At 43.9% G+C, this 114,366-nt stretch overlaps 3 protein-coding genes across 4 annotated transcripts; 1 reads left to right on the forward strand and 2 right to left on the reverse strand.

The window, feature by feature from the left end:
- Nucleotides 1–11,218: 11,218 nt before the first annotated feature.
- Nucleotides 11,219–112,821, reverse strand: CTPS2 (CTP synthase 2). Of its 2 annotated transcripts, none has more exons than XM_080794709.1 (19): nt 112,488–112,821; nt 106,866–107,071; nt 101,820–101,990; nt 99,975–100,075; nt 88,077–88,193; nt 87,567–87,650; nt 86,384–86,464; nt 83,601–83,752; nt 80,040–80,172; nt 77,645–77,733; nt 76,151–76,245; nt 74,274–74,336; nt 74,126–74,169; nt 46,279–46,375; nt 33,858–33,913; nt 30,266–30,362; nt 25,222–25,366; nt 12,710–12,820; nt 11,219–11,443 (listed from the first exon to the last, which is right to left on the reverse strand). In XM_080794709.1, exons 2-18 carry the CDS (start codon nt 107,029–107,031, stop codon nt 12,751–12,753), a joined length of 1,761 nt encoding a protein of 586 aa, XP_080650835.1. In that variant the 5' UTR covers nt 107,032–107,071; nt 112,488–112,821; the 3' UTR covers nt 11,219–11,443; nt 12,710–12,750. The 2 variants fall into 2 exon arrangements, with proteins under 2 accessions (XP_080650835.1, XP_080650836.1); XM_080794710.1 differs by having other exon boundaries at nt 112,564–112,697.
- S100G (S100 calcium binding protein G) lies at nt 57,409–61,151 on the forward strand (the record flags this gene model as incomplete). Its single annotated transcript, XM_080794721.1, has 2 exons — nt 57,409–57,543; nt 61,047–61,151. 2 exons carry the CDS (start codon nt 57,409–57,411, stop codon nt 61,149–61,151), a joined length of 240 nt encoding a protein of 79 aa, XP_080650847.1.
- Nucleotides 67,211–68,923, reverse strand: LOC308336868 (nucleosome assembly protein 1-like 1). The gene has a single exon (XM_080794720.1). It carries the CDS (start codon nt 68,385–68,387, stop codon nt 67,236–67,238), a length of 1,152 nt encoding a protein of 383 aa, XP_080650846.1. The 5' UTR covers nt 68,388–68,923; the 3' UTR covers nt 67,211–67,235.
- Nucleotides 112,822–114,366: the final 1,545 nt, after the last annotated feature.

The following is a 114,366-nucleotide window of genomic DNA, read 5'->3' on the forward strand; positions in this document are numbered from 1 at the left end:
GAATTCTCTGAATACAGGACTCCAAGTCACTGTCTGACACCACCCTACTAGCAAAGCTGACTCAAAAAAAAAAATTTTTTTTTTTTGATTGGGGCACCTGTGTGCCTCAGTTGGTTAAACATCTGCCTTTGGCTTAGATCATGATCCCGGAGACCTGGGATAGAGTCCCATGTCAGGATCCTTGCTCGACTGGGAGCCTGCTTCTCTTTCTGCATGCCACACCCCTTGCTTGTGCTCTCTCTCTCTCCCCCACAAATAAATAAAATCTTTTAAAAAAAATTTTTTAGGGGCGCCTGGGTGGTTCAGTGGGTTAAACATCTGCCTTTGGCTCAGGTCGTGATCTCAGGGTCCTGGGATAAGGCTCTCTGCTTAGCAGGGAGACTTATCCCACCCCCACCTGTCTGCCTACTTGTGATCTGTCTGTCAAATAAATAAAGAAAATATTTAAAAAAAAATTTTTTTAAATAATTTATTTATTTGACAGAGAGTGAGAGAAGGAGAGAGAGCACAAGCAGGGGGAGCAGCAGAGGGAGAGGGGGAAGCAGGCTCCCTGCTCAGCAAGGAGCCTGATGCGGGACTTGATCCCAGGATCCTGAGATCATGACCTGAGCCGAAGGCAGAGGCTTAACCCACTGAGCCACCCAGCTGCCCCTTAAAAATTTTTTTTTTAAATAAAAAATAATAGTTCCATTTTCTTTTGTCCTAATGATGAGAAGGGCCGAATTTGCTGATCACCAGTAGCTTCTACCTGAAAATTGCCAGGGGCTCTGCTATTTTATTAACTATATCGATACCAATGACAAAATGTTTGAATCACTGTGTTGTACATATGAAACTAATGTAACACCATGTAGCAACTATACTCAGATAATTTTTTTAAAAGACAGAATGTACAAGTACAACACTGGCGATTAGTAGATTTTACTGTCAATGTTATTCTCCTTTGAAAGCAAAAAATGCTCATTACTTGCAAATGTTCTTAAGGAGAATCTGAAAGGACCTGCCAAGTAAATTTCCCCTACAATGGTCCTGGGTAGAGTGACAAATGTTAGAACAGCAAACCCGACTAATTCTTTTCTCTGTTTAAGAATGCTGTGCAGCATCTGGAAAATTCTATGGAAGAGAGAAGGAAGTGCTTTCTCAAAATCCACAGGCAAATGTAGGGGTAGAGCACCTGGGGAGCCACCAGAAAAAAATAGCAAGAAGGCAGACTCCCAAATCCAATACCAAGACACACATACGACTGACCTATGCTGCTTTCAGCTTATTGGGGAGCAAGAAGTCCTCTAAGGTCCTTCTGGCTGGACTAAGAATCAAATCGACATGATACAGGTTAACAGGAGAAAATCAAATTTAACAGGTGTACATACGGGGACTCCACATAGACATGGAAATTCCGGAGACAGGCAAAGTAAGGTCTGTGTGTCATTCTGAACCAAGGAGAGGGGGCCAGACAGGTGTCTGGGAATTCAGAGGAAATGAATGCACTTCACAGGGTGATAAGCAGAGCAGAGGTTTGGTAATTAGATGTTTGCCCTACCATACACATGGGTCACTCAGATAAAGTTTATCTCTGTTAATAACCCTTATTCTGAGAAAGATGTCCCCAATTTAGATTTTTCTCTGTGGTAAAGGGAGGGACAAATGTTTCTCATGAGTCTGTAGGGTCTCAAGTGTCTTCAGCTCAAAATAATCCACATGCCACAAGTGGTACAATCTGGGGGGGGGGTGTCTGTCCCAAACCCCTTCACATCTCAAACACAAAAATATGCATAACCCAATGTGACATGCATTGAGATATTAATATATATACTTGTACTCTGTGACATATACTCAGGAATTCTACCATGAGCAAGTAGTAGATTCGTACATCCTCTTTACAGAGAATCTAGAACTGTGCTGTATAATTACTATAATATTTAGTAGTATAATGTAACATAGTTAATATATATAATATATATTAAATATATGTATTATATACATATAGCATATATAATATTATACTACTATATAATTTCACCTGTTTCTTTCTATTTTTTAATATGGCCACTAGAAAATTTCAAATAATACATGTGGCTCAGGTTTTATTTTATTTTATTTTACACTTTATTTTTTGGATAGCACTGGTCTAGAGAACAGCTGGGGTTAGAACAGGGAAGAGAAAAAAAAGATCGCAGAGCTCTTCTAAAGTCTAGGTTTCTCACCACCAAAGCCTCTCTGCCTGTCAGTGAGAAGACAGAGAGCCCTCACAATGAACTCATCATTTTCAAGATTCTCCAAATCTGGGCAGTGTTATTTGAGGAAGTGGGCTCAGTATGTTTCAAGTGCATCCTTGGGAAATGTTTGGAGCAGCCAATGACTGGTCCTGCCAGTGTTTCTAACACAAAGATGCATCCACTTGACTCCTACTCATCCTTCAGGATTCGGTTCAAGCACCATCTTGGGCCCTCCCCCAACTAGACCGCAGTCTGCAGGTCTTCCGTATTCTCTGCTGCATTGAAAGCTGGGCCCACAGTGTGTGCACAATATCCATCATAAGCTGAACCAGGTACTGACCTTCCCCCTGTACATTTTTCCTCAGTATTCCTAATTATTCTTTCCTCACTAAAGAGAGAACTATAACTTCATCTGAAATAAGAATGCTCCTTAAATATTATGGTAAAACAATCACCTTTGCCTGGTATGTAGCAGGAAGGACCCAGAACAATTTGATAAAACAGTCTCCAGGGAAGGGAACAAGGTGGCTAAAGATTGAAGTTGAAAAGAGACTTTTCTGTAGTCTTTCAATGTGGAACCGCATGTCAGGAATTCTTTTAGAACCTTTTAAAGAGCATGTCTTCATTACATAGAGAAAAGATTTTGAAAACTGAGACACCCCCCCCCCCCCAGAGACTTGTAAAGTTTTCTTACAGTGCTCCTTTTGGGTAACAGTCAACAAACTTGTTTTTTGGGTTTTTTTTTTTTGAAACAAACTTATTTTTCGAAGCACCAGAGAGTAAATGTGTTAGGCTTTGTGGGTCTCCAACAAGTAGTCAGCTCTGCTCTTGCAGCACGAAAGCACCCATAGACAATAGCCAAAAAAAAAAAAAAAAAAAAAAAAGGTGTGTGCAGCTGTGTGTCAATGAAACTTTACTGACAAAACTAGGAGGGATGTAGCCTATGGCTATAGTTTGCCCCCGCCTGCTTTAGATACTGCCTCCTTCAAACGATAAAGTGCAATCATGACTTTTACTTCTTCATTCTTAAATAGGTTAAAGCAGATCTCCCTTCAACCCCAGTTAAACAGCTATGCTTAGGAAGCTTGGAACAAAGGAAAGATAATGGAGAGCAGAAGAAAAACAACATGGAGTTTATGGGATAAAACCATGGAGTTGTGATAGTCACTCAGAAAAGCAAAAGTTTTGGGTGGCTCTGTCAGTTAAGCATCCCACTCTTGCTTTCTGCTCAGGTCATGATCTCAGGGTCTTGGGACTGAGCCCTCAGTTGGCCACTGTGCTCAGCAGCGAGCCTGCTTCTTTCCCTCCCCTTGATCATGCTCTTTCTCTCTTATAAATAAATAAATCTAAAAAAAAAAATGTGTTTCAAAAGCCATGAAAAACTCTCATCCAGCCTCAGCAATCAGACAACAAAAGGAAATCAAAGGCATCCTAATCAGCAAAGGAAAAGTCAAACTCTCAATCATTGCAGATGATATGATACCTTAAGTGGAAAACCCAAAAGACCCCACCCCAAAACTGCTAGGACTCATACAGGAATTCAGGAAAGTGGCAGGATATAAAATCAATGCACAGAAATCAGTTGCATTTCTATACACCAACAGCAAGACAGAAGAAAGAGAAATTAAGGAGTCAACCCCATTGACAATTGCACCCAAAACCATAAGATACCTAGGAAAAAATCTAACCAAAGAGACAAAGAATCTGTACTCACACATAACTTTAGAGTACTATGAAAACTATATAATACTCATGAAATAAATTGCGGAAGACACAAAGAAATGGAAAAACGTTCCATGCTCATGGATTGAAAGAATAAATATTGTTAAAATGTCTATGCTACCTAGAGCAACCAACACATTTAATGCAATCTTAATCAAAATACCATCAATTCTTTTCACAAAAATGGAACAAATAATCCTAAATTTTGTATGGAACTAGAAAAGACCCTGAATAGCCAGAGGAATGTTGAAAAAGAAAAGCAAAGCTGGGTGCATCACAATTCCAGACTTCAAGCTCTATTACAAAGCTGTCATCATCAAGACAGGATGGTACTGGCACAAAAAGAGACACATAGATCCATGGAACAAAATAGAGAGCCCAGAAATAGACCCTCAACTCTATGGCCAACTAATCTTCGACAAAGCAGGAAAGAATGACCAATAGAAAAAAGACAGCCTCTTCAACAAATGGTGTTGGGAAAATTGAACAGCCACATGCAGAAGAATGAAACTGGACCATTGCCCTACACCACACACAAGAATAGACTCAAAATAGATGAAAGACCTAAATGTGAGACAGAAATCCATCCAAATCCTTGAGGAGAACACAGGCAACAGCCTCTTTCACCTCAGCTGCAACAACTTCTTCCTAGAAACATCTCCAAAGGCAAGGGAAAGAAGGGACTTTACCAAGATGAAAAGCTTTTGGACAGCAAAGGGAATAGTCAACAAAACTAAAAGACAACTGACAGAATGGGAGAAGATATTTGCAAATGACATATCAGATAAACGGCTAGTATCCAAAATCTATACAGAACTTATCAAACTCAACACCCAAAGAACAAATAATCCAATTAAGAAATGGACAGAACACATGAACAGACCAAAGAAGACATCCAAATGGCCAACAGACACATGAAAAAGTGCTCGACATCAGGGAAATACAAATCAAAACCACAATACTATACCACCTCACACCAGTCAGAATGGCTAAAATTAACAAGTCAGGAAATGACAGATGTTGGCAAGGATGCAGCGAAAGGGGAACCCTCCTAAACTGTTGGTGGGAATGCAAGCTGGTGCAACAACTCTGGAAAACAGTATGGAGGTTCCTCAAAAAGTTGAAAATAGGGGCGCCTGAGTGGCTCAGTGGGTTAAAGCCTCTGCCTTTGGCTCAGGTCATGATCCTAGGGTGCTGGGATCGAGCCTCGAATCAGGCCCTCTGCTCAGCGGGGAGCCTGCTCCACCCCCCACGCCTGCCTTTCTGCCTACTTGTGATCTCTGTCAAATAAATAAATAAAATCTTTTAAAAAAGCAAAGTTGAAAATAGAGCTACCCTACAACCCAGTCATTGCACTACTGGGTATTTACCCTAAAGATACAAATGTAGTGATCCGAAGGGGCACATACACCCCAATGTTTATAGCAACAATGTCCACAATAGCCAAACTATGGAAAGAGCCTAGATGTCCATCAACAGATGAATGGATAAAGAGGATGTGATACACTCACTCTCTCTCTCTCTCACACACACACACACACATACACACACGCACACACACGCACACTGGAATACTATGGAGCCATCAAAAATGGAAATCTTGCCATTTACAATGACATGGATGGAAGTAGAGGGTATTATGCTAAGTGAAATCAGTCAATTAGAGAAACACAATTATCATATGATCTCACTGATATAAGGAATTTGAGAAACAAGACAAAAGATCATAGGGGAAGGAAGGGAAAAATGAAACAAGATGAAAACAGAGAGGGAGACAAACCATAAGAGAATCTCAGGAAACAAACAGAGGGTTGTTAGAGGGGATGGGGTGGGAGGGATGGGGGTGCTGGGTGATGGTCATTGGGGAGGGTATGTGCTATGGCAAGTGCTGTGAATTGTATAAGACTAATGAATCACAGACCTGTACCCCTCAAAAATATAATACGTTGTATGTCAATATAAATAAATAAATAAATAAATAAATAAATACCTCTCATCCTATCAGAAATCTTCCTGGTATGAATCAAAGAAGTCACATTCTGGGTGGAAAATTACTTCTGGAGGGCACCTGGGTGACTCCATTGGTTAAGAGTCTGCCATCGGGGGCTCCTGGGTGGCTCAGTGGGTTATGCCTCTGCCTTCAGCTCAGGTCATGATCTCAGGGTCCTAGGATCAAGCCCCACATCGGGATCTCTGCTCAGCGGGGAGCCTGCTTCCCCCTCGCTCTCTCTCTGTGTGCTGCCCTGCCTACTTGTGATCCCTCTCTCTGTGTCAAATAAATAAATAAAATATTTAAAAAAAAAAAAAAAAAGAGTCTGCCATCGGCTCAGGTCATGACCTCAGGGTCCTGGGATCGAGCCCCGCGTCGGGTACCCTGCTCATTTGGACGTCTGCTTCTCCTTCTCACTGTCCCTCAGTGCTTGCCGGTGCACTCTTTCTCTCTCCCTCTCGCTCTCTCTCAAATAAATAAATAAAATCTTAAAAAAAAAAATTACTTCTGAGTCTTCGTACTTGTCAAGTTTGACATTTAAACAACATATACTTGTGCAGGGGCACCTGGATGGTGCAGTTGGTTAAGCCTCCAACTCTTGGTTTCGGCTCAGGTTATGATCCCAGTGTTGTGAGATCCAGCTCCACACTGGGTTCTCCTCAGCGGGGAGTCTGCTTGATATCCTCTCTCCCTCTCCCTCTGCCCCTCCTGCGCGTGCTCTCTCGCTCTCTACAAATAAATAAATAAATCACATATATGTGCAAATAAATTCAAAAATTACAACTCCAGAAATTTAGATAGTTTCAAATGATATTAACCTCTTGCCATTAAATTCTCTACAGACGTGCCCATTATAACAAGTAGTTTCATCTTGGCCCCGTGGCATGTGATGAGGTTTCTCGAGTTCACAGAAGCCCCTTGAGAGGGTGATTCAGCGTGGAAATGTGTAGTTTCCTGGTAGACGGACACCAGCCTCCAGGTTTTAGGCTTTTATCTTACTCTCAATATCGAACACGCTCAGCATATTCACTGAAAGCATTGTCTCCCCCAGGGAGAACAAATCAACAACAATACATCGATTTTGAAAACAATTTCTTGTTCAAGGAAAAGATGGGAAGTTTAAAACTTGACAGTAAGGCTTAAAAATGAACTATGTAATCACACAGTGCCACCTGGATCCCCCAGCTTGTCACTAGTATTCTTCTCAAAGGAGATGGTAGTACCAAGGAAGCTACCAGGATGGAAAGTGAGCCCCATCCCAGAGAGAGAAAACTGAATGGTATCCATTTTTCTGCCACCATGTTTCAGAGATCCTCATGGACATGAACCTTAAAGACTAAAGCTCACCAAGTTCATGTTCTATTTCCACCAAAGCCTGGGATAGAAGATACCCCCTGAACTTAAAAAAAATAAGTAAATAAAAATAAAAACCGATTAACAAGAAAAAAAAAAAAGAACAGTTTAATAACCCATATACCTCCTGTACACAAATGGTAACTTCTCCTCAGTTTTCAGAGCTTTTCCTATGTCTGTTATTTCTTTAAAATCAGCCTAAACTAATTCTTATACCAAAGAGACTAATTTTGGGGGTGTTGGGGAGTAAGACCTTCCTCTGCCCTTCAACGTCCTTCTAGCTGGACTAAGAATCAAATTGACACGAGACAGATTAACAGGAGAAAATCAAATTTAATAGCATACTTAAGGAGAAGCCACACAGACGTGGAAATTCCAAAGACAAGGAGGCAACACAGAAGTTTACAGGAGCTAGGGAGAGGTGGAGGGGGTCTGAGGGCACGAAGTGGAGAGAGGTCATTAGCAGGAAAGCAAAAGGAGATGTTTTGAAAAACAAAGTTGCCCTATTATGCAGATAAGGTTTTTAGATATAAGGGAGTCTCTGTTAATAGCTTTCTTCCTAGTACAGGCTCTCCTTTCCAATGTGAAATTAGGCAGTTGAAGGGCAGGCAGAGAGCTTTTGGGTTTTGATGACTTTTTTTTTTTTTTAAGATTTTATTTATTTATTTGACAGACAGAGATCACAAGCAGGCAGAGAGGCAGGCAGAGAGAGGAGGAAGCAGGCTCCCCGCTGAGCAGAGAGCCCGATGCGGGGCTGGATCCCAGGACCCTGGGATCATGACCTGAGCCGAAGGCAGAGGCTTTAACCCACTGAGCCACCCAGGCGCCCCGGGTTTTGATGACTTTTAACTCATCTCAGGGCAGCCTACCCAGGACACCCACAAGGGCAAATTTTGCTCCCCTTTGCTTTCCCCAGCACCTGATACCATTTGTGGCTCCTGCTGAGGGCTCAGATACATTTCTCGAATGAATGATTTATAATAACTTCCTGTGGGTTCATGTCCCGTGGCTGCTCCACTATCCTGAGCAGCCATGCTAGTACCATGAGGCCTTCAGTGGGTTCCAAGTTCAAGGGATGTCTCCAAAAGAGAAAAACCTCCTGTAGTAACAACAGAAGGACTCCTTCACTGTTTTTAAGTGTCCTTATTCTCATCCTATTTACATGCACCATTAGCCCACAGTGAAAGCACTGGGATGTAAGTGACTTTAGGAATCATAATCATCACAATCAAAAACTTCCATTTAAGCCAGATTACCCCTTTGTGATGTTAAAGTATGTCCCCAGTGCTTTAGTCCCTCTCTCTATGAGGCCTATTCCAGCTTTTAAGATACCTTGTGGGCTTTTCATCTGGAGCCTCTAGTGATCTCTAAGTTATAATTTTCACAAGTGGAACCCTAAAGCTCTTTAATATTTTTATTTACCATAATTATTCATGTCACTTCTGCCTGGGTTTGGTAGGTGAATTTTCTGTAGCATCTTACAAAATAACACTGTAGCACCTTTCAGTGTGAAGTGAAAAATGTTAAAAGGCCAAAGACAGCCACACTCAAAAAAATTAACCGGGCAGTTAAAAAATTTAAGTTAGTGTTGGGAAGCGGAAGCTCAGATGTGAGCAACAACTGTCCTCTCCAGCACATTCAATGGGGGCGTCAGGAAGCAGCCCGGAGATTGGTGCTGGTCCCACAATGTTGTAAACATACCTGATGCACCTGAACTGTTCACTTTATAATGCTTAATTCTAGGGATGCCTGGGTGGTTCATTCTGTTAAGTGTCCGCCTACAGCTCAGGTCATGATCCTGGGTCCTGAGATGGAGTCCCACGTCAGGCTTCCTGCTCAGTGGGGAGCCTGCTTCTACCTCTCCCTCTGCACTCTCTCTTGCTCTCTCTCTTTCAAATAAATAAAAATATTTTTTAAATAAATAAAATAGGGGCGCCTGAGTGGCTCAGTGGGTTAAAGCCTCTGCCTTTGGCGCAGGCCATGATCTCAGGGTCCTGGGATCGAGCCCCGCATCGGGCTCTCTGCTCAGCGGGGAGTCTGCTTCCCTTCCTCTCTCTCTGCCTGCCTCTCTGCCTACTTGTGACCTCTGTCTGTCAAATAAATAAATAAAATCTTTAATAAATAAATAAATAAATATAATATAATATAATATAATATAGTGGTGGAGGAGGGGCTCCAAGATGGCAGATGAGTAGGAGACCTAAATTTTGTCTGGTCCCAGGAATTCAGCTAGATATTTATCAAACCATTCTGAACACCTACGAACTCAACAGGAGATCGAAGAGAAGAAGAGCATCAACTGTATGAACAGTGAGACACCACCTCACACCAGTCAGAATGGCTAAAATTAACCAGTCAGGAAATGACAGATGTTGGCGAGGATGTGGAGAAAGGTGAACCCTCCTACACTCTTGGTGGGAATGCAAGCTGGTGCAGCCACTCTGGAAAACAGCATGGAGGTTCCTCAAAAAGTTGAAAATAGGGGCACCTGGGTGGCTCAATGGGTTAAGCCTCTGCCTTCAGCTCAGGTCATGGTCTCAGGGTCCTGGGATCGAGCCCCAAATCAGGCCCTCTGCTCAGCAGGGAGCCTGCTTCCTCCTCTCTTTCTGCCTGCCTCTCTGCCTACTTGTGATCTCTGTCAAATAAATAAATAAAATCTTAAAAAAAAAAAAAGTTGAAAATAGAGCTAGCCTATGACCCAGCAATCACACTACTGGGTATTTACCCCAAAGATACAAATGTAGTGATCCGAAGGGGCACGTGCACCCCAATGTTTATAGCAGCAATGTCCACAGTAGGAAACCATGGAAAGAGCCAAGATATCCAGATGTCCAACAACAGATGAATGGATAAAGAAGATGTGGTGTATATATACAATGGAATACTATGCAGCCATCGAAAGAAATGAAATCTTGCCATTTGCCATGATGTGGATGGAACTAGAGGGTATTACGCTGAGCAAAATAAGTCAACCAGAGAACGACAATTATCATATGATCTCCCTGATATGAGGAATTTGAGAAACAAGGCAGAGGATCATGGGGGAAGGGAGGGAAAAATGAAACAAGATGAAAACAGAGAGGGAGACAAACCATAAGAGACTCTTAATCTCGAGAAACAAATTGAGGGTTGCTGGAGGGGAGGAGGTGGGAGGGTTGGGGGTGCTGGGTGATAGACATTGGGGAGCGTATGTGCTATGGTGAGTGCTGTGAATTGTGTAAGACTGATGATTCACAGACATGTACCCCTGAAACAAATACATTACATGTTAATTAAAAATAAATAAAATACAGAAATAAATAAATAAACAGAATTTTTCAAATGGTTAATTCTAGGGACGCCTGGGTGGCTCAGTTGGTTAAACATCTACCACATTCGGCTCAGGTCATGATCCCAGGGTCCTGGGATTGAGCCCCTCATCAGTTCCCTGCTCAGTGGGAAGCCTGTTTCTCCCTCTCACTCTGCTCCTCCCCCACCACCAAGCTCTCTCTGTCTCTCTGAAATAAATATAAAAAATCTTTTAAAAAATAATAAAATGGAAATTTTCTAAAAAAAATAAAAAATAAAAAAATGGTTAATTCTATGTTACGTGAATTCCGCCTCAATGAATATAACATATATAACACATATTTTTATGCCCCGTTACGTTCTGCCTGCCTGTGACGAAGGTTTTCCTTTCCCTACCTCCGCATCTTGGACTTGTTTAATTTTACTTTTAACTAAAAATAAACATGGTGACAAACTGAAAGAAGCTTGGGCAGCACACAAATCAGTGTTTGAGCTTCAGGTCACAGAACGACTCCTGTTTGACTCAAAAATCACCGTCGCGTGTGCCCTGCCAGCCCTCTCGTACAGCACAGTGAAGGCTCAGTTACCTGGATCCTCCATCACGGCCGGGACATCACCATATGCCAGACAAGACACAAACACGCTTTCTCCCCCTTGAGGTTGCTGGGAAAAGTTTAATCAGCTACAGAAATTTGTGAGAACCAAAGGCCACCTCTGGACTGAAAAGGAAAGTAGCCCCTTGGTTCTGGTTTATCTATTATTAGATCCCCTTCGAGGCTTTACATTTATGTTTGGTGGAAAACAGAGTGATTCTTTAAGAGTGTGGTGATTTCCTCACACAGTTCCTTCATCCTGGTTTCAGTGACTTCAGAGCCTTTAAAAAGAAGAAGAAGAAGAAGAAGAAGAATATAAGTATTAACAACATCAGAAACTGAATAATGTAAGTCTTTCAAGTAAGTACCTCAAGCTAGTCTTTGCGCCATTTTGGTTTGCTCCTAAAGGTCTCCATGTTTGAGGCAAATCGAAATAGAGAGAGATATGCTTTCCCTGGGGAACATGAAGATCCTGCCGCTAGGTGATATGAAGAGTGCTCATACTGGAGCCATTAACTCTTTACACATTTTCCAGAAGCTGCTGTCCCGTGAAAAGAGAGCTGCTCATCCACTTCGAGGCCTGCCATAACACTAGAGTTATCCCAGGCAGTATCAGGCTCTGAGCTTGAATTTAATAAACTTATCCAGGCTGCTATCCTCCCTCAGAAAGCCTGAAAGAACCATGGGGGAAATGAGCTGCCCTCAGAAGCCCAGCCAGTCTCTGGCATCTCCCTACAAAGAAATAAAATACCATTTTATTTCATACAAATCCAAAGAAATCTGCTTTTCTTTTCTTTCTTTCTTTTTTTTTTTTTTTTTACAGATTTTATTTATTTATTTGACAGACAGAGATCACAGGTAGGCAGAGAGGCAGGCAGAGAGAGAGAGGAGGAAGCAGGCTTCCCGCCGAGGAGAGAGCCCGATGCGGGGCTTGATCCCAGGACCCTGGGATCATGACCTGAGCTGAAGGCAGAGGCTTTAACCCACTGAGCCACCCAGGCACCCCAGAAATCTGCTTTTCCATGAATTACCTAAACCAGGGCTCAGCAAACTGCTTTTGTAAATGAAGTTTTATTGGGACACAGCTATGTCCATTCATTGACATACTGTCTACGCCAGCTTCCCCCCATAATGGCAAAGGACAATAGTTGTAACAGAGACTGAACGGCCCACAAATCCTAAAATATTTATGATCTGGCCATTTACAGAACAAGTTTGCTGATCTTTGACAACTCTAACCACTCTAGCCTCCGGATACACATTTAGAGGTGAGCTTACATATTTATTCCTGACCTCAGGTGCATTCCATTTTCCCCATGCTAACTGCGGGCTTTCTCGGATGCATTCCGGTTTCCCAAAAGTACGGTCAGCTGTCAGGTCTGTCCTAACTATGCCTGGGGATCACCTATTTGCTACATGTGCTGGGCAAATAGGAGCATCCTGCGAGAGCAAAATCCTGCAGGGCAAGTCCTGTAACTCTCCCTTCTCCCCCAGGACAACAGCTTGTCTGGAAGACAAACAGAGAATACTAGAGACTTCCATCTTACCTTCACAGGCAGTCCTGATTATTCCAAGTCCTGTATTATTTTCAGCTTATTTCCAACTCGGCTATTCTTGGCTCTGAAAAGCTGTCATCACTGGCATCGCTGTATCTATCACTAGGTCAAAAGAGGAACTCATTTAGCAAGGTATAAAAAAACCCTGGACAATTACTCTATTTACAATTCCAAACACGTTCCGTAATTAATCTCCACTCAGAGAAAATGCTAAGGGATATTGTACTACCACTTTCTAGAAAGAGGTTAGTCCAACCACACACGGTGATCTTTTGTCAGAGGAGCTGATCACCTGCTTTCCTCTTAAGCTGGAAGTAACTTATTCAGAAAATTGATACAAGCATTTCAATTTAGATTATTTATAATCTTCTAAAGACCACTAATGTAGACCAGCAGCATGAAAGTTTGCCATTCCAACAGACACTCTCATACACCCAAGGGTTTGAGAAATTATTTGCACAATTATGCTATTTTCACATCAGAAGCTTTATGGGATGCTCCCACTACCTCGAGACCCATGTAGTATTCAGAATAGGACCAATGGCTGACATGGCTGCTGCCATGTCGCGATCCCTCAGAAGTACACTTACTCCATGAGAGAGCCCTGCAACTGTAGTTTTAACCTGAGCTATGGGCTCAGGTCAGGGGTTCTTCTTGCTTGGTTCCAAATAAATCAGCAAGTAGATCAACTCCACAGGAGTTCTACCGACCTATGGAGATGACATTGCCAGGAAGTGAGTATTTTATGCCTGACCCATTCTTAGCCTTGACCAACTTTTTGCTGATGGATAGCGGTAGAACTCTGAATTCCATAACCCATGAAAATCCACTTTTTTTTTTTTTAAAGGAGGAAAGGGAACAACTGAAGAAACCCTCTGCTGACATGTTAGGAAGCGAAGATTTACTCTAAACACATTGAGCGAGTATCAATAAATACGTCAACAAGAATGTAAAAGACAACCTCACTCTCCTCCTTGACTTTTGGACAAAATACTGGAAAGGCTGTGGGGGCGGGGCTCGAGAATGGAGAGTAGATAGAAGAGGATTAAGAATTGGCAGAAAAGACAAGATATGTTAAACACGAATCAACAGCTCCTCAAAACAAATCAAGTAGAAGATACCCCCTACGTAGATTTTAGAGCAGGAAAATCACTTCTGTTACAAAAGGGTTTCCAAAAAAGAAAACACAGGAATAACTAAAAAAAAAAATTTTTTTTTAAACTGCCCCCAAAAGTTGATATGTCCTTCCTTATCCATGCATTCTCATTACACAAACGTCAATCCGTCCTGATTCTGGGCGACAAAAAGGGAATTGGAAGTTGCACTCAACTTCCTCGGGGAGAAGAAATGAAGGTCGGGGTGTTTTGGTGACTCACCCAGCACACAGCTCATTCGAGGTGGGGCCAGCATCCCCATCACGCCAACCCAGGCCACAAGCTCAAGTCTAAGCAGTGCTGAAATGCGCCAGCAGGCACCTGGGGGGCATATCCCCTGAGTCCACAAGCAAGAAGGTAGAAGAGCCAAGGAGATCCCATTCTCTCAGGCATCAGACGTTACACCTGCTTACTTCCCGACCTCGGAGCTCAGGGAGGAATAAGGTGGGCCCACATCCTCCCCCTTACACCCCTGGTTGTACTGTTTATTAGCCGCATACCTCTGGACTGGTCACTTGACTCCTGAGAGTCTAGAAAAAAAAACAGTAACAATACCTACAACCTCACCAAGATGGTATGAGGGCCAAAAGAGAACGTCTAAACGTACTCTGAAGATGATATAAAAATGTAAGCTGTTGTTGCTCATGAGTGTTACATATTCATGACACGGTATCTCTTAAAAAGTCATCGAAACATAAAGAAGTCACAAAAACTGCCAATTGCCTGATTTTCAGAATTGTTTCTTGTCCCAGATAATTCCCTGCCCGCCTTACCCGGCAGACATGGGGTGGGTCTGTTTCTAACCTGGTGGCTGTCCTTTCTGTCTGCCCGCTGGCTGCCCCAAACTCTGACGACACCTCCAAATGGCATGAGAAGACTCGGCTTGAGTTTACTAATTTCTTTTTTTTTTTTTTTTTTTTAAAGATTTTTATTTATTATTTATTTGACAGAGAGAGATCCCAGTAGACAGAGGCAGGCAGAGGCAGAGAGAGAGAGGGGGAAGCAGGCTCCCTGCCGAGCAGAGAGCCCGATGCGGGACTTGATCCCAGGACTCTGAGATCATGACCTGAGCCGAAGGCAGCGGCTTAACCCACTGAGCCACCCAGGCACCCGAGTTTACTAATTTCTAAGGCAAATGAGCGGGTTCGCTGATTTTTCTTTCCTGTGTGCCAGGGGCCAGAAGTAGGACAATGAACTAAACCACGGTGCTCAAGAACAGAATCATTAGAACAGGCATTCCTGCTCAACGGCCTGATTTCAGGGGATCCACGCGCCAGCAAGAACCAAGTGCTAGAAGTAAAATGTGCCTTTTTTTTTTTTTTAAGATTTTCTTTATTTATTTGACAGAGATCAGGAGTAGGCAGAAAGGCAGGCGGGGTGGGGGGGGGTGGAGAGGAAAGAGGCTCCCCCCTGAGCGAAGAGCCCGATGTGGGGCTCGATCCCAGGACCCTGAGATCATGACCTGAGCCGAAGGCAGATGCTTAACCCACTGAGCCACCCAGGCGCCCCTAGAAATACAATGTGGATCACCACCACACACAGAACAGCAGTGGCTCCTACATGTCCAATAAAATGTGAGCGCTACTCTGTCCTGCACGGGGCTTAGGGGTTCATTTTAGTTTCACACGGAACAAACTATAAACAGTCATAAGATATACTCGTCTGAGTATATTTTCACTTAATTCGTGACATCTCAGCTCTGTCTTAAGACTAACCCTAAATCGGGGCGCCTGGGTGGCTCAGTGGGTTAAAGCCTCTGCCTTCGGCTCAGGTCATGATCTCAGGGTCCTGGGATCGAGCCCCACATCGGGTTCTCTGCGCAGCAGGGAGCCTGCTTCCTCCTCTCTCTCTCTCTGCCTGCCTCTCTGCCTACTTGTGATCTTTCCTCTGTCAAATGAATAAATAAAATTATAAAAAAAAAAAAAAAAAGACTAACCCTAAATCATCTTCTCTGGACACAGAGAAGGGTGGCGCACACACATTTCTCAGTAGGGAAAATCATTAGATATTAAGGTCTTACACGCGAATCTTTATGAAATGCCACAGAATACAGACCCATCGGTGTGTATCTTGATATATTTGGGGAGCGGACGTTTTAAACCGGCGCTGCCCAATATGGTAGCCACAAGCCGCGGGACGCTATCTACCTTTAAATCAATTAAAACCGAATTGAACTGAAAATTCCATGCCTCACTCACACATATTAAGCTTCAGTTTAAGTGCTCAATATGTTACCGCGTTGCTCGCTTCTTCCCCAAGATACACCGAAGAACTGGAAACCGGAGACCAGAATGGGGAGCTAGAGTTCATTAAGCAGGTAGAGTACAGTGCGCTTCCAAGAGTGAAAGCAGGTCACTGCTAGAGCAACAGTGGCAATGGCCCCAAGAAGGTCTGGCTGCATCCTTTTAAGCCTGTTTTCTGCCTTAAATTTGGCTTTGAAGGATATGTTTGAGTGACAGCCGGTGGTCATACAACATTTTCGCTTCTGCGCATGCGCCTACCCATGATGCATTGCCGTTATATTTGTATTTATTTATGTATTGTATATTTATGAGTTTCTAAGGAGCTTCTGCTGTGACCTCAAGGACAAGTTGTGCCTTCTCTGCGCATGCTCAGCTCTTGGAAGTCCCCTGTGGCTTCTGAGCCAGCTCATGGCTAGGCCTTTCCCGCTCTCTTAGAACACCTGCGGAGAGAAGGCTCCGCAGGTGTAGCTGTTAATCCTTAAGGGTGGCTCCGAGGGCGTGGCCAGCAACTGCTTTATTCCCTCTTCCTCAGACCCAACTAACTGCCCAACAAATAGTCACGTACGGCTGGTGACTGTCACATTGGGCAGTGCAGATTATAGAACATTTCCATCACTGCAGAAAGTTCTATTGGATAGCACTGATTTTAAAACAAATGAATAGGGGCGCCTGGGTGGCTCAGTGGGTTAAAGCCGCTGCCTTCGGCTCAGGTCATGATCCCAGCATCCCGGGATCGAGCCCCACATCGGACTCTCTGCTCAGCAGGGAGCCTCCTTCCTCCCTTCTCTCTCTGCCTGCCTCTCTGCCTACTTGTGATCTCTATCTGTCAAATAAATAAATAAAATCTTAAAAAAAAATAAAACAAATGAATAATGATTAAGAACAGCAAAAAAAAGGGGCGCCTGGGTGGCTCAGTGGGTTAAAGCCTCTGCCTTCGGCTCAGGTCATGATCCCAGGGTCCTGGGATCGAGCCCCGCATTGGGCTCTCTGCTCCGTGGAGAGCCTGCTTTCTCCTCTCTCTCTGCCTGCCTCTCTGCCTACTTGTGATCTCTGTCTATCAAATAAATAAATAAAATCTTAAAAAAAAAAACAAAACCATACTTATAAAAAAAAAAAACAGCAAAGAAAAACAAAAACAAACAAACAAAAAAACCCAGCAACAACAAAAAACCATAATCACCATGCAATGGTTCTCCGTGCCACTCCCTAAAAAGATTTTTTTAAGGTCTGGCTATCTATAGCTAGTTAAAATCATGGCAGTTGTCTCATGTGCCCCACCCCCAAATAACAGAAGCACTCTTTTTTAAAAAGTTCATATATATATATACTTTTTTTAAAAAGTAGGCTCCAAGCCCAGTGTGGGGCCTGAACCCACAACCACAAGGTCAAGAGTCACATGCTCTACGGACTGAGCCCGCCACATGCCCCCTATATTATTTTTTATTAGAGAAAATAAAAATCACCAGCAGAGACTCGTGGGAATCTCTATCCTTACAACACTGGCTTGACTTAGGAGACTTGACTGCAACAATCTACGTGTGGTTCTTTGACAAACAAAAGGTTGCTTATAGTCATTCGTTTGTCAAAGATTCCTGGTTCCTAGTAAATTCCCAATATAAGAAAATATATATTCCAAGGCACTAGGACAAGATTTAGTAATGCCTCATATTTCCCACTTTTTAGGCCACCCCAGGGGCAGCCATTAAACCACTTCTTCTCCATTAACAGAAAGAGGTGGTTGGAATTTTTTAGAAAATTTTGATGGCCAGGGGCACCTGGGTGGCTCAGTGGGTTAAAGCCTCTGCCTTCGGCTCAGGTCATGGTCCCAGGGTCCTGGGATCGAGCCCCACATCGGGCTCTCTGCTCTGCGGGGAGCCTGCTTCCCCCTATCTCTCTGCCTGCCTCTCTGCCTACTTGTGATCTCTGTCTGTCAAATAAATAAATAGATCTTTTTTTTAAAAAAGATTTATTTATTTATTTATTTGACAGGGAGATCACAAGTAGGCAGAGAGGCAGGCAGAGAGAGAGAGAGAGAGAGAGAGAAGCAGGCTCCCCACTGAGCAGAGAGCGGGGCTCGATCCCAGGACCCCGAGATCACGACCTGAGCCAAAGGCAGAGGCCTAACCCACTGAGCCACCCAGGTGCCCCGAAATAAATAAATAAATCTTAAAAAAAAAAAAGAAAATTTTGATGGCCAGCTTAGGATTCCCAGCATGCATGAGTTCCTACAATACTTTGTATCAAAAATCGATTTCATGTAGAAAAAGCATGTTTTAAAACAGGTTGCCATGCACACAGTTTTCTCCAAAGCATTGTTACTGCTATACTTACTTTCTTTTCAAAGAGCCCCTGGAAGCCATAAAATGTAAGAGCAATGGAATAAAATCTTAGTATGCTTTGATGAGTTTTGCATTGAATAGTAAATGGTAGAAATCAACCCCAGCAGGGCATTAAAAGCACAGTGGTCTCTATCACTATTAACTCCATTCCCGGCTGGCACCATGTATGTCATCAGCCTTGCAGCGAACCACCATCAATAAAGAGCACCTTTTAATCAACATTTAATCCCTAAGGGAAGGTGTACTCAAATGTGGTTTATTAGCAGCACTTTACTGAAAGAAGTCTCAAGGCATGCAGCTGGTGACAAATAATGGGGGCAGGAGAAGAGGAGGTAGCGCTGTTTTAAAAGGTGTTTAAAAAACTGTTAAAAAAAAAATCTTTTTTCCCCCAGTTCGCTTTTGCTTGAAATGTAACAAAGGGGAAAAAGTAGTATTTTTCTATTGGTTTAATATTTACAAAGCACCATCTCAACTATTCTTTGGTGCAGCACAAATGCATGAAGATCCCGAAGTTTGGGAGTAGAGACTTGGGAAATATTACCCAGTTAGTAGCAAATCCAGAAACCAAATCCATAGCACCTGCTCTCCTCGTCCACACTGTCCCCAAAGAAACCAACTATTTGTACCTGTCAGGGAGCAAAAATTTCCTGTCCCCTTTAAGGTACTCCTCGCTGGCCTAAGAATCCAAGTGACAGAGACAGATTAACAGAAAACAAATGGAGGGACTCAGGTTTCTCTTGAGGGTCTCGATTGCCTTCAACTCAAAACAGTCCATGTGCCAACGTGGCATATTTTGAGAAGACCTGTCCCAAACCCCTTCAAACTTGACATAATCTTTATGCTAAACTGGCCCATCTTGGGGTGGCCAACCCTTGGTCCCTACACACCGTATATTGCAAGAATGGCCCTTGGCATCATCAACCATGCAGCCCGAAGTTTTAAAAAAAAGATAGGCACAGTGATTCCAAGTTTAAAATAGCGCTGGAAAACGCACATCCAGGGGGAAAAGAGTATCTTACCTTTCTAGTCAAAGAGAAAGAGGTACCCAAGGGGGATAAGTATTCCTTAGAGGGAGAAATGCACACTCTACAGTCAAAAGAGAGGCCACGCCCACCTCCCATGCCCACTGTTAGGAAGTAGCATCCTAAAAGGATACAGATTGGCATTCACCTCTCACTAAGCACTTCAGGAATGTGTATCAAGGGCCACAAAAGTGGTGTGAGCTAAGGCAAAGGCATTAAAAGCTTCTACAGAGATCCAGGGACTGTAAACAGTTCCCTACAGATTTGTGTGCATTTTACTCTCTAAGTCAAGGGAAGCCACGGAGAGTTTTAAACTCCAAAATTATGTAGGAAAAATGGATTGAGAAGAGGAAAGCTGGAGGCATAGAGCCCAGTTAGGAAGCTTTGTAGGAGGCAAGAGATGAAGACCAGAACTAAGGTAAAATTAATAATAATAATTCCCAGTTAGGGGCACCTAGCTGGCTCAGTCAGTAGAGTGCGTGACTCTTGATCTCGGGGTTGTGAGTTCAGGCCCCACGTTACGTGTAGAGCTTCCTTTAAAAAAAAAAATAATAATAATAATTTCCCACCGTAGACCAGACACTGTGCTAAGTGCTTTACATTTAGTTTGAAACTTAATCTTCATTAAGTGGGTACCATGTCAAGTGGGCACCATTACCATGCCCCTTTTATAAAAAAACTGAGGCAGAAAAGAGCGAGGTCACAGAACAGTGATTATAACCATGAAAGGAGTCCTATATGGATATAGAGTAAAGATTGGAAGGAAACACTCAAAAATGAGCCCAGTGTGTTAGGCTGGTGGGTTTATGGGTCCTTTTTTTCTATTTTCAAAATTTTCTGTCATGTTACATCTAGAAGTCCACAGAACACAAAAATCTTTCCTGGAAGATTCCCTGGAAGCCAGCGTGTCACTTAGAAGGAAACCCAGAAGAGAGTCACGGAAGAGATCTAGAGACAATGGTGAATGAAAATGGGTGCCTTCTCTCCCCAGCTGCTGCCAGGATTCACAGGTAAAAATGGAGAGAGAAGGATAAGCATGAAGGAGAGAATGGACTCAGATCCCAGGAGCACACGAGGTATAGGGAAATGGAAAGACCTGGTTCCAGGTGTGAACTTCCTTTTAGGGCCCTTTGATTATAAAGTAGTTTTAGCTTTTGGGGCGCCTGGGTGGCTCAGTGGGTTAAGCCGCTGCCTTCGGCTCAGGTCATGATCTCAGGGTCCTGGGATCAAGCCCCGCATCGGGCTCTCTGCTCGGCGGGGAGCCTGCTTCCCCCTCTCTCTCTCTGCCTGCCTCTCTGCCTACTTGTGATCTCTGTCAAATAAATAAAGTCTTTAAAAAAAAAAGTAGTTTCAGCTTTTGAGTTTGGTCTGAAAAAGTCAAGCAAATCTAGGGAATCACTGAGTAATTTCCCTCCTGTTGTTTCTGTACCAGACCGCTTCCTGTTTTGCCAAAGAAGATGATTTCTCTGCACAAAAGGTAGTATATGTTGGGTGGAGGCATGAAATCCAGAATCCTAAAACCGAGACTATGATGCTGCTCAAATGTCTTAAGATTCTGGTCTTATACTTCTTCTTTTTTAAGGTTTTATTTATTTATTTGAGACAGAGAGCTCGAGTGAGAGAGGGGAAGCAGTAGGCAGAGGGAGAGGGAGAAGCAGACTCCCCACTGAGCAGGGAGCCCGATGTGGGGTTCGATCCTAGGACCCCGGGATCATGACCCAAGCCGAAGGCAGATGCCCAACTGACTAAGCCACCCAGGCGCTCCTGGTGTTATACTTTAAAGACATGTTATCTCCAAGAGCTGCGTGTCTGTGAACTGCTGACCGAGCCCCATCTAAGTTTTTGCTTTCTAACATGGAACGAGCACTGTGTAAGCACGAGAGTTTTAGTCTGACCTAACACATGGGTGTGATAAATGGCAGCGTCACCCAAACTGGAAGCTGTTTCTCAACTTGGTATGTAGGGAGTGAGCCTAAGAGCCCTGCAGGGCAGCCCCAGAGACCCACATGCTGGAAAACCACCTCTGGACCACTTTGGACTCGGATCTCTCTTCTGTTTCCAGTTCCTTAAAAATGCAATTCTGAGCAGAGATGATGTGCTTTGTTTCTAGATACTAAAGAACTCACAGTTACAAGCACCTTTGTATAGTCTATTGAGTATAAGTCCCCTAAAATTGCCTCCTTACAATCACACGAAACAGTCTCATCCCATTACATGATATGCCAGCAAACCAGGCAAATGCGCGGTCTCCTTTTGTACATGGGACAGATTATGTTTAGACACAGAGGGGAGATCTCAGCAGAGAATTACAATAATTTCCCATTGGATTTTTTTTTTCTAAAACTGGCTTATTAGACTTGCGCAAAAAAATAAAAATAAAAATAAAAGAGTTAACACAGCAGGCATGAGGCTGCTATATTAGAAGGCTTGCTTGGTGGAGAGGGGAGAACGACTGAGGAACTTGGCTTTCAGAATGTGTTTCCATTACTAACTGATAAGGTCCTTTCACTGGGTGTAGGCTGGTGTGATTTATGGTGAATGCTTGCTTTCCTTTTGACAGTCTGGAATCCGAGTGGTTCCCAGGTAGAGAATGCCTATGTAACCAGTCCCAATAAAAAAACCCTACACTCTGAGTCTCAGATGGGCTCCTCTGGGCACAGACATCACAAACATGTTGCTGCACGTTCAGTGCTGAAGGGAAGGTGAGCTCTGTGTGAGCTCTCATGGGAGGGAGGAGGCACAGGAAACCTGCAAATGGGTTTCTCCACACCCTACTTCCATCTTTTTCTCTTACTGAGCCAGTTGTGTAGGCTTCCTCTGTCACTGAAGTGAGTTTGCACCACGAGTACAACTATATTCTGGTTTCCTTCTAGTGAATCATCAAATGTGTGTGCCGTCCTGGGGGGACCCCCAAAACGAAGGCTCACCAGCTGTAGATCCCAAAATAACATTCTCACTGCAACTTCCCAGGCGCTAAAAGATAACTACTCTCCCCAGGGCAGAGCGCAGAGGTTATAGTTCAGGTGTACTTGCTCAAAGCCCAAGATTTTTATATTCTGGGCTTTAAAGATGTCAGCTGCACATGTGCCATATAATTACATACCGTCAGCCAATTTCTGGGGAAGGAAGTCATTATGCTGGTGTTCATATCCCTTGTTACATTTGTTTATGGTTGATTACAGACAGTAATCTTGTTTGACAGAAATACAGTAGCAACTCAGCTCACATTAGAGCCTGGCCCTCGAAGCCCTCGTGCGCTTTCCATCGTTCAGTAACACCACCGGGCCTGGGCAGAGAGGAGCTGAAGTGCGAGGTTCCTCTAGAACGTGGGTGTCTGTCCCTGTGGTTAACTCACGGTCACCATTCTTAGTTGGAAACCCCCCCCAACCCCCGCCGCTGTGAGGTGTCAGAATTAGACTAGCCCATATGCAACCTCCCCTGCTTCCTACAGTTGGTACTTTAATGGGTCCTAAACAACCCGATGCGCTAGGGAGCCAGGGGGATCACGATAAATAAGGTGCCAGCTGCGCTTAAGAAATGCACCACTTTATGGCTGATATGTAGGAATTCTCTGATGACCACGGAAGCCGGCTAGTCAGCTGTTAACTCCCACACCCGCCTCAGAGTTCTGTTAGGAAGTCTTGCCTTCTCCTCGAGACGCACTGAGTCACTAGCTCAGGAGTCACTAGCAAGCAGCCCTTTTTCTCAGAAACTGCTGTAAGCTTTACCCAGAAACCACCATCCCCCCTGCGGGAAGCCGAGGCCCATCTAACACACAGGTGGGCAGTGCGCACAAATTAGAGAACACTGTTCTTAGCCATTGCTTGCCAACAACCAGTTTGGCATGAATCCTTTCTCCCAGCCATCTAACTTCCTCTGCGGCCACCCTCCTCCTACATGCGAGCACCTGAAATAATGGTGGCTCTGCAGTGGCTGAGAAGGGGCATGGCACACATGCGACATGGGACCACATGTGGCATCTGCTGTAAGCCACGCGGCATCAGAACACGGGAAGCTCTCTTCACGTGCAATCTCATGCTGAACCATGCCACACGAGCCTGGTAATGTGCAGCTGCTCCGCCCAGGCAGGGGAGAGCCTGGGGACCCTCGAAGTCAGCTTGTCACCGCAGCCCAGGCTGCGGCTCCGCAGGGCACAGCTGGAAAACCAGAGCACTGGTTCAAGCGTGCAAGGAGTAATCATCCATTCAGCAACACACCAGACACAGGAATATGGAAAGCTGCTCCCATTTGAAAACATGGGTATGAGAAATGAGGGACAGCTCTGAGCCTCTCCTAGCAAGTGATGTCACAACGAAGCAGGCCTGTGTGACACGAGCACACGCACGCACATCAGACACCGATCCTGGCAGCTCTTGACTACAGCATCACGAGGGTCATTTGCTAGGATGAGGGTCAGCAAAGGTAATGATCTAAATGACATATATCCAGTCACTGGAGTAATAACCCTTCCTAACACCTCTATGATTCTGGCTAGTTCCGGCCACTGTTGAAGTTATTGCATCCAATACTTTTGCAGGAGAAGAAGTAAACATATGAATTCTCCCCAGACTCATATTTAAGTGTCAAGAAATGTTAGGGATTTTTTTAACCTAATTTAAAAAATCATCACATAATTCATCTGGAAGAATAGCAAAATATATTTTTTAAAAAGTTCAATAAAAATGGACGTAGGGTAGATAAGGGCTTGATTTACAGTAATGCTATGATAATGAAAAGGGTGCTAAGGGTTTAGAAGTAAGAGATGAAATCCTCAATGGAACAAAACAGAAATCCTTACAACAAATCTGAACTATTCAACTTGCTAACCATGGGGGTGGGGTGGCGGGTGCAGATCCTACCTTACACACCACGCCAATTAGCAAGTACATGTAGGTTACAGATTTCAACCATGAAATTGAAACCGTAAGAGTGCTAATAGAAAACAGATGGGCTATTTTTATATAATATTTTTGATAGGGAAAGAAAGATGTTAGGCATGATACTAAAGGCAGAATCCATAAAAATTAAAGATCTGACCACATAAACTTTAAAAATACATAAACAGGGGCACCTGGCTGGCTCAGTCGGTGCAGCAGACAACTCTTGACTTCAGGGTTGTGAGTCTGAGCCCCACACTGGGTTTAGAGATTACTGAAAAATAAAATCTTAAAAAAAAAAACCCCACAAATAAAGACTATATAAAGATTATATAAAGCCCTTCTTTAAAACTCTTTAGGGAAAATGAAAAGTATCATTAACAACTTAAAAGACAAACAAACCCACTTTGAAAAATTGTTTGCAACCTAACAAGGGATTCATTCATGTCCTTTATACACAAAGAGCTTACCAATCAGTAAGGAAAAGGATACAGTAACAAAAGGAAAAATAGAGCAGAGGGTTTGAAGAGGCTAGTCCTAAAAAAGCAAATAAACATATAAAATATTTATGTATATTCATTCATCAGAGACTCAACAAAAGCAAATCCCACTTCGAACTTCTCGAAATGACACAAACTTCTACAGTAACACCCAGCGTCAGCGTGATTCGGAAAGCTGACGTGTCCCTGCCTTGGATGTGAAGAAATCATTTTCATTCGGAGAAAAAAAAAATCAGGATTGTTAAGAAAGAAAAAAATTACTCTTTATTTTTTTAAAAAGTCCTGTACGGCTATGAAATTTCACGAGAGCCCTAAAATGCTGATGTAAGTGCAGGTGGAGTTGGTGCTGAGAGCAGGAAGCTGGTTACCTAGAGGACAGCTTGCATCCCTGTTGCAAGAAGGTGTGCAGGCTCCCGGTTGCGGCAAGTAATAGGCCCAGGTACGGAGGGGAAGGCTTCAACGGCCTAGAAGAAAACTCAGGATGGAATTGGACACCAACAAAATAGGGGTGATCTGAAATGAGAATAATCATGGTGTGACTGAAGCAGACAAACACAAGAGCTGCTTTAACGGTCTTATCTTTGAATAAGAAAACACATCAAATGGTGAGACAATTAACCTGTTAACCATCACTGACCCTTACCTTCCCGAACCCTCTTCATGGCAGAATCTCAGCCAGCAAAGCACATCTCGCTTAATGAGAGATCGGGCATTTCATCTGAGCAAGGTATTAGAGGGAGCAAACTTAAGCAACATTTTTGAACGGCAAGATGAATTCTGCTTTGCCCAAAGTCTGCCTGTATTTCGAAAGCCCTTTATAGACGTTTGCCGGCTCCGTTTCCACGGTGCCCCTCACACGAGAGGCTACCTGTAGGGAATTCCGTCCCTCAGCTGGCTTCCAGCCACTTCCTATGAGGTCGTTTCCCTTCCCAAGGGAAGAGTGCCCTGGGAATGCAGCAAGTATGACCGCTCTTCTCGTCCCACCTTTAGGCCGGATATTAATCAGAGCCGGCACCATGAAACTGAACTTGCACCCTTATTCCAGCCTCTGCCAACTGATCGCCTGTGAGGAAGAGTCCCGGAGTGATAAAGGGTGGGTCTTTCTGCATGGTAATGGTGCTTACGGCTCCAGGTGGTTAAGAGGTCAAGATATTTTTATTTTCTTCCTTACACTTTTCCCTTCTGTGTGAAGCTTTTCCACAAGCATATGTTGTTTACATTACTGGGGAGCAATTTGAGCAATTTTTAAATTGAGGGTTGTATAAAGGCCCTGCAGGAGCAATTCAAGCTCTCCAAGATGGAATAGGAACAGAAAAGTAGCTTTACCCAGCTACTTTTAAACCCACAAATCCCCTTCTGGGTTGGAAAACATTAAAAGGGCAACATTTCCAAATCCGGGTAGAAATTTTATAGGGTTGCAAATTCCTTCCTCCAGTCAGAACTCTCAAAAACTATGTTGGTTACCCACCCACCCCCCCAGATTAGGAAGCAATTTTTTTTTAAATAATCTTTTTATTTTTTATTAACACATAATGTATTATTAGCCCCAGGGGTACAGGTCTGTGAATCACCAGGTTTATACACTTCACAGCACTCACCATAGCACATACCCTCCCCAATGCCCATAACCCAGCAACCCTCTCCCGACCCCCTACCCCCAGCAACCCTCAGTTTTAGGAAGCAACTTCTAATTAGAAATCAGGCAACTCTCTAATCCCATAATTACTACTGTGCAGAGTATGGTTGGTGCTATAGTCCCTACTTTAAAAATCCTTTTAATTGCTATGTATATCAATCCAAAGATGACAGAATATAGGTTTAATAGGGGGGAGTGAATATAAGTTTAAAGTTTTCAATGAGATGCTTTATCATATGGTCTAAAAACCTAGAGTGGAATTCAAAATCACAAATCCCCATCACTTACCACTGGAGACCCAAAGCTCCTACTACAATACTAAGTAAATGATGACTGAACGAAAATGCCCACTCTCGTAAGGTTATCATTGAAAGCTCTGCTATACGAAATGGTAGCTCTTAGCCACATGTGGCTATTTAAAGTTATTCAGATTCATTGAGCACATATCAAGTGTTCAACGGCTACACATGGCTAGTTGCTGCCATACTGAACAGGGCAAAATAGTCCATCGTTGCAGGAAGTTTCACTGGACAGGTCTGAGTCCAGAAAAATCCAGTGTAGAAATCCCACACCTCACATCTAGGAAGAAGCTTCCTTGACTGAGAGGGACACTCAGGGATGAAAGCTTGGTGAGGAGAATGCTACCTTCTCCCAGGAATGTGTCCCCTCAAGAGAAGAAGAAAAGAAATCATCCACTCTTAGAAAAGAAATGAAGCAATATAGCTTTAAATTTAAGATCTGGGGATGGCTTTGAAGGACACAGTAATACCGCTTTTGTACTACTGCAGACAGAAGCTACGTAAAGAACCGTGGTCATGGCCAGGGACAAAACATTTGAATGAATGCACCACTGTTCTGAATCACTTTTCTCCAAGAGAATTCCTTATGCCAATATGAGGAAAGAAAAAATAGTTGTTATTTTGATGGTGTTCTATCAATCAGATAAAGTATCTTTTAAATAGTGCTCTTAATTGCTTTGAATCACATTCTGACATTATACTAATCTCAAACTTTGTTATTCCTTTTAGAAGTCCTTGAGGAATGTAGAGATTCATGCCAAGTGCTTCTAAGGGGTAGCTAAGATCAGAATCTTCTGGGAAATTTTCCTTAATAAAACGAATTTCCTTGCAATCAGCTTTTTAAAAAATGGCAGGATTGTACAGTGTCTCTCATTTCCTTTCCGACACGCATGAAATTTGAAAGTGTCAATGGGAATGTAAATCCAGGCGATGGAGAGGCATCTACGTATTTGCTCACAATGATGACAGCCAGGAGATTTAAAGGAAAGTAAGTACTTGCATGAAGTAAACAGTCATCTGCTTAAGAAATTCTCTGCCCTCCCACATCCCAGAAAGATTTAAGAGACTCCAACCCCAACCAGTGATCCACACTATAAAAATTCTAAAATGATGGGCATTTCCATCAGAAAGACTACAGGAAATACATCCTCGTCTTTTAATTCAAAACTTCGGGCATGGACTGATCATCTTAGGTGGCATGTCCAGGGCAAACAAGAGGAACAGTAATATCCACTGAGGGCGTGGCGGGACCTGGTTTGGCTCCAGCGCCCCTTGTGATGAGCTGGACATCTCGGTAAAGTGGGAATGACATCAGCTGTCTTGTAAGTTACATAAGGCACTCCGAGTCCCTAGCAAGGGGTCTAGGGAGAAGCATCTAGTGACTGTGCACACAGTGTCCACTGCTTTCCTTCTTTGAGGGTCCAGGTAACATGTCACTGCATTCAGAGACGCCCTGGGCCAACTTCAATTCCGCCCCCTGTTCAGGACTCCTGAAGTACCTGAACAGACTTGGGACAGAAAAGGAAAGGGACAAAGAAAAGGAATTTGAAGTAGAGAATGGTGGCATGGGCTAAGATGGTAAAAGAAGTAGGACATTTAGAAGCGTAAGTCCAGGATATCTGGAGCCTAAAGAAGATAGGCTGAAAAGGTAGGTTCTAGGAAATCACGTTACCATTTTTACAGTATTCTGTACAAACTAAGCATTTGATAAATGAGAGTGGTTTATCCACCAAATTCGTGTCACGTGCACTGCAGATTTGTCACATGTGACAGAGCCCTGTCCTCATTAGGAGGGGCTGCAGAGGGGAGAGCCTGGAGGCAGGAAGGAGCTTTAGGAGGACTCTGGGTCAGAGTTACCATGCTCTGGGGATGAGTGTGAGAGGGATGGGAATGCAATCCCAGCTCGATCTTTCTAGAGACAGAATCTACGGGATTTGACAAGTGATTACAAGTTGGCGGTATAGAGGGGAAGAAGAACAAAATAAGGCCAATTTTAAGCCTGATGGTCCAGGACAGTGATTCTCACCCATAGATGAATGTGCCCCTCAGGGACACTTGGCAATGTCTGGCGATGGTTTGGGGTGTTGCGACACTGGGCGGTGGGGACGATGCTACTGGTGTCCGGTAGGTAGACCACAGGACCGCAGACAGCACACAGGACCGTCCCCCACAAAGAATGATCCCCCTCCCGATGCCAGTGGTGGCGAGGGTGAGAAGCCCTGAACAAGGAGACTGAGGATGACAAAACATTTTGGGAAACATGTAAACTCAGTTTTAGATAAGTTGAGCTGGAACTGCTAGGAGAACATCCAGATAGACAAACAGGTCAAACAGGCACCTGAACATGTTAAGTTCAAGTCAGTTAAAGGAAGTATATGTGTGTGGGTTTACAACAGGGGTTGGCAAACACTTCTGGAAAGGGCCAGGTAGTAAGTAATGGTAGAGAAAGAGCTGGGATGAGCGGTAAGCGTGGGCTTACTATGTATTTGCAGCTCTGAGTGAGAATAGTGTCCTCTGTCTCATCAATAACGTTGTATGGTTTGTGTCTTGGGCTCTTGAGTGTGTCCCAGTCCACACACAAACAACTTCTTCAGCAATCTTCCTCAACGGAAGTCCCTATCCCTTTGCGCTGTGTTTGGTCTAAGAACTTCTGCGGGTGCAGGGACTAGTGGTCAAAAGTTAAACAACTGGCCCACACTTGACCATGGAGCACAAGTGGTGTGGAAAGGGAGACTCCGGGTAGAATGAGAGGCCAGATCCCCCACACCACAGATGTCAAAACTGGTCATGAGTAGTGAGGAGGGCACTGGGCCATTCTTTCTCCAAAGAGGGAGAAAGCAGGGGCGCCTGGGTGGCTCAGTGGGTTAAGCCTCTGCCTTCAGCTCAGGTCATGGTCTCAGGGTCCCAGGATCGAGCCCCACATCAGGCTCTCTGCTCAGCAGGGAGCCTGCTTCCTCCTCTCTCTCTCTGCCTGCCTCTCTGCCTACTTGTGCTCTCTCTCTCTCTCTCTCTCTCTGTCAAATAAATAAATAAATAAATCTTTAAAAAAAAAAAAAAAAAGGAGGGAGAAAACAGAGTGTTACTCAATAGTGGGCAGCCTTCCTTCCCCAGAGCAAGTAACCTAGAGGCTAGCAACAGGAGAAGGCCCAGAAAGGGGGCAGGGATGGTGAGGAAGCATAACAGTAGCAGAACTGGTAGACTCAGAAAAATGTATCATTTTCTGGTAGATTTAGGCTAGTGGGCCCCCAAATGAGGAGGATTATAAGTGGTCTGTTTTTCTCCAGTATGTTATATTTAGTCATATTATTTCTGTTTAGTTACATATTTATTTCAAAGGAGAGAGGAAAAGAAGGAGAGCAGACAAAATGAGTCTCAACTTATGGCTTCACATAGAACGGCAAATTATATCTCCATCTGTACCAACAAAAAGACATTAGGTTACCGTGAAAATTTTCAAGAACAAAAGAGCCCACTTACTTGCCAGTTCAATGATTTCCATCCTCTCTCCATCAACATCCTGACCTACAAAACTTAAGTCATTCTGCTCCAACTGACTGATCAGGCTCGGGTTCACCTGGAAAAACAAGAAATTACGTGCTTTTGGGCAGCAGAGCTATATAGACATATTGGCTTATGGAAATGTCCTCCATCAATTGGGTGGGTTTTCCATTTCAGTGATGTTCTTAACTAGTAGTTAATTTCTATATCCCGCCCCCAAAGCTTATTTTTTTTCTCCAAAGCCTATTTTTAAACTCATGATGAGCCTGAGAAACAGTCTAATCACAGTCCCTAAACCTGAGATGCCCACCTTCTGTTGCTCAAAGATGAGATCCAAAAAGTAGGACTGTGACACAGATATTCTGACTTGGAACCTTGAGATTAGCTATTTATAGCCATCACCATATTTGTTTCTTCCCATGACTTATGTGTAATTAACTGTTTCTCCCCAAATCACAAATCTGCTTGAGGATTGAAACTATCTTATTTCCCTTGTAACTAGCCCCAAAGCTTTCCTCACATATATTTACATAAAACTTTTAAGGAGAACCTTGAAGCAATTTTTCTGCTAGAATATTGGTTATAGATAACAACTCGACGGGCTGGTACTCAACCTCTTCCCTCATTCATCGCATTCCTGATCCTTTCCCAAACTTTCCAGCCTCTTCTTCAAAGGAATCACTAATCATCTAAAATCAACCTGTCTTCCTCAATCTTAACCCCATATGTTTTTATTTTCTTTTTTAACATTAGGCTAGTTCTCATAATTTGTCATTCTTCCTTTTTTTAATAGCTTTAATTGAGATATAATTCAGATGCCATACAATTCACCCAGTAAAAGTGTACAACGCAATGGTTTTTAGCATATTCACAGGGGATTTCAGCAATCGCCACAATGAATCCATGAATAGGCCCTATCCCCTCTAACCATCATCTTCTAATTCCCTCATCACCTCCCCACCAACCCTAGGCAACCACTAATCTATATTCTGTCTCTTGAGATTTGTCTGTTCTGGGCATTTCATGTTAATGGAACCTTACAGTAGGAGTCTTTTGTAACTGGCTTCTTTCACTAAGCATCATGTGTTTTAGATTCGTGTCTATAGTAGCACGTATCAATATTTCATTTTTCTTTTATTATCAAATAATTCTATGGATAGATCACATTTCATTTACCTATTCATCACATGATGGACATTTGGGGTGTTTCCACTTTTTGTTTAGCTATTATGGATAATGCTGCTTTGACCGTTTGTATACAAGTTGTTGTGTGCATGCACATTTTCATTTGTCTTGGGTTATATATCTAAGGATGGAATTACTGGGTCATATGATAACTCTGCGTTTAACTTTTTGAGGAGCTGCCAGATAGTTTTCCAAAGTGGCCGCACCATTTTACATTCCTACCAACAATGTGTCCTCACCAACACTTGTTATTATCTTTTTTTTTTTAAGATTTTATTTATTTAACAGAGAGCGTGCAAGCAGGGGGAGCCGCAGGCAGAGGGAGAGGGAGAAGCAGACTCCCCACTGAGCAGGGAGCCCCACTACATTCCAGAACCCTGGGATCATGACCTGAGCCAAAGGCAGATGCTTAACGACTGAGCCACCCAGGTGCCTCTATTATCTCTCTCGCTCTCTCTCTTTTTTTTTTTAATATTCTATTTATTTATTTGACAGACAGAGATCACAAGTAGGCAGAGAGGCAAGCAGAGAGAGAGAGGGAAGCAGGCTCCCCGCCAAGCAGAGAGCCAGATGTGGGACTCGATTCCAGGACCCTGGGATCATGACCTGGGCTGAAGGCGAGGCTTTATCCCACTGAGCCACCCAGGCGCCCCTATTATCTGTCTTTTGGTTATAGACAGCCTATTGGGTATGAAGTGGTATCTCTTTGTGGTTTTGATTTGCATTTCCCTGATGACAAATGATGTTGAACACCTTTTCGTTTGCTTTTTGGGCATTTGTGTATCTCTTTTTTTTTTTTTAATAAACATATAATGTATTATTAGCCCCAGGGGTACAGGTCTGTGGATCACCAGGTTTATTTGTGTATCTTTTTTGGAGAGCTGTCTCTTCAGAATCTTTCACATTATTTAATATTCAGTTGTAAGAATTCTTTATGTATTCTAGATAGAAGTACCTTGTCTGATACATGATTTCATCTCTACTTATTTTATCTGTTATCTTATTTTTTGTCCTGTCCATTAGAATATAAGCTCCAGGGGCGCCTGGGTGGCTCAGTGGGTTAAAGCCTCTGCCTTCAGCTCAGGTCATGATCTCAGGGTCCTAGGAACAAGCCCCGCATCGGGCTCTCTGCTTGGCAGGGAGCCTGCTTCCCTTCCTCACTCTCCGCCTGCCTCTCTGCCTACTTGTGATCTCTGTCTGTCAAATAAATAAATAAAATCTTTAAAAAAAAAAAAAAAGCTCCATAACAGGAAAGGGACTGTTTCTTCCTTCCATCTCCAGTGCATATCAGGTACAAAGTAAGTATGAAGGAATGGATGGCCACACCATTGTGTACATACTAGTTCTTATACCTTCTGCCTACCACCTAGGCAATGCAGCTCAATAGTTTCTGGTCCCACCAGCTGAGCCAGTTCCCAATGGAAAGAAGACCAAAAATGGCCTATACTCGGCAAATTGTTCCCTAACTGTAGTGACACTGTTGGTAGCCTACCCAACATCAATTCTCATTGGTCCTCCCTCCAAACAGAACCCTGGACTTTTTCCAGCATTTATGCCACTGCTACATGACCCATGGGACTCCATCTTCCCCATTCTCGAAGTTGGCTCTGATTAGTCTGAGCCAAACATCATAAACCTATCCCTGTTAGCTGATGAATGATGCAGGAACCCAGGTTTAACCGTGCAAGAAACCAGGCTAACCCTAGTTTAGCTTTGCCCTTGCGATGGTTACTAGTTCACGGGTGGGCAGGTAATGTATGCTGATCCAATGAGACTGAAGAAAAACTTTCATGTCTAAAGATGCATGTTGCCTCTGCTGCTGCTGGGAACCATCTTGCAACTAGGAGGGAGATCAGCCCAAGGGCAAGGCAAACATACGGAAAAAGGTAAGGCCAAGAGAATCCCAGAAATAGTAGAAGCCCTGAACATACCATGCCTGCAGCCTACCCAGCCTCTGAACTACCTATCACCTGATATAACAAATTTCCTTATATTGGAAATATGAAATTTTTATATTTTTAAATTTTTTATAACACATTTCCTTATATTGGAAATATGAAATGAAAAGGTGTTCAACATCATTTATCGTCAGGGAAATGCAAATCAAAACCACAAAGAGATACCACCTCATACCCACGAGGCTGGCTATAATCAAAAGACAGATAATAGGGGTGCCTGGGTGGCTCAGTCGTTAAGCATCTGCCTTTGGCTCAGGTCATGATCCCGGGGTTCTGGAATCGAGCCCCTCTGCTAAATCTGGCATGACTCCCCTGTGCCCGATGGATACCACCGAGCGGGACACCTTTTCCAGATGTCCACCAGTAATCACCACAGTTCCTCAAACTAACCATCTACATTCCACAGTAATTCAGCATGTAGGCCGTACCTCATACCGATGTCTGTGTCTTTCTTCTATAAAAGGAACATCACCATAAAGTTTCCCTGTGAAGACACAAGAGTGAAATTAACACCCAAGTAATCAGCTTTGGAACGACATCCAGAGCGTATGTGTGAAGGACGTCTCTTTGACCTACAAATTACCTGGACTGGTCCAGATAGTCATCTAGATTTTCTTCTCCTACAGCACAGAACAGCAAGAGCTTCTTTGAAACTCTGAAGCAATTCCCAAGTACGCCATCAGCACGGCATAAAGGGAAGCGGAAGCCCTCTGTTACACAAGTCACCATGAAGTCCAACAGACAGGCCCTCCTTTGCCACACCTGCCTGCAGTTAAGGACAGCGGCGGAGGAACTTCTGAGCACCATCGCTCCTGGGCAGACTCATAACAGGGCTCATTTTCCAAAAGAAGAAAATGAAACCAAAGGAATGGAAATGAAACCGAAGGACTTGCCCAAAGCCCCAACCCCGCTGGCAGCACGATCTTGAGCTCAGACCCCCCCCCCCCCCGACACCTGGTCTGTGCTTTTTCCACCGCACCAGCTGCCTCTGCGTACTGGCCAAATTGGTTTACACCCCGCCTTAAACATGGGCCTGTCCTCTGGCTCTAAAAATTCGGCCTCTAAGAATTCACCCCAGAAAACAGAAACGAAGACAGCAAGTTCACCACGAGGATGCACGCCACTTCGTTATTTAACAGCGAACAACGAAGCAAACCGAGCCCTAGAAACTGAGTGTGCTCAGTTCCACAGGCAGGGGACTGTCAGACCCTCCAAGACACGCCTCTGCGATTTTGACTTGGATAAAGAAAGCGCACATCGGCTGCGCTCTCCCATGGCTTGATAGGATCACTTATCACGACCAAACCTCTATTTTGCAATTTTGTCCATGTAGACACAGCTCCCTGGGGACGATGTTAATCATAGTGAGTATTTGCCACAGGTGTTTTAGAAAAATTGGCAATAGTGGGGACAGGGAGCTACTCTGAGAGAGCTCCAACGTGCCACGGAGAGGGCAGTCATTCAAGACAGAGCCTTTGTATTCAAACTATTGGTTCATAAAAATGAAAGGAAAAATAGAAACAGCGAAATAATGTCCAATTGGACAAAACAGAAGCATATATACCATTGCGAAGTTACGAGAAAAATCATTTGAAAGCTCTGAACCTAACTTGGAGAGGTTCCTGATTCCCTTATGACCTCTGACTTTGTGACTGATCTTGTCTTCCTATGGTCCAAAATTTCTTCTCTGCTTACTGCAATACAATGGATGACTTAGATGTCCAGTAATAGAGCCTGCCAATGTTAACAGATGGTGAAGAAAATGGCAAACATCTCCAAATTAAGATATAAGGAACTCTACTTTCAAGTCATCAGGACTAGCAGGATATTACACGACCTTTTGAAACTGTTTGGTGTGCGCATACTGCCGGCTTAAGGCAAATTTTGTGTTTGCTAAGATATCTCAAGGGTGACAGGATGACAGGGCTGGTGTAGTGACTCTGGAACCGGGCCACCTGGCTCTAAATTGCACTACAGCATTGAATGGATGTGTATCTTGGGCAAATTATTTCAGCCCTCTGCCTCAGCATCTTCATCTGTAAAATGGGGATGATTGATAGTCCTATTTCATAGGGTTGTTGTGAGGATTAAATAAAACACTTGGAACAGTAAGTAAACCATGTGACTGTTAGTTAGACTCTAGACTATGAAATCCAAGTACAAAGAATAGAAGACAGAACATAAGCTCTACAAGATAATGGACAAGATAAGGACCTGTCCCTTCAATTGGTGTCTAGCACATAAGCAGGTACTTAATAAATATTTGTTTAGGGGCGCCTGGGTGGCTCAGTCAGTTAAATGTCTGCCTTCGGCTCAGGGCATGATCCCAGGGTCCTGGGATGGAGTCCCGAGTTGGGCTCCCTGCTCATTGGGAGATTGCTTCTCCCTCTCCCTCTGCCTGCCACCCCCCTCCCCCAGCTTGTGCTCTCTCTCTGTCAAATAAATAAAATCTTTAAATAAATAAATAAATATTTGTTTAATGAATGGATCATTTCTTTCTATGTATATATATATGGTATATAATGAAACATGTTTTCAGAACTTGGGAAATACTGTTTCATGGGCTCAAATTCTTTTTTTTTTTTTAAAGATTTTATTTATTTGTCAGAGATCACAAGTAGGCAGAGAGGCAGGCAGAGAGAGAGGAGGAAGCAGGCTCCCTGCTGAGCAGAGAGCCCAATGTGGGGCTCGATCCCAGGACCCTGGGATCATGACCTGAGCCGAAGGCAGAGGCTTAACCTGCTGAGCCACCCAGGCGCCCCTGTGGACTCAAATTCTGACCTGATCACTTACAAATCTGTCAAGAACGAATTTACAAAACTAATCCACTGCCATATTCATGAAAAAAAAAAAAAAAAAAAGGAAATTTCCTTTATAACTATATGTTGAGAATAGCTCAGAATGTTACCAGTCCAATTCTATTTGAAAACACCTTAAAAGCAAAATAAAACCAAGAATGCTCATCCCGGGGCCCTGGCCCCAGGGATTCTGATCTGGTTACTCTCAGGAGAGGGCCTGGGCATGTGGGTTTTTACAAAGCACCACAAGCGACTCCCTGTGCATTCCGGATTAGGCACTGCTGATCCCCACTGTGGCTGAAAGTGCTGTAGGAGGATAATCAATGACAATCAGTGACAAGGCAAGCTGCCGCTAGCTGCTGCTGACTGCAGAGTGTATCTAGGTGTGGAGTGAAAAGACTGAGGGGTAGATACACCACATTGTGAGGAGCGGTTCTCCAGATGGATTGATCAAGCACTCGTGCCATGCGATGATCTTAGGCACGGGGGAAATCCTCAACAAAACGACAAAGTCTTCTTTTCCATCCGTCTTTCTGGAGACAAAATCAAATGCAACAGAGATTAACTGCACATAAGCTTCATGTTCCCTTAAGAAGCAAGTTGGAGGGGCGCCTGGGTGGCTCAGTGGGTTAGGGCCTCTGCCTTCGGCTCAGTTCATGATCTCAGGTCCTGGGATCGAGCCCCGCATCGGGCTCTGTGCTCAGCGGGGAGCCTGCTTCCTCCTCTCTCTCTGCCTGCCTCTCTGCCTGCTTGTGATCTCTCTCTCTGTCAAATAAATAAAATCTTTAAAAAAAAAAAAAAAAGAAGAAGAAGCAGCAAGTTGGAGGGGGGCCAGTGCCTGGGTGGCTCAGTTGGTTAAGCGCCTGCCTTTGGCTCTGGTCAGGTGGTGATCCAGGGGTCCTGGGATGGAGCCCTGCAGCATCGGGCTCCCTGCTCAGTGGGGAGACTGCTTCTCCCTCTCCCTCTGTTCCTCTCCCTGCTTGTGTGCACATGCTCACTCTATTTTTGAACTGTATACTTAAAAATGGTTAAGATGGGGGGCACCAAGGTGGCTCAGTGGGTTAAGTGTTTCCCTTCAGCCCAGGTCGTGATCCCAGGGTCCTGGGATCGAGTCCCACCTTGGGCTCCTTGCTCAGCAGGGAGCGTGCTTCTCCCTCTCCGTCTGCCCCTCCCTCCGCTTGTGCGCTCGCGCGCTCTCTCTCTCTCCGACAAATATTCTTTTTTGAAAAATGGTTAAGATGGTAAATTTGATGTTACGTGTATTCTACCACAATTAAAATTTGAAAAAGTAAAGGCTATGTAGCCCCATTCTGGCCCCACCAGCCCCTCTTCCCCTAACTTACCCTTTATCTAAACATCCCATCCCCATCCTTTGCAACTTGGTTTTTGTTCCTGTTGTTTTACTGAACAGCTCTCAAAAAAACCAGCAAATGTGTCTTCAGTTGGGACCTGAGTAACTCCCCCTTTCCCCATCTGTGACCTCTGCTCCTCTGTGCACTGTTCTCGCCCCATTTACTAGCTGTTCATCCTCAAGTAGGGACACCTGCCCAGAACCATACCCTCCCTTCTTCCCCCACTTTCACTGCTGAAAGCCATCCCCCCCATGCTCTTGACCCCCAATCTGTACCTTCTGATCCTTATCTTTCACCTGGGCCCCACATTTCCTATTTCCATGGGAGCTAGAAGAAATCACCCATGGCATGTCCAAAAGGTAACATCACTCCCTGACGGGCTTTGTGACCTCTTCCCTCTAGGCAGAACTGCCTTACCTTTGCCCAAACATCTTTTAATTGCTGCACCAATGTCTTAATTAGACTCCTTTTAAAGACTGCCCAGAACCATGCCCTGCACTAATTAAGCACTACAGGGGCTAGAGTTCTCTGTTTACGTGCAAGGGTCTGCTGGCGTGTGTCTAGTTCAGAGATCCCAAGACGCTGCCCAGGGTACAGATGTTTGGTGTATTTGGTTTGCATGGTGTTGGCAAACACACAGTGTTTTAAAATTCTGAATAAGTTGCCAACATTTAGAAACCAGATTTGTCATAAAACTCCAGACTTCCAGATTCTCTTGGAATGTTCGAAGACTGGCAACAGTGAAGCCACAGTTCTTCATACAACTATCAGTTTTAGCAGTTGACGGGTCAACTGTTTGTCAGTTTGCCCCAGTCCCCACCACTCCTTACCGCCTCTCTAACTCTAAGGCCTGATGTAGCTGCCACTGATTGTCGAGTTAAGCTGTGGCACTTCTTACACCTGGCTGTTTGATTCATTTACATTCCCAGCCCAGTTCTACCGGCCCAGCTGTTCAGCCAGATGTCGATTCAGGGCGTGTGTCCCTTCTCAAGCCAAGCCTGTGGTTTCAGACTGTCTTTCCGAAGCCAGAGGTGGGGTCTTCACTTTCTGTACTCCCTGCTCTTCTCCCACAAGACACTCCTCTTGAGACCTGTGGAACACTGTCTTGGGGCTCTCCGCGCAAGGCAGCTTTCAGCTCTGTGAGCTCTCTGGGTCTTTCTATCCCCTCTTTAATTAGGGTCCGGCTATTTGATATAGTGAGATGGCCAAGAGGTCGGGCTCAGAAATCAGCTGAGTGACATTCTAACAAATGACTTAAGCTGCCTAAGATGCCTTTCTCTCTTGTGCAAAATCCAACCAGGTCGATGTTGAAAGGAATAACTGAAACGATGCACAGAACGTCCTCATTACTGATGCTTAGAAAGTGTGCAGTCAGGCCAGCCACCATCTTTCTCCTTCTTTATTTATTACTTTCGGATTTTGGTATACCATTTCTTCAGTTTTTATAAAACATCTCATTTCTTTTAAGCATCTAAACTCCTCCTCTTTCTCTAATTTTATTTTTCGTGATCTGCTTTTATCTCAGTTTGCTAGTATAAAAATGCTAATTTTCTATTTTTGAAATGTGAATCCTTGCCTTTAACTCGACATTACAGCATTATATTATTTTCATTGCTTGCATCTCTCTTCCCCCATCCCGACTTAGTATTCTTATCCCATCTTTAACACCTCTTTTCTTAGATGTTTTTGGTCTGCTTCTGCTAGTCATATTAGCAGGTAGGGGGCAAGGAGACCCGAACAGAGGGACTGGAGAGAACATGTAAGGCAAGGGGGATGCCTGCTCCCCTTCTCCTCAGGCTCACCCCTTCTCCCCTCCCCCTGTCTAGAGGACCCTACTCCTTTTTTTTTTTTTAGTATATTCTTTTTTTTTTTTTTTAGTGTGGCTGACATACAATGTTACATTCATTTCAGGTGTGAAACGTAGTGATTCAATATCTCTGTGTGTTATGCTGTGCTCACCACAGCTCTAGCTCCTGTCTGTCACCACGCAACACCGTTACAATGCCACTGACAATATTCCCTCTACCTCGTATTCCCATGACTTATTTATTCCATAACAGGAAGCCCGTATCTCTCACTTCCCTTCACCCATTTTGTCCATGCCCCCACCCCCCGCCCCTCTGGCAACCATCAGTTTGTTCTCCGTCTTTAGAGAAAGAATTCTGCTTGTCATTTATTCATTTGTTTTTTAGATTGCACATTATGAGTGAAATCATATGGTATTTGTCTTTCTCAGTCTGACTAACATCACTTAGCAGAATACCCTCCAGGTCCATCCATGTTGTTGCAAATGGCAAGATCTCATCCTTTTATATGGCTGAGTGATACTCTGCTCTGTGTGTGTGTGTGTGTGTGAGTGTGTGTGTGTGTGTGTATACCGCAGCTTCTTTAAGCATTTATCTATTCATGAATACTTGGGTTGCTTCCATATCTTGGCTATTGTAAATAATGCTGCCATAAACATAGGGCGTGTGTATTTTTTTAAATTAGTGTTTTTATTTTCTTTGGGTAAATTCCCAGTAGTGGAATTACTGGATGATACGGTATTGTATTTTCTTTTTTTTTTTTTTTTTTAAAGATTTTTTATTTATTTATTTGACAGACAGAGATCACAAGCAGGCAGAGAGGCCGGGAGAGAAGCAGGCTCCCTGCTGAGCAGAGAGCCCGATGTGGGGCTCGATCCCAGGACCCTGGGATCATGACCTGAGCTGAAGGCAGAGGCTTTAACCCACTGAGCCACCCAGGTGCCCTCTTTTTTTTTTTTTAAGATTTTTTATGTATTTATTGGAGAGAGAGAGTGTGTGTGAGAGAGAAAACACAAGCAGGGGGAGCTGCAGAGGGAGAGGGAGAAGCAGGCTCCCCGCTGAGCAGGGAGCCCCGATGCGGGGCTCGATCCCAGGACCCCGGGATCATGACCTGCGCTGAAGGCAGATGCCCAACTGACTGAGCCCCCCAGGCGCCCCGATCATAAGGTATTTTAATACTCCATCATACCCAGAGCTTCAAGAGACTCACAGGTCTCACTGTATTGACAATATGCCCTTCACCTTAACGATCCTAACAGCCGCACTTGAATAGCGCTTCTACTGTGCCGGGCACTGAAGGGCTCACGTGTATAACTGATTTAACCCTCACCAGATCCCCGTGAGGCAGGAGGCATCCTGGCGTCCGCTCTCCAGAGGCGGAAACCGCAGCGCAGCGTCGTAAGTAGCTACACAGCCAGGGACAGAGAGCTGGGCCCGGAGGGGTCTCCAGTGGGGCAGCGTGGCTGGGCTTTACCCACCCCACTAGTTCCCGCGGGTGAGGTGCTCAGCGCAGGGCCGGTCCAGTAAGGGACGAGTAAATGCCTCCTGTTGTCAGGATTCAAGGGGCTATGTTACGTCCCAGACCTGGAAGCCCCCACATCCACAAATACACCTTAGAGAATGGTTCCCACAGCAAAAGGCAAGAAGGGGCAGGGGAGAGAGCTCGCCTGCAGTGTGGACCATCCGAGGGAGGCAGGAGAACGCCAGCGGGCGCACTCCGCCCAGGAGCCCCTCCGCACTCCCTGCCCATCAGTCTCACCACGACAAATTACCGTGGCTCGGACGTCCAGCGGCCCTAAATCCCTGGTGACCTCTTTTAAACTGTTTTGTAAATCACCTCATTAACCCAGCCACGGCTCTTTGTATGGCATGATTATTTTCTTAAACTTCCTAACAATCTAATCACACCAGGAACTAGAAGCTGTTTTTCTCTAGCAATGCCTTGATAAGAGATAAGAGAGCAAAAGCAACTTTTCTAGCCAGTGAAAATTTGTTCTACCTTATCCCCTTTTCCTTCGGGCCCTTCAAATTCGAGATGGACCACTCTGCATTTCCAACGCCATGAATTTAACCCGGATCCTTAACACTGGGACTCACTCCATACCTCCCTCGTTGGCCTGTTGCCTGTTCTCTCAGAACAAAACACTTTTTCTCTCACAACAAGGCAGAACCAAATGTTTTAGCCAAGTCCTCCTCTTTATTACGAGGAAATGCTGGGAAGAACCCCAAAAGGAATGAAGTCTTTTCCTAGAGCATTCCACCTAGCGGCATCGCCTCGAGCAGCTCTCCACAGCCTCCACTGCCAGCTGACGTCTGCCTGTGTCAAGTCACACTGTCCCCTTGTCCTCTGCCCCGAGGAGGAGGGTCATCTTCTCAGAACTCTGATGGGAAGTCACCAGGGCCTGGTCTCTGGGGGGATACACTGCCCTGAAGAGGGCTTCTAACTCCTTCCAAAATGTTATGCCACGTTCTCCACAGGACCGGACACCCCCAGAGGCCAAAATGGCACCCACTCGCTTTTAACGGTTCCTCAGCACAGAGCTATGTTCATGGGGTGGCCCTTTCCTTCCTCTGCCAACCCCCACCCCCCCCCCCGCCCCCGCACCTCCCATCCCTACCCCAAGCACTCAGGCCTGCTCTGCGCCTTTCCACCCCTGCAGCATTCCTGTTTCTAAAGGCAAGGGCTCCCTAACCATGTGGGTACTGGTTTAGAGTCAAATATGGGATTTGCTTTAAATTGAGCTGACTCTAGCATTCCTACCAGTGCAAATGCACACCACACTGAGCAGCATTAAAACATGCTGCCTGCATATTCTTTCTGGCAGGTGGCAGTTAGGTTTGAAAACCACACTCAGCACAGACAAAGACATGCTTCCTTTCCTGGATCTCTCAGCAACATGTCTGGGACCTGACCAAACAAATTCAGCCTGGGGACTGCAATATTTTGGAAACAGTAACCATCAAACAAGTTGTCAGCCATCCCCTTAGTGAGCTCTGAACCTTGTGTGAATTGCTTTGTATTTTACTATGTTCTCAACTCTCACACTCAGTTGAGAGCCACAGGCAAACCGATAAAGTTTATTTTTGGAGTCTCAAAATCCTCTCGTAACGAAGTTCCCTGGTACTTTCCCTGGCTCCTTTCTCACGTGAGCCTGACCCACTCCATCTTGAGCCATACCTCTTTCTAGATTCCTCCCTCTTCAAAGCACCCCATTTAATACTTAACCTGCTCTGCACCGTTTCTCCTTCTGCTTTTCCGAAGTCATGTAATGAGTTAATCAACCAAGTTATGGTCTCCCTATGAGACAAGTCCTGCCATCTATGTATCCAGATAAAATGTTGTTTTGGAAAATTGAGGTGTAATTTACATGCAATGAAATATACATATCTGAAAAACGGAGTTTAACAATAGTAAAATGTGTGTTTTAAGAATTGCATTTTAGAGAGTGATTATAATGGTGGGTTGTGGAGCTAGGGCCATCTGTTGGTGTAGAAGACTAGAAACCATGCAAGAAGAGTGGTCTGGGCCTGTTCTGACCACCCACTGACCGTGAGCCACTTCCCCTCTCTGCCCTCCACTTCCTTGCTGAAAAATACTGATTGGGTCAAATGGCTTCCGAAAGCCCTCTTGACCTTACTCTGTCACTAAATAGGGTATGCAGGCAGGCAAGTAGACAAGCTGGGAGATGTCCTTGAATGCTCCCCAGGAGGGTAACAGCTTCGCTGCCTATTTTTGTGTAGACCAGGGTTTGGCAAGCCATGGTAATGGAGGCAAAATAGGATTCCCCTGACTTTTTTGGTCAGCCCCCGAACTTAGAATGATTTTTACATTTTCAAATGGTTGAAAAAAAAAATCAAAAGAAGAATAATATCTCATGATGCATGAAAATTACATGAAATTCACATTTCAGTGCCCATAAATAAAGGGACATAAATTGGAACATAGCTACTACGCTCATTCGTTTACGTATTTGCCTGCGGCTGCTTTTACACTACAATGACAGAGTTGAGCTGTTGCATCAAAGACCATGTGGCCCCCAAAGCTGAAAATATGTACTATCTGGGCTTTTACAGAAAAAGTTTATCAACCCCTGGCTGAGGCCCTTTAGGTTATAGACCTTGGGCTGGTAGATCTCTCCCTTCCTACAATTGTTACTAGGAACATGGGCAGTATATACACAAGTAAATCAACATTTTGGGGTGGGAGGGACTTTCCACCTTGTAGTAATGAAAAGAAATGCAAAATAGAGTACACTAATAAAGGGCCCTTTTTGTTTTTGCTAGGGGAGCAAAAAGAAAAATAATAAAAACACTTGGAGGGGCACCTGGGTGGCTCAGTGGATTAAAGCCTCTGCCTTCAGCTCAGGTCATGATCCCAGGGTCCTGGGATAGAGTCCCGCATCGGGCTCTCTGCTCAGCAGGGAGCCTGCTTCCTCCTCTCTCCCTCTCTGTCTGCCTCTCTGTCTACTTGTGATCCTCTGTCAAATAAATAAATAAAATCTTAAAAAAAAAAAACTTTCAAAAAGACTAGAGAAAGCAAGAACAGTACAGTACAGTTAACATCACTATGAACTGGTTCACCTCTTCCTTCAAACAATCCAGCAGAATTATCAGTCATAAAAGTGTTCATACCCTTTGACCTAATAGTCCGACTCCTGGAAATCTATCCTAAGGAAACAATTAAAAGAACATAAACACCAAGTCACGACGTTTGCATCAGCATTTTTCTAACAAAATGCTGGAAACAACCTGCAATGTTTAGCAATAAGAAATGAGGCAGTGGATTATGGTTCCTTAATTCAATGAAATATTATATGCCCAAGTAATAAACACAAAGACTAGGTTCATAAAACGTTATTCTACAACAAAAGGCTACATAAAAACCAAGCAGGATAAAGTTTCAAAGACATCATGAAGGTGTAATTAATACAATGGTGAAATGTTACAGAAAAAATATCTTATTTGTGAAGACCTGTGAACCAGCTTTGACAATTCCCCACACACTGTCCTTAGTCCTTTAATAACGAAAAGCCTTTGTAGGCAAGGACAGCCCACGCATGCAGAAGGAGGACAGAAGTGAGCCTCTGGTGACATGTTTCTTACAAACAGAGCAAATGATGATTAGTACTTTCATCCAAATCGATTTATACCTGTAATCTCCACTTTAGAAAACTCAAATTCATCTCATCTCATTGCATATGTGAAATATGTATAGCTGTCTGTATGTCAATGATGCCTCAGTGAAGTGCTTGAAAAAAAAGAAAAAACAAATTCCTAGTTTTCGTGAACCTTAAGGAACTAACAGGTGACTAAGAAAATTTTTATATTCATCAAGTTCCTCTTTTTTTCTTAGTCACCTATTAGTTATTTAGTAATCCAGCCACTGTGTCTACCAATATCTTCAGGCTTTAGGCACTCCCTCTCCAGCTCCCCACTGTTTCGCCCTCTCCCACTCCCCCTGCTTGTGTTCCCTCTCTCGCTGTCTCTCTCTGTCAAGTAAATAAATAAAATCTAAAAAAAAAAAAAAAGCAGACCAAAGATATTAATTAAGCAACAAGCTCTTCATGTGTTTAAGAATCATAAAAACCACTGACATTACTTTTATGTCTACAATACAGAAAAACAAACTCTAACTCGGTCTTATTTCTATCGAGACAGATCAAAATTTTCAATATTTTGAACACAATGGTCTTTTTTAAAAGCTGAGTACGATGAGCACTGAATCCTTTACAGAAGATACAATTTTAAAACATTACATTTTTCACTAACCATTTTTTTGTCTCTTAGACAATTATTTGAACCAAGTTTTGAAGGGTTTGAAAACATGGGAAAGCTGAGGAGGAATCACTGCTAATATCTAAGAAGAGAAAAAATTCGCACATTCTTAAAGAAAAAAAGCCACTTAGAGAACAGCGGTTTCTTATCCAGAGAAAGTAGGGGAATGTGTGTACCTTGAAACTTTTCCTTTTTAAATTTCATTCTTATGCAGAAGCTTTATAGTCCTTGGAAGCAGTTTCTTATCCATAGAGGAGAAACTCATATTCCTGGTCTTATCCTTCTTGAAGAGGCATTTTTCTAAGATACGCGCATAACTTCACGGGAGTGATGCTGGACACCCAAGAAACCTGGGTTCCCTTTGTCTCCTTCTAGCCTTCTCAGCACCTTGCACGTTCCCTTTCATCACCCTCTTTGCACCTGCTTTGAGGCCGGCAGGGCTGACAGCTATCCCGGGCGCGAGCGGACCTGCAGCTCTTAGCAGAGCGCCTTTGGCTCAGAGTCGGCACTCAAGCTATATTTACTAAATTGAATTCAGGCCTTTGGGGGTTTTCTCACATTAAGTTATTCTCATAGGATATGTTCATCTATGAGAAAAAGTTCCACAAAAATTCGAATAACCTTATTGAGAGTAGCCGAAGCTACTGGGGGAACAGAGAAATCTACTTCTCAAATAACTGCTCTCCTCCTCACGAAGTTCGTACATTAGTGGCTAAAACCAGTCCGACATGAGACAACTGAACTGGAAGCTGGTTTCGGTGGAGTGGATTGGAAAGAACTGAGTGAATCGGGGCTCCCCGGGCAAGGTCATCTCCGGGAGCATCTCCGGGAGCATCGGTCAGTCCCAGAGCAGCTCCCTGGGCAGGGTGTTGTGGAGATCAGGTGAGAGGGGGGCATTCCTAGCTGTCTACCAACCCTGCCAGGGGGAGGGATCCGGAAGCAGGAGGACCAGCAAGGGCATGGGGTCGGGGAGGGGGGCAGGTAGGAAGAAGAGTCGTAGACAGCACCAGAGACTACTGGAAGGGGAACCCGAGAGGTGGAAGGGGGTGGGTAGGCTCGGACTGCGCAGCCATGCCAAGCACCCCCGCTGTCGTAAAACCAGTGATCAGAGAAACTTACTTAATATTGAATTTTCAGTTTTGAAAACAGTTCTTCGGATTCCCAGCCTCATCGTTCCTCCCAAATTGCCAGGGTTGTGTTCGGGCATATCAATCACCTTAGAAAACAAAACAAATCCGGTTTTGCCATCTTACACAAATATCATTTCCCACATCTCAAACTTTACTTTCATTTTATTTTTTTGTAAAGATTTTATTTACTTGCGGTGCCTGGGTGGCTCAGTGGGTTAAAGCCTCTGCCTTTGGCTCGGGTCACGATCCCAGGGTCCTGGGATCAAGCTCCGCATCAGGCTCTTTGCTCAGCGGGGAGCCTGCTTCCCCCCCCTCTCTCTCTGCCTACCTCTCTGCCTACTTATGATCTCTTCCTGTCAAATAAAAAATAAAAAAATAATAATAATAAAAAAGATTTTGTTTACTTATTTGTCAGAGAGAGCGAGCACAAGCAGGGGGAGTGGCAGGCAGAGGGAGAGGGGGAAGCAGGCTCCCCACTGAGCAAGGAGCCCCACGCAGGGCTCCACCCCAGGACCCTGAGATCGTGACCTGAGCTGAAGGCAGATGCTAACGGACTGCGCCACTCAGGTGCCCCCAAAGCTTTACTTTTCGAGTAATTATCGTTGGGTAAGGATGTTCCCTAAACAGTAAAACCTGCTCCTTCCTTCCCATTTTCTTATTCGAATGCAGCCGGGCTTTACACACCCCTCACCGGATGCTTCCTGTTGTCTCTGCTTCTCATCTTTCATTAAAATCACTTGTAAAAAATTTATCAGGAGCCTCTTTATGACCTTCCTCCCATCATTCCTCAAGCTGTCAGTTGCAGGCAATGTTCACACTTCAAGTTCTGGACTTCCGGGACCTCTCACTTTGCTATTCACATCCCTCCCCCACTGCCCACTTCACTCCTTAAAGATTTTCCATAAGCAAATCTGCCCATCCTTGTGGAAAACTACACCAAAGATACTTTTTTGTAGAAAACCTCAGAAGGATTCCTTTAAACAAAAAGGAGGGTAATGTCATCGATTCTAGCACATTCTGTATGTCGTAAACTTAAGTGCCGCCCTGGATCTCTCCGTCTTCTTCGTCCCTCATCTTCAGTGTGTCCAGTTCTCTCCATTCACTCCCTCCAGATTTCCGACATCCATCCACTGCTCCAACCACCACCCCAAACCACAGCCCTCCCCCGGGCTACAGCCAGAGCTTACCAGACGCCTGCCCCCACCCCCCCACCCCAGTTCACATGGGCCCAGGCTGCCCTACCCTGCACAGCGCCCGCACATGCAAAGTAGTCGTATTCCCCCATCTTGAAATCCTTGACTGCCTGGAAATCCCAGCCTACCCCTCCAGCCTCGTGTCCCAAGACCGTCCCCAGAGTTCTGGTCAGTGTGGCCTTCCTTCCCTTCCTCCAGTGCGTCTTCTTTCCTCTCCCCATGAGGACTTTGCACGTGCTGTTTCCTCTTCCAGGACATCTCCATTCCCCTACCTTCCTTTCCTAAATCAAACCAGCCTCAACCTTGAGATCTTAGCTCAACTATCCAGTATGAACTCCTATGGGGAGCTGATATTCCCAGGCTCCGTAGCTTAGTCAGGACCCCAATCTCTGCCTTCCCCCCCAATGAGCTGCCCTCACTTCATGTCTGTAGAGTGCTTTTGTGTGTCAGACTGTACCTCCTTGAGAGCTGGGCCAGTGCCGTCTTTCCTTACACGGCATTCCCAGCCCCTCGCATCGATGGAACTGGCCCAGGGTATACACGGAATGAATGCACGATGGAAAGAAAGAATGAACTCAGACCAAATAATTTCAGATTTATCTTCATGATTACTTCACAGAAATTCAGAAACGTGATTTTTATGAAAAGCCCGTTCTCGTAAGTCATTGCTGTTTTCCCAGTTCTAGGCGCTATGATCTCATGGTTTTGTTTCATCTGTTGTTGTTTTTTTTTTTAAAGCTGTTAGACTATAGTTAGGCAAGGTAACCTGTTCTAATGGAACTACTCAGGTTCCCTCTCATAAAACCTTTCATCCAGTTTATTCCCCCCATACCTTAACTGCCGCATATTACTCTATAAGAAGTCTGGACAACGGCAACTTCCTGAGGTCAAAATTTTCCCAGAACTTGTATGATCTTATCAGCACCCCAGAACTTTCCAAGCCGTCTGAACCCTGTGTCCCAAGTACACTCTAAGAGTCACTGAGGAGAAGGGGTGGAGAAAAAACTTGATTACTCCCCTTGTTGGATGGAGTGCTCAGTTCTGAAGTGCTCTTGGCCTTGGCATCTCTTTCCTATCTTCTTTGGTTGGCTAATTATGGCTAGATTAAGTATTACTGGAGGGAGGTGAGAGAGGGCATCAGCTTCCAGTTCTCAAAGCTAGGCTGCTTATAAATGCCCAGCCCCTTAAGCATTTTCTAGGAAAGGGCAGATAAGACTGCATTACCCACCACAGCCTCAACTTTCGCTTATGTTTAAGACAACCTGAACCATGTAAGAAGAGCACAGCAATAAACTCCCCCCTGGTTTTTTTATTAGTTCTGTGATCGTTCAAACCACCCTTACTTCCTGTGTTGGACTCTTCTGCCCAGGAAGAGTCTCTGAATGTAGTTTGTATAGTTATTGGCATGCTCGGTCTTCAAGAAATGTTCTGCTATGAACCACTAAGAAACCTCAAATGACCCACCTGCGGACAGGAAACCTGCCTTACTTCATACTTGAGATGAACTTGACAAACATGGGACTAGAACATATTTCCAAGAGAAAAATGCACTGGGCACAGGGACAGCCTGAGGGTGTTAAATACTCCTCCAACATAAATGGAAATCTGGAAATCTCTGAGAAAGTGATATGAGAATATTATTTAAACACATGGAGGTAGCGGGCATCTGCCTGGCTCAGTCAGCAGAACACGTGACTCTTGATCTTGGGGTCTTGCATTTGAGCCCCATGTTGGGGATACAGTTTATATATACGTATAAAAATAATAAAACATGGAGGTAAATATCAGGAGAAACAGCTGGAAGACTTAACGGCGGCAGAGAGGGTGTACGGATTACTAAATATTTTCATTATATACCTTTTGGAACATGTTGGCTTTGTAAACTTTGTATATAGCATTATTTTAATGAAAACACAAATTTAAAGCCCAAACAGTGAAATATATTATTTCAACCTTCCACTAGGGTATTAGTTCACATTATCCCTGCTGTTTTCAGAAGCAATAACTATAACCTTCTCCTGAAATGACAACACAGAAAGAAATCCCAAGGAATAGCAGCCACGGTGATCTTCTGATTAAAACGTATTAGCACAGAAACCAGTGGAGAAAGCAAAGAAAATGCTAGAGAAGAGATGGCGGAGCAGAGGCAAGTAGCTTTCTAATGGTGAATGATGCCCCGAACGTCAGTGAAAGGCAAAAAGCAGAGCGAGAACTGGCAGGAGACTTGCTGTTCTCTCTGGTCTGGCTGAGCAGGCCTCATCCAGGGATGCTCATCAGACCCTCAGTCAAAGAACCACCAGGCCAGGCACAGGCTGCTGAAATCCAAACACACTGGAAGGGGGAAGACTGCGTAAGGTAGAGGACGCAGTGCGTTTCTGGCTGAGCCAGGCCCCACCACCTGCCTTCAGTTACAGGTACCTCCCATGCATGACTGCCTCTTGGGTTATAAGCAACCTGATTCAGCGACGACATCAAGGAAAATATCTTTGTGCCTCATATCCCTTCCAAGAAAAGCCTGAGAGACTTCGATTTCAAAACATATCCTTTATCATGACTGGGATAGTTAAAAAAAAAAAAAACCCTTGGGGCACCTGGGTGGCTCTGGAGGTTAAGCGTCTGCCTTAGGTCATGGTCTGGCTCAGGTCATGATCCCAGGGTCCTGGGATCGAGCCCCAAATTGGGCTTCCTGCTCAGCGGGGAGTCTGCTTCTCCCTCTCCCTCTGCTCCTCCCCACCCCTGCTCATTCTCTCGCTCAAAAAAATAAACAAATAAAACAATAAAACAAAAAACCAAAATAAAACAAAAAATTACACAAATAAAATTTTAAAAATAAAAAACCCTCAAATGTGCTTTAGTTTGAATCCTGACATTTCCAAAATCCCCTAGATTTGCATCTAGGAGGAAAATGCCTCTTCCATTGCAAAAGGATTGCCTTGGCCTGCTCTGATTTTGCCTTGGCTGTTGTCCGATCCCCACTACAGGTCTGTCCTTCCTTGGAACTGAGCCGGCCATACAGCATAAGAAAAATAAAAAAGAATCAATAAGTAACGAATGCTGGTGGTGATAAAGCTTTAGATGTAAAAGCACTACATACGGATAAAGACAGCACTAATTAACCCTTACTGAAGTTTCTGTAGCCCACGATAAGAGTGTAATGGGTTCAAGACTGGGTTCATGCGTCCCACATGCCTTAACGACAAAGTCTAGGGAAGTTAGTTTCTCTTATCAAAGATGAAATTCCAGTGTGTGGGGTAGGTCAGCTTCCCTCCTGTCCCTTGCCTTTGGACATCTGGGGACACTGAAGGAGCCTCCCCCCACCCCCGCCGCCAGCAGGCTGTTTCCAGGCTCTTAGGCAACACACAGTGATTTTTCTCAGACTTTCTAGTATATTCCTCTGATATATTTCTAGTATATTCCTCAAGTACTCTTTACAAGGATTTTCCCAACCCATTCCTTTCCTCCTGTCCATTAGTTTTTTCTGGTCATTTTTTTTTCAAGCCTGCTTCTGATGTCGATTATTAATGAGTCATATTCAAGTTGCGCACAAAGTATAAACTTTTTTTGTTATTTTTTTATGACTTATATATATAATATATTATAATTACAATTATATTTTATTATAAATATTATTTATATTGTATATAAAAGTATACAAAACTTGCCATTTCAATGGTAATCAAACAACAAATTAAAACAAAGTGTCATTTTTTAACCTATCAAATTAGTGAAGATTTTCAAAATGAAAATCGTTATATCCTGGTTAGTATTCAGTGGGGTAGCCACTGACTTAGTATAATCTCTCTAAAATGCCCAACTGATGTTCTTAAAGTACGAACTCGTTCTGTGTTACACTGCGAGCTCTGGTAGCCTCCACCACCGAAGATCAGAGCGACGCCCTTCCGCTGTGGCACTCAGGTTCTACCTCATTCAGGAACCCAGTCTGGCTGTGCTGGCCTCATGAGTTCTAACCTATGGTTTCCACCTTGTCCAGACAGGTCCGTTGCTGACGGCCCCTCTGCTCGCCTCCCCACAACCCCTCTTCATATACATCGTCTTTTCACTACTTTTCTTAAAATGCCTTCTCCCCACCATTCCACATGGGCCCATGTTTTCGGGGTACCCTCTTGTTCTCCTTACTGACTCCTAATTAACACTGTGCTATTACGCTCACCCCACCAAATAAATCACCTATATGCTATGAGCTCATGCTGAATTAGTCCTTGTGGTAGGCTGGATGATGAGGTCCACACCCTAGTCCGTGGAACCTGTGAACAGGTAACCTTACATGGCAAGAGAGACTTTGCAGACCTAAGTAAATTAAGGCTCTCGAGATGGGAAGGCTATCCTGGGTTATCTGGGTGGGCCCAATGTAACCACAGGGTCCTTATTTTAATTTTGCTTTTACGATTTATTTATTTATTTGAGAGAGAGTGAGTGAGCGCATGAGCATGGGGAGGGGCAGAGGGAGAGGGAGAGAGAGAATCTCAAGCAGACTCTGCCCTGAGCACAGAGCCCGATCATGACCTGAGTTGAAATCAAGAATCAGACGCTTAACCAACTGAGCCACCCAGGTGCCCCTTTAACCACTGGGTCTTTAGAAGACAGAAGCAGGAGAGTCTGAGTCAGAGAAGGAGACAGAAGACAAAGTGGTGGTCAGAGAGAAAAGACAGAGAGAGATTGGAAGATGCATCTTGCTGGCTTTGAAGATGGAGGCAGGCAGCCTCCAGAAGCTGGAAAAGGCAAAGAAACAGGTTCTCCCCTAAAGCTTCTGGAAGGAACAGTAGCCCTGCCTACCTACATTATACTTCTGAGTTCCAGGACTGTAAGCGGGAAAAATGGTTTGTTTTAAGCCACTAAGTTTGTGGTAATTTGTTACAGAAGCCAGAGGAAACTAATATAGTCCTTCACTGTATACAACCTTAACCCCCTCTGTCATTTCCTTTATGTGCCTCCTCTCACTGGCTAAAGGATGTGCTCATCGAGCACAAGGACTGGATCTTCTTCTCTGTCTCCATCAGAGTTCAACACGATGTCAGGGTCCAGTCAAGTGCTCCCATCATTAAATCTCCCTGGATTTGTATCAGAAACCAACAGAGCAGACTACGGGACTGGGGATTAGTCAAAGAGCAAGGCATGGCGTCTTTGGGATGCCGCGGACTGTCCAGAGCGGCAGGCAGTTCATGTGAGCATCGGGGAGGGGAGGAACAGTGCCCCGCTCTGAGGCATGGGCACCGCTGAGCCCCTCCCCTGCTACAGGACCCTTACTGCCCTGTCCCCCCAGCCTGCCTCATCACCAGCAGCGGGATGGTGGAATCCGCAATGGTGAAGGCGCTCAGCATGCCCATAAATACGGATGTATTTTCCGGTCCTTTCAACTCGTTTTCCACCAGTAAAAGAAAACCTACACTATTTCCAGAAAAGAAAGAACATTCTTATTGATGAGGGAGCAGGAGGCTGGCTGAGGACAAAGCAAAAGCTGGCACCTTGCACCCCCTCTCCATCTGCTCCCCTGGGTAATATGTGTGACATTCCTCAGGCACCCCTGACCGCCATAAATGAGAAACAAATAGTTAACTTGCAGAGATCACAATCCTGCAAGACAGGAATCTCCCAACTATGTTGATGTTAATGGCTTGCTAAAAGACAGCATTAATCAAGCTGGGAGACCTCCAGTATCCCGGCACCTTGTAGGCCTCCTTTAGCATATGAAAACTCCGTTCAAACCTCCCTTTCCCTCACCTTCCCCCAGCCGCAGGGTACACAGCCTGCCATCCCTCACAACCCGGGGCAGCAGCTCTTCCTGCCCACGGGTCCTGTCCCCGTGCTTTAATAAACCACCATTTTGCACCAAAGATGTCTCAAGAATTCCTTCTTGGTCATCGGCTCCGGACCTCAGCCCACCGAACCTCACCTAGGTTCTAGACCTTCATCATTATTACCTTCCGGTGTGAACACAACACTTAAGGCCTACCTCTGGGCCTCACACTAACCTTGAGCACTCTCCTCACAGAAGCCGTCCTCCGGAGAGGGACAGGCAGCAGGGTGGCTGAGGGTGCGGCTGGGGCCTGGACCAGAACCCCAGCTCTAGCTCTGCCCAGGGCTGTGACCTTGAGCTGCTCCTTGAACGTCTCCGTAGACTGGAGATAACAGCAGAATCTACTCCACAGACGGTGCTGTGGCCAAGGGCAGCACTCAGCCACAGGAAGAGCCAGCCCTCGATTAGAAGAAGGTGAACTCGGTGGTAGGGCACAGAGTAGGCAGGCAAGGGGAAGATGTCACACAGCATTTAGGGATAGCTGTGCTTCAGTGGTCAGGCTCTTTTTTAAACCTCAGGACTGAAGCCAACACGAACCTAGGAGAGCATTGCCTGCCCATTTCGTTTTGCAGGGCCTGACAGCGACCCCCTTCCAAAGGAGCTTATCGAGGCACTGCCGGCTGCGGACTTGGAATCGAATAACACAGCTATGGGAGCTAATGGAAGCCTGTGGTACCAGAGCTTTGCAAATAAGTCACTCTTGGCTTCCCCAGGAAAAACTGACGGCTGTCCAAAGATCAAGCAATTGAATGGTGAGGAGATAAATAACCTTTGCTTCTCCATTTTTCCATGACCAACCTTGTGCCTGGCATTTCCCCCCCTTCTCTAGTTTCAAAATGCTCTCTTTTGAACACACCCTGTGTTTATTGCCTGTCTCCATATATTTTTAGTTAATGTTTCATGAGAATATCTACTGGTGGATTTCCCACTGCAGGTTTATCCTCACACTTGAGCTCATAGGTAAAGAGAAACATAAGAGATGAGAGATGTGCCTGGCAGAGGTTAGCAAGTGGAAATTTGAAACCCATGGGTTGTTTTTCATATTCTGTTAGTGCTTACTACAAGCATAAGTTCTGACAACAAATAGCACTGGACCTCTCTTATTTTTTATTTTTATTTATTTATTTTTAAAGATTATATTTATTTATTTGACAGACAGAGACCACAGGTAGGCAGAGAGGCAGGCACAGAGAGAGGGAGGAAGCAGGCTCCCTGCTGAGCAGAGAGCCCAGTGAGGGACTTGATCCCAGGACCCTGAGATCATGACCTGAGCCGAAGGCAGAGGCTTAACCCACTGAGCCACCCAGGCACCCCTTATTTTTTATTTTTTTAAAAGATTTTCCTTTAAGTAATCTCTATACCCAACAGGGGGCTCGAACTTACAAGCTGGAGATGAAAAGTTGCTTGCTCTACCAACTGAGTCAGCCAGGTGCCCCAGCACTAGGCCTCTTTTAATCAGAGGTCCTCCCTTGAAACTATAGATGTGGACCCTGAAAGACTATTAACCAAAACTGTCCCAAATGTTTCTCTTCGACTTAATGCCATACACACACACATACACACACACCCCATATATACAATATAGGCCATGTGTTATACATAAATCTGTCCTATAATATAGAGTTATTAAAATTACAGTTATATATTATATAGTTATTAAAACCATTTCTTCAATATAGACTTAAGAAAATATAACAACTGCCATGTTGAGTTTAGCTCACAGGTGGTAATTTGAGAGAACAGATGACTTAAGATGCTATTTCCACATTTGGAGCGATTTGATTTTGGTCTGTGATAATGGCACTGTGGTTGTATAGAAGAATGTCCTTGTCCTTAGGAGATAAGAGGCTAAGGTATTTAGGGGGAACTGACTCTCAAATGAATCTGGGCAAAAGGCAGGTTGGCATTCACCGACTACTGCAAGTTTTCTGTAGATTGGAAATTTTTTTAAAAGGTGTTGGAAGAAAAAGATCTTTTTTGCTATGGTTGTTCAACAAAAGCTGACTTCCTCCCAAGTGAAACAGAGCATAAGTATAAAAACACTAGAAATTCTCTAAAATCTTGATTAAAATGCATTGCCCAAATCGGAATCTTTTTGCATAAAATCTTACAACTAAACCCAAAACGTTTATCTTTACTCCAAGAAGTGAGTTCATATATACTCAATACTGGTGAATACCAAAATCACAGAATCTGTAATAAAAGCAAGAATAACTTATACAAGGACACCCAAGGCACATGGAATGATAAATGCTCAAGACCGGTGGGAAGTTTGTAAGAAACCGTAAGATTTCACGTCTGTTCTCCAACGTAAATAAGGCCCTAGAAGATGAGAACTGAAAAGTGTCAGAGGAAAATATAGTCCAGTAGTACAACGCTCAATTTATACACGATATAATGAAGGGTCAGAGAAAATTATACAAGTGTGGAAGCATGCAAGTATTTAAAAAGCTGATAAGAGCTCTTAAAGTCAGTCTGGGAACCTTTACTGTGAATTACAGCAGTATTAGATTAATGTCCCCTGGAAATGTCCTTGTTCTTTCCGTGGAACTCTTTCCGGTAGAAATAAATTTAGTCTCCACCTTTAAGTCCTGGCAGTTCTACAAGTCTGAAAGATTTCCAGCCAAATAAAAGTAAGTCAAGCGCTTTCACAAGTTTTTAGAATGATTAGCAAAATACATTTGGGGGGGAGGGGAGTTGTACATCTGAAACTAATACAAAATCGTGTGTCAACTGTACTTCAAGAAAAAATATATACATACATGTATGTGGTAAGGAAAGGGGTAATGAGAAATAAAAAGCAGATATGGGAAAAACAAATACTGGAAAAGCTGAAAAATTACTATGCTACTTGGTAAACTTGCTTTGCTAAATAAAACCACAAATTGTTGTATATCTTCCCCCCACTTATTAAGCCTGCTTCTCAGCGATACTTCTGTTCATTCATTTGGTTATTCAAATATTTAAGCGCCTAATCTGCACAAAACATCAGAGGGACTTCAACGGCCCTATTGCAATTTTTATTTATTTATTTATTTATAAAGATTTTATTTATTTGACAGAGAGAGACACAGCGAGAGAGGGAACACAAGCAGGAGGAGTGGGAGAGGGAGAAGCAGACTTCCTGCAGAGCAGGGAGCCCGACAACAATGACCCGGGGCTCAATTCCAGGACCCTGGGATCATGACCTGAGCCGAAGGCAGACGCTTAACGACTAAGCCACCCAGGCGCCCCCTGTACTGCAATTTCTTAAACTATAGGGTATTGACCATCCATTATAACATTTTTTTTTCTGGATGTGAAGAAAATTATTGTTTCAAGCCTAAATATGCAACTAAACTGAAAAATAACCAACCCTCCATAGTCAAGCTTTCTGAAATGTAAATAGTGAGTAAATATCATATTGCCACATTGGAGGGAAAATACAATGTAAGGGGAAAAAAATCCAAGTTTACTCTTGGGACTCTGAACCATTAAGCAACTGTTGAAGTGGCCATTTATTGGCTCTTGCCCTTAATTATGAGGTTCATGCAGTCTTAAGCTTGGGTTTCAAAAATCATTAATAATTACCCTTAAATGGCAAACAAAAGGAAAATTTCATAATCAGGGTGGTGTGTCTGTGAAGACTATAAAAGTCACCATTCTGCTCAACGCTTCACACTCCTACTTCTTGGTTCTTCTAGCTGCCTCACAACTGGGCAACCAGGTAAGTGTGATGTTAGTACAACCTCCTGCTCCTTCTGCTTCCTTCCAGAATGGTGTGAAAGATAATAGGAGAAAAAGCGGGTTTGTGCCATCTAGAGATATTACCAGTAATTTAGAAGCTAAAAGCTGTGGTCAGCTTTCTTGCAGACCACAGCCTACAGAGCACAGACCAGGTGCATAAAAAGTGCAGAATGTCACATTTATTAACAAAAGGGTTTGGCTCAAGGGACTATCTCCTCACAGATGGACTCTAAGATCAGACATTTAACATACTAAAATGATTATTTTTACGACGCCAAGGAAAGAGCCCAAAGGCGTGAAACTGCTGGCAAAATCATCCTGACAAAACTCTGCTTCTTCGGCTTTTTGGTGAGTTCATTTCTTTCCCAATCGACAGGACACCACGATGAGCAGCAAAAAGTCTCCCGAGGAACTGAAGAGCATTTTTGAAAAATACGCAGCCAAAGAAGGTGATCCAGACCAGCTGTCCAAGGAGGAGCTGAAGCTATTGATTCAGACAGAATTCCCCAGTTTACTGAAAGTGAGTGCACCACCCGCGATTGGGGGCCTCTGACGGTGAGGAGGGAGGGGTGGGGAGAGGAGAGGCTGCAGGAGAGGCGGAGGAATGCTTCTTCTGGGGCAGAGCACACAGCAGCCAAGGCAAGGGCATTCCTTGGCCAAGAGCCCTTGAACGTGTGTTTTCTTCCTGGTGGCAGGCCACATCTCAGATGGCAAGGACCTAGAAGGCTGGGGCCAAGCCTTCTATGTCCCACAGCCTGGGCACAGAACTCTCCATGACCAGCCACAGTAAAAGGAAGCAATGATGGCACTTTTAATGAAGCTAGGCCTAGGAGACCCACAGATCACCAACCCAACACACTAAGGCCTTCGGCCTGGATTCAGCACCTCGGGGTCAGGCTTTTAGGAAAACAAAGAGGTGTGCAAAATAATATTAGCTGGCCTTAACATGCTTCATCCTTATAGGTAGGATGTGTCAAGAAGACCAACACTCACCAGATGATCTATAGAGAAAACCCACTTTGCGCTGACAAATTGCCATCTGGTGACATCCATTTATATTTCAAAAGCATTTAAATTTGTGTTAATTTGTGTTAAGCACCTAAATCTGTGTTAATGAGGCAGTGAGGCATTTCTAAACAACTTCCAGGAAGGGATTAAACCTCTTTAGCCCTACGGTTTCTCCTCAAAACCATCCCAGAGTTGTCCAAATCAAAGTGCATCTTGAGGCAATAGAATAGGAGAGAGGCGGGGCTGACCCTCCTTGCTCCAACACACTTCCGCTGCTTCGCAACTAAAAGTCATCTTCCAAATGGACGTGACTGAGCAACTGTTTATCCCACATGCTCACTATTTAGCTATAACTTCGGAAGAAAGCATTTGCTTCCCAGATTTTAACCAGAAATGTCCCTTCTGCCAGTATGACATGTGAGGGGTTTCCCGTTGTAGTTGTTGAGGTTTCTGGGTTTGGTACCCAGAAAAGTGGCCGAATTCAATGACATTATAACCCAATGTCTCTTCATTTGCTTATGGTTAAAATACAAAATAACTCTGAAAAAGAGTTAAAGGTGCTAGCAGAAAAGGAGACCTTAAAAAAAAAATTGCCTGATTTTTATCTTATTTACTTATTTTTAAGTAAGCCCGACTCCCAACATGGGACTTCAACTCACAACCCTGAGATCGAGAGTCGTGTACTCTACCAAATGGGCCAGCCAGGAGCCCCAGAAAAAGAGACTTTTTAATTAAAAATTAAGATGAAGTTTTCTGAGAAAGATTAGATTCTAAAAAACACTCTGACATTTTTCCAAAAGGAAGAAAAATAATAATAGGAAGGAATAATCATAATAAAAGAAAGAAAAATAATAATCTGACAGGAAAGCCTAGGCAATCTACTCAAGCAAGCTGTTTTAAAAGGTAAGACCGGGGAATTTTTCTATATTTTCCTATGGTTTATGTATTTCCTACAAAAAGGAGGTATGACTCATAGTTTGAATAAAGGTACGAGGACTGATGGTAAGTTTTGAAAAATCTACTCACCGAATCATGTATTGGATTATATTTTCATAAGGATTACTAAGGTTTTCCAAGCTATACTCTTTCCATCATTGCCATGTATGGTTTAGAATCTCGTAAATGCTTCAGGGAAAGTGAGTAACTATCTTAGTCTGGTCTTCTGATCACAGCAAAGTACAAATGTCTTTAGAGGAATCCTAAGACCTAAAACATATCTCGATGTGGAGATCAGTTGTACAACAATATCAACATACTTAATAGTACCGAAGTGCATACATTGGAAAATAGTTGAGATGGTAAATATTACAACTTGTTTTAAATGTTAAAAAAAAAATGTTCAAACAGACTTGCAAACTAAATCGTTATTTCAATGAGTTTCCTAGGTACTATTTTGCCACAGATAGACTCTCACCTGAAAGGCAGAGCTGTAACGACTTTAAGACTTGAGTCTTAGGCCAGAGACAAAATTTAAGTCAGCTTAAGACCCTGCAGGTGCAGCAGAGCCAAAACAGAGTCAAGCCTAACAGGATCTCTTGCAACATCTCAAGCGGTAGTTCTCCAAGTGTCACCGGCCCTGGCCCAGCATCATCAACATCACCTGGGAACCTGCTGGGCATACAGAGTCTCAGGCCCCGCCCCAGGCCTACTGAACCAGAACCTCTGGGAGTGGGACCTGTCACTCTGTATTTCCTAAGGTCAGTAAGCCCACGTGGTGACTCTGCTGAGCGCCAAAGTGTGAGAATCACTGATCCTGTCAGCCGGCAGGGTGTAGAGAGGGGCCGCAAGTCCCACGGACTTGGGAAAAACTGGTATGGTGCCTAGTTAAGCGCTTGAGCTCTGGAGTCCATGTTTGAACCTGAAACTCTCTGTCTACTAGCTGTGGGCCCTGGGGCCAGCTGGCGCTGTCCCGGAGCACAGTTCCCTCCTGTGTAGAGTGGACCCCCCCTCCCCCCGCCCCGCCACACACACACACAGGGTAGTTCGGAGCACTGAGCAGGCTACAGATTGCCCATCGTACCATGCTGCCTCGGGTTCACAGAACCAGGTCCCAGGAAAACCTTGGGGCAAGAATCATCAACTGTTGGTGGGCCAGGGGCTTCTCAGCAGTCCAGTGAAGCCCTCAGACTCCTTCTCCTTTTTTAGATGCATAAAGAAAAATAATTAAGATTACACAGAAAACCAATTACAGTTGACACTTACACAACATGGATTTGACCTGCATGGGTCCTCTTATATGTGGATTTTCCACAGTACTATAAATGTATTTTTTCTTTCTTATGATTTCCATCATAACACTTTTCTCTAGCTTACTTGATTGTAAGATATAGTATTTAATACATATAATGTACCAAATCTGTGTTAATCTACTGTATATGTCATCAGGAAGGCTTCTAGTCAACAGTAGGCTCTTGGTCATTATGTTTGGGGGAAGGCAAAAGTTATCCTCATATTTTTGACTGCGTGGGGGGTGTGTGGATGCCTGTAACCCCTGCATTGTTCAAGGGCCAACTGTATATTAAAATGCACATTATCAATATTAAAATGATAAATATGTGGGGCACCTGGGTGGCTCAGTCTGTTGGGCGTCTGACTCTCGATTTTGGCTCAGATCGATTTCAGCATCCTGGGATCCAGCCCCATGTAGGACTTGGTGCTCAACGGAGAGCCTGCTTCAGATTCTCTCTCTTCCCTCAGCCTATGTCCGTCTCCCCACTTGCCCATGCACACACACACACTCTCTCTCTCTCAAAATCAATAAAATCTTTAAAAAGAGAGAGAGAGAGAGAGAGAACTGTGCGATATAGGAAAAACCAGGTAGCCAGTTCAGGGACATGGAGCTCAAGTTGGTCTTCCCACCCCCAACCATCAAGGCATGTAACCAAAACCTCAGCTGCCTTGCTGGAACAGAGACCCGGCATCTCATTTCATTTCATCTCATTTCAGAAAATGGGTAGCGGTAAATGATTCATTTTCTCTCCTCTCCCCTTTCCCATCCTTCTCATCTAAAACCAGGGTCCCAGCACCCTAGATGACCTCTTTCAAGAACTGGACAAGAATGGAGATGGAGAAGTTAGTTTCGAAGAATTCCAGGTGTTGGTGAAGAAGATATCCCAGTGAAGGAAAAAAACAAAATAATGTATCATCATTCCAAGCACCAGAAGAAGAGCGCCTGGGATGTGGCCCCATTCTATACACAATCGCTAATGTCTCTGTTTAATTCTTTGCAGTTATAATGATCTGGCAGTGAGGTCCAGTTACTGTTAATAAAGAAATTCTTAGACTCTCCTTGTCTCTCCTTGCTAAGTACCGACCCCCATGGCTTAATAGATTTGAAAGCAACTTTAGTTTGATGCATTTAATTTTATACCTTTTTTTTTTTTTTAAAGAAAGGCTGAGAATAGTTCCACGATCTTCACCAAGACTGGAAAGATAGTGTCAGAGGCTCAGAAAGAATTTTGACGTGCCAAACCAATGCCCTTATTCCAGTCTTCCATCAAAATAGCCCTGTTCCTGCTCTCCCTCCCCAGCCACTCAGAGCTCCCATCATTTCCAGTTTCAACTCTAGTCAACAGCTAGTGAGGAACATTGCTTCAAAAAACGGGCACTTGTCTTTAAAGTCACCTCCAGCACTCGCTGTGTTTTTTGAATCAATGACCCTCTTGGGGAGTAGAAGCATCACGGGACCAAGAGTCAGTTCTGCTCCATCACTGAGGGTGTGGCCTTGGTTCTGGCATGTAATGTGTAAAATAAGGGACAGGAAGACATAGGGCCCTCCCAGCTCTGGCATCCAGTGCTGCTGAGACTCTCAGGATGTGAGAAACAGCTAGCCCTCAATTTCTACTTCCTGAGCCCAGCTTGGGGGAAGGAGGGAGGGGGAGTGTTGGAGAGGAATTTAACAAAAAAAAACAAAAACAAAAACTTCTAACCATACCACCAAGAAACGAAGTAAATTTATACACAGCGAGGAAATGTTTAAATGCACTCTGTATCATACTAATTCGATACAAGAGCATTCTTATTGCATCAAAAGCCTTAAACATTTCTAATGACTAATTATACTCCACTGCAGGGATACCCCATAATAGTCTTAACTATTTCCCCATTGCGGGACATTTCGATTGTTGCCATTTCTGATTCTTCTAAATAATGGTATAATTAGTACCTGTTCATATCTCCGTCAATATACCACATTTCCTTAGGAGAATTTCTGAGAAGTAAATGTCTGGGTCAGAGGGTATGAGTATTTTTATGGTTTGTGAAAGAGACGACCTTATTGATTCTCTGAAAGATCATATTGATTCAAAAATCTACAAACAGCAGGAGAACGCCATCTGCACTCTCCAGACAGCATTAGTTGGTCTCATTTTAACAACTTTATTGGTCACAATAGTGTACATCTTTTATTTATTTCTAATTTTAATAGGAATTCCCCACTATTTCCCCATTGAGTTTACTGTCTGATATTGGTTTATAAAAGGTAATCATTCTCGTGCTTAAGAAGTCCCCTTCTAGGGGCGCCTGGATGGCTCAGTGGGTTAAAGCCTCTGCCTTCGGCTCAGGTCATGATCTCAGGGTCCTGGGATCAAGCCCTGCATCAGGCTCTCTGCTGGCAGGGAGCCTGCTTCCCCCTCTCTCTCTGCCTGCCTCTCTGCCTACTTGTGATCTCTCTCTCTGTCTGTGAAATAAATAAATAAAGTCTTAAAAAAAAAGAAGAAGTCCCCCTCTGGGGTGCCTGGGTGGCTCAGTTGTTAAGCATCTGCCTTCAGCCCTGGTCGTGATCCCAGGGTTCTGGGATCGAGTCCTGCATCGGGCTCCCTGCTCCATGGGGAGCCTGCTTCTCCCTCTGCCTCTGCCTCTCTCTCATGAATAAATAAAATCTTTAAAAAAAAAGTTCCCTTCGGGGCGCCTGGGTGGCTCAGTGGGTTAAAGCCTCTGCCTTCAGCTCAGGTCATGATCCCAGAGTCCTGGGATCGAGCCCCACATCAGGCTCTCTGCTCAGCAGGGAGCCTGCTTCCTCCTCTCTCTCTGCCGGCCTCTCTGCCTACGTATGATCTCTGTCTGTCAAATAAATAAATAAAATCTTTAAAAAAAAAAAAAAAAGTTCCCTTCTCCAGGCTCCTGGGTGGCTCACGGGTTAAGCATCTAATTCTTGTTTTCCGCTCAGGTCATAATCTCAGGGTCATGAGATTGAACCCCACTTTGAGCTCTGTGCTCAGCAGGGTCTAGTTGTCCCTCTCCCTCTGCTCCTTCTGCCATTCATGCTCTTTCTCTCTCAAATACATAAATACAAATTTTTTTTTTAAGTTGTAAAAAAGGTAGCAGGTTTTATTTTTTTCAACAGTAGAGAACAAATGTAGTTAAATAATTAGGGCAAGAATGGGTAGCGAGCTAATTAAAATTTTACCTTAACTGAAAAGAAAATTTTTAAATTTCCCCTTTCAAAAAATTGTTTTACATAAATACTGAAATTATTACATATTTTTAATATTAATATTTTAGAATTTCAACATAGCTAGTAATTGAGGAGCTCAGGTTTAGATACCGGTTCTGATTCCAAAGTATTTCTTCTAGTCTCTCATATCCATCTCAGTTTAATAAGTTCATGAACATCATGCTATAATCTCTCTCAAAAACAAGAAATCTGCCAAAATTATGAAGTAATTAGAAATCTTTTTAACTAAAAGTCAAGGACTATCCAAAACATAAATACAAATCTTAAAAAAAAAAAAAAAAGAACTCCCTTTCTCTTCCTAGTTTGTTATGAGACTGAGGAGGGTTTAGGTTCTGTAGATTGCCAGTGAGCATCTGTGGTGATGTGGGGGTTCTTTCTTCTGTCTGATCAATATAATGTGCCAATCGATTCAATCCCCAGGACAAACACACTATCCAGTCATGATTTAGTATTCTTTAATGCTATTAAATTAGGCACTCTAATATTTTATTTAAGATTTTTACACCTTTGGGGTGCCTGGGTGGCTCAGTTGGTTAAGCATCTGCCTTCGACTCAGGTCACGATCCCAGGGTCCTGGGATCGAGCCCCACATGGGGCTCTCTGCTCAGCGGGGAGCCCGCTTCCTCCTCTCTCTGCCTGCTGCTCCACCCCTGCTTGTGCTTTCTTTCTCCTTCTCTGTTAAATAAATAAAATCTTTTTTTAAAAATTTAAGATTTTTACATCTTTATCAATAACCAACATTAATCTATAGTTTTGGGTTTTATCCTTTGTTTGCGGGTGTTTGCGGAGTTCTAATATCTAGGTCATGCTAGCTTTCCATTTTAGCCTAGGTTCTCTCATTCGGTTGGCCCCTCAAAGTATAAATATGTGTTATCTCTTTCAACTGCACTATGTATGAAGCAACTACTATGGGCAAGGCATTACACAAGATGCCATGAAAGACAGAAGTTACTAGACCTCTGAGATCCTAAGTCGGCAAGTCCGGGATCAGGTCAGGAAAAGGCTTAATTGTGAAAGTAGTATTTCCCACTGGGATTAGTAGGAAGAGCCTTGAGGGGAACCTGTAGGGAACGAGCAGCACTGAGCTATATAAGAGAGAAAACACAGGGCGCCTGGCTGGCTCAGTCGGAAGAACATGTGACTCTTGATCTCTGGGTCATGAGTTTAAGCCCCATGTTGGGTATAGAGAGTACTTAAATAAATATTTTTTAAAAAGAGAGAGAGAGAAAACACCCCGAGTAAATATATGTGTAAGTACAAGGCAGTGCAGAAATACACATACTACTGTTTGGGTAGAAAGCCAGCTACAGGGAATATAGAGGGCACACTGGCTTCCGATCATGAAAGTCCTTGGTTGCCATGATAAACCAAGGTCAGAAAGGGAGTAGAAAGGTGTAGGAGTCATTAAATGATGTGACTGTGCTTTGGGAAGTTGAGGTGGCACCAATACAGAGGCTGTAAGGTGTGGGGAGTGGTCACAGAGTGGAGGCTAGGGCTAGGCAGGAGACCTTCACGGCAAGTGAGGCAAACTGTGAAGGCCTCAAAGAAATGGTGGCAATGCACAGGACATGCGTGGGAGAGATACCTTCTCTGCCTGGGTTAAGATTTACTGACTTGGACAAATTATTATGTGAGGACCTTCAGGAAAGGTGAAAACGTATGGAGAGTCGTATGTAATGTGGGTGTAGTATGTACATGTCAACTTCGTTGGCGTTCTTGGCCGACTTTCCAACATTCATCTCATCTCCCACATCCAGCAAGATTTGCCTGAATTTCCTCCTGAATCAACAGTACCAGCCCTATTTGCTGAATGAATGATTCTTGACTATCTAGTCACTAAATCTTTTTGATTCATTCCATAGAGCTGCTCTGCCAGGCAGATCTTTCTACTTTTTTTTTTTTAAGATTTTATTTATTTATTTGACAGACAGATCACAAGTAGGCAGAGAGGCAGGCAGAGAGAGGAGGAAGCAGGCTCCCTGCCGAGCAGAGAGCCGGATGCAGGGCTCGATCCCAGGACCCTGAGATCATGACCTGAGCCGATGAGGCTTAACCCACTGAGCCACCCACACGTCCCCAGATCTTTCTACTCTTAACTCCTGCTCCAACCCAGCTCCTGAGATTGCAGACTGAGGCTGCCTTAAGACTCAACCAAGCAGGGCACCTGGGTGGCTCAGTGGGTCAAGCCTCTGCCTTCGGCCCAGGTCATGATCTCAGGGTCCTGGGATCGAGTCCCGCGTCGGGCTCTCTGCTCAGCGGGGAGCCTGCTTCTCCCTCTCTCTCTGCCTGCCTCTCTGCCTACTAGTGATCTCGTTCTCTGTCAAATAAATAAATAAAAATCTTAAAAAAAAAAAAAAAGACTCAACCAAGTGCTGTGCCCAGAGTCTTTTCTTCCCTCTCATCTCTCTCGATCCCATGCCAGCTGAATCTGTCTAAAGCACTCATTCTATTGAGAAGTCTTCAGCAATGAGTATGGTATTTGCATAATATGTCACAGTTGACAGGTATTATCTCATTGGTTCCCTAGGGCCTTCAGGATTAATTTTGACACTGATACTCAAGGACCCCCACAAATCCGTACCAGCCTCCCTTATTTCCCTCCACTTCCCTACAGGAGCCGCCTGCTTCAGCCAAGCCCCTCGGTATTTTATGAGCAAATCGTGGACATTTCAGCCTAGCCAATGCCTCCTCTCCTCTCTGTGAAGTCTCCGAGCCTTTGCCAACCTTCCCTTCTTACTCTAACCCACAGTATTATTTTTCCAGATTCTGGATTCTTAAGTATCTAAGGGTCTACCTGTGCTGGGCAATACTATGGCGGTTATGGACATTTAAATCAATTAAAATTAAGTAAAATTTCAAGTTCAGTCCCTTGGCCGCCCTAGTAACATTTCAACCACTCCACAGCCCCCATGTGGCTTGCGCCTATCATACTGGATGGCACAGACACAGAGCATTCTAGCACAGCAGAAAGTCCTAGTGGACGACACTGCTAGCATTAATGTGGCCACAACACCTGTGCTGCCCATAGATTTAGTCATATGTTTCACTGGTGCATGGTTCGAATCCCCAACTAAACTGCAAGCAGGGCTGTGACAGCAGTTCCGAATACACTATATTTGGAACTGCACTTAAGTGGACGAGCTCTAAATGTACAGTGACTTTTTTTCTTTTTAATAGTCTCTTTCCACTAGCATCCAGTTATTTCTACTGCAGAAAAATCTTTCAAGTAGTTGAAATACCTATTCCTAAGGCATCTCCCTTTGAGCTCAAGGAACAAAAGCCGTCAAATACATTAGCTTTGAAGTACTCATTTAGTCACTTACTGTTAAAATTACAGACTACCCTTGTGATTCGCTAATGGGGGCTCATTCCAAGCAGGGCGAATGCCATCTCTTTCCAAAGAGTAGGCAAGCATAAGGCGGGGGAGGGGGGGGGAGAAGATGCCCTAGCCATTAGAAGGCAGTCATCATGCCTGTAGAGTTGTTCTTTCTCCACATGGAAAGCAGTTTCTATGGCTAACAGCCTAATATCAACTCCGAACCTACTGCCCCCATAGAGACAGGATTAAATAACTATCAGGCTCCGAAACTGGTCCATAAAAGGCTATTTTAGCCATAGTACAGCAATCTTCTTGACAACTACTTTGATGGGAAGAAAAGTTCTTTAGCCCAAACAAAGCTCCAAAGGATTTCTATAAGATGGTTTTTTTTTTTTTTTTGAGACATCCAGAGAGCTTTTATTGAAAAGATTTACTGCAGCCAACGTTGAAAAAGTTTACTGCAGCTTTTGACTTCTTCAAAGAGCTGATAACCCTCATCTGCTTCTTCACCTTCTTCATCATAATCATCATCATCATCTTCAATAGCTTCTCCAGTAAAGTATAACACTGATCTTGGGATTATACGCTCACGTAAAAAGTGACCAATTTCAAAGTCTGCAGCAAGGATAGCTTCGGCATCATCATCCAGATCTCCGCTCTCAGGAACTTCAGGAGGGGCAAAAAAATTAAAGAAAGAGTCATTGGAAACTGTTTTGGTCACAGTACGAACTGTCCCACGTCCCTTGTGTTTCTGCTTCTTCTTAATGGTCTTCAAAGTGACATTCTTTCCTTTTTTCCAATCTATCTGGCACCCTGTACAACCCATAATTTCTGGTCCATCAAAAGAAAAGGGATCAGAATCATCTGGTTCTGACCTCATCCTATATGTCTTTGTCAACACTTCATTTGTGAAATATTCATTGGGTTCAAAGTGAAATTCTAAGACGAAACTCATGGGCTGGCCAGCATCTGAGAACTTCACTTTAATATCTTTCAAGTGCTTCAAAATAGGTTCATCATGTTCCTGAACCATATCACTGAGCAAGTCAACGTTCTTAAAAACAGTTAACCAGAATTCAGGAATTCCCTTGGGGTCTTCTTTTTCTTCATCCTTTTTCTCATCTTCAATCTTGGCTTTTTCTTTCAGCTCCTCCGAAATTTCATCCTCCTCATCTGGTTTCCATTCACATTCTTCTTCCGTAGGTTCATAAATTGCATTAATGATCTCAAATCGCTTATCAAACAGAGGCTGATAGAGAACAGCATACTTTCTTTCAAGATCATGAACTTCCTCATAGAATTTGGCTTCTATCTGTGCACATTTAACTTGAAGATTTTTGAGAGCATTCACTCGTCTTTTAACTACCCTAGGCAAACTTTCAATGTATCCTGTTGGTGTTTCTACCAGACCATCAAGTCTTTCTTGAAGGGCTGCAAGAATCTGAGGATTTTGCATCATCTGAACAGTCAGCTGACGCGCTTTGATTTTTGTTTCTTCACCAGTTTCTTCTTCTTCTACTTCTTCAACATCATCCAAATCTTGATCAAGTTCAGACTGTTCTTTGTTGTCAATGTCTGCCATGTTGTTAAGAACTCCAAATATCGGTGGTTAGCACGGGGAGCCAGGCGGTCGGAGCTGCGCAGGCCTCTATAAGATGGTTTTGTGGGACGCCTGGGTGGCTCAGTCATTAAGCATCTGCCTTTGGCTCAGGTCATGATCCCAGGGACCTGGGATGGAGCCCTCCCTGCTCGGTGGGAGGCCTGCTTCTCCCTCTCCCACTCCCCCTACTTGTATTCGCTTTCTTGTTTTTTCTCTCTCTCTCTCTCTCTGTCAAATAAATGAATAAAATCTTAAAAAAAAATTTTTTTAAAGACTATTTTGTTAGTTGGGAGATGCTCACTCAATGTTCTAAATGCAAAGCAGTCTTCAAAGTAACAAAAAGTCACCTGAAAGGTTACTCTGAGTGGCTGTCTGGGTTTGTTTTAATGCCTCGTAATTTGCTTTCCATACAAAGTTGTTGAAAAATAACATGGAAGAAAAAATGTTTCAAACAGCTTCATCTAGAGCTAGAAAATGTCATACATTAATTATGCTTAATGTATAACAGAAATTACCCTTCACCTGAATCAACTTTTAATTAGATGTAACTATGCCACAAATCCACTGTCGAATGTGAAATTAATTTCAACTTTGAAAATCCCTGCATCAAAGAGGGATAAAAGAAGTTATATCTACGATAACTAAAATTGAAATAGTATCAAATAACGCAATCTCAAATGTCCATTTGCATCTGTTTAAAATGCTTCAAATTCCTCACTTTTCCTTACCAATACCTTTATCCAAGTATACATGTGTGTACTGATGTGATAAAGGCGGAACACGGATTTTGTTTTCTGAGTGTTGCATCTTATGGAAATTCAGGGATTTTTTAGTTACTATTTTCAAGAAACAGAAAAGAACTGCTAAACATTAAGCATAGCCACATACCTAAATATTGGATTGAGATCATCCTTCCTGTATATGTGTCCAAACCCCCAAATATTCTAAATATAAAGTACACAATGCCATGAACTATCCTCCACATGAACTAGAGAAATCTGAAGCCAAATTCAAGGTCAAGGGTGTCAGCAGCAGCCACGTGACTGATACAGAGTCAGAATGCAAGTCACCCACAGCTGTGTTCCTGGTAAGCCTTGTCCAGAAAGCAGGTAAGCCTACTCTGAAGCAAGCCAAAAAATCAGACTTGCTGTAGAACCCTAAATATTCAGCAAATTCCCAGAGCCTTCTATTTCAGCTTGTGGATTAAGCAAAGAAATAACACAATAAAATAAATTTTATTCATTCTCTTCCTGGTAGTCTGGAGTGTCCCTCCACTCTTAGAGAAAAATGTATTTCTCCTTTTTTGTGGATAAGGGATACCGCCTCTTAGATATCTCCCAGCAATATCCGTGTCTCTACCCCTGGAAGAGACATTTACATGTATAAGGGAAATCTCCATCTGTAAGGGTGTCTCCCACTGGGTATCAGGAAGAGGATGACTAAATCTCTAGAAAGTCAAATGAATGTTGAAAGCATGGATTTCAATCTGCATCACAATCATACCCTTATTTCCTGTGTTCTGCCGGGTAACCGCTCACCCCCCACCCCATTACCGGCTCCCCACTCCCAACATCATCTTTTGTCTTTATCTGGAGAGATTATTTAACATGGTGGCTTGAATCACTTGGGGGAGTCACTCAGTTTTCCTGGGTTTCTCCCATGTATACAGGAGGTATACAGGTTATTAAGCTTTCTTTGTTTTTGTTCCTATTAATCTTTTATGACAGAGGGGTCTCAGCCAAGAACCTATAAGGGAGGAGGAAAAATCATTTTTTCTTCTCCACACCTATGAAACAGATTGTAGCAGCAAATATACCCTAAAGGAGTCTCTTAGTTTCCAAATTATTTACTTTTTTAGCTGGAAGGGCCAGAATGACCATCACCCACTGTAAGTCATTGTTATTTGCTCAAGTTCAAGTGATTTCCCCAGGCTTCCTGGTATCTGCTGCCTGATGATTCTATTCCTTTAGCCTTTTTTCTTAATAGGACGTCTCACCATCAGCACAAATGCTGCCTCTTAAGGCTATTTTTCTCCAACAAACTGATCGCAGGCCATAAAGATGTTCAGTAGCAATTAGGTTTTATTGTTCCCATCTCACTTATGAGTATAGAAGCTATCAAAATGCAAAATGCACAGATCCCCAGACTTAGTAATTCCCCTTCTAGGAACGCATCCCATAGAAATGTGCATACGCAGGCCGAAAGGACATATGTACACGGATACTAATTTGCAACATGATTTACAGTGGCCAAATAATGGACACGACCTAAATATTCATCAGTATGAGACTGGTTAAGTAAATGGTGCATACAGCAGAGAAGCATGTGGAAGGTGCCTGCGTACTGACAGAGAGTGATCTGCACAAAAGGCAAGGGGCACAGTGTCTCAAGCATGCTAGCCAACATATTTGTTAAAAAGAAAACACATATCCGTGACACACACACACACACACACGCACACGCACACGCACACGCACACGCACACACACACTGCAAAGACTAGTCCGCAAAGAATTAACCTTGCCAAAGCTATCTAACAGTGGCACCTACTGGTCAAATCCCTTCCTAGCAACCCCCCCCCCAAAAGAAAATCACTTCCTATCCCAAAGTATTATCTTAGGAAAGAAAACCGATGATTTGCCTGCACAGCCATTTCAGCCATTAGTCAGGAAATATGTTTATAATAAAGCTTCATAAGGAACTCTTCACTGGTATTAGGTCTTCTGAGCATAGGACTTAAAAGTACCATCTGGCTGGGAAGTTATGGTTCATTATGGTCTGAATTGCAAGCTATAAAGAGAGTGAAGAATATCTCTATATCCTTCCATGGAGTGATCTCCAGCATATAATGTTAAGTTAAAAAAGCAAGACAGAAAAAAATGTGTAGGGCATGCTATCATTTATCTAAGAAGGAGAGGGGGTTACAAGTAGACATACAGATTTATTTATGTTTTTTAAATGGAAAGATAACCCATTTAAAAAAAAAAAAGGAAGGAAGGAAGAAAGAAAACCTACTAAAAAATAGAATTAATGGCTACCATAAAGGAAGGGAGGGAATCGGATGGACGAGAGAGGAACGGAAGTGGATTTCTAAAAATCGGTGGTTCTGGGTGGGGGCTATTTTGCCCATGCCCCAGAGGATGTTTGGCTGGAATTTTTAGCATCACAAATGGGGGTTGGGAGGAGTGTACTACTGACATGTAGTGGGTAAAGGCCAAGGATGTTCCTGAATATTCTACAGGGCACAAGATAGTCCCCACCACAAAGAATAATCCAGCCCAAAATGCCAATAGTGCAAACTGTGTATCTAATGAGGGACTTGTATTTAGAATACATAAAGAACTCTTACAGCCTAATAATACAAAGACAAATAACCCAGGTTAAAAACAGTCCAAGGACCTGAATAGACATTTCCCCAAAGATGATATACAAGAGGCCAATAAGCACGTGCAAGGATGCTCCGTATCCTCAGGCCTCGTGGAAATGCAAATCAAAGCCACAAGGAGATACAACTTCACGCCCAACTGGGATGGCTAGAATCAAAAGACAGATAATCATGGGGCATCCGGCTGTCTCGGTCGGTAGAGCACACAACTATTAATCTGGGGGTTGTAAGTTCGAGCCCCATGTGGAATGTAGAGATTACTTAAAAACAAAATCTTAAAAAAAGAGAGAGACAGTAACAAGTGTGAGGATGTGAAGAAACTGGGACCCTCGTACAGTGCTGGCAGGAAGAAAAGTTGTTACATTGCGACAGTTCCTCACGAGTTTAAATATACTGTCGCCATATGACTTACAATTTCACTCCTAGGTGTACAAAGATGAAACGAAAACATGTCCGCACCACAACCTGTATACCAATGGTCACAGCAGCATTATTCATAGTAGTCAAAAAGTAGAAATAACCCAAATGTCATCAATGGATGGATGGATTGCTAAAATGTGTTGTGTCCATCTAATGGAATATTATTCAGCAATAAAAAGAAACAAAGTACTGATAGATGCTATAACACAGACAGACCTTGACACCATTATACTAAGCAAGAGAAGTCAGTCACAAAAGGCCACATAGACATGAAATGCCCAGAACAGGCAAATCCATAGAGACCCAAAACAGATTAATGATTACCTCAAGCTGGGGGTGACAGTAGGTTGGGGGTGTCAGCTAAGGGGTGTGACATTTCTTTTGAGGTAATGAGAATGGTCCAAAATGGATTATGGTGATGGTTGTACAGATCTGTGAATATGCTCAAAGCCATTGAATTATGCACTTCATATGGCTAAATTTTATGGTATGTAATTATCTCTCAATAACAATGTTTTTAAAAAAGTGATCACGGGGTGGGGGGGGGTACCTGGGTGGCTCACTGGATTAAGCAACTGCCTTTGGCTCAGGTCATGATCTCGGGGTCTTGGATCGTGCCCCATATCGGGCTCCCTGCTCAGCGGGGAGTCTGCTTCTCCATCTCCCTCTCCCTCAGCTCATGCTCACACGCGCACACGTTCTCTCTCTCGCTCCCTCTCTCAAATAAATAAAATCTTTAAAAAAAAAAAAAAAGCAATCACAGGACCCATCTGGCTCAGCAGGAAGAGCATGCAACTCTTAAACTTGGGGTCGTGAGTTTGAGCCCCACGTTGGTTGTAGGCATTACTAAAAATAAATAATAAATAAACTTTTAAAAAAGCAATCACAATGGTGAGGTGTGCACTCTGACAGAGATGGGCACGAGGCACAGAAGGCAGAGGCAAGGAAAGACCAGAGGTCAGGATAGGCTTCCCAGGATGAGTGGGAAGTTGTCTGTCATCAGGTCTGGTTGACTTTTTTAATTAAATTCTTCACTGGTTCTATTGAGATTCCAGGGGGAGGGAGGTCGAAGGACGGGGACCATCTCAGGTATACGGAATATCAGGATACATCGAAAACCACCGTTCAGATTGTCCAAACATAAACCCTAAGCATGGGAGGGACAGGGATGCCTCGACTTGAATTCCAGTAGTCCCCATCATCCGTGGTTTCATATTGTCGGAGGGTCAGTCTAGCTGCTAGTCCCCTCACTTCGTCTCACCACAGGCATTTGATTAGCCCACAGCAGCACAAGAAGGGGGCACCCAGCACAATAAGACCTTTTGAGAGACGGTAAGAGACCACACTCCCCTTTTATTACAGCACATAATTATAACTGCCTTATTTTATTATTAGCTATTGTTCATCTTATTGTGCCTCATTTATGAATTAAGCTCTACCATAGGTGTGGAGGGGGAGGAAAAAATAGAGTATATATTAGGGTTGCATACCATCCCGTTTCAGGCATTCACTGGGGGGCTTGGCATGTCTTCCCCACGGACAAGGGGGACTAGTGTAGCAAAGCCGCAGGTGACAGAGCACAGTGGCCTTCAGTCTTAGCCAAAAAACTTGGACTGAATACTTTATAGGAAAAAGAATCAGTGAAAGCTGGGAAGCACTGTAAGAAATCAGTCCAGGACTGTGTTTCTTCAAGGCACAGCTGATGAGAGGGACTATGGAGAGCAGAGCCATTTCATATAAAAATAATAGTAGCAGTAGTGATGATAATAATAATAAAATCACATCTAACTTAAAACATCCTGATGTGGTAAGGACAACATAATGATAATAATAATAATCTCCCTTTATGCGTTTCGGCCAGACCCAGAAACAAAATGCCCATGACCGACCCCAGCAAGATGAACAAGCCACTTACCACAGGAACACGGGCATTTGGCTCAAATTCTGTGGAATCAGCATCTAAAGATGAAGAAATGAGGTCAATAATTCACCAGTATTGCTGAAAAATATTTTAAGTAATAAGAATTTTTTTAATAAAAGTTACTAGCAAGTAGCAGGCCTACCCCTCAAGTTCAGGCAGTTTCTTGCAAACTCTATCACTGCTAGCTGCATGCCGAGGCAAACTCCTATTTGAAAAAGCATATACATAAAGCAAATGAGCATCTTGTGCATGATTTCCTATTTCCTGTTCTTTCGTTTCCTGCCCACCTCCTTCACCTAGAACGCAGGCTCGGACAGGGCAAGACTGCCTGCCGGGTTCGCTCCTGTGCCCTCTGCACTCAGAACATGTGTGGCAGAGGCAGGAGGCCACCCGGACTTGAGGAAGAAGGAACTGGAGGTCAGAAAGGGACAAGAAAAGACAGGGCAAGTTCCCAAAGGCAAATCCGCCTCCTCCCAAGTTTTCCCCTAACTTGAGGCAGGTGAGAGGCATGCAGGGCTGGCCCAGAGCACCTGATTCCGCCCAAGGAGGTCTACCGACACCCCAGCTCACGAGGGAGGCTTGACACTCCCTCTTCTCCGAGGGCAGCCTGAGGCTGGCCAGCGGGCTGGGATCTAAGGGGCGGGAAGTGGGCGCCAGGTGCCGGGCGCAGAACAGGCCTATAACGTCCCTGCGGGAGAACGGCAGCAGCTGGGGGAAGCCGGCATCCGCACGGCAGGCTCGGGCAGGCCAGCGAGCAGGGAAGGCAGGTGCAGGACGGAACGGAACAGACAGCCCGATGAGGAGGAAACCAAACACCTGCGTAGCCCCCAGCCGGCTGCCACAGCGATGGGGGCTTCACCCATCTCCACATCCAGCAATGCTCTCCACTCAGCAAACGTCGAGGAGCATTCCAGATGTTTTTATAGACTTATCTAAGGTAGGCAAGGGACTCATCAGAGAAGGGCAACCAGTATACTTGGCCCGAAACAGCTGAGTGCTTTAAGGGGGGGAAGTTCAGAAAGTTCCAAATGGCTAAGCATGGAGGAAGCTGTTCAAAGGACAGGAGGCGGTGGAGAAAACGAACGATCTGCTGATACTGTGAAAGGCACGGAAGCCAGCCAGTCTATATGGTCATAAACCCAGCAGCACAGTGAGCAATGCAGCCTGTCCCCCACTTCCCTTCCCACACCCCCATCCCCGCCTGAATCCCCAGCTGCAGAGATGCCTTCCCCAACTGAGGGGCCATTTCATCTGGTTCACTGGTCCAGAAGCCATGCTTTAAAATTTGAACGAAAGGGGCACCCAAGGGGCTCAGTGGGTTAAGCGTCTGCCTTCGGTGCAGATCATGGTCCCAGGGTCATGGGATCGAGCCCTGCGTTGAGCTCCCAGCTCGGTGCAGAGTCTGCTTCTCCCTCTGCCCCTCCCCACTGCTCATGCCCTCTCCCACTCATGCTTGCTCTCCCTTGAATAAATAAATAAAGTCTTTTTAAAAATAAATAAATAAAATTTGAACAAAGACATTAAAAAGACTTGGCTCTACCCAATTAGCAGAGCTCTTCCTGTGACGTAGGATGGTCTCTTCTAGCTGGAAGCGGTGAAAAGATGAATTTGGGTGAAAACGGGAGAAGATAAGGGCAGGTGTACACAGCAACTTCTCTCAGCCTCTTGCTACCCAACCAGAACGGTGCTAAGTTCTCCCAGGCCAACAGCCTTTTCTACAAAGGGCCAGACAGTAAAGATTTTAGGCTATGCAGGCTGTAGGCCTTGAACTCTGCCACTGCATCATAAAAGCAGCCACATTCCATATGTAAACACACTGGTGTGCTTTATTCCAGTAAAATCTTATTTACAAAAACAGGACAGAGTTTGCTGGCCCCCATGGCAGACTGTTTGGCACTTGAATATTCAAATCTGAGTTCACACCTTTCCTGTTAACAAACTCTATGAAATGTTACCCCCACTACTAGATATCAACAATCTAAAAAAGTCATCGTTAGGATGCAGAAACATGAGTTTTACCCAGGAAAGGGATCTTCTTTGCCCGTGCCCAGGAAATGGCCTGGAGTTTCCCCAACGTTCCTCGGATTCCGAAGCCTCCCGGCACAAGAACACCGCTGCAATCAACATAACACAAGGGTGAACTTGACATTGTTTTTTCTTTTTAAAACTCTGATTTTCAGGGGCGCCTGGGTGGCTCAGTGGGTTAAAGCCTCTGCCTTCGGCTCAGGTCATGATCTCAGAGTCCTGGGATCGAGCCCCACATCGGGCTCTCTGCTCGGCAGGGAACCTGCTTCCTCCTCTCTCTCTCTCTCTGCCTGCCTCTCTGCCTACTTGTGGTCTCTGTCAAATAAATAAATAAAATCTTCAAAAAATTAAAAAAAAAAAAAACACCTCTGATTTTCAGCCACTTAAGCTTACCGATCCCAAGTCCAACACTTGGCATGATTGCTAGAGAATATGCTTGAGGTCTCTTTTCAGAATCGACCACACGATTTCACATCCTGAACTTTCTTCCTGAAATCCTCCCAATGTTATGACAAAGAGGCAATAATTTTTCACAACTGACTTCGATATATACCTTCTGATAGGTCTTTGTGGTATGTGAGCAGAGTGAGTGAGAAACTCAATTCAATGTCAAATGCACTGAGAGAATTATCTGAATTTTAAAAAAACGTTAAGGTTCCTTGAAAAGCACATAAGTAAAACGTTAAGATCTCTTGGGGTGCCTGGGTGGCTCAGTGGGTTAAAGTCCCCGCCTTTGGCTCAGGTCATGATCCCAGGGTCCTGGGATGGAGCCCCACATCGGGCTCTCTGCTCAGCAGGGAGCCTGCTTCCTCCTCTTTGCCTGCTTCTCCGCCTACTTGTGATCTCTGTCTGTCAAATAAATAAATGAAATCTTTTTAAAAAAAAGTTAAGATCTCTTGCATAATCAGAAAGAGTTAAACTGGTAAAATCAGCCTAAGATTTCAATTGCTAATTAAATAGTGGCACTTGAAAGTCTCCCGGCTAAGAGACACTTCAGAGACCTTTTAGACAAACACTCATTAGAGAAGACAAGAGTTCAAGGGCTAACTGGGAGGGTCATTCTACCCTCACAATACTGTGTTGCCCCCAAAAGTTCTGTCGATTACTTATAAAATAAAACCTACAATCAAATGATGTAACAAAGAAAATATAACCAAGAAGGAAGAGTTGCGTCCTTGTACTTTAATTGTGCATACATAAGATTCATTTCTGTATCTTTCAGTAGAATCAGCCCCCTTTCTCCCCAATACCGAATCCCCATCGTCCCCCGAAATAAAACCCATTTCCACCGCACATGCCACAAACATGAACGTGGCACGTTTCAAAGGACATGAGGGGACGATACAGCGTGACCACCCTTAATGACCACAAGTATGACAGACTACCTTTCAAAAATGCATAAAAATTAGGAATTGGGGTCAACCAGATCATTACGGGAAAAGCACAATGGCATTCTCCTAACTGGTATGGGCAGTCCTCGGCACTCACTCAGCTTTGCATAGCTTCTGCCAAGCCTCATGGAATTTCACAGGGTCCTCAGTTTCGGTGGTCTGTTCCAGATCAATGGAATCTATGTACTAGAAAAAAAAAAAACATACATATATACGTATACACACACACACATATATGTATGTATATATATATGCAATAGATTAAAAACACATGTAAGAAAAATAGATACTTAAAAAAATTAAAGTAGATACTCAAAAATACTGGAGGCATCTAACACTATGACCCAACTCTTCAATAACTACTCATTTTGCAAACACTACAACGGTCACTGAGGATAGAGAAGCACAATCTCGTCTCGGGGCTCTTACAATCTTCCGGGAAGACGACAGAACCCAATACACAGGCGCGCGCACCATAGCATGACAGCGGCCACGATGGGCAAAGAGAACGCTGTGGAAATAAGTGGGAGCCACGCTTAATCTAGACGGCGACACTGCAGGGAAGATGGGAAGAAGCACCGTCGGGGGAGGCCTCTGGAGAGGTGGTGCCCGAGCAGCTCAGTCCTCGAGGAGGAGCCTGTGTGTGCGCTTTGGGAGGGTAGCAGGGAGGTGTGTGGGACGCGCAGGGAGGAGGGAGGCAAAGAACCGCTTGCATGAAAAGTCAGAGGAAACAGACAAAGGGGTGGTCACTTTGGGGCCCTCGAAACAGACTCCACCCAGAGAGAGGAGAAGTTTACACTCGAAGCCACTGGAAAGTCTTAAGGAACAGAGAACAGAGAGAGAGATTTTAATTTTAGAAGGATCACGGCGCTTTGAGGTGGAAAATGGAGGAAAGACAGCAAACCAGGCCGGGAGCTGCTCCAGGAAGCCAGGCGAGGGGAACACAGAAGCCAAGTGGTCTAAACACAATATGATGAGACCATGACTCAAATAGTACTTCACAGAAGCGAATGTCAACAAATTCTGTCAACTGGAAAATTCACGTATGATGACTCCTAGGTAGGTAACAGTCCCTATAGACCTTTATTATTTTAGTATTTATTTTGTAAAAATTACTATCTGAACATGTCTTAACATACAAACTTGTAAAGGCTTTATAAAATTGGTAATCTAACAATTTTTCTACTGCTCTTTTTTTTTCTCTACGAGGGGCTGGGGGACTCGGAGGAGCGGGAAGAGAAGTGAAGTGTTCCTTGCAAAGCCACAGATACGAAGCGATTATGGACGTGCCTGGGTGGCTCAGTCAGTTAAGCGTCGGGCTCTTGATTTCGGTTCAGGTCATGATCTCAGGGTCATGAGATCCAGCCCCACGTCCAGCTCCTTGCTCACCAGGGAGCCTGCTAGAGACTCTCCCTCTTTCTCTCCCACTGCCCCTCCCCCTGTGCTTTCTACCTCTCAAAAACAAATAAATAAATCTTAAAAAAAAAAAGTGATTAGGACAAGAGGAGGCTAGAAGGTCAGAGAAAAGTCAGATCGGTCCTAAGTTGGAAGTTACTAAATTTCTTAGATGCATACATGTATCTTTTTGCTCATTATATAAATACTTCACCACTTAAATCAAGATCATAAGGCTCGGGGCGCCTGGGTGGTTCAGTGGGTTAAGCCTTGGCCTTCGGCTCAGGTCATGATCTCAGGATCCTGGGATCGAGCCCCACATTGGGCTCTCTGCTCAGCGGGGAGCCTACTTCCCCTTCTCTCTCTGCCTGCCTCTCTGCCTACTTGTGATCTCTGTCAAATAAAGAAATAAAATCTTAAAAAAAAAATCATAAGCCTTGCTTAAACCACAGTATACCTGTACAGAATATCATTAAAGGGTACCTGGGTGGCTCAGTGGGTTAAAGCCTCTGCCTTCAGCTCAGGTCATGATCTCAGGGTCCTGGGATCAAGCCCCGCATTGGGCTCTCTGCTCAGCAGGGAGCCTGCTTCCCTTCCTCTGCCTGCCTCTCTGCCTACTTGTGATCTCTGTCTGTCAAATAAATAAATAAAATCTTTAAAAAAGATAAAAGGAATATCATTAAATATAACATAGATAACGTATGTCTAGAAAGCTATACATCAAACTGGGAATGACAGGTACAGCAGAGAAGCAGGATTTCAGGGAGTAGGGATCTTCCACTTTCTGCATTTTAGATGATGCTTTGTTTAAATTTCCTACACTGAGCATGTGCTACTTCTGTATCTAACAAAGACAAAGTCTAGACTCAAGCTATATATATGAAGTTCCCCAGACTTCATCGCATATACCTTTCCCCTTTGCTGACTTCGCTCTGTATCCTCTCAGTGTATTAAATCTTAGCCACAAGTTGGGCTATACACTCAGTACTGTGAGTCCTGGTGACATCAATCCTGGCGGAAGTCTTGGGGATCCTTCAACACAACACGAGATACCACAGTGAATGACTGAACTATGCGGAAGACCAGCAAGGGCTCACCATCAGGTTCAATTTGTGGTTGATGGCCAAGGCTGAATGTTCCAGGGCTTTGAACACGGAGGCGTAGCAGTCCCTGAGTTTGGTGTATTTGCCAACCAAGGCTATGGAGCACGTTTTCTGCAACCTTTCATACCTGAGATGAAAGACCAGCTTAAGGGTTATATGCATGTAATAAAACATCACAAATATAATGACAGCCACTGTTCTTATCTCAAGGCACCTCTTAAAACCTTAAGGGCAGACGAGCCTCGAACTTGATGTACTTGACTCAAATCCCCACTCCACTCCACCCCTAGTGAATGAAAATCTGTGTGCCAACAGATTGCAAAACCATAAGCAACCCCAGTGTTGCCTTACATAAGCAGGCAGAGACATAAATCCATGGAAATTGTATCAGAGAAACAGTTAAAACCATTAAAAGTAAAAAAGCTCCCCCCATCTCATAAAAATGAGCTGTCCTCAAACTCGTTTATAAGGTGACACTGTATAAGAAAAATGCATTCTGAATGTCAACAGGAAACATTTCAATATTAACTTTATAAGGTGACGTTATATAAGAAAATGCATTCAAACTGTCTACATTAAAAACGGTTACAGTTCCAGCTGGCCCACAAAGGAAGGTTATTCGTGGCATGTCTGAAGAATGGCACTAAGAGAACTATTTAAAATATTACAAGCCATTTACATCATTTTTATGAGAAAATTCCATTCCACCTAAGATGCTCAATCACATTTTACCACTAAAGACACAATGTTTACTGTTGCTTTTGTTAGGAACTCTGTACAACGAACATGAAAATTGTCCGGTCTGGTCCTATGTATGTAGAAACGTCATCTTGGGGCTGAAGATGTTTTAGGGCCTGGAAGCAAACCCTTCCCCAAACACCTTAGAACAGAAAGGTTGCCGTGAGCGGGAACATTCCTCGCTTACAGCAACATCTGCAAAGGGTACCACAGAAACGTGACTGCGAACAGGCTGGGAGGAGAAAAATGCTGAAGCGGCTAAGAAGTTCAAACTGACAGTAAAGGTGACTTCCGAGGAAGGTGACTGAAGAACCTCAGAGAAGTTAAACTGCTAAACCGAATTTTACGTTGCTCGGGAGATTGCGCGGCTGCACAGGCTCCCCCCCATCCCTATACAAAGGACACTGGTGACAAAGCAAGTTGGTATCAAGGCAAGATTCCAATGCAATGTCAGAGGGAAGCACTGCCCATGCCAGGTTTGGGCCTGGGGAACTGGCGATCACAACCACATTTGAGGACACCTGCTGGAATGAGCCCTTCTCCCTTATTCTCACGCCACCACGGAAGGGGGGATGGCCCAGGGAAAAGGGCTGCCATCCGGGAAGGATATGTATCCTGAGCGCACTCCCCTTGCGCTCTCTTCACTCTCGGGGCCTGCAGGTGAGGCTCACGTGGCCCTGCCCGGACCAGCCAAGCTCTCACCTGCCCTGGACCTAACTCCAGGCCCGCTTTGCAGGCCCACTCCACACGCAGGTCCCAGGGGAGGCGAGCTGTCTCCACTTTAGTCTGGGGTCCCAGAAGAGCTCTGCCATCCAATTCAACCAGGGACCCCTGGCCTCTGAACAGCACGGGATCTCCATGAACAAGGCTGCCCTTTGACCTCTGCTTGCCTTCCTGTATCTCTCTACAGGCTGTACTGGGGAGACAGTACATACCGTCATTACCGATAAACCCAAATCACCATGAGAAACCGATGCTCAATATTCCTTTTGCTTAAGGACTGTGGTGAGCTGAATGGTGGCCCCCAAAACCTATGTCCTCCAGAACCTGTGGATGTGACCATATCTGGAAGAAGGGTCTTTGCGGATACAATTAAGACAAGCATCCTTATACAAGGGGGGGTGGCGGAGAGAGAGAGAGAGAAGAAGGGAAGTGGAGAGACACAGAGAAGGCCATGCAATGACAGAGGCAGAAAGTGGGCTCCCTCGGAGCCTCTGGAAGAAACCAATCCTGCTGATGCCTTGGTTTTGAACTTCGGACCTCCACAACGGATAGTTTATGCCACCCAGTTGGTAGTCACTTGTTACAGCAGCCAAGAAACTGACATGAAGAGCAGACACTGGCTTTTAAAAGCACAGCACCTCGGAGTATAATTTAGAGCTATTTCCAATTAAAGGAGTTACAGACTAAAATTTCTAATGCTTAAAGAGGATCAGCCCCAAGCTACTCAGAAAATTCCCCCAAAGCTACTAATTCCTTAAGCATTCTGGAGGACTGGAGCTTAACTGTATCATCGTGCAAGACAGTACCCAAGTTCAGAAACTGCACTTTGGCCCTGATTTTACTTGTCCCAGAAATTCAAAGACACTTTTTAAAATTTGTAAGTGACAGGGCAAGAACACTTCAATCTACTGATCATCTACCAAGGTCAGTGATTTCGTCACCTTCAAACCACTTTAATTATTGTTACCAACCTCAGTAACCAATACTCAGCGCCCAATGCGAGATTAAGTAATATACCCAAACGCACACAGCTAGTGAGAGGAGAAGCTGGGATCTCAATCCAGAGTGCCTGATGCCAGAGCTTACCTTTTTTTTTTTTTTTTCAATTGAAAGACAAGTGACAAATAACATTATATTAGGTTCAGGGATACAACATAGTGATTCAGTGTTTGTGTGTATCACGAAACGATCACCACAATAAGTTTAATTAACATCCATCACCATACAGTTACAATTTTTTTTTCCTATGGTGAGAATTTTCAAGATCTACTCCTTAGCAACACCAGAGCCGACGTTTGTCACTGCTGCCCACTACCTAAGCAGCACAAAAAAGCCAGGCAGTCAGGACTTTATGGAGTGATGCCTTGTCTACATTTAGTCAAAGAAAATAGGTGACAGGGATTTAATTTCCATATGAACTTCCAATGAGACAAGCCTTGTCGAAATTAATATCGTTGTCTGAGAGCTAGAACCTGTCTGAGGTTTTAATAACAATGCTGCCAGTTAATAACTCCAGGATGGAGCAATAATGACAGAGCCTAAACCTCTCATTCAAAAGGGATTTACTTTAGGAAATGTTAGCCAAGTCTTTAAAAACAAGCAAAACAGGGGCGCCTGGCTGGCTCAGCTGGAAGACCTCGTGACTCTTGATGTCAGGGTCCTTGAGTCTGATCCCCACATTGGGTGTAGATACGACTAAAAAATATATAAATAAACTTAAAAAAAAAAAACAAGCAAAACGAACAGCAAAAAATCTGTGACATTTAAACCTGTTTAAAATGTTTGGAAACTGCGAATCAATCAATCCATCAAAATGCTTCCAGAATTTGAAAGAAAAAAAAAAAAATCATTCCAGAATCCAAATTCCTTCTATTCACTTTCATTTAAGTAGGACAAAATCAAAAGCCCCAGAAATCTTCAAAGAATACAGCAAAACACTCTACCAATGTATTAAAGCTTTAGATAAATGCATACCAAAACATATACATACAGAAAGCTGAATGTGGCATAGGTATCCTTTAAGGTATGTCTCAATCCTACCCCCAAACCCAAGAATTATTATTAAAGATTACATCAATAATTCCTTTAACATACCTGTCAGCCATATTTCTCCACTTGAAAAGCAAATTACTTGCAGAATCACCAATGGGCAGATCCAATCTCTCTTTAAAATATTTAACAATGCCTTGTTCCTCCAAAAGCACAGGCACTCGATATGTGGATGAAACATCATGGATACATATGACCTGATTAATGATGACAAAACACCATATTTAAATGGAACACCTCAAATATGCCATAAGAAGGAGTTCAAGAATGAGCCAAAACTCAAGAGACATGGCAGTTCATTCATACTGAATTGAAGAAAACCAAGAGCCCGGTGACCCAAACCAAAGGCAGAATTAACAGAAGCTTACTTTGATCTAATTATAAAACTCTTTGAACACATTATTCCAATTCTGGAAACATGGATGCCATGGTAGAATCAATTTATATATATATATATATATATATATATACACACACACACACACATATATGTGTGTGTATGTGTATGTGTATATATATATACATATATATGTGTGTATATACATGTATATATATGTGTGTGTATGTATATATATATACATATACATATATATATATATATATATATATATCTGGTCTTTGTTCTCAATTCCTGGCACAAAGCCTCAAAAACCTTTGGAAATTCCTGAGTGACAGGCGCATCTTTGTTATGCTAATGAGGCGACTCCTGGTGGCCCCTAGATGGCTTCAGGATGGGAGGTGATCACCAGAAAACCCAAGCAGGATTAGAAACTTTCAGCCCCCTGACCTCCAAGGATAATAAGAGGGCTGGAAAATGAGTTTGACCTTGAGCTTGGGATCCTCCCATGCTTTGCCCTGTGTATCTCTTTATGTGGCTGTTCCTCAGCACTCTTTATAATCAAATGCTGGTAATAAGTATAACATTTTCCTTAGTTCCATGAATCATTCTAGAGAATTATTGAACCTGAGGGGGTTATGGGAAGCCCCAAATCTGTAGTCAGCCAGGCAGAAGTGTCAGTGGCTCGGGGACACTGGAAACGTGTGGCTGGTGACTGAAGTGGGTGTCACAGTTGAACTGCAGGACCCCAGCTGGTGTCAGAGAATGGGTGTTGACACATGGATGCTTTATGGGTCAATATCCAAGACACATGGCCCAAGGCATCACCTAAGTCCAGGCTAAAGCAGTAACATTGAATATGTGCACTGTGTCTTCTCAATGTGGGTGTGTGGTTCGTGTGTGTGTGTGTGCGTGTGTGTGTGCATGTGTGTTCATTTGTTGCTGTTGCCGCTGCTGTCTACTCCCTTCCTTTGGATAAATTTTCAAGCACACACTGAACCCGGTCAAAGTAATTAGTACACCTGTTTGAACGGCTCCTTTAAATGCCAGGTGGTACAGTTGTTTCTCACACTTACCCTAACAAGCTCTCACCACTGTCTCGAGTATATCTAAGGGGCCACCGGCAGGTATTTAAGGATCTGCCACATTCTTAATCAATGCCAAGAAATGTTCTGCTTATTCTGTGTGTTCAGTTCTTTCCAAAGCCATAGCCAAACCCACCCAAAAGTTCCTAAGCTGTTTGCACGTCACCAACTTGATACCTAGGACCATTGCGCCTCACTTGTGCATTCACCAAAGCAATTCAAAGTGCCAAGATGCCACTGACGTAAGCTCCAGCTCCGCTACTAATTACAACTAAATCTCTGGGCAGCCCAAACTCCCACGCTGGAAGACGTGGCATGTGGAACTCTTTACTCATTCATGCTCCGGTCCAGAGAGAGATTTTTTTTCAAATGTCATGGTAACGACCACATCCATAGAGATGCCTCTGACCCTCCATTCCTTCCACAGGAAACCAAAGAAGAAGATCTTTAAATGCCAGTTCACCAGGAACCAAGAAACAGGAGCGTTAACTCACATCAGAAAAAAAGATGTGCTGAAAAATGGCTAATACACTAGCCTGTGGGCTGCTGGGATAGAATTCTTTGGAACTATCGTTCTATTGAAAACAGGCTTTGGGGGCGCCTGGGTGGCTCAGTCTTTAAGCGTCTGCCTTTGGCTTAGGTCATGATCCCAGGGTCTTGGGATCGAGTCCCACATTGGGCTCTCTGCTCAGCAGGGAGCCTGCTTCCTCCTCTCTCTCTGCCTGCCTCTCTGCCTACTTGTGATCTCTCTCTGTCAAATAAATAAATAAAATCTTTAAAAAACAAAACAAAAGTCTCTCCAAACCTCACCCTTTTCCTGAGTGCCACCTTTTAAACCATAGCCAACCCTGAGCCCTTACACGGAAGCCTTATTGCAAACAAGAGACAGATAAGAGAATGAAAAGTACCCAGGTGGAAAGTCTCGCAGGACAGAGGACTTGAGCCCAAATCACAGTACGGTTTCTAGAGCAAGGAACAGAACTGAGGCCACTGATGTACTCAGCGGCGATGGTGTGAACATCAGTGTAACGTGCGGTCTGGGCAAAGTCACGCTGTAACATGGGCAAAGGAGAAATCGCAGTGACAGCAGGCAGCGGCCTGGAAGCACAAGACAAACAGAAAACAAGCAGGCTTCACGGGCTTCTCTCCCTGGTTCGAAAGCCCTCCTGGTTTTGTCCCTGTAACATAAGGAGTGATGATGCAAAGAGATCGTGATCTAGGTAAGGAAATTGGGAGTCTCAAATTGTTCACTGCAGGGCAAGGAAGCCGGGGCTGGCTGGATATGAATCTCCCAAGGCTTTCCTAAGTGCCATGAAAAGTAGGACAGTCATTCCGGAGAGTCCAAGCATTCGCATTTGCAGAACTGCCTGCCCGCAAGGCATTAAAAGGCAAAGAGCAGCACTCACCTGTTCGGGGTTCACGTGACAAAACATAGAAATCTTTTCCTTCACAGCCATCTCGATGGGCGTTGAACTTCGGCAGACGATCTGTCAAAGTCAGGTGTGCACAGGTCAGCAAGCAGGAATCGGGCTGTTCATGCCACCGTTCGTTTGCGGGAGGAGGCTATGTTAATTTCTTCTTACAACTGGAGACTGGACTGAGTGTGTACCAGTTCATTCTGGGCAATTCCACGGGACTATTAGAAACACCTGAGCGCTAATGTGAGCAAGTGTAATCAACTCGAGTCTACCAGGAAGGGCTCAGAATGTCAAGGCATCTCTCGTAAACAAGAGTGAAGGCTCACAAATGCCTCTTTAGATACAGGAGCTGAGCTAGAGCGGGGCGTGGCAAGCGTTTTCTCTAAAGGGCCAGACACTAAACACTGTAGCTTTTGCAAGTCAAGAAGCTACTGTCCCAATTACTCAATTGTATCCTTGCAGTACAAAGGCCGCTGTGGACAAATGTCAGAGACAGGTGGTACCAAGTTCCAATGAAGCTGTATTTACAGGCAGCAGGCTGGAGGCCCTTATTTGCCAACCTGTCATCTAGACTGTTGGTCATAAATGGATTCCCTGTTACAAATAAGAGCAGTGACAGCCCACCCTCGTGGGTGTCAGGAAAATCCCCAAGGTCCCACCTCACACTAAGGGACCCAGGGACTGTAAAAATGATGGGACATTGCACTTGCCCGGCTGTCCATGTGGCCAGTCACAGGGGGACATGGAGGAGAAGAGACTGTCAATTTAGAAATGTGTGGAGCAACTGTTGAGGTATGGGAATAAGCCTTCCCTGGCCCCCAGATACAAAGAGCTCAATGTCACAGGAACCACTTGAGAAATAAAAAGGACTTAGCTGATGTTATAGATCAAGAAATGAAGGTCCTAGGGACACCTGGGTGCCTCAGGCTCAGTGGGTTAAAGCCTCTGCCTTCGGCTCAGGTCATGATCACAGGGTCCTGGGATCGAGCCCCACATCGGGCTCTCTGCTCAGTGGGGAGCCTGCTTCCCTTCCTCTCTCTCTGCCTGCCTCTCTGCCTGCTTGTGATCTCTCTCTGCCAAATAAATAAATAAAGTCTTAAAAAAAAAGAAAGAAAGAAAGAAAGAAATGAAGGTCCTATTCCAAGAAATTTACCCATTCTCTGTAACTCACCAGATCAGGAGACAGGCCCAACCCCCTCAGTGCACGGACACTGTTTTGTGTGGGCTTGGTTTTTTGTTCTCCGGTAGCACTGGGCTGAAAAGAAATGGGTCACTGTCAGTATATTGGATATTTAGCTCTTCTGCATAATTAAGGGCTCCCTAGTTTAAAATGTGGAAAAAACAGGCAGACAGTCTCTCTTTTGCTGTCCTGCCCGCTGTTCCCTTGCAGTGTATTCAATAAACTTCTTTCTCCTTTAAAAAAAAATGTAGGGGGCGCCTGGGTGGCTCAGTGGGTTAAAGCCTCTGCCTTCGGCTCAGGACATGATCCCAGGGTGCTGGGATCGAGCCCCATGTCGGGCTCTCTGCTCGGCAGGGAGCCTGCTTCTCCCCCTCCCCCCCGCCTGCTGCTCTGCCTACTTGTGATCTCTGTCAAATAAATAAATAAAATCTCAAAAAAAAATGTGGAATAAACAGAATATCACAGGAAGATTTATAGAAGTTGCATATCTGGAAAGCTCACCTGTGGGACAAGGCTAACATGGATATTACAGAAATTCTCTTTTTTGGCTTTAAACTGGAATTGTCTGAATGCTTCCACAAACGGCATCCCTTCAATGTCTCCAATGGTGCCACCCAACTGGGAACGGAAAAAAAAAAAGACACAAGTGACCTTCCACTGTATACAGACTAATAGAAGCATTATTAATAAACAGTGCAAGAACAGAAGTTTATAAATATCCTAAAAACCATGGAATTGTACACCTAAAGCCGGTGAAATTTATGATAGATAAATGAAACCTCACTAAGCTGTTTGACATGAAACAGAAAAGCACTGTACATCTCAAAAAGACAGACTGGAGACTAGAAAGGAAACTAAGAAGAAAGGATGCAGGATAACATAGCCAGGTAAGCAGGTAAGAGAACAGGCAGAGCGTCAAGAAGGGAAAAAAAAGCAAAGTCAAGGAGGGCTTTAAGGGGCGCCTGGGTGGCTCAGTCTGTTAAGCGTCTGACTCCTGGTTTTGGCTCAGGTCCTGATCTCGCAGTCCTGGGATGGAGCCCCAAGTCAGGTTCCATGCTCAGTGGGGAGTCTGCTTGAGATTCTCTCTCTCCCTCTCCCTCTGCCCTGCACCCCCCAAAATAAAAAAATAAATCTTTTTTTTTTTTTTTTTAAGATTTTATCTATTTATCTGACAGAGAGTGAGAGCGCAAGCAGGGGGAGCAACAGAGGGAGAAGAAGTAGGCTCTGCACTGAGCAAGGAGCCTGATGTGGGGCTCGATCCCAGGACCCCAGGATCATGACCCAAGCCAAAGGCAGATGCTTAACTGACTGAGCCACCCAGGCACCCCAATGAATAAATCTTTTTTTTTTTTAAAAAGGAGAATTTTAAGAATGACTGGATTCCTGTGTTTATAATACCACACTGCCTGTTGTGTGGAGATATGGACTAAGTTAAGTAAATGAATTCTTCTATCACTGATTCAGTTGGATTTTACAGCTAGTAAACCCCCCCACCCAGAAAAATGGGGATCATTATAAAGCTGTCAACACTTCATCTCACCAAGATTGAAAAAAAATGTTTACAAAAAAGGGAAGGTTTTTTAAAAAAGAGTTTATTTATGTATTCGAGAGAAACAAACAGGGGGATTGGCAGGCAGAGGGAGAAGAAGACTCCCCGCTGAGCAGGGCTTTTTTTCCCAGGATGCTGACATCATGATCTGAGCCAAAAGTAGATGCTTAACCAACTGAGCCACCCAGGCACTCCAAGAAGGCTTTAATAGAAGGGAATTCATAAGCAGACAAAAAGATCCAGAACATAGGCCACTGAGGAGTGAGATCAGCTAGTTTCTACCAGTGGTCCATTTGGAAGGTAGAACGCGAATCCAGTGACGCTATGAGAAAGGTGGGAGCCACCCGGGGCTGCCTCTCTTTCTCTCTCTGCTGGTCTCTCTCTCTCTCTCTCTCTCTCCATGTACACACACACACACACACACACACACCACACTCCTGCAGACTTCTGAACAGTCTTGGCAATGGTGGTATTACTAGAATTATTAAAAAGTGCTGCCTTTCTGAAACAAGTCCTACCAAAAGCCCCAATAATATTCTTGACAGCATAATCCTTTGACAAATGTTAACTTAACTTACAATGTGCTTCCAACAAGTAAGGCATTTTTTTTTAAGATTTTATTTATTTATTTGACAGAGAGAGATGGAACACAAACAGGGGGAGCAGGAGAGGGAGAAGCAGGCTTCCCGCCTAGCAGAGAGCCCGATGTGGGCCTCAATCCCAGAACCCTGGGGTCATGACCTGAGCCGAAGGCAGAAGCTTAATGACAGAGCCACTCAGGTGCCCAAGGCATTTTTTTTAAGTAAGGCATTTTAAAGTAAGCATTTACTTTAGGATAAAATTTGCCTTAACCTACTCATCCTCATCATATTTAAATACTTAAAGACTATCACATGGATTTTAAAATTAATTCTCTAGCCTTTGAGGATCTACTGCATACTCACTACTATAAATGAGGTGCTGAAAAGAACTTAAGACAACAGTGCTCCCGAGGAGCTCAGAATTATCAAGGAAAATTAGGCAGCGCTAAAGAACAATAATCCAGAGTAAAACTTGGGGTTCCCAGCCGGCTCAGTCATTAAAGTGTGGGACTCTTGATCTCAGGGTCATGGGTTCAAGCCCCACATTTGGGTATAGAGAATACTTAAATAAATAAAACTTAAAAAAAAAAAAAGGGTAAAACTTAGGTGCTAATTGGAATGATCTGGATGCTGAGAAGGAAGACATCATGGCGGGACCAGTCCCAGAATCCACTGTCTTCTTTGGCTTCAGCTACCTGAGTAGGTCCAAAATCTACTAGGAGCCCCAATCTCTCTTCCCAGCACAACTGGGTTGTGGAGCCAACCCGTCCTTGACATCATGGATGACTCAGCAATGACTCAAACTTCGCATGGCCCAAACAGAACTCTCCCTGGGCCCGTTTCTCTGAGTGTCTCCTATTCTTAGTGGAAGTGTCTCTTCCTACTAACTAGTTCAAGCTGGCAGTCTGGAAACCATCCTCGATCCCTCCCTTTTCCTCACCAGATGCAGCCCGGTGGGTCATACCTGCAAAACCTCTTGAAAATCTCTCCACTGCGCTCTATATCCAGTGCCAGCACCTTAGACACCTACGCCAACGCCACCTTTTGCCAGGACGATGGCAATAATCTAAACTAGGGGGTGGTGACTATGGCCTGCTGCTTGTTTTTCTATATAAAGTTGTATTGGTTGGCACAGTGCTGTGACCGTTTACTTACACACTGCCTATGGCTGCTTTCACAGTACAATAGCAGACCTGACTCTCTGCCCCTCCCAATCTAAATGGCTACCCTCTCCCGTCCTACCATCAAATCATTTGTCACATACCAACAGAGTGACCTTATAAAAACTCAGAATACAAAAAAATAAAAATTTAAAAAAAACCCTCAGAATATCTCTCTCCTGGGGCGCCTGGGTGGCTCACTGGGCTAAAGCCTCTGCTTTTGGCTCAGGTCATGATCTCAGGGTCCTGGGATCGAGCCCCGCATTGGGCTCTCTGCTCACGGGAGCCTGCTTCCCCCTCTCTCTCTGCCTGCCTCTCTGCCTACTTGTGATCTCTGTCTGTCAAATAAATGGATAAAATATTAAAAAAAAATTTTTTTTTTAAATATGCCACTTTGTCATGAAGATTATTTTGAGTTAAAAGCAATTAAAACCCAGCAGATTCAGGAAAAGCTCTCTCCCTCCCTCTCAACTGCCTACAATTACATTGGGAAGTGGGGAATCCTGGTACCAGGAAGAGAGCCATCACCCGAGGTTCCTCTTTACCTAAGAAACTAAGCTGCATAACAGGGAAGTCTTTGTTGCCCAAACACCTCTGCCTCTCTGCAAATGGTCTTCCTCCCCTCTGTAACCTGCAGGCCTCTACCCCCTCCTTGGGTCAGGATATCATGTAAGCCTCATTTTGCCTGGCTGCTTTGGAATCTCTCATGTTTATATGAACTTTCTGCACAAATGTAATTAAACCATTGTTTGATTTTTCTCCTATTAATCTGTTTCATGTCAGTTTGATTTTTAGACCAGCCAGAAGAAGCTTGAAGGGTAACAGTAAAATTTTCTCTCTCCAACAGGGTTTAGCTTAGTGCTCATCCCAGGAGAGAAGGGTCTCAAAATTTAATCATAAGCCCTAGGTAACAGCATTCTAGTACCTGTTTTCATCATTACAATGGAATCAAACTAAGAAATCTCAGGACTACATTGCTACAGAAAAAAATGATTCTTCAGTAATTTAAAGTCAGATAACAAAACATAATTAAAATTCAAGCTTCCTGGGTATGGAACAGATAGAAATATGTGAACTTTCTGTAGGAGAATGACAAACTTAATTATGAAAATCCTAGAAATACCACATGCAATCAGGAAATTGGCAGGGGGTGAGGGGCTGAAGTTCTTGCTCACCAACTGCAATGTACGAGAATCTAATGAGGAAAAAAAATGTTAGGGAAAAAAAAAAAGGCCTGCTCTTAAACTAAACCATATAGGGACACCTGTTTTGTCATAGGTGTACTCTGGTAATCAACAGGCAATGGGGGGTGGGGGGGGAGGGAGGCAAAAACTTTAAACTTTATCCACTTCTGCCCTCACATGGCTTATAATGGTACTGCACTCCCTCAGCCAATTTGGAAGGTCCTAATAACCACTCCTCTGTGATCAGAAACCTTCGGTATTATTACTAGAAACGTTAATTATTTCCCCACACAACAAGGAAAATATCGCCTATAACAATATTTTAAGATTTATCCAGAGTTGAAATGGAAGCAACAGCAAATTTATGAGATGTGCAAGGTCTGCTTTGCTTTAAGGAAAGGATTCTTCTTTTTTGAAATAAAGAGAGAGACAGAAAGAAAGAATTTATTTCTTTAAGCCAAGCATAAATTATTTCAGGTTTATGTGGAGACGACCTGGACTTCTTAACAAATGAAGCCTGTTAGCTTCACTGGTCTGAAAAGTAAAAGCCTCACAAAAAGGCTTTGGATATATTTCAACCACTTCTACCTGCTTAAAACTGAAAATTAGCTTGGAGGTCCTTCTTCAAAAGCTTAAATCATGCACAAACACAAATGTTGAGCACAACTTAAAATGAACCCAAAAGGATGCCTGACCTAGTGTCCAATAAGCCAAAGTAAACATTAGGGTTATATGAAGAAGGAGTTATGCTGGGGACAACTTGTCAGTTTCTCCGCTTCCATGAAATTAAAAATGAAGACCAGGAGTCCCAGAGAACAGGAGTCAGATGACATTTGCGTTTATAGGCCTAGCAGCTGTCATCAGGGCTAGTGCATATTAAGTACTAAATTAATGCTTTTTAAGCCAAAAAAGTCCATTTAAGAGCAGGATGGAAAACTAATAATAAAGACCATAGACCTAAAAGAATACACAAGTACAGACCGAAAGTGTTTCCCTGTTGTTTCTTGGGATGGAAATTTCAGTTTAATGTGAGATGTCATTGGGGTGCTTGCATGGCTCAGTGGGTTAAGCATCTGCCTTCAGCTCGGGTCCTGATCCCAGGACTCTGAGATCGAGCTCCAAGTGAAGCTTCCTGCTCAGCGGAGAGTCTGCATCTCACCCTACTCTTGCTCTCTGTCTCGCTCTCAAATAAACAAAATCTTTTTTAAAAAATGTAAGATGTCATTGAGAATTCTTGATTTTATTGTACAATGCAATCTTGAACAATTAGAGTCTGAATCTATAGTATACATCTTTGTAAGATGAAGGCTAAGAGAATCAGATGTGCTGACCCCACATAAAAGCTTTCTTCAAGGATGATTCTCAAAAAATAATAGATAGAAAACTGAGAACATGAAAAACAAGTGTTAAAAAGGCTCATCCTCAGGTCAAATTGGGCTTATATTTTAATGTTGTTCAAAAACAGCTCAATTTTACACTAAAAAAAAAATAGATTTCCCCCAAGTCAGGCGGGGTGGGGGGAGGGCAACGAGAAACGTTCTGAGGATGAGGGCAAGGCTCATTCTGGAAGGCTTCACGTCTGAGGAAAACTGTTTGGAAACAGGGCAGTGAGGGTACCCGTGACCATGAGATCTCTGCAGCTGCTCAGAACCCCCTTCCTGTGTGGCCTGCTCTGGGTCTTTTGTGCCCCAGGCGCCAGGGCATTGGAACCTGGGGCCAGCTTCTCCCATCCTGGCGGCATGGGCCTGGATAAGAATCTAGTGCACGACCGAGAGCATCATCATGAAGCATCTAGAAGGTGTCATCAACATACCAGAAGCGGAGATGTCCCCACAAGGACTGCAACTCCATTATTTCAAAATGCATGATTATGATGGCCATAATTTGTTTGATGGACTAGAACCCTCCACAGCCATCACTCATGTCCAGAGGAGGAAGGAAATGAACAGGTCCCGCCAACGAGTGAAGCTGAACTGATCAACTATGAGATGTAAGAGAAATGGGACATACTGTAGTTCCACTGGACAAGGGCTTGGTTAAAGAATCCTTTTAAGAGTATTGGATAATCATGGGGCTCCTGGGTGGCTCAGTGGGTTAAAGTCTCTGCCTTTGGCTCAGGTCATGATCTCAGGGTCCTGGGATCGAGCCCCGCATCGGGCTCTCTGCTCAGCGGGGAGCCCGCTTCCCCCTCTCTCTCTGCCTGCCTCTCTGCCTGCTTGTGATCTCTGTCGAATAAATAAATAAAACCTTAAAAAAAAAAAAAGAGTATTGGATAATCAGAGCATCAAGTACTAACCCTAACTGCTAGTCTCTTGGTTTTCATTCATGCTACCTGAAAAGTAAGACAAGCTCTGCCAAGTGGACACTCTTTTCAGTAACAGGTAAGGACTAGCATAAATACCAATTGTTTCCCCTGGTGGATCCTGCCTCTTCAGGTAAACGTGGTCAGTATTCTGCAAAGGTCACCCCAGGCCTGAATGATGATGTGCCCATGGACAGGGGAATATTAGGCTATTTCAAAGCCACTGCATAAGAAGGATGCCAGATCTTGAGTTTGGCCTTAGAGTCTAAGATTCTGCATCTTCTGGCACTTTGGAAATGATGCACCATTGACCTACGCAATTAACAATTTTTAGTGTTTCAGTATTTTATAGAAGGACTGCCACATCCTTTATGTCTTCTTCAACTTAGGAGAGACCTTGAATTTGAAAGTGTTCTTTGTTCCAATCATTAGAAAATGTTTTAGCTTTCTTAATGTTTGTATTTAACCCTTGTTTCTAGGAGTTGGTTCGTTTTGGCGGTTGAGAAACTATTAGGAATGCAAGGTCTGTATCCCTCCTGCTGGGTGCTGTGGTGGTGGGGGTTAAGCTACCAGCTGGTCTTGCCTAAGTGAGGAGTGAGATCACCAAGTACCTATTCCTGCAAGCTAGATTTAAAAGGAATGGTGCCAGGGCGCCTGGGTGGCTCAGTGGGTTGAGCCTCTGCCTTTGGTTCAGGTCACGGTCTCGGAGTCCTGGGATCGAGCCCCGCATCAGGTTCTCTGCTCAGCGGGGAGCCCACTTCCCCTCTCTCTGTCTGCCTCTCCTCCTACTTGTGATCTCTCTGTCAAATAAATAAAATCTTTAAAAAAAAAAAAAAGGAATGGTGTTTAAATGTTCTCGTCTAGCTTAAACATGTGAATTCTTTCAGATCAGGAAAGATGAGAAAAAGAATCCTAAGAACTCTTAACAGTGCAAATCTCAATAATGGTTGAAAATGACAAGCAGTGGCACATTGTGGTTTGGTTTATTGGATGTGGTGAATGTGCTGGGATGGAGAGCCCAAAATGTTGGTTCAGTGTGGGGGTGGGGGGGACTGCATAGGATTTGATGTAAGATGTATAGAGACTTATTTTCCTTGTTAAAGTATTCCTATAAGAAAACATATGTATTTGTAAAAATGGTTTCCTGTGTCAAGTACTTGTGCAAACAGAGCCGAACTGTAAACTATTCTTGTAATATCCAGTTATTTTGAATGATTTACATCATGAATCCTAGATATATGAAAAATAAAATTGATGAAACAAAAAAATGTATTTCCCCCTTCTCCTTTTTTGTGATTATTAGTTTTTAAAATGTATTTTTTTAAAAAAGAAGAGTAGAGGCAAAAACATCCATACACATGACCATTTGGAAACTTTCCTGTGATTAACAGTCTTCAAAAAACAAAAAAACAAAACAAAACTCAAAAAAAGAGCCATTCTTCCACATACAAAAACTAAAAGAAAGGAAACTTTATAAAAATAGTCAGGTTTAGAAAATTGATAATACTTTGGGGTCAGAGACTGGTTCTTCAGGGAAAATGGAAATATTTTGATTTTTTTTGTTTGTTTTATTTTAAGATTTTATTTTTATTATTTATTTGACAGAGGACACAGCGAGAGAGGGAACACAAGCAGGGGAGTGGGAGAGGGAGAAGCAGGCTTCCCACTGAGCACAGAGCCTGAGGTGGGCTTAATCCCAGGACCCTGGGATCATGACCTGAGCTGAAGGCAGATGCTTAGCAGACACATTTTGGATCCTTTACCTTTCCTATTACTAGGACAGCAAAAACCAGTGAAAGTGCTAGGCCAGCACTGTCCAATAAAAATAAACATATAATCTTAACATTTTTAGTTGCCACGCTTAAAAGAACAAAAGAGGAGAAATTAATTTTAACATTCTATTTTATGTAGCTCAATATATCCAAATGTTATTTTGACGTATCACCAATTTTGTAAAAAGTATGAGGTATTCTACATTCTGGTTTTTTTTTCATGCTACCTTTTAAGCTCAGTGTGTATTTAAAATCCACAGCACATCTCAACTAATCCATCTCCTGTCAATTTGATTCTTAGTCTGACGAGAAGGACCTTGAAGAGGACAGGAATTCTCGTTCCCCAACAAAATCAAATTGTTCAAAAGCGCTTACAGTAAAAAACCAGGAGTCCTGTACCCCACCTCCTCCACTTCCAAATCCGGATTCCTCAAGGGAAGCATTTACGTCTTCTGTTCATGATTTCTTCTGTTAGTTTCTATCACATCTCCAAACACCATCTCTCTCAACTTTCTTGACTTGCCCATTTCAGACACCTTCTATCATAACACAAGCTGACTTCCTGCTGTGATAGATGAGGCTCGAGTTCTCTGCTGCCCCATCCCCAGATCCTAATCTCGACTGTTGGCTGTACTGGTTACTTTCCTAACCTGAGACATTTTTACCTCTTTTCCTGCCAACTACTACCGATATCTGTAGCGGCCTCACAGAGGACAAGGACATTCTTATCTCCCTCCCTCCCTCTCCAGCATCCCTCCACATCTCCACCTCAAAGCTGACGTTTACATTCCTGCTTTGAAGCCTTCTCTGATGCATTTTGAGGACAGGTCTAAAACCTGAAAAAAAAAATCTTTAAAAAAAAAAAGGGGGTGCCTGGGTGGCTCAGTGAGTTAAAGCCTCTGCCTTTGGCTCAGGTCATGATCCCGGGGTTCTGGGATCGAGCCCTGCATCGGGCTCTCCGCTCGGCGGGGAGCCTGCCTCCTCCTCTCTCTCTGCCTGCCTCTCTGCCTATTTGTGATCTGTCTGTCAAATAAATAAAAATTTAAACAATCTTTAAATAAAATAAAATAAAATAATAAAAATAAAACCTGAAAACCAATAAACAGAGTGACCACGTAAGTCTCCCTCACTGTAGAGGCAAGCTATGCCCTGGTTCTCGTATCGGATGTTATTCTTCCTGGAGCTTTTACCTGCCTTTCTCTTTTCTTAAATGATTTGTCTTTATCTTTGCCTAAATCTGTTTGCAAACTATTCACTGTATTAGATATTAAGTGTGCTTTCAAGGAAGCCAACTTAGTTACGCAAATATGTTCAGTTTATAAGACTTCATTAAGCTGGAGACCTGTGATATGTGCACTTTTCTGTGTTTATGTTATACTCCAATTTTTAATTTATTTTTATTTTTTAATTTTTTTTATATACTCCAATTTTTTAAAATTCTAAAGGAAGCACCCTCTCTTTTCCTTGTAAATTGTGAAAGAAGAAATAGGACGGGAGGGGCGCCTGGGTGGCTCAGTCGGTTAAGCGTCAGCCTTTGGCTCAGGTCATGATCCCAGGGTTCCAGGACCGAGGCCCGCATCAGGCTCCCTGCTCCATTTCCCTCTGCCCCACTCATGCTCTCTCTCTCTGTGTGTCAAATAAATAGATAAAATCTTTCAATAAAAAGAAAAGAAAAGAAGAGAAATAGCAAGGGACAGAAAATTTTGCGTAGCACATTTACACATTTATATTATCAACCATACTATTATAGCAGTACAATATATAGTTAACGTATGATAGTACAGCACATTTATGTTAAGTTTATCAGCTCTGTTAACGAAATGGATCTTGCAGATCGCCTAATGTCCGTCTGCGGACCCTGACAATGATGACAATAAGAACAGCTCACGTGTTTTGAACATTTCCTGAACACCAGACATGTCAAGTGCTTTATAAAATTGCACTTCTTCCTCCCAGCAACCCTGTTAATATCACCTGGCTTTTACTATAATATTGCATTGTTATCATATTGTTATAGTTGAATACACTGAAGCTTTGAGAAGTAATTTGCCAAAAGTCACACAGGCGTCTTAATAATGGCTAATAAATTTTTAGTACTGGCTATAGATCTGACACCATTCTTTTTTTTTTTTTAAGATTTTTAAATTTTTATTTATTGGACAGACAGAGATCACAAGTAGGCAGAGAGGCAGGCAGAGAAAGAGAGAGAGGAAGGGAAGCAGGCTCCTTGCTGAGCAGAGAGCCCGATGCAGGGCGATGCGGGGCTCGATCCCAAGACCCTGTGATCATGACCTGAGCTGAAGGCAGAGGCTTTAAGCCACTGAGCCACCCAGGCGCCCCATTCTAAGCACCATTCTAAGCACTAAGTGTAGTGACTTATTTAATCCTCAAAACATTATCCCCATTTAGCAGATGAGTAATCTGAGGCACACTGGGCTAAGGTCACCCAGCTGGTAAGTGACCCAGCTTGGCTGTGAACCCAAGTCGTCTGGCTCCAAATTCTTAACCACAGAGCTCTACACCACTCAGAGGTCACAGCGGAAATCTGAATTTGGACAGACAGTCCCTAGGAACTAAATTGTTCATTATTCTGCTGTCCTACCCAGCAGTTAGGTCTGCTGACATTTAGACAAGGAGTACAGGCACGTTATTCTCATTCATTGAGAGGAAGGGAAATAGTAAATAAGCCACAAGTTCAAATACTATGCTCTTTCTTTAAGCAGCTAATACTCACTTTTCACCTCCAAATCGCGTCCACCATCAGATTTCCCTAACTCAGTCTCTCTCTACTTCCAAAGCGCGTTGCAAATACAGTTGACCTTTTTTTTTTTTTTTAGATTTTTAAATTTATTTATTTGACGGGGTGGGGAGGGAGGATCACAAGTAGGCAGAGAGGCAGGCAGAGGGGGAGGGGAAAACAGGTTCCCACTGAGCAGAGATCCTGATGTGGGGCTCGATCCGAGGACTCTGGGATCATGTCCTGAGCCAAAGGTAGACGCTTAACGGACTGAGCCACCCAGGCGCCTCTACAGTTGACCCTTGAACTACATGGGTTTGGACTGTGTGGGTCCACTTATATATGGATTTTTTTTTTTATAAATACGGTACAGTACTGTAAATGTATTTTCTCTTTATGATTTTCTTAACAACATTTTCTTTTCTCTAGCTGACTTTATTGGAAGAATACAGTCTGTAACACACATAACTTACAAAGTATGTGTTAATTGACTATGTTATCGGTAAGGCTTCTGGAAAACAGCAGGCTGTTAGTAGTTACGTTTTGGGGAGAATCAAAGTTATACTTGGGTTTCTGACTGGGAGGTGAGAGAGACGTCAGTTTCCTTAACCCTTGAACAGCACTCACTAGAAAGCATCCTGCAACTAATCTGTCCCCACACATGGGTTGCTGCACAAAATCCCAGGAGTATTCACCCTGTTTAATGCCCATCTGGCCCACTGACTCGTGACCCCAAAGGCAGGGACCATCTACGTCTTTCCCTGCTATAATCCCTCATCCCAGCCCAATGTCTAGCATGTAGGAGGCCATCTATACATGTGTGTTGAGGGCGCCCGGGTGGCTCAGTGGGTTAAAGCCTCTGCCTTCAGCTCAGGTCATAATCCCAGGGTCCTGGGATCGAGTCCCACATTGGGCTCTCTGCTTGGCGGGGAGCCTGCTTCCTCCTCTCTCTCTGCCTGCTTCTCTGCCTACTTGTGATCTCTGTCTGTCAAATAAATAAAATATTTTAAAAATAAATAAATAAAATAATATACATGTGTGTTGAATGAATGAAGACTACATGCTCCAAAACCCAGAAGGATATTAAGTTTATAAAGAAAAATTCCATGCTTGCCTCAATAACGCATATTTGGGGCTCTTCCTTATGACCGTCCACGGGCACCATAGCTTGATTCATAACCCATTCCTGGACAGCATCAGTAATGTGAGGGACAACTGTAGAAGGAAGTAATAATTAGCACAAAAGCCTATTTCACGGTCACAATCATGAGAAAGGAATGTATTCATGTCTTTAGACCTCCCAAATAACCTGAAAGCCACTTGGCAAATAAGACAAACTCCAGTGTTCATGTTATTCTCCATCTCCCTGATGGAGGCACGATATAGGTTTAATCACTTAAATGTTATGTCATTTCTTTTGAAACTGGCTGACCACAGAGAACAAGAATCAGAAAGCAGAAATGCCATCGACAAGGCATCTAGAAACTCCTATAAGGCCAACTAAAAACTGCAAGGAGAGCTGTCGGGCGTGCTGCATGCTGGGTTCCATGGGGGAAGAAAGACAGAGTGGCCCAGTGCTGCAGGCTCTGGGCAGCCCACCAGTTAGTGGGGAGAGGTCCCCCCAAAGGGTGTAGATGGGCCTTGCATGCTGACCAGGGGCCTGTGGCTGCTAGTGGCGGCTGAAGAAGCCAAAAGGTGACAACTCCACAAGCATTTGAGGCCCAGAGGCCCGTTGGTGATGAGCAGGCTGGCAGCTACAGATCTCTGCCAAAGGGACAGAAAGTTGACATCTCTGCGGGTGCATGGGGACGGGCTCGCGGTGCAGCCAACTAATCTAATGGAATACACGAAGCAGGAATGTGGCCCTCTGGGAAGCTGAGGCGAAGGGGCATCTGTTGCTGGCTCTCCCTAGCGCTAGGTGCTCCTTCAGAGCGGGAGGACGTTGTCACCCACTGGTGCATTTGGAGCAACCCACATTACACGGGCTGTTTGGCCCCTTTCGGCAGCAGGGCCAGGGCAGGGCAGGGGGTCAGGGCAGGGCAGGTGTTGCCCAGGCTCTGCCTCCACGTTGGCAGCCCAGGGATCAGGAGTCAGAGCCCAGGCCTGGGGCCTTGTTCTCTCCCCATCACCGGGATGTGGCAGGTGTGAGGCAGCACCTCTCCTACTTGTGGGTCTTCCCAAGATCTACACTCAGGGGAAAAGCTATTAGAAAGCACAACTGTAGCTGAGCTTTAACCCGCACGTTCCAGTTTCAGGAATTACACCGATGCTCTTTTGATCTCCGTCTATCCGTCCCCCATGTCTACCTCTCAGCTGGATCCAACATGTGATTTAAAGGAGATGGGGAACTGTCACCTTTACCTTGCCACGAGGAAACACGTGAATACAAGACTTACCCGGGGCGGGGGGAAACACGGGAGGGCAGGGGTCTCTCCCGAGACAAAAGAGAATCACACCACTCAGGAAAAGAGTTGATGAAGCAGGGTCAGACCACACTACCAGCCACTGCGGTTCAATCCCCCAGTCCCTCCACACACTGTCCCTAAAGGGGTATAACTCACATCCATGCAAAGATACAAGAAGGAAGGAGACAGACAAAAAACAAACTAAAAAAGTCTGTACTTCAATCAGGTAAAAATGATGAATGCATGGTTCTGCATGGATTTTATAAATAATAGCTAAAGATAGATACATACCGAGAGATCTATATAATAGCTAAAGACAGATACATACCGAGAGAAAACAACATTAGTAATAAAGAAAAAGACCGAAGAAAATACGATCAAGAACATGGAGGGTGAAGTAGGCACCTTTGAAGAAAACGAAAAGGGAAAGAAAGCAAGATTTGAAAAGGATTACAACTTGGAGAGCTCAGGGAGCTCCTCCCTTCACTTCCAGTCTGACCAGGGTGTGGGTGCTCTACACACACGACTCACTAAGCCAGTGTGGGACACAATACCTTGTACTGTTTTCCCCAGGTAATCGCCACGCCTCTCTTTATTGATCACGTGCTGATATATCTTCCCAGTGGTAATGTTGTTGTCTTTATAAAGGTTAATATCCAAGAACCGCTCGTAATTTCCAAGGTCTAAATCAACTTCTCCACCATCATTTAAGACAAACACTTCACCTAGGATAAAAAGGCAATATAAATATTAAAAATTTCTTTTCAGGGGCACCTGGCTGGCTCAAACAGTGAAGCGTCCAACTGTTGTTTTCAGCTCAGGCATGATCTCAGGGTCAGGGGATCGAGCCCAGTGGGAAGTCTGCTTCTCTCCCACTTCCTCTCTCCCTCCCCCCCTACAAAAGCACATATACTCTCTCTAAAAATAAATGAAATCTTTATTTATTTATTTATTTATTTATTTATTATTTATTTGAGAGGAGAGAGCAGGAGCAGGGGGAGGGGCAGTGGGAGAGGCAGAGGGAGAAGTAGCCTCCCTGCTGGGCGGGGAGCTGGACTGGAGGCTCCATCCCAGGACCCTGGGACCGTGACCTGAGCCCAAGGCAGATGCTTACTGGACTGAGCCATCCAAGTGCCCCAATAAACAAAATCTTAAAAAAAAGAAAAGTATATACCCATTATATTCCTAGAAGAGAAAGAAAAACCGCGGATGACAAGTCCTTAAATAGGTTCTTAGATTTACTGTAGTTATAATAAAAATTCCAACACATTTTTTTCAACTTGAGGATGATACTACAGTTGGTTTGTTAGAAAAACAGGTGTGATTACCAAAAAGCCCTTATAACAAATAGCAGTGAGTAAAGGAAGACTGAAATATATATGCATACATATATTTCAGTATATATAAAGATGGAATAAGATGGCATCAACAAAGTCACAAAACCAAAATATCCAAAAAGATCCTTATTGGGGTCATGGCTGGCTCAGTAGGTAGAGCATGTGACTTTTGATCTCGGGGTTGTGAATTTGAGCCCCACATTGGGTGTAGAGACGACTTAAAAAAATAAAATCTTTTAAAAAACAAACAAACAAAAAGATCCCTATTAGATGAAAGAATTTAATATATGACTTGAAAAAAAAAACCCAAAGCTATCACCACAAATCAAAGTAAATAAAACACTCAGAAATAAACTTTGAGGGAACCTGGGTGGCTCAGTGGGTTAAAGCCTCTGCTTTCGGCTCAGGTCATGGTCCCAGGGTCCTGGAATCGAGCCCCGCATCGGGCTCTCTGCTCAGTGGGGAGCCTGCTTCCTCCTCTCTCTCTGCCTGCCTCTCTGCCTACTTGTCATTTCTGTCTGTCAAATAAATAAATAAAAACTTAAAAAAAAAAAAGAAATAAACTTTGAAGAAATGTAGGAACTATATTTACAAAACTTAAAAAGCTTACTTCACAGACATAAAACAAGGTATAAATAAAAGGAAACCCACTTCTAAAGTTCCTGAATGGGCCAGTCAATATTTTGCAGTGTTTAATTCCTCCCCAAATTAATTCATAAATTTAAAGAAATTTTTGTCAAAAACTCCAATGGAATTTCTTGTAAACTTGGACAAAATGATTCCTAAGTTAATTCTGAAGACAACAAACACTCTGAGGTTAAGAAAAAAACAAAGGAACAACAAAAAAGTTAATGCTTGGCTAGAGGGATAATAAAAACACCTTTTTGCACTTAAAAAGAGAGAGAGAGAGAGAGACAGAGAGAAAACAAAGGAAAAAGAAAAGGAACGTGGAAAGCTCTGACCTACTTGATAATAAAAAGCTTCAGCTTTTAAAATGATAGGCAGTAATAAACATAGAAATCCAGAAGAGAACAGAGTTCAAAAATAGACCTAAGTATAGACAGAAATGTAGTATATAATAAAAGGTGGCATTTCAAGTCAGGAAGAAAAGGATGATATCTTTGAGAGATGCCATTAGGAATAGTTGCCTAATCAGAAAAAAATTAGAAAAAAAATCATGTTACATCTTTATCTCACACCAAATTCAATTCCAGCTGTGTTAACAATGTCAAAGTAAAAGTAAATGGAACTATAAAAGTTCCAGAAGAAAATATATACGAATATTTAAATATTCCTATGGCAGAGAAGCCTAAAGGTGACATCAAAGACAGAAACATAAAAGAAACAGTTGATACATTTAATCACATAAATGGCAAGTGGAAGGGCACCTGGGTGGCTCAGTGGGTTAAGCCTCTGCCTTCGGTTCAGCTCAGGATCTCAGCATCCTGGGATCAAGCCCAGCATCAGGCTCTCTGCTCAGCAGGGAGCCTGCTCCCCCCGCCCCCGCCTGCATCTCTGCCTACTCCTGATTTCTGTCTGTCAAACAAATAAATAAAATCTTTAAAAAGATAAAAATAAATTTAAAAAAATAAAAAATAAAAAATCCAAAGGAAAACTGACATAACACATGGGATTAGTCAACTTTACTGAATACCAAACAACCCTAAAATCTTAGCAACTTACAAAATGTTTACTGATTTCTCCCTTGGGTTAGGTGTTATGTGGGGGCTGTGGGTTAGTTGTGAGTCTATTTGGACTCATTCCAGGACCCAGACTGAAGGAGAAGTCCCTATACAAAGCAGGCGGTTCTCATGGCAGAGAGCAGAAGCACCAAAGAGACAGAGCCAAATCATGCCACTGCACTGAAAATTTCTACTTTCAACAAGACAGATGTCACATTCACTAATGTCTCCTAGGGAAAAAACAAACCACATGACCAAATAAGGTGACCAAGCTCTTGGGTTTGCCCAGGACTAATAGGGTTCCCAGGATTTGGACTTTCAGTTTCAAAACCGGAAAATCCCAAGCATACCAGGACGAGTTCACCATCCTAAATGACCAAAGTCCAAAATCAATGGGACAAGGAAATTTACTCCACAGAAGGAAGTTGGGTAATACTTTCAAACAAAAATACAATCTATCCATTGACTTGAATCAGTCACTCCACAGACAAAATGAAAACCAAAGAAATCTAAATTAGAACAATGAGATACCCTTTTTTGTTGTTTTTTGGTTTTCTCTCAGGTTAGTAAAGTTTAAAAAGAATAATATTCAGCAGGGATATTAAAAAAAAAAACAGGCCTTCTTATACACTGTTGATTTGTATATAAATTGGTGCAGATCCATAGCCCTTATCAGAGAATTCTTGGAAACAAGATGGAAGTTGAAATCTGAAGTTTTTCAGATTATGCAAAGGTAATACAGAACACTTGCCATATATTAGAAAACACCCCAAAAGCAAACACATTCCAAATGGAATAAAGACTAGAAATAGTCATGGCTTCATGAAGATTTTTCAGTTTTTAAAACTTTTTTTTTTTTTAAGATTTTATTTATTTATTTGACAGAGAGAGACATAGCAAGAGAGGGAACACAAGCAGGGGGAGAGGGAGAGGGAGAAGCAGGTCTCCCGCCGAGCAGGGTGCCCAACGTGGGGTTCGATCCCGGGAGCCTGGGATTGTGACCTGAGCCCAAGGCAGATGATTAAGTACTGAGCCAGCCAGGTGCCCCTCAATTTTCAAAACTTTTGAAAAAAGACTATAAATGGCCACAAACTTATGAACAATTTAAAGTTTTCAGAATTTTCTGGATTTTACACTTATAGGTAAGAGATCATGAATCTAAAAACCTTGGGTAATATGCGTTATATGTCAAAAAGCCTGAAAAGCATATCTACCTGTGAAATCAGAAATTCTGCGTGTAGGCATTTATGTCTAAAAAAAAATAAATTTTAAAGATTCCCATCACAGTGTTGTTTATAATATCAATACATTGGAAATTATTTCCCATTATTGTACAGATTTTGTGGAGCCTTAGGAGTATAAAATACAGGGGTGCCTGGGTGGTTCAGTTGATTGGGCATCTGCCTTCAGCTCAGGTCATGATCCCAGGGTCCTGGGATCGAGCCCCTCATCTGGTTCTTTGCTCAGCAGGGAGCCTGCTTCTCCCTCTCCCCCTGCTCCTGCTGTCTCTCTCTCTCAAATGAGTGAATAAGATCTTTAAAAAAATTAAAACAAACAAAAAGTTTAAAATATATACAAATGTCCACAGTATTGTTTTAAAAATTAGATTTAAAACTGACATGACTATAAGATTCAATTTATTTAAAGGTCAAAAATAAGCAAAAGTAATCTCTACTAATCTCTCTTTAAAAATTAGATTAAAAACTGACATGACTATGAGATTCAATTTATTTAAAGGTCAAAAATAAGCAAAAGTAATCTCTGGAGTTAATCGTTACTACATGTCAAAGCGTTTGGAGAACATTAATTAAGGAAGCACTTTCCTGATTGCTGAAAAACCACTCGGTTATGCTCATCTGTCCCTGCTAGTGGGTTATGCAGCGCATTATGCAAAAACAAAACAAAAAAGTAAAAAAATAAAATAATAAGTAAAAAAAAAAAAAAGCAAAAGTAACCTACGGTGTTAGAAGACAGGATAGCAGTTACCTTGGTGGTTTCAGGTGGGGAAAGACTAGAAGGGGCATGGCGGGGGTTTCTGTTTCTTGGTCTGGGGGCTGGTTACACAGTACGCTCACTTTATCAAGTGGTACACTTATGATCTGTGCACTTTCCTGCTTGTATGTAAAAAGTTTAAAAAGAAAGTATGTAAGTGCTAAAGCCTTTTAAAAAATAATTAGCATGTACATTAAAATGTCAACATTAATAATAGTTATTCTTAGTGCTGGGAAATGGAGGACTTTTATTTTCTTCGTGCCATTCTATACTGTCAGTATAACTGTCAAGATATACCACATTGTCTGACTTTTTCTCTTAACAACGAAACGTTAAGAGAACTATATTACTTTTATGGTAAAAATAAAACAAAACATAATTTGTACTGTAAAAGGTACAATGAAAATGGTATCCTTATACACTGTTTTCCGAATGTATCAACAACCATGAGAACATTTCACATGTTCATAATGACTGATCCAGCAACTCTACTTCCGAACTCTATCCTCAAGAAATTACCCCCCCATACAGGAAAGAACTGCAATTTAACCCAGTGCCTCATAAGAGGGGGAAGTTATCTCCTTCATACCGTGCTCGTAAGGTGAAAAAGTGCCTGCATCGATGTTAATATAAGGGTCAATTTTGATGGCAGTAACTCGGAGTCCACATGATTTTAGAATCGTCCCAATGCTGCTTGCAATGATCCCTTTACCAATGCCTGAGATGACCCCTCCAGTGACCAGGATGTACTTCATTGGTGGAGGAGGTGGCTGAGTGCAAGCACCCAGAGATAATCTGAAAGGTAACAAAATTAAGAGTCAGGGGAGAGAATCATATTCTCAAACCAGTAAAGCAGGAGTGTGTTAAACCAGAATTTCAAAAGCACACAGCATTTTTCCATATAAAGTCAACTTTTGAAACAAAGTCTTACCTTCCAGGTTTTCCATTTTTGCCTACATGCAGAAAGCAATGGATACTTTCTGCAAGCGAAGTTGCCCGTATTTTCCATTTACCCCAACTCTATTGTGTGACAAACTTCATCATGAGAAACCCAGTTTCTCTGGGATTCAGAAGCATGGTCAAAGTTTTAAGAGAAAACGATCTGGAATCAGACTGATCTGTACAAGCTATACCTGGGCAAGTTACTAATCCTTTCTGTGCCTGTTTCTTCATCTGTGAAATGGAATAAAAAATACTAGTCCCTTGGAGTATTACTCAGCACTAAAAAGAAATGAGCTCTCAAACCATGAAAAGACATGGGGGTAACTGCAGTGCACATTACTAAGTGAAAGAAGCCAACCGGAGACAGCTACATGCATACTGTAGGACTCCAACTACTTGACATTCTGGAAAAGGCGAACTATGGAGATAACAAAAGGATCAGTGGGTCCCTGGGGTTGGGGGGGAGGGAAGGATGAATATGCAGAGCACAGAGGATTTTTAGGGCAGCGAAACTATTCTGTATGATATTATAACGGTGGATACAAGTCATTATGCATTTGTCTAGAGCCACAGAATGTACAAGGCCAAGAGCAAACTCCAATGTCAACCTGTAATGGAGCTTGAATGATAATGCTGTATCAGTGTAGGTTCATCATTGTAACAAACGAACCCCTCTGGTTCCAGATGTTGGTAGTGGGGAAGGCTGGGCTTGTAGGGGCAGGGAGTGCATAAGAACTCAGCGCTTCCTGCTCATTTTTGCGGTGAATCTAAAATTGCTCCGAAAAATAAAGCCTTTTCTTAAAAAATCGGTCTTCAGGGACGCCTGGGTGGCTCAGTTGGTTAAGCAGCTGCCTTCGGCTCAGGTCATGATCCCAGCGTCCTAGGATCGAGTCCCACATCGGGCTCCTTGCTCGGCAGGGAGCCTGCTTCTCACTCTGTCTGCCTGTGCTCGCTCTCGCTCTCTCTCTCTGACAAATAAATAAATCTTTAAAAAAAAAATCGGTCTTCATATATACCAACATTATAAAAATCTCATAGGTGGGTGTGAGGATTAAATGAACTAAGGGATAGACTGATTTTGCAATTTCCTCTCCTTTCAAATCAAACGATCAGAACTTGAAGGTGTGTAAGGTTATCTCACTGCAGCGCTCGGAGTTCAATTTAAACTAGTCGACCACGGTCAAGGCAAGTGAACTGAAGCCATCCAAAATACACAGGTCCCATCCCAGATGGCTTCCCTAAGTCCCTGGACCTGCCTTTCTATACACTCCAGATGATCCCGTTCAAGGCCATTGTTCCTCTTCCCTAGCCACCCGTCATTTCACTCACTCCAGCTAGATTTAGCCCAAAAGATTAACCATGGATCCAAACTCAGAATGCTCCTCCTATAGATCCAAAATCTATCTGAATATTCACCTCTTTCCAGTCCTAATGGCCCAGGTAGTCATTATAGGAGTAATTTCTTTTCTTTCTTTCTTTCCTTCTTTAAGATTGTATTTCTTTGACAGAGAGAAAGACAACGAGAGAGGGAACACAAGTAGGGGAGTGGGAGAGGGAGAGGGAGAAGCAGGCTTCCCACTGAGCGGGGAGCCTGATGTGGGGCTCAATCCCAGGACCCTGGGATCATGACCTGAGCCGAAGGCTGACATTTAATGACTGAGCCACACAGCCACCCTTAGAGGCAGCTCTCCCTTACCCACTCCCTGCTCCTGCTGCTTTCTTCTATTTTAGTAAGTATCCCTCATCTCAAGTCAGACAGCCTGGGTGCAAATGCTGATTCTGTTATTTACAGCTATGACCCTGGACGACTTCTTCAACTTTTCTAAACCTCAAATTTCTCTACCTGTGCAGTACACAGAGATCATAACAGTGCCTGCCTGATAGAGGCAAGCGGGCATTTACAAAGTGAGTACCCAAGTGCTTAATGAAAGCTGTTATCATTTTTCAATCAGCTCACAAATGTTTATTATAGGTCAATTATGCTTAACATGTTCCCAGGTCCTGGGGACATGGGGGTAGACAAACAGTCAAGGTCCCTGCCCTCTTGGACTGTGTCACCTTCCCTGTGAGAGTAAGAGGCAATTTTTAGTCCGGATCTATTTTGTTAGCTGAGATGAAAGCATGACAACTAGAGGTCATATCGCCCCCAGGCATAGCTGGACTGGCCAAGGAACCTGTAGGAATGCAACTCTACTCACTTACAAATAAAGATATATTTACCGCAACACCTGGGTGGCTCAGCCGGTTAAGCGTCCACCTTTAGCTCAGGTCATGATCTCGGAGTCCCAGGATCAAGCCCCACATCAGGCTCTCTCAGCAGAGAGCCTACTTCTCCCTCCGCTCCTCACCCTGCGAATGCTTTCTCTTTCTCTCTCTCTCAAATAAATAAATAAAATCTTTTAAAAAAAATTTTTTAAAGCTATAATTACCAGATGTACCTAATGAAATCTCCAACATAAAGAACAAAGATATTTTTCAGATTCCGAGTCTCTTGAGATGGAAAAACCTCCAGGGGACCAGACAGAGCTGCAGGAGAGCACCTGTTAGCTCACATGGTCTCACGTGCCTCCAGTTAATGGTGTCCACCTTTTCAGGAGACCCTGCCCCAAATCTTGCCCTTAAAAACCCTTACTTGCAAGCCACTGGGGAGTTTGGGACTTCAGAGCATTCCTTCCCTGCTCTCCTAGGTAGCACCACACCAAAACATAGCTTATCTTCCTTCACTGCAGAAACTCAGTGTCAGTTTTTATTGGCTTGCTGAGCACGAGGTGGGCAAACTCTTGTTTGGTCCAGTTACAAAATGAGCACTGCTGTCATTGTACCCTTTACTGGCACTGTCCCCCTATTAAAATGACTTCCTATTTGTAAAAATTAGCAAAATCAAAAAACGTCATTGAAAACTAGAGTGCATGTAAAGTAAAGGCACATTATGTGGTTGTAAAAAGCCTAAGAATTGGGGCGCCTGGGTGGCTCAGTGGGTTAAAGCCTCTGCCTTCGGCTCGGGTCATGATCCCAGGGTGCTAGGATCGAGCCCCGCATCGGGCTCTCTCCTCCACGAGGAGCCTGCTTCCTCCTCTCTCTCTCTCTGTGCCTCTCTGCCTACTTGTGATCTCTATCAAATAAGTAAATAAAATCTTGAAAAACAAAAGCCTAAGAATTTTTCATAAAAAATTCCCTTATACAGAAGGATATAAAATTGAATATAATATTATCTCAACTATGTTTTTAAGTTAAGACTAACCAAAAGTACATCAAAAAGCTAAATTTTAATACTTAGGTGGTTGAGGTATATAGGCAGTGACTACTTTTCTATCTTTTCAAAAATCACAAGATGCCTTTTTAAGCACATCAGGTATTTTGCAATGTCCTTCTTCAAAGTGTAACTCAAGGGAATCCTGGGTGGCTCAGCCAGTTAGGCGTCTGTGTTCAGCTCAGGTTGTGATCCCAGGGTCCTCAAAGCAGAGTACCATATCCTGCTCCTTGCTAGGCAGGGAGCCTGCTTCTCCCTCTGCCTGCCTCTCCCCCTGCTTGCGCTGTCTTCCTCCCTGACAAATAAACAAAATCTTTTCTTAAAAAATGTAACTTAAGGGGCGCCTGGGTGGCTCAGTGGGTTAAAGCCTCTGCCTTCAGCTCAGCTCATGATTCCAGGATCCTGGGATCGAGCCCCGCATCCGGCTCTCTGCTCAGCAGGGAGCCTGCTTCCCTTCCTCTCTCTCTCTCTCTCTGCCCGCCTCTCTGCCTACTTGTGATCTCTGCCTGTCAAATAAATAAATAAAAAATCTTTAAAAAAAAAATGTAACTTAATACCAAGGAGACACCTATTCCTTTCTACCTCTTGAAAGCAAACAAGTTTGAAGCAAGTTTCAAAACCACAGGAAAAAGCAGGCTCTTCAAGCTACCTCCTTGAATTGAGTTGTTTTTGCCCCTGTGAAGGCTGAAGTTTTTCTTTCCTTTGCTCTTGTACGCGGGGAGCAGAACTCCTGCTGCAAAACAGGAGTGTGCAGAGTCTCTTCTGTCTGCTGTCCAATAAAAACATTACAGCAACTACCTGTGTAATTTTAAATTTTCTAGTAGCCATATTTAAAAAGTAAAGAGAAACCGTAAGTTAATTTTAATAACATCTTATTCAACCCAATATATCCAAAATGCTATCATTTTAACACACAATCCATATAAGAATTCACTAGTGAGGTATTTTATGTCCCCCCTTTTTGGGGCACTAGGTCTTCAAAATTCAGTGTGTCTAGTTCAGCACATCTCAATTCAGACTCAGCACATTTCCAATAGTCAAGAGCCACACGTGGCCAGTGGCTACCACACTGGACAGCTCAGGCCCAAGAGCAACTGAAAACATCAGGAGCACCAAGAAACACCTTCTCAAATGACGGCCATTTAAAAAGTAGTATTAGTCAAAAACAGTAGTACTTACTGAATGATCCCATTTTATTAAGTTCGAAAGCAGGCAAAATTAAGCTATGCTAGAAAGCAGGCAGGTGGGGGAGAGGGGTTGTGGACTGGCTGGAATGGGCACCAGGGAACGTCCCGGGACGATGGAAATGAAATGGTGTACGTCCACGCGGTGGTAGTGGTTCCACGGGTGTATAATTCGTCAAATTCCTAATCTGCACCCTTAAAATGGGGGCATTTTGTTGTATGTAAATTATACATCAATCCGTAAAAACTGTTGCCAAACGAAAGCTATCTCGTAGCAGCAGCGTACTCAGCCCCAGTGCGCCCTGAGCAGCTATTCTGGGGGATATGCTAGGGTCGTTGTTTAGCGAGTGCACTGCGCGGGGGAGGGGACAGAAAGGCCATTTCACTCCGCGCGGGGCTTCACTTCCGCCAACGCCATCTCGGGGCTCCCTGGGCTCCCGAGGCCAGGGAGAAATGGGGCCCGGGGTGCAGCCGGCCTTTGCGCCCCCTTCCGAGGCCCGGTGCGGGGAGAAGCGCACCCCGGGGCCGCGACGCTCCGGAGCCGCGATCGTGGGCCGCGGCAGGGCGGGTTCCGACGGCACTGGGCGCCAGCAGGGCAGCCCCGGCCCCCGCCCGTCTGCAGTCCGCCGTCCGCCGGCGGCTTGCGTGCGCCGGGTGCGGGGACGCGCCGCTTGCCCGCCCCTCTCCGACTCGGCGCGGGCGCCATCGGCGAGGGGACAAAGGCGCCCGGCCCCCACGTGCGCGCCTGGACTGGGGGCGCGGAGGCCCAGGGGACGCGGGGTGGCCCCAGCGCGGAGGCCCTGGGGGTCCGGGGAAGGTCCGGGCGGGAGGTTACCTGCGCGGTGGTGGTGGCGCCGCGAGAGTGGCCGGTGGGGACAGCGCGCTCCGCCCCGCGGCGGGCCCGCGCTCACCTGTAGGGCTGGGGAAGGGGCCGCCGCTAGGGGTGTCCCTTGTCGCCACCGGGTCCTTCCCGCCGCCCGCGCGGGCCTCGGGGTGCGCGGCGCCCTCCTCGCCCACCTTTCCCTCTCCTGCTGCTGCGGGCCCCGCTGACTCACGCTGGTGAGCTTGGGGTTTGCACCCGCGTTTGTGCAATGCTCCAAAACAAGCACCTAAAAAGTGACTCCTCAGACACAGACAGCTTCCCGCCACCCTCCGCCCTGGATGCACTTGGCCCCAGGCCTCGCTCAGCCCGGGGACTGCTCCTCCCCTCCGTTGCTCAGTTAGAAGAGGCACTTCGGGGACGCAGATGAACGCCACGTTCCCGGCGAGCCCCTGCCTTTTGGCAAGGCGAGATCCTTACTCGGGTCCTCCCGTCCAGTTCTCCCCACTGTAAAGAGCTTCACACTGTCTACAAACGTTTGTGGATCCCTTACTGCGCTCCAGAAACTATAGAAAAGCTAAGGGGACGCAGATAGAACTCCATTCCTGCCTTTGAGGGGCTCACGGCCTGAAGGCCGGTCTACACGTCTCCTTAAATCAGTAGAGTTCCCTGGGGCACCTGGTTCCAGGGTTCCCTGGCTCAGCTGGTGGAAACACGCTACTCTTGCCCTCTGGGGTTGTAAGTTCAAGCCCCATGTTGGGTGTAGAGATTACTTAAAAATAAAATTTTAGGGGCGCCTGGGTGGCTCAGTGGGTTAAGCCTCTGCCTTCAGCTCAGGTCATGATCTCAGGGTCCTGGAATCGAGTCCCGCTTTGAGCTCTCTGCTCAGCGGAGAGCTCTCTTCCTCCTCCGTCTCTGCCTGCGTCTCTGCCTACTTGTGATCTCTCTCTGTCAAATGAATAAATAAAATCTTAAAAATAAAATAAAAATTCAAAAGAAAAAATTAGTAAGGTTGGTCAAGCATTACTAGTGTAACAAAAACAAACGTGTGGGGGGGGCTTAATTAGGGCTTCACCCACTTTTTTTTTTTAAGATTTTATTTATTTGACAGACAGAGATCACAAGTAGGCAGAGCAAGGCAGAGAGAGAGGGAAGCAGGCTCCCCGCTGAGCAGAGAGCCGGATGTGGGGCTCGATCCCAGGACCCTGGGATCACGACCGAGCCTAAGGCAGAGGCTTTAACCCACTGAGCCACCCAGGCACCCCACCCACTGACTTTTTAAGAGTACTTGGAGGATGGCTGGTGCTGGGAGAGGACACAGGTTATTCGGGAGTAGGGAAGAACATACACAAACCACCGAACAAGAAAGGCTCTAACTGGACAACAGAAGGGTTTGGAGTTGAGATGGAAGTTAGGAAAGTGGTGAAAATTTTGAATAACCAGTGTGAGTTACTAGAGTACCAACTTAAAAAGTGTCATTGAAGACCTAGGGGAGTTTAGAAACCATAGTGTGTAATGATGCCCAGCTATGATTTCACAAGCTATCTATAGGTAGATATATAAATATGGATATTTATGATAAAAGCAGTCTATGGGCTGAGTAGTGGAAGGTAAGTGAGGTAGTTGAGGGCCTGAGAGAATGTGAGATTGTGGTACTCCACTGGGAGTCTAGTCCACACAGGGAAGGATGGAGAGCAGTGTAGAGCTGATAGACTAGGAAGAAAAGAGACAGAACTAAAGACAAAGGCCTATGGGAATAAAGGAGCTGACATGCTGTCACCAGCTGTGGTGTTGGCACTGCAGACTTCAAAGGGGGAATAATTCCAGGAGATGATTCAGTTTAGGGTCTGACAGCTGAAACAGAGTCAAATGAGTGGGTCAAGCACCACCAGGC

Source organism: Martes martes (genome assembly GCF_963455335.1).
Source record: "Martes martes genome assembly, chromosome: X".
In the NCBI taxonomy this organism is placed as follows: Eukaryota; Metazoa; Chordata; class Mammalia; order Carnivora; family Mustelidae; genus Martes; species Martes martes.

Bases quoted from the DNA above. Each gene is read 5' to 3' on its own strand.
- CTPS2 (XM_080794709.1), bottom strand. From the start codon at position 107,031: ATGAAGTACATCCTGGTCACTGGAGGGGTCATCTCAGGCATTGGTAAA. The intron at 87,651-88,076 runs GTGAGCTTTCCA...ATTTCTTTTCAG, and splicing joins ATGTTAGCCTTGTCCCACAG to CCCAGTGCTACCGGAGAACA. The intron at 46,376-74,125 runs GTAAGTGGCTTG...TTGTTTTCTAAG, and splicing joins CAAATGCCCGTGTTCCTGTG to GTGATTGATATGCCCGAACA.
- LOC308336868 (XM_080794720.1), bottom strand. From the start codon at position 68,387: ATGGCAGACATTGACAACAAAGAACAGTCTGAACTTGATCAAGATTTG.